General features: G+C 44.2%; 1 protein-coding gene and 1 long non-coding RNA gene across 5 annotated transcripts; both read right to left on the minus strand.

Moving 5' to 3' along the window:
* Window positions 1-23682: 23682 nt before the first annotated feature.
* On the minus strand, window positions 23683-24557 carry LOC308397059. The gene is made up of 2 exons (XR_013971687.1): window positions 24145-24557; window positions 23683-24055 (listed from the first exon to the last, which is right to left on the minus strand). It is a non-coding gene; the product is annotated as an uncharacterized lncRNA (long non-coding RNA).
* Window positions 24558-34716: 10159 nt separating this feature from the next.
* Window positions 34717-96006, minus strand: LOC308397277 (kinesin-like protein KIF26A). 4 transcript variants are annotated; one of them, XM_080883109.1, is made up of 15 exons: window positions 89906-96006; window positions 85812-86249; window positions 77814-77944; window positions 65434-65626; window positions 61336-61518; window positions 53445-53538; window positions 53098-53360; window positions 50879-51062; window positions 49179-49335; window positions 48076-48238; window positions 44291-47393; window positions 38140-38330; window positions 37457-37477; window positions 36332-36482; window positions 34717-36055 (listed from the first exon to the last, which is right to left on the minus strand). In XM_080883109.1, the coding sequence occupies exons 1-15, from the start codon at window positions 89930-89932 to the stop codon at window positions 35868-35870; spliced, it is 5487 nt and encodes a 1828-aa protein (XP_080739235.1). In that variant the 5' UTR covers window positions 89933-96006; the 3' UTR covers window positions 34717-35867. The 4 variants fall into 4 exon arrangements, with proteins under 4 accessions (XP_080739235.1, XP_080739234.1, XP_080739236.1 ...); XM_080883108.1 differs by having other exon boundaries at window positions 37457-37480; XM_080883110.1 differs by lacking the exons at window positions 77814-77944; window positions 85812-86249; window positions 89906-96006 and adding an exon at window positions 72001-72144 and having other exon boundaries at window positions 37457-37480.
* Window positions 96007-144179: the final 48173 nt, after the last annotated feature.

A 144179-nucleotide genomic window follows, 5' to 3' on the forward strand; every position in this document is an offset into this window, starting at 1 on the left:
GCGTCACACATTGCTTTAAGTTTTTCAGTGTCCAGTTATTTTTTACTGCTGTTTGAATTCTCTGTATGTTTGACCCTGTAGGCTGTTTGATGGACTGCTTGTCTTCCTGTTTGTTACCGCCGCCTGTTTTTTAATAAAGATTTGGATTTCTGACTTTAACACAGCCTCTGTGTGTCCTCCCTTTGTGTCCTCTTCCTCTGTGAATGTGTTGCATGTGTCACAGATTCATTTTATTAACAGTTTTCCCACAGTGAGTTGCATCAGCATTCATTCACAGCACATTTCAGAAGGATTCAGATTAATACAGTGATCTTACAGTCAGAATGATCCTGACAGAGTGCCACTGTAAATTTCATCAGGTAAATTTTAAAGTTCAGTATTTCAAAGCAGGAGTTATGAAGAATCATATTGGAATTAGGACTAATAATATGTACTTACAAAGTCAAAGTTTTTTAATTATGCTAGAATATCGGAAGACAATCAACTTTTAGTGTTTTCTGCATATTAATTATTCTGAAATAGAGATGGTGACCCTAACTGTACAGAAGCACTAAACAACTGACAATCTAACAGACATCATTGGCCCGAGCTGTCATGCACAGTGAGTCTGATCCTTTGCTGTGAGAGTCTGACAAGCATGTTTCTGGTCAGTTTGGAAGAAATAAGATCACAATGTTGATCTTTTTTTCAATATTCCTTCTCTTTTACAACATAAACTGTGATCAAAGCTACTTATGTTCACAGCATGTAATAATACTGACAGTCCAGGGCATTGTGGTCTGTTGAACTAGGGTTAGGGTTAGGGTTAGCAATTCAGACATATGTAATCAATATTAAACGTCTCTGACGTGGGCCACTGTCCGCAGTGTTGGGAAATCCATACCAGGCTGGAACGAGTCAAGGTAGGTGAGCATCCACGAGAAGACACAGCAAATGCATCCTACTGACAGGACCAGGAGACTCCAGAAACCGAGCATCTTCTCTTCAGTGCCATCCTCTCCTGTCACCCTCTCTGCCCGGAGCTCTTTGAGTATGGGGTAGATAAGGGTGCAGAGAAACCCTTATTACTAATTCGTATTATAATTCAATTTTCATGAAATATTCATATTCAATCAAAGGAGCTTGCAAAGAAAAGCGTCTGGACTTCTTTAAGTTGCTTGAAGACGTTTCACCTCTCATCCGAGAAGCTTCTTCAGTTCTAAGGTCAAATGGTGGAGAGTCCCAGATATAAACCTAGTGGGAGTGACCCCCCACAGAGGGACAAAAGGACCCCCTGATGATCCTCTAATCGCCTGAGCCAAGGTGGGAAACTGGGCGTGGGTCCCAATCAGCCAGAGTTTCGGGTGTGTTCATTGTGAAACCTGGCCCCACCTTATCATGCGAATTCCTGAGGTCAGATGGCCGAGGATGTGAGTGGGCGTTAAGGCGTCTGGGAAGGGATCTCAAAACTGGATTATAGATGGCAGAGAGTTGGTGTCGTAAACCCCCGCCTCTGTTCAAAGATGGTCGCTCACAGTGGACATAGATGGCTTCTTTCACTCCTCTTTCAAACCATCTGTCCTCTCTGTCCAAAATGTGAACATTGGCATCCTCGAAAGAGTGTCCTTTATCCTTAAGATGCAGATGGACTGCTGAGTCTTGTCCTGTGGAGGTGGCTCTTCTGTGTTGTGCCATGCGCTTGTGAAGTGGCTGTTTGGTCTCTCCAATGTAGAGGTCTGGGCATTCCTCGCTGCACTGTACAGCATACACCACATTGTTACGTTTGTGTTTTGGCGTTTTGTCTTTCGGGTGAACCAGTTTCTGTCTGAGCATGTTGCTGGGTCTGAAATACACTGGGATGTCATGCTTGGAGAAAACTCTCCTGAGTTTCTCTGATACACCGGCTACATAGGGGATGACAATGTTGTTGCGTCTGTCCTTCTTATCCTCCCTCGCTGGTGTCTGGTCTTCTTTTCTGTGCCTCTTTGCTGACTTTAAGAACGCCCATTTAGGATAGCCGCACCTTTTGAGTGCTTCCTTTACATGTGTGTGTTCCTTCTTTTTTCCTTCAGGCTTAGAGGGAACATGTTCTGCCCGGTGGTGTAGGGTCCTGATTACTCCAAGTTTGTGTTCCAAAGGGTGATGGGAGTCAAAGAGGAGGTACTGGTCCGTGTGTGTGGGCTTCCGGTAAACTTCGATGTTGAGTTTGCCGTTCTCTTCAATGTGCACAGCGCAGTCCAGGAAAGGCAAACAGTTGTCCTTTGTGTCTTCCCTGGTGAACTTGATGTTTTTATCCACAGCGTTGATGTGCGCAGTGAAGGATTCCACTTCTTGTGTCTTGATTTTGACCCAGGTGTCGTCCACATATCTGTACCAGTGGCTGGGTACTCTCCCTTTGAAAGAGCCAAGAGCCTTCCTTTCCACTTCCTCCATGTAAAGGTTGGCTACAATAGGTGACACGGGGGAGCCCATGGCACAGCCAGTCTGTAAAAGCCTTCGTTGTACTTGAAATATGTAGTGGTGAGGCAGAGGTCTAACAGTGTGCAGATCTGATCGGGTGTGAAGTTGGTCCTGTCCTCCAAGGAGCTGTCTTCTTGTAGTCGTTTTCTGACAGTCTCCACGGCCTCCGTGGTGGGTATGCAAGTGAAGAGAGAGACTACATCAAAGGACACCATGGTTTCATCTGGATCCAGGGTAAGTTTCTGGACCTTGTCGGTGAAGTTTTGTCCAAAATTATTGACCGCCTTACATATCACCGCCTTTACCCAGGGGATGCCATACCCTGCATCTATGGACTTCCTAAGATCCACAAGGAAGCTGTCCCACTCAGACCCATAGTCAGTAGCATAAACTCAGCCACTTATAACATTGTTTGTAACAGTTTCACACCTTGGCTCAGGCGATTAGAGGATCATCAGGGGGTCCTTTTGTCCCTCTGTGAGGGGTTACTCCCACTAGGTTTATATCTGGGACTCTCCACCATTTGACCTTAGAACTGAAGAAGCTTCTCGGATGAGAGGTGAAACGTCTTCAAGCAACTTAAAGAAGTCCAGACGCTTTTCTTTGCAAGCTCCTTTGACAAGTTACATTACACGGTTCTAGGATAACCGAACTATTTCACCCAATTGTTTGCTGCAAATCGTTGACGTACTGGTGGATAAAGGGAAAGGTTGTGCTTCATCACATAAAATCAACACCACTTCCGTAATTTAGTCCGGATGTGGAAGCCTGTGTTGATACCCACCTTTGATTCTCGTGCCAGAGAAAATTACTGCAGTTGTTGTTGTATTTAGATATAAAATAGGAAACCTATGGTAATACATAAAAATGGGTAATAACGCAACAAAACTAACTGCAGATGAACAATGGTTAGAGAAAATATGTCCCGGTGCCGGTCAAATAAGTGCAAATAGGTGGAGAAATCCGAAAAAATTAAACTGTCCCGCATGGGAAGGTAAATGTAATCTGTCTGCAGTGACGACCCTAAAAGAAACCTTACAAACAGAACTAATAATAGTGAGGATAACAACCTGTAAACTGATATTAACAATGAAACATAGTTGGCATGACGACCATGCCCAGAATGTATAAAATAAGTGAAAGGAAATAATTCACATGAAAACCTTTTAAATAAAATAGAGAGATGTATAAGGTACATTAAGGCTGTGTCGTTGTTCAGCCAAGGAAAAATTGTGTGAAAAGGTAAATGTCTCCAGCTTGGGAAAGGGTGGAACTGCAGATCACCCGAAGCCCTTGATGGATACGAAATAAAATATAAATAAAATATTGTAATAAACTGCTTGGTTCGACATGCAACAGAGAATGATTGTGACTGAAGGTTGGATCTGAGATGAGGCAAACAGAAGACCAGTCTAAAAAGTAGGCACAAACCTGTTCAGTGAAAAAGCAAATTTGTACAGATTGGATGAATTCTAAATCATCTGTTTGCTGAGTAAGATGATCCTAACTATTATATTGACTACTGCAACTCATTATTATTTGGCCTTACACAAAAATCTATCAACAAGCTCCAACGTGTCCAGAACTCTGCTGCCCGTATTATTACTAGGACTTCTTCTACCCACCACATCTCTCCAATCCTGAAGCAACTTCACTGGCTCCCGGTCAAATTTCGCATCCATTTTAAAATAATTCTGTATACATTCAAGGCTATTCATTCTCTCTCTCCACCGTACCTCTCTGACTTATTACAGATGAAGCTCCCATCCCGCTGCCTCAGATCTTCATCTTCTCTTTCTCTCTCTGTTCCCTCTGCTCGTCTGATCACAATGGGAGGGAGGGCCTTTAGCTGCTCTGCCCCTCGACTTTGGAATTCCCTACCCCCGGACCTCAGAAATATTAGTTCATTCTCTCTTTTTAAGTCCACCCTCAAAACTCATCTGTTTAAAATTGCCTATTCTTAAATTTCTGTATGTTTTAACTTTTATCTTCTATTTTTATCATTGTGTATATTTCCAGTTTTTATCTGTTGTACAGTGTCCTTGGGTGCTTTGAAAGGCGCTATTTAAATAAAATGTATTATTATTATTATTATTATTATTGGCTCAGTAGTAGTATAGTGGTTTACACTAATAAATATTGTAATATATTATTGCTGTTATATATAATAAAAAAAAAGATGATAACATTAGTGCTGATATAATATTAATCATAAGTGGCACCTTGGTCAGTTATGATGTGAGGTGGATAATTGTTATGAAGTAGTCTGCCCCAAGCTTAAGGTTGCTCAAACTCAGTATAATGACATATGAGATGAAGAAAATAAAGAAACTATCTAAACTAATTAAGTGCATAAAGGCACTTGATCTGCTTGATAACCTGTCATTTATCCTAGATAAAATATTGCTGAGATATAGAGCACGTCTATAATAAGAACTCATAAGCCAAACCCTGTAGACAACTATGGAAAGCTGTGGAAAGCACTGGACATTGATTGCAAGATTTCCCATGCTTGGAGTAATCTTGAAAGAGACGACTGAAAGGATCAACAGAAAAGAAGAAACCACATGATGAAACATGGACAGTGAACTGCAGGCTGGTAAGAACAGTGTGACATGACTGTTTAAAGGCACTGAATGTGATATTTTGCCAGGCTGGGACTTAATCCAGAAGGAAAATACTGAAGAGAAACGGAGAAGAAACGGACTGTGTTTGCTGGAGAATTCAAGACAACAAAAGGACACTGAGAGAAGAGGACAGGGACCAGTGAGAGGTGAAGCCAGACGAGTTCGACTGCGAGAATACAGGGTATAATTGGACTGAAATGAAAGCCTGAACTCATGATGGTGTTTAGAGATTTTCACCAGAAAACTAAAGAGGTAAACAAAAGAAGGTAAAATGAAGAGAGAAAATAACTGACAATTACATCAATGAATAGAAAACACACATACACAAAGTGTTACACGTGAAATTATTTCTGGAAAGAATCAGAAGTGAGATAGTTTTGAATTAAGAAATCAGTGAAAAGATGCATGAATTACACTTAATTATAACATACAGAGGCAATGAAGAAAGCAGCTTACACTCACTGAACATTAACAAAAATACATAGGAAAAGCAATGAAGACCTGCTTACACTTATACACATAACATAAGTTGGTATTTCTGACCAGAGAGGGGGAAACGGGTAGTTTAAGTACTCATGATAATAATAAAATGTCTCAGTTGTGTTTCTTCAGGTGCAAAACAGACCTGGATCAATTCTCCACGTGCAGCGGTCGGAAGAAAGTTATAGGTCAACATGACTGGATATGTTAAGGCAAGTTTCTGGTTGAATTTTTCACAGCGCCATGTCTCCATAAACCTGACAAGTGAGCCCTAACTTCTGGCTGAGGACCAGGAATGCTGTTAATAAGGTGGGAACTTAAAATTTGGGTTAGCAAATTTGGGAAAGAAAACTGACGGCTTAAGTGGAGAATTGTGCAGGAGTCTGAAACACTGCAAAAGCAACATATGGAAATTCACATACACAAGCAGAAAATGCATTAACCTTACAAGGATAAGCTCGTGGAGATTAATGCATAGACATTGATTAAACTGGGCTAAGAACACAAACATACGCAATGAAGAACAGCTTGCTATTTGTATGGGTGATAGAATGGTGTGAATGTTTAATAGAATACATTTAAGTTTGAAGTTGAGGAATAACTCAAAGAAGCTATATGACAAAGGGAGTGAGTTATGAAAAAAGAAAAAGTGATTAAAGTAGTTTTAAAAGAGTGACTTAGGAGTGCCCTGGTACTGAGTGATCAAAACCAGTGATCACTGTAGAAAGAAATAAAATAATTTAATAAGTTGGTAATGTTTAAACATATGTTTCTCTTGTTACGGCAACTTTTTGAGAGACGACTCAGTATGCAAATTAGCTGGAGTGAGTGGTGACGAAGGAGCTTCCTGTGTGTGACTGAGGCTTTCAGGAGAGGAAGCATATTCAATTCAATTCAATTCAATTTTATTTATATAGCGCCAAATCACAACATAAGTCGCCTCAAGGCACTTCATAGATACAGAGAAAAACCCAACAATCATATGACACCCTATGAGCAAGCACTTTGGCAACAGTGGGAAGGAAAAACTCCCTTTTAAGAGGAAGAAACCTCCGGCAGAACCAGGCTCAGGGAGGGGCGGCCATCTGCTGCGACCGGTTGGGGTGAGAGAAGGAAGACAGGATAAAAGACATGCTGTGGAAGAGAGACAGAGGTTAATAACAGATATGATTCAATGCAGAGAGGTCTGTTAATACATAGTGAGTGAGAAAGGTGACTGGAAAGGAAAAACTCAATGCATCATGGGAATCCCCCGGCAGCCTACGTCTATTGCAGCATAACCAGTGTTGGGGAGTAACGGAATACATGTACCGCCGTTACGTATTTAGAATACAAAATATGAGTAACTGTATTCCGTTACAGTTACCGTTTAAAAAGGTGGTATTCAGAATACAGTTACTTTGTTGAAATAAATGGATTACACTGCGGTACTTTCCTGTTTCATATTGTCGCGGGTCAGGACTGTTTGGGTTTTGTCTGACAGCTACGTTCTGTTGTTCCAGGCGGCAGCGTTACGGTTGCCATGGTTACAGGGCGACGCTCTCTCTCTCTTTCTGCGACTGTGTGTTTCCTGGGTGAGAGAGTGCCTTTTTGTTGTTGTTGTTGTGCTAAGCTAACAGGCAGAATGCTACAAGCATAGCTCTAAAGAATGTAGCACCATGGGCAGTATAGTCCGTGTTGCAGGGAGAATGGACTGCCATACACGTTATGTGTCTGTGAGCGCGAGGAGGGAGAAAAAGGCGAGTGGAAAGGTACGAGTTGTCGCCGAGGAAAAACGGGAGCTGGAAGCATGTAAATATAATAATAACCACTGCAGCCAAGAAGAGTGCCTGACGAGCCCAGTTGTAAGTAAGCTATTAAGACTCGACTGTACACCGTGTTCGTGTTTTCCTCCGAAAACAATAAGTTCCGTTGGAGCAGTCTTTCAACGCCTCTCTCTGTCTCTGCTAGCAAAGTTGACCCACACAACAAAGTAAAGCTATTTTTCGGCTACGAGCCGACAGGGACCCCGCCGTATTAGTCAGAGGTCCCTTTACTACAGTTCGGAGTCGCGGACCTTCAGTAATAGTAATAAATCACACAGCAATAGTACATTCACGTTGTTGTAAAAAGCACGATAATATATTAAGTAATCCAAAGTATTCAGAATATGTTACTCTCATTGAGTAACGTAACGGAATACGTTACAGAATACATTTTGGGGCATGTATTCTGTATTCTGTAACGGAATACATTTTAAAAGTAACCTTCCCAACACTGAGCATAACTAAGGGAGGATTCAGGGTCACCTGGTCCAGCCCTAACTATATGCTTTAGCAAAAAGGAAAGTTTTAAGCCTAATCTTGAAAGTAGAGATAGTGTCTGCCTCCTGAATCCAAACTGGAAGCTGGTTCCACAGAAGAGGGGCCTGAAAACTGAAGGCTCTGCCTCCCATTCTACTTTTAAATACTCTAGGAACAACAAGTAGGCCTGCAGAGCGAGAGCGAAGTGCTCTAATAGGGTGATATGGTACTACAAGGTCATTAAGATGAGATGGGGCCTGATTATTTAAGACCTTGTATGTGAGGAGCAGGATTTTGAATTCAATTCTGGATTTAACAGGAAGCCAATGAAGGGAAGCCAAAACAGGAGAAATATGCTCTCTCTTTCTAGTCCCTGTCAGGACTCTTGCTGCAGCATTTTGGATTAGCTGAAGGCTTTTCAATGAGTTTTTTGGACATCCTGATAATAATGAATTACAGTAGTCCAGCCTGGAAGTAATAAATGCATGAACTAGTTTTTCAGCGTCACTCTGAGACAGGATATTTCTAATTTTAGAGATGTTGCGCAAATGGAAGAACGCAGTCTTACATATTTGTTTAATATGTGCATTGAAGGACATGTCCTGGTCAAAAATGACTCCAAGGTTCCTCACAGCGTTACTGGAGGCCAAGGTAATGCCATCCAGAGTAAGAGTCTGGTTAGATACCATATTTCTAAGATTTTCAGGGCCGAGTAAAATAACCTCAGTTTTATCTGAATTAAGAAGCAGAAAGTTAGCGGCCATCCAGGTCTTTATGTCTTTAAGACATTCCTACAGTTTAACTAATTGGTGTGTGTTATCTGCCTTCATAGATGATCTGTTAGCTGTTTGACAACTACTCTTTCAAGGATTTTTGATATGAAAGGAAGGTTAGCGATTCGCCTATAATTAGCTAAGACTGCTGGGTCTAGAGATGGCTTTTTGAGTAAAGGTTTAACTACAGCCAGCTTGAAGGCCTGTGGTACATAGCGGATTATTGGAGATAGGTTGATCATATTTAAGATCAAAGAATTTATTAATGGCAGGACTTCTTTGAGCAGTTTTGTAGGAATGGGGTCTAAAAGACACGTTGATGGTTTGGAGGAAGTAATTATTGAAGTTAACTCAGAAAGATCAGTTGGACAAAAAGAGCCTAAATGAATATCAATGGTACTGAAAGTAGCTGTAGATAATATTACATCTGTGAGATGATTAATGGTAATTTTTTCTCTAATGATAAAAATTTTACTTGTGAAGAAGTTCATGAAGTCATTACTAGTTAACGTTAAAGGGATTGTTGGCTCAAAAGAGCTCTGACTTTTTGTCAGCCTGGCTACAGTGCTGAAGAGAAACCTGGGGTTGTTCTTATTTTCTTCAATCATTGACGAATAGTAAGATGTTCCTCCTGCGGAGGGCTTTCTTTTTTTTCTTTTTTCTTTTTGCCTGTCCCATTTGGTTCTTTAGCCAGAATTGTTGTCTGAAGACCAACAAGGGTACCCAATGGATTTATTTTGCCAAATGGATCATCGTGGCATTGCCGTATTGGTCCATTTGATCGACCTTTGTTTTTATTGATTATTTTATTTTATTTTCAGTTGTTACAGACGGGACAGACATGAGTGAGGGATAGGAAAGGGAGAAAGAAAGAGGAAGGAAAAGAAAAACAGAAGCGGAGAGGGACAGTGAGAAAGGGGGGGGGGGGGGGGGAATCTCCTGGATCACCTGTTGAGAGAAAGAATAGAAAACAAGCAAAGAGGTGTAATTTAGGTCTACGAACAGTGAACACCCATGTGCACACCTGTGTGGATCAGCGCGCTTGTATGGGCTCAAAATGTGGTCATAAATATTTTGTACTTGTAAATCGATTTTGTACTTGTAAAAAAGATTTGTATGTGTAAAAAAGATTTGTACATGCGTAAAAAAGATTTGTATGTGTAAAAAAGATTTGTGTGTGCGTAAAAAAGATTTGTATGTGTAAAAAAGATTTGTACATGCGTAAAAAAGATTTGTATGTGTAAAAAAGATTTGTGTGTGCGTAAAAAAGATTTGTATGTGTAAAAAAGATTTGTGTGTGCGTAAAAAAGATTTGTATGTGTAAAAAAGATTTGTATGTGTAAAAAAGATTTGTGCGTGCGTAAAAAAGATTTGTATGTGTAAAAAAGATTTGTACATGCGTAAAAAAGATTTGTATGTGTAAAAAAGATTTGTGTGTGGACTTAGCCCAAAAAAAACCCTGCAAGTTACAAGTACGAATTTTGACCCTATTTTTCTTCCTTTAAGCTGATTGGTCAATGTCATGTCAATCACAAATTAAACAATCCAATCAGAGAACAGATGGGTTTGGCTGTCGGAGGGGCGCTTTTTTGAACTGCAGGTCCTTGAAGGGTAATCTCTATATAAATATCTGATAGCAGCTAGGTCCCCTTACTTTCAGCAGCTGTTGAAAGGATAAAGTTGTGGTATATCAGTGGTTAGAAATACCATTATTAAGAAGAGTGCCTGACGAGCCCAGTTGTAAGTAAGCTATTAAGACTCGACTGTACACCGTGTTCGTGTTTTCCTCCGAAAACAATAAGTTCCGTTGGAGCAGTCTTTCAACGCCTCTCTCTGTCTCTGCTAGCAAAGTTGACCCACACAACAAAGTAAAGCTATTTTTCGGCTACGAGCCGACAGGGACCCCGCCGTATTAGTCAGAGGTCCCTTTACTACAGTTCGGAGTCGCGGACCTTCAGTAATAGTAATAAATCACACAGCAATAGTACATTCACGTTGTTGTAAAAAGCACGATAATATATTAAGTAATCCAAAGTATTCAGAATATGTTACTCTCATTGAGTAACGTAACGGAATACGTTACAGAATACATTTTGGGGCATGTATTCTGTATTCTGTAACGGAATACATTTTAAAAGTAACCTTCCCAACACTGAGCATAACTAAGGGAGGATTCAGGGTCACCTGGTCCAGCCCTAACTATATGCTTTAGCAAAAAGGAAAGTTTTAAGCCTAATCTTGAAAGTAGAGATAGTGTCTGCCTCCTGAATCCAAACTGGAAGCTGGTTCCACAGAAGAGGGGCCTGAAAACTGAAGGCTCTGCCTCCCATTCTACTTTTAAATACTCTAGGAACAACAAGTAGGCCTGCAGAGCGAGAGCGAAGTGCTCTAATAGGGTGATATGGTACTACAAGGTCATTAAGATGAGATGGGGCCTGATTATTTAAGACCTTGTATGTGAGGAGCAGGATTTTGAATTCAATTCTGGATTTAACAGGAAGCCAATGAAGGGAAGCCAAAACAGGAGAAATATGCTCTCTCTTTCTAGTCCCTGTCAGGACTCTTGCTGCAGCATTTTGGATTAGCTGAAGGCTTTTCAATGAGTTTTTTGGACATCCTGATAATAATGAATTACAGTAGTCCAGCCTGGAAGTAATAAATGCATGAACTAGTTTTTCAGCGTCACTCTGAGACAGGATATTTCTAATTTTAGAGATGTTGCGCAAATGGAAGAACGCAGTCTTACATATTTGTTTAATATGTGCATTGAAGGACATGTCCTGGTCAAAAATGACTCCAAGGTTCCTCACAGCGTTACTGGAGGCCAAGGTAATGCCATCCAGAGAAAGAATCTGGTTAGATACCATATTTCTAGGCTTTTCAGGGCCGAGTACAATAACCTCAGTTTTATCTGAATTAAGAAGCAGAAAGTTAGCGGACATCCAGGTCTTTATGTCTTTAAGACATTCCTGCAGTTTAACTAATTGGTGTGTGTTATCTGGCTTCATGGACAGATAGAGCTGGGTGTCATCAGCATAGCAGTGAAAATGTATGCTATGTCTTCTAATGATACTGCCTAAGGGAAGCATGTATAATGTAAACAGAATTGGTCCTAGCACTGAACCCTGTGGAACTCCATAATTAACCTCAGTGTGTGAAGAGGACTCTCCATTTACATGAACAAATTGGAGTCTATTAGATAGATATGATACAAACCACTGCAGTGCAGTACCTGTAATACCTGGAGCATGTTCTAATCGCTCTAATAGGATATTATGGTCGACAGTATCGAATGCTGCACTAAGGTCTGGTGGTGGTCAGAGGGCCCGGTGGCGCCAGTGTTCGGCAGCCTCGCCTCTGTCAGTGCGCCCCAGGGTGGCTGTGGCTACACTGTAGCTTGCCATCACCAGTGTGTGAATGTGTGTGTGAATGGGTGGATGACTGGATATGTAAAGCGCTTTGGGGTCCTTAGGGACTAGTAAAGCGCTATATAAATACAGGCCATTTACCATTTAAGGTCTAGCAGGACAAGCACAGAGATGAGTCCACTGTCAGAGGCCATAAGAAGATCATTTGTAACCTTCACTAAAGCTGTTTCTGTGCTGTGATGAGCTCTGAAACCTGACTGAAACTCTTCAAATAAACCATTCCTCTGCAGATGATCTGTTAGCTGTTTGACAACTACTCTTTCAAGGATTTTTGATATGAAAGGAAGGTTGGAGATTGGCCTATAATTAGCTAAGACTGCTGGGTCTAGAAATGGCTTTTTGAGTAAAGGTTTAACTACAGCTAGCTTGAAGGCCTGTGGTACATAGCCGATCATTAGAGATAGGTTGATCATATTTAAGATCGAAGAATTAATTAATGGCAGGACTTCTTTGAGCAGTTTTGTAGGAATGGGGTCTAAAAGACACGTTGATGGTTTAGAGGAAGTAATTATTGAAGTTAACTCAGAAAGATCAATTGGAGAAAAAGAGTCTAACTTAACATCAATGGTACTAAGAGTAGCTGTAGATAATATTACATCTGTGGGATGATTACTGGTAATTTTTTCTCTAATGATAAAAATTTTATTTGTGAAGAAGTTCATGAAGTCATTACTAGTTAACATTAAAGGGATTGTTGGCTCAAAAGAGCTCTGACTGTTTGTCAGCCTGGCTACAGTGCTGAAGAGAAACCTGGGGTTGTTCTTATTTTCTTCAATCAGTGATGAATAGTAAGATGTTCTGGCTTTGCGGAGGGCTTTCTTATAAAGCAGCAAAATATTTCTCCAATTATGATGATCCTGGTACAGGGCATTGAAGATGATAACAGTGGGTGGATTATATTCTTAATGTCATGGTCCCTGTGCCTGCCCAGCCGGCCTCACAAGGCTACACTTGTGTTTTTGCTTTTTCTCTCCCCTACCTCTCTGCCTGGGCGGAGCTCACAGCTGGCTCCCACCCTTGGCTCACACAGCTGTTGGCGATCAGCTGATGGCAATCAGCTGATTACCGGTCTACTATTTGAGGCTGGGTCACAGATCCTCTCATCGCTGGATGATTGAGCTACTGACGTTAGTCTTTCTTTTGGTCTTATACCTTTACGCCCTACCTTCATGATTTGTGAGTGATTTCTCCCTTCCCTATTCCAGTTTATCTTCCCGGACCTGTGACCTCCCCGCGGTACGGACGTGTGTGAGTCGGATGTGAGGACGTGAGCGAGCGTGAGAGAGAGAGAGAGAGCCTTCCCCTAATCCCCTGGAACCCTGGACTTTCCCCGTCACTGTATATAGTATTGCACTGGTGTGTAAATAAATCGTGTTCTGATACGTCAACCTGCTCTGCGCTTGAGTCCCTGCTTTCAGTTTGTGACACTTAAACTTAGTTACAGCGCTTTCAGAAAGACATCTACTTTGATAAAGTCTACTCTCCACCGCTGTGTAATCAATTATTGCATAGCAGACAGAAGATTTATTTTTAGGATAAAGGGGAGAGCTCATAAATAGAAATGATTTTTATCCATATTGCATTTTGTGCCTTTAAAGGAGTTGTGGCTCAATTCGTCTCTTGAGGGTCACGAACCTTTGGCTAGCGCTATGATTGGCCAATCTACTGTCAGGATGATATGAGTTATTAAAGAATTGCACACGCAAAAGGCAAAAGGCCTCAAATTCATTTAGCTTTTAACTTAAAGACGGACCAAAGAGGAGGGAAAGCATATATTTTGGTTAAGTCTGATAAACTAGAATTAGAAGGTATTGTTACATTAAAATGAGCAAAATGAAATAAAAAGGCTATACCAAAACAGGTTATAACATAGGAAATGTGAGGTTTTAAAATGAAGTTAGTGTTAACACAGGAGTTGTTTTTAGGCAGCGTTTAGCTATGATGAAATGTATGCAGGAGTAGTTGCTTATATGCTTAAACTTAATTGATTAAAGTGGTTGTTTTCTTTTGGATCTTTTAGTAGAATAGGTGTTTATAATGATTTTCTTGTTAAAAAGGTGACTTTAGATTAAAATAGAGGACCTTGCAGCAGCGACAGTTTGTGTACAGGATTTTGATGATCAGATAAGGGAAAATAGAGTGAGCAACCGGACGTGAAAGCAGCGTTTCAAGAGTTTTAAAATGATGAGTAACGTTGAAGAATATATATAAATACAAGTCAATAAGTTAAGAAGATAATTAGGATAAGGCTTTTGATTAAAGAGTCCCAAATATGATAAGTTAGGGAGGTGCAGGAAAAGGTGTTTTGTTTCCTTTGCAGAAGATCTCTGGACCACAAGAGAGGGACTGAGAAAACCTAATCTTACGCATGGAGTGTTCTCGAGTGGGAGCTGGTGTTTATTGCTGGACCAATTGGATGACATGAGGTTGTCTGATTTGCTGAGCCAGAGGACAGCTAGAGGACACAATGTATTGCGACCTCTGGTGTTCCAGAGGTCGAGAGAGGGAGTGTGAAGCAGGGAAATTATTTTACTGCTATTGGTAAATAATCATCATTATTACTATTGCATTAATAATATAATCTGCAGCATTGATATTGTATTCAGAGGTTTAAACAGTGTGTGTGTCTTTCAGAAAGACTAAGTTGCAGTTGACAGGAAGTTGCAGAGAGTTTGCAGAACTGAAACCGAAAGTTATTCTGAGGAGCAGGTTAGACGAGGCTATTTGAATTACTAGGTTATTCAAATTGTCTGTTATACTTTTATATTCTTTTACTAAGCTCTTAGTAGAGGTTCTTGATTAAAACATTTATTCAACATAGTACATGTAGTTTCAGTTAGGTTATTACACATAAGGATGAGCCTCTGGTCTGGTAAAAGGTCAGAAGTGCAACGGGTGAATTGAGAGAGCATTTGAGGACGACATAGACACACACACACACTCAGTTAGAGAGAATCATTTATAGGTGGAAGTTTAATCATGTTTTGCTTGGGGTTGCAAAAAGAGCATTTTGTCGCATAACTGCTGCTGAGGTGTCAAGATGACAAACGAGCATCCGGCAGTGACAGGATGTACCAGCCATGAAGATAGAAGACAACGTTCTTTTAAACTGTGTTAAAAGTCATTGCAGGTTGAAACCAGGTGATTGGATCCTGATAAAAGTACTCCAAAGAAAAAGTTGGAGTTCGCCAAGGTGGGAGGGCCCGTACCAGGTCCTACTGACCACGCCAACTGCCTGTAAGATTGCAGAAAGACCCTCTTGGATCCACCAAAGCCACTGCAAAAAAGTGAGTGACCCAACGGACTATTCCTGAACAGCTCGACAAATATCAACAAGGCACAAAACGAGGAAATTGACGCAATAAGAATAGTGGTCATGCAACACAGAGTCGCCCTGGATCATGATACTCGCAGAGAGAGGAGGACTCTGTGTCCTATTTAACACCACTTGTTGCACCTACATACCAGACAACATGCACTCTCAGAACATGACGGATGCTTTGAACACTTTGAAAAAGCTTCAAAGAGCCCAATTTGAGGACTACATGCCTAGCTCTGAAGACTGGCTAACATGGCTACTGAGTGGCAGCTGGAAGACTCTATTAATAAAAGGACTGGTTATCATAGGAGTATTGCTTTTGTTACTGTGTATGTTTTCCACCTGTATCCTGCCGTGTATAAGATCAATGATCTTAAAAATGGTAACCACATCAATAACTGCATATGTTGGAATCCCTCAAGAAGACTATGGAAGTAATGTTAAAAATGGCTAACGCATTAAAGTTCACATACACAAGGATGTTACGATCGAAAATGTTTTCTACAAGTGGTCGCTAGCTGATGACAAGATGTATTGTGACAGTATATAAATATTAACAGCAGGGGGGAATGTTATGGGGAAATGTTTTTATGCTTTGCTTTATAATAATAGTGTTCATATTTTACACTGTGCAGCCCAGCTTTTGAAGAAGTTGACTCACAAACAGCACACTCACTGCACCCACACACGAACATGAAAAACAGGAACTGCTATGCTTGTTAAATAAAAGAAACGCCTGCGACTCGGTGTGAGTTTCCTTTGGGCCTCACCCGTGCACGTTAAAAAAGACAAATCTAAGGTCTCTGTGTTTTATTGCTCCAAGTACTTGTTTAACGAATTGTTTCCTCTAACACTTTACCTGGATGATGACTCCTCTCCCCCTCACTCAGAAACACTCCTAATATAACCAAGCAAATAAATAATATTGAAGATTTATTTACATCATTACAAAAACATCAAAAACATCTCCCTTTGATTCTATTTCTCCATTCCTGCTGAACATCAGGCAACAAATATCTCAATAAATCACAGTAAAATGTAAAGCACATATTTTCTCTGCTTTGTCAAACCTCTGCAGAGCCTCTGTCAAGAAAAAACATAACTGTAAGCATAAAACAAATATACATTTCATAACACGTCACTGGACAAACCTTGGTCAGTTGATTTCCTCTGTGCAGTGCAGACGAACATCAGTCAGATAGATAAGATAAGATAAGATAAGATAAGATAAGATAAGATAAGATAAGATAGAACTTTATTAATCCCTTGGGTGGGTTCCTCTGGGAAATTCGGTTTCCAAAAAGCACAGCACCGACAGAAGTTACAGTTACAGAATATTATATATATACACACACACACACACACACACACACACACACACACACACACACACACACACACACACACACACACACACACATATATAAATACAGAGACAAATATAAATAAAATATACGAAGGGGATAAATAGAATAAATAGGAATAAAAATAAAAATACAAGTGAATTGCACATTTCAAGTATTGAGGTCTATTGAACCATTGACTATTTACAAAAAGTATTGCACAAGGTATTGCACAGTGAGGTGAAGAGGCACTACAGCTTAGTTGTTCCCCCCTCCTTTGTCCTCCTGTTTCCCCTCCCTCTCCCCTCCAGAGAGGAGTTAAACAGTTTGATGGCGTGTGGGACAAAGGAGTTTTTAAGTCTGTTAGTTCTTGTCTTGGGGAGAAGCAACCTGTCACTGAACAGACTCTTCTGGTTGTTAATGGCCGTGTGCAGAGGATGCCCAGCATTGTTCATAATGTCCAGCAGCTTTTTTAGTGTCCTTTTCTCTGCCACTGTCACCAGAGTGTCCAGCTTCATGCCGACCACAGAGCTAGCCTCAAGATGCAGAGCATGATGTCCCATCATCAGACTGTAAACAAACATCCACCAGGCTTCTTTGTTGGCAAAATTGATGATTCTCCCATCAGGGATCAGTAGCGTGTATTAACCTGTGGTATAAGCAGCAGTCACTGAAATATTACTCTTTCAGATAAGAAAGCCAGGGTGGGAGGGATCTCTACAAACTGACTTACCTCTGCAAGTGTGAAGCTCGACAAAAATCTGACTCTCCAGTCACAGACAAACAAAAACTCCAGCTGGGAGATAGAAAGCACTGTCTGGGTCTTGCTGGATGTTGCTGGTCAGAGTCCACACATTAGCAGAGTGCTTCTTGGTCCCACTGACCCATGTGGAGAGTGACTGTGGAGAACTGTTCTGGAAAACAGAGAAGAGAATTAAAATAACAAAAAGCCAAAGAGGATTTCCACAAAGACTCTCTTGGAATCAGCAATCAAAAAATCACTGGTTCATATTTCAATTAAATATGAACAGGTTCCTTAAATGTACGCAGTTCAGATCTGATTTGATTTAATTTCCTTCACACAGCACATTTGTCCAGGCTGACAGGTAAACATAGAATTACCGTATTTTCACGACCATAAGGCGCACTGTGCTAAAAGGCGCAGTCTCAGTTATGTGTGCCCTTACTGTATTTAACACACACATAAGGCGCACTGGACCATAGGGCGCATACAAGTACCGTATGCGTATTTAAAAATAAAGCGGGAGCAAACTTGAATTCGGTACCTTACTCACATTTCTATTGCCGGTAATCGTCATCATCAACAACACACAAGCATACAAGTGTGCATATTTAAAAATAAAGCAGGAGCAAAACTGAGTTTGGTACTCACATTTTTATTACCAATAATCGTCATCATCAACAACACACAAGCATACAAGTGTGCGTATTTAAAAATAAAGCAGGAGCAAAACAAAGTTTGGTACTCACATTTTTATCATCAATCAAACCCATCGAAGTCCTCATCCTCTGTGTCTGAATTGAACAGCTGTGCTAAATCTCCATCAAACATGCCAGGTTCACTGTCTTCACCGTCAGAGTCACTTTCCGTGCCGTGCGGCTCCTCGGAAACGATGCCGGCTTTTGCGAAAGCTCGAACAACAGTGCCAGCAGACATGTTAGCCCAAGCATCTACAATCCATTGGCAAATTGTGGCCTAACTCGCCCGGCGCTGCCTTCCACTCTTAGTGAAACTGTGGTCTCCACCGGTCATCCATCGCTCCCAGGCCGCTCGCAGCCTTACTTTGAACGGGCGGTTCACACCGATGTCCAGCGGTTGGAGTTCCTTTGTCAGGCCTCCCGGAATGACAGCAAGCTCACAGTTCATTTGCTTCACAAGTTTTTTCACATCGGCTGTGAGATGGGCACGCATAGAGTCACAGATCAACAGCGATGGTGATGCGTGGAAAAAACCACCTGGTCTCCTTACATACACCTCCCTCAGCCAGTCTTTCATCATTTCCTCATCCATCCAGCCCTTTTCATTTGCCTTAATGATGATTCCTGCTGGAAACTTCTCTTTAGGCAAAGTCTTTCGCTTAAAAATCACCATAGGCGGCAGTTTCTGTCCATTAGCATGGCAGCCAAGCACAACAGTAAAAGAAGACTTTTCATACCCCGTTGTGCGTATCGCTACCGTGCTGGTCCCCTTCTTCTCCACAGTGTGACTCACCGGGATGTCAAAAGTGAGCGGGACCTCGTCCATGTTTGTGATGTGGCTGGGCTGGATGTTTTTGTCGCCGATGTGTTTGCTGCAGTAGGAGCGGAAGATGGCCAGCTTTTCCTTATAATCCGCTGGAAGTTGCTGCGCTACCGTAGTCCTGGTCCGGATGGAAAAATGGCACCGTTTCATAAAACGAAAGCACCAAGACGGACCTCCTTGGAAATGTTCAATGTTCATCTCTTCAGCTAGTGAAACTTCTTTTAGCCGAATGGTGACCGTCGAAACGCTTCTCCCGCTCGCTCTTTGCTCGATGATCCACCGCTCGAGTCTTTCCTCCAACTCGAGCCACCTTGCCTTATGTCCGCGGAAACTCAGCTGCGTTTTCTTGACCTGCCGGAGCTTGTTTTCCAGCTTCCTCCATTTGCGAACCATCGATTCGTTAATCTTAAATTCTCTCGCCGCTGCTCGATTTCCATGTTCCTCCGCGTAGCTGATGGCCTTCAGTTTAAACTGTGCTTCGTAAGCGTGTCTCTTTGCCATTTTCAGGGTTGTTAAAACAACGATGTCCTGCATAATGCACATACCTGTTCTTTTATACAGGTATGTGCGATTGTCCCGGTATATACGATCAACGCCCACACTTCACCCTTTAACGTTCTCATGATGTTCTCTACTACGTCCTCCTTACAACACATAGGGCGCACTGCGCTATAGGGCGCGCCGCACTTTTTGAAGAAAATCTAAGACTTTTAAGTGCGCCTTATGGTCGTGAAAATACGGTAATCTCAGGTAACATGACTCATAGTAGAGTTTCAGTAAGAAAGATTGCAGGCTCTAATATTATTACCACACAATCCAAGGACACACCAACGGCTCAGATTTATAGAACTATTTAAACAAATGTCTTCTGAATATTCAATTCATGTTCACAGTGGGAGGGTGGGGGGTGTCGTGGAATTTTTAAAATAAAGTCTGCAACACAGAAAGAGCTGTGATCAAGCTATTTATTACTGCGCCAACACACATCAAACATCACAGTTCAGTCATGTCAGCGCTGCCACAGAAGTGGTGCTCCTACTCCTTTATGCATTCCAAGGAAGAGGGAGGAAGTTACAAACTGATCCTACCACACTTCAACGGATCAATGGTTATGCTGTTTTGTGCCCTTGGCGTTATCAGCACCTGTAAAGGGAGTTGTTTTCTCAAACTGCTGACACTGAAGTAAGTTCATCTAGTTTTAGAAACTTTCACTGAACAGTCTATAACAGTGTCACAACTAAGCATATGCATAAGCACTTAAATACTTTAAATGAGAATAACAGAAAATTTCTATTAAAAAGGCTAGAGCCTGTCCCAGTAGTCATAGGTAGAACACATCTGGACAGGTCACCAGTCTGTCAGAGGCAAGGCAAGGCAAGTTTATTTGTATAGCACAATTCAACAACAAGGTGATTCAAAGTGCTTTACAGAGACATTAGAAACAAAAACAAATAAAAGCATGATTTAAAATTGATTAAAACAAGCAAGCAAGCAAACAAACAAACAAACAAATTAACAAACAAACAAACAAAACAGGATATAAAATCAAAACAGATAAAATCAGAACAATAGATAAAACCAGTAGTTAAAATGTAAGTTTTGAAATTTAAGCTTAAAAGTGTGGATTTGGTGCTTTATTCAAATGCAGCTGAGAATAGGTGAGTCTTCAACCTGGATTTAAATAAACTGAGTGTTTCAGCTGATCTGAGGCTTTCTGGGAGTTTGTTCCAGATATAAGGAGCATAAAAGCTGAATGCAGCTTCTCCGTGTCTGGTTCTGACTCTGGGAACTGATAAAAGACCGGATCCAGATGACCTGAGGGATCTGGAAGGTTCATACTGGGTCAGGAGGTCACTGATGTATTTTGGTCCTAAACCATTCAGAGCTTTATAGACCAGCATCAGGACTTTAAAGTCTATCCTCTGACGGACAGGCAGCCAGTGTAAAGACCTCAGAGCTGGACTGATGTGGTCCACTTTTTTGGTCTTAGTGAGGACTCGAGCAGCAGAGTTCTGAATGAGCTGTAGTTGTCTGACTGATTTTTTAGGTAGACCTGTAAAGATGCTGTTACAGTAATCAAGCCTACTAAAGATGAATGCATGGACTAGTTTTTCCAGGTCCTGTTGAGACATCAGATCTTTGATCCTTGAAATATTCTTGAGGTGATAGTAAGCTGACTTTGTTATTGTCTTAATGTGTTTTTCTAAGTTTAGGTCTGCATCCATCACTACACCCAAATTTCTCGCCTGGTTTTTAGATGTATAGATTGAAGTTCTCTGGTGACCTGTAATCGTTTTTCTTTGGCGCCAAAGACTATTACCTCAGTTTTGTTTTTGTTTAGCTGGAGAAAATTTTGGCACAACCAGTCATTAATTTCCTCAATGCATTTACCGAGAGCCTGTACAGGGCCTTGGTCTCCTGGTGACATTGTGATATATATTTGTGTGTCATCTGCATAGCTGTGGTAGTTTATTTTGTTGTTCTTTATAATCTGTGCCAGTGGGAGCATGTAAATGTTAAACAGAAGGGGTCCCAAGATGGAACCTTGGGGAACTCCACATGTGATACTTGTCTGCTCAGATGTGAAGTTACCTATTGATACAAAGTATTTCCTGTTTTCTAAGTATGTTTTGAACCAGTTTAGTACAGTTCCTGAAAGACCTGCCCAGTTCTCCAGTCGTTTGAGTAATATGTTGTGGTCAACTGTATCAAATGCTGCACTGAGATCCAGTAAAACTAAGACTGACATTTTTCCACTGTCTGTATTCAGACATATGTCATTAAACACTTTGGTCAGAGCGGTTTCAGTGCTGTGGTTCTGTCTAAAACCTGACTGGAAGGCATCGTAGCAGTTATTCTGTGTTAAGAAGTAATTGAGCTGTTGAGAAACTGCTTTTTCAATGATCTTACTTAAAAATGGGAGATTTGAGATTGGCCTGTAGTTGTTCATTTGTGTCTTGTCAAGATTGTCCTTTTTCAGTATAGGTTTTATTACAGCAGTTTTTAGTGATTCTGGAAACACACCTGATATTAAAGAAAAGTTGACGATCTGTAACAGGTCTGACTCCAAAGTCTTTGAGACCTTTTTGAAAAAACTTGTTGGCAGGAGATCTAAACAGCAAGAGGAGGAGTTCAGTTGACCTAAGATGTCCTCCAGGTCTTTGCTGTTAATAGGGTGAAACTGTTTTATGGTGTTTAAACAGTTTTTCGGTGGACACAATACATAGTCTGGATCTGCTGTTGATATACCAATTGCTTGTCTAATCTTTTGGATTTTTTCTGTGAAGAATTTGGCAAAGTCATTGCAGGCCATGGTTGAATGAAGTTCAGCTGCCACTGGCACTGGAGGGTTTGTTAGCCTGTCAACTGTAGAAAATAAGACCCGAGCATTATGGCTGTTTTTAGTGATGATGTCAGAGAAGTAGGACCTTCTTGCACTCCTCAATTGTAAATTATAATTGTGAAGTTTCTCTTTATAGATGTCATAGTGAACCTGGAGGTTTGTTTTTCTCCATCTGCGCTCAGCTTTCCTACACTCTCTTTTTTCATTTTTCACTAGTGTGGAGTTTCTCCATGGAGACTTTTTCCTTCCAGAGATAACCTTCACCTTAATGGGAGCAATTGTATTCATTACATTTAACATTTTTAAATTGAAGCTATTGACGAGCTCATTGACTGAACCTCTGGACAGGTCAGGTGTTAATGGGAAGACCTGGTTAAAGATCTCACTACTGTCTTCAGTTATACACCGTTTTGTGATCACTGCTGTTGATATATTTGTGTGGGCTGAGATTTTACTTTCAAAGAAAACACAGTAATGATCAGACAGGCCCACATCAGACACAGTAATGTTTGAAATGCTCAGGCCCTTGGAGATCAGTAGGTCAAGAGTGTGTCCTCTATTATGTGTGGCCTCTGTTACATGCTGAGTCAGCCCAAAGTTGCCCAGAGTGTTACTCAGATCTTTAGTCCCTTTGTCCTGAGGGTTGTCCACATGGATGTTAAAATCCCCAACAATAATTACACAGTCGAAATCAACACAGATCACAGACAGCAGTTCACTGAGGTCATTAAAAAAGTCTGTGCAGTATTTGGGAGGCCTTTAAACATTCACTTAAACCCCCGGAGAGCAGGCATTTGGCTTTTCTACCTTTAAAACCCGGAGAGCAGCCAAATGGCTTTTAGCTAGGCTTTAGCTTCAGCCAAGTGGAAGCTAAATTGGCTAGTCATTCATATGTATATTAGGTTGTTACCTGGGAATTCTGGAGGGAGGGGAGTGGGGGTGTGTGAATGAGGGGGTGGGGGAGCTGCTAAAAGCTGTGAACTTCCTTTTGTGTTCGTCTGATGCATTCTCAATCATCCAGGGAAATAAATCTCCAAAAGTCACCAACTTGGAGTGTTTCAGTTTGCCATCTTAGGGAGAAATCAACACACATGGGTGTATGTCCTTTGTTGCTGAGATTTATTGATAAAAACAGTACAAAAAACCAACCATTTGTACACATATTTACAAATAATAATAAAAAGTGAGTGAGTACATTTCAACATTTTCAGCAATCACTCACAATCCTGGCACTGCCATGGTATCTGTAGTCTGCATTTACCACATGTGTATCTGTTGCAGTGAACACATCGCACAGTGGCATGATTGTTCTTGCATTTGTGTTTGACCTGACACATGGCTCTTTTTCCAGGGCTAGGTGTGGAGGGTTGTGTCCAAAGCAACTGTTCTTTTCTTGCCTTCTTCGCAGCTACATGAGAGTGAGCCAACTCTCTTGCAAGCTCCACCAGGAAGTCCACCCGTCTTTCCTTCATCCCGGTGCATGCTTGATACAGCACATGTGCATTCAGTGCTGCCATGTCAATCATGTTATAAAACACAGCAACTGGCCAGCGCCGTGTTCCTCTGCGGACAGTGTACTCCCGAACCATCTGGTCCATCACATCCACGCCACACTTTGTTTTGTTGTAAAGGGTGACAGTGTTTGGCTTCCTTTTGGTAGTGTTATCAGTCTGAACCACGCTGTGCATGCTGCTAAGAATAGACTGTCTTCCGTTTGGCCGCATACTCCGTCAGCGTGGCAGCAGAGGTTGAAAACACCTAAGAAATAAGATAAATTGTTATTTCCATAGCCCTTTTACACACAATGAAACACATAAACATAGAACCACAAAAGACCTGCAACATACCTGAGTGGTGAATTCATTGCGATCTGTCTGTCTAGTGGATTGAGGAATTTCCCTGCGAATCTTGTTGACTGTGCCGAGGATGGTGGTTTTCCGTCTAAGAAGTTTTTGCGCAAGTGAAAGCGATGTGAAAAAATTGTCCGTGGTAACATTTCTGCCCTTGTCTAGGAATGGTTCCATCAGCCTCATTACTACATTTTCAGAAAGTCTCTCCCCAGTGGGACGATTGGGGTCCTTGCCAAGATATGGGAAGACATTGCAAATGTACTTGGATTTTAGGTCGCAAGCCACCCAAAACTTGATCCCAAACTTGTCAGGTTTACTTGCAATATACTGCAGGAAACAGCACCGAGTCTTTGATGGGAAAAGCTGTTCATCAACGGTGATATGTAGACCAGGGTTGTAGCACGTGATGCAGTTGGTGATAAATGATCCCCACACACTGGAAATTGCAGCGGACGTATCAGTCTTTGCTCGATCACTGCGGGTGGACTTGTCATCAAAGCGTAGGTGTTGCATGATGTCTTGGAAGCGGTTTCGTGCCATAGTTCCAATTATCTGTGGGTTTCCCAGGTTTGCTGACCAGCAGTCATTTAGAGATGGAACCCTGTTAACCCTCCGCAAGATGACAATTGCAATAAATGCCATTAGTTCAGGGAGGTCCATGAACCAATGAACATGCTCCGTGCACCACTCAGCAGGCCTTGGAAATGATCCTGAGAGAAGTCGACCCTTGTGACTCGGATGGAGAAGACCTAGAAGTTCAGCCAGATTCGGACTCAGAGCTGTCTGATCAGTCTTCCGGTTAGTTTCATTTCATGTTATTTCCTATTTCATTTCAAACAAGTAAGTGGATGTAGTTAGTTGTTGCTTTGGACACAACCCTCCACACCTAGCCCTGGAAAAAGAGCCATGTGTCAGGTCAAACACAAATGCAAGAACAATCATGCCACTGTGCGATGTGTTCACTGCAACAGATACACATGTGGTAAATGCAGACTACAGATACCATGGCAGTGCCAGGATTGTGAGTGATTGCTGAAAATGTTGAAATGTACTCACTCACTTTTTATTATTATTTGTAAATATGTGTACAAATGGTTGGTTTTTTGTACTGTTTTTATCAATAAATCTCAGCAACAAAGGACATACACCCATGTGTGTTGATTTCTCCCTAAGATGGCAAACTGAAACACTCCAAGTTGGTGACTTTTGGAGATTTATTTCCCTGGATGATTGAGAATGCATCAGACGAACACATAAGGAAGTTCACAGCTTTTAGCAGCTCCCCCTCCCCCTCAATCACACACCCTCACTCCCCTCCCTCCAGAATTCCCAGGTAACAACCTAATATACATATGAATGACTAGCCAATTTAGCTTCCACTTGGCTGAAGCTAAAGCCTAGCTAAAAGCCATTTGGCTGCTCTCCGGGTTTTAAAGGTAGAACGGTAGAAGCCTGGCAGTGCTACTGTTAAGAAACACAACTTTGGATGGGGCCTTCAGCTGTAAAGCCACATATTCAAAAGACTGAAAACTTCCAGGAGATAGCTGCTTACATTGAAATGATTCATTAAATAAGACAGCAACCCCTCCTCCTCTCCTGCTCACCCTGGCCTCACTGATAAAACTGTAGTTAGGAGGGGTCGTCTCGATGAGAACAGCTCCACTGTTACTTTGGTCCAACCAAGTTTCAGTTAAAAACATAAAATCAAGGCTGTGCTCAGTGATTAAATCATTAATTAAAAATGTTTTCCCAGCTAAAGATCTAACATTTAATAAAGCCAACTTAAGTGATTTAGAGGCACTACTTGTCCCCTCGTGTTTGGGAGCAGTCTGTGGCACACAGGGTATGTTTACTATATTTAAAGATCTTTTTTTTAGAGTGCATTTCTCTGTGTTTTGACCAGGCCACATGTCTCCTTCTGTCACCTAAAAGTACAGAGATTTTAAAACCTTCTAGTAAACAGGGTCCCAGCTTCTCCTGGGAAAAGTCACCACTGCCATAATCCTCGCAGCCCGGACCCTCCACACATCACACATCAGACTTCGGAGACAGAGCATGAAGGTGGTAAGGAGGAACTAAGGGGGGCGAGGCTGAGCAATGTGACTTCGATTGCTCTGTTGAGGGTGGGGCTCGATGGCGAACCTTTGGCCGCTCTGGTGGGGGGTTTATGGGGGACAAAAAGGGATTGGGCCGGGGGGTAGATCTGAGCCCAGCATTGACCCGCTCCATCATCTCCTCAGTGAATTTCAGGTGTGGGGAGGAGGGAGAAAGGGAGGGGGAGGAGGGTGATGGGGGTGATGGCCTGTCAGGGGTTTGGGGGACTGGGGAAGATCGTGGTCCCTGGTCCTGGTCCTGGTCGTTGGTGTTGTTGAGAGAGTTGGAGGCAAATAGGGACCCCTCTTTTTGCCTCAGATGTCTCTCCTTTCTGAGGCTCTTCCCGGGTGGGGGCAGATGGAGCTCCTCCTCAAGGTTTCTGCTGGGCTTTGTCTGTTCTTGGAGTACTGTTTGTTCCTCTTTATGAGATAACTCCTCGTTTATCTCAGCCTTGGCACCAAGCACAGATGGATGACGTATGGAATAAAACAAGTTGGAGGTGAACAGTTTCACCCCTGACTTGTTAAAATTAAATCCATTTGCTTTAAACAGATGCCTGCGTTCCCAAAAAATATTAAAGTTGTTGATAAAATGCACTGAGTGGTCAGCACATGCTGATATAAGCCATTTATTCAGTGTAAACAACCTGCTGAATCTCTCGTCTCCTCCTCTGACCGGCGGTACAGGTCCACTGATGAATACAGCTGCATTCAGAGAGTTTACAGTATTTAGTAATCCAGTAAAGTCCCGTTTCAGAACCTCCGACTGTTGTTTGGACACATCGTTTGACCCTGTATGCAGAACAATGTTTGTCACAGTTGGATATTCCTCTGCAATTTGAAGAATTCTCTCCTTCAGGTTGTTAACCATATCGTTAGGAAAGCAGATGACTTTAGTGTTCTTACCGCACATCCTTTGTACATCCTTTACGGCAGAGTCACCCACAATCAGAGTTTCAGGCCTAGCCTTTAGCTTTCCCTGTGGCCTTTTACTTTTGAAAAGATTTTCGGACCTTACTTCGCTACTTTTAGATGGATGGTTGTCCGATATAGATCCAGGGTCCTTTGATAGTGGAGAAAATCTGTTGTGCAGTTTCACATTCAGTTGCTTTGAAGGTTTGTTGTTAAACTTCCTATTCACGGTTGTCCAGTCCTGTTTCCTCTTGTATACAGGGGTAGAAGAGCTTCTCTGTCTCGTAGGAAGTGAAGGCCAGTCGGTTTCAGAGATTTCAGCTCGCTGTGCCCTGCCTGTGATACGTCCTCCCCCTTCTAGGAGACATGATTTATGTCTTGGTTTTGCACCAAGACAATCCAAGGGGGGATTATCGCTTGAGGATTTATAATAGTGCACAAAGTCTACTTTCTTGGTCATGTTATCTGTGCTCCTTAGCTGTGTACTAGCCTGCTCATCGATATTGTTTTGAATCAAAGGCAAGGTTGTTTCATTTCCACACAGTCCATTTACCTCCACGTTTACTTCTAAGCGATGAATTTTTGTCTCCAGTACTGCAATCTTCTGCAGGAGGCTGTGGTAGTCATCTGTGGAGAGGGAAGGCATCTTGTTGCTAGTTAGCCTAGCGGTTAGCACCTTTCCAGGGTATTGAGGCTGCTCGGTGCCCAGACGCTGTAATCAGGCTTCAGCTGTGTCTAGGCCACAGACACACGGAGCGCTGAGGATAAGGTAACTATAAAAATGTTGCTGTTTCTGTTAAGAACACTTTAGTCCTAATGATCTATAAGTGTCCAGAAGCTATCGCAGGTAAGCTCATACGGAAAAAAGGGAAAAAAATCAGCATAAAAATCAATAAAAGAAGCAAAGCATTTAAAGAGCAAAGAGATGAAGCGTCCACACTCACAAAGGGGGAGGAGCAAAAGCTAACTATAATATTGTAACTAAAGATTATGGGGGGTGTCCTGTTTAGTCCAGAGGACTAAAACAGAGTCAGACATCAGAGTAACAAATCTATTTAAAATTAATGTAAGTTTGCTGCAGCTGTATGTATGACCATGTGTTTCTGTGCTCACAGTCCACCTCTCAGGAACCTGCAGTTCACTTTTAGTCAATTTTAAACAGACCTCACAAAAGGCTGATGTGGCTGGATCAGTAGTCTGATTTAAGTACGATACCTTTGGCCAGGGATTAATCTGGTACATCGCTTCACTGCAGTATTTTCCCCACACCTGAATAAAAAATACTGATATATACAAATAACAGCTTCAGCTGATGCAGCCTGACTCAATCCTAAATGTTCAGCACCAGTGTTGGTCAAGTTACTTGAGGAAAGTAATCAGTAACTAATTACTGATTACTTCCCCAAAAAAGTAATCCCGTTACTTTACTGATTACTTATTTTCAAAAGTAATTAATTACTTAGTTACTTAGTTACTTTTTAAAAACACGATTTACAACCTGAGGAGGTGATAAAGCGATATATCTTTCAGCCCAATTCTACTTTTTCTCCATCATACAAAATGTAATCAAATGGAAAAGTCTCTTTTTTTTTTACTTGTTTTTATCAGTTTTAATCTTTTAACTTTATGCATCAAGCAAAAATTTAATTATATGCAACATTCTCTGACTTGAATAAATTAGTTTAACATTGAAACCTATTTTCTGCACATTCCAGCACATAAAATAAAATATTTTTTGTGTTAACACTTCACTCTTTCAAATAGATGCAAGTAAAACACAGCAGAAAATAAATAAAGTCAAAGACTCAGCGGTCCTGTTGCTCTATTTTCACCTGTAAAGCAGGACTGGGTAGGCGGAGGTTTACCCTGGTGCAGGTGTGCCGCGGTCAGTTGAAGAATCCGCGAGATTCTCTGTGAGTTTCCCATTACGTCGTTGCGCACTCGGTGCTTGCTTGGAAGTTTAGGGGTTTTTTTTCCTTGTAAAAAGTTTTCTTCCCACGCACAACGGACGCTAATGTTTTTGTCACTTTTTATGGAATCAAACTCAAAGTAAGGTCAGTACTTCCACGCTTTAAACGCTGCACGCTCATACTCTCTCCCACAATCAATATGTGATCCATTGTTGATCTGCACACAGCTGTTGTCACTAACGGCGCACTCGCTTACGTCACTGTCATGAGACATTCTTGCAAAAAAAAATCACGGTTTTAGTAACGCAGTAACGCAGCGTTCCTACGGGAAAGTAACGGTAATCTAATTACCAATTTTACAATAGTAATCCCTTACTTTACTCGTTACTTGAAAAAAGGAATGAGATTACAGTAACGCGTAACGCGTTACTGCCCATCTCTGTTCAGCACACAGAGAGACACAGAGGTGCCGTTTAAAGTTTAGTGTTAACCTGAGTCACTGATCATTTGCAGTATTACAGAGTCTGGCAGTCTTTGCATGATGTCCACGTCACTGTAAGTTTCTAGCTGACTCTCAGGTGTGACAGGTGTGCCAGCAGGAAAGAGTAATAATAGCCTGCATCCTGAGGTTTGTCATCCAGGATTAAATTTACAGTGGCTTTGTTCACACAGCTAGGATTGTATTTTACACTAACCTTGGGTCAGTATAAGTATCATACAGTTTAAACGAAGCACTGAAACTTGCACATATTTATTATAGATGCACTGAAGCTAATCGAGATATTTGCTGTCAATCTGTGGCTGCGATTAATCACTTTACTGAAAACTTTATTAACTAGTAACTTCATCAGTCATGACAGAAGCTAATATTTCTGTGCTAACATCGTTTAACCAGTAACAGCTTTACTCCAATATAAGCTAGCTAAGTAACTTTAAGCTAGCACCATAAAGACGGTAAAACACGTAATAATATCTACAAATGCATCTTAAAGATGTTATATTAGCACTCTGTGTATTACTAAGATAACCACATTAACATTACTGACACTCGCTGACTTTTAATAGTCATTCTATAAATGCTGTCCGTTTAAACGGTCTTACCTGTACACACTGTTGTATCCACCGGATTGCAGCCAGAGTGGATTCTGGAGTCTTCCACGCTCCTGTTAGTGATCCTCCATCTGGATGGATGAGAACAACCTTCTGAACAATCTAGCAGGAGATGGCCCATATCTATGGGACTGATTTGTGCTAATAACGCCCATTGTATGGACTGATAACAGCCGAAGCGGGTGAATAAAGTTACCCAGTAGCTAGCTGTGCCATTACCCAGCATACATCACTCCCTCCGTAAATGCAATAAACGATACAAAAATATCGTTCTACCTGTTTTTCAGGTAGTTGTTTACATTATATAATTTATTGTGTTCTGTATGTGATTTGGAAAATGTCTAAATATACCGACAACAGGCACTTCCGCGGCAATCTCTTCAATCGGAGGACCCTTCACGTCAATTCCCGACGCGAGAGGGGTACCTGTCACTACCCGATCCGTACCGGAAACCTTAGGCGGCCTTAACTTCCTACTGCTCTGCAATTATAGTATTCCAGAAATACCACTGAAACTTTCTCACTTTCATCAACAAATTCTTTTGGCATGGGCGCTGATTTACAAACACAATTTCTCTCCACAAAACTGTTTTATTTGGAATAACTGCAATATTATTTATAAAAATAAAACTCTTTTTTTAAATAACTGGTTTAATAATGGAATAATCTTGGTTAGTCAGTTATATAGAGAAGATGGACTCTTTTATAATTACTCTGAGTTCCTCAAGAGATACAATGTACCGATAACGCCTAAAGAATTCTCAATAGTGTTCGATGCCATCCCATCTGGTCTGTCCATGTTACACAGATGCTCCCACAGTGCTCCACTACAGGTCACTCCCCCGGATGTGTTACATTCTTCTCTTGGCAATGTTTGCTTTTCCTCTCATAAGTCTATAAATACCAAAATAAGATCTCTCTTTCAGGATGCAATGGTCTCTGTTCCATCAGCCATATTTTATTGGGCCAATTTTGTAACAGATATTGAATGGAAAAAAATTTGGACTTTACCACAAAGGCTTTTCTTGAAGTTGATTCATAAATTTTACCCTACCAAACAATATTTGTCCAAATTTATGGCTGAAATAAATGTAAATTGTACCTTCTGTCAAGAGCAACCTGAAACAGTTTCTCATCTGTTTTGGTCATGTAAATTTACGTGTAAATTCTGGAAGGATTTCCACAAGTTTATTACTGACTTTGTTCTCCCTAATCTTCAACTATACTATAAGGATGTTATCTTTGGCTATTAGAATTTTAAAGACAAGGACAATGATGCTTTCTTTTTTATAAATTTGGTTTTATTTTCGGCAAAATTTCATATACAAAAAAGCAAAGTCCTCGGCAGAAAGCCTGAACTTCTTGTATTAAAAATGGAACTTGCACAATATATAAGGACAATCTCCTCATCAAAAAACACTAAGGCTCTCAAGACTGTTAACATCTATAACCGATTGAACCTGCTAACTTGATTTTGGCTCTTGCAAACTTTTGTTTATTTATGTTCCCCTTAATTTATTTTATTTTTTGTACTCACTTTTGTCTCACTGTCCTTGTCACTCTTTCTGTTCTTCATTGTACTACCACAATGTCATCTTTTATGTGATCCCTGTTTTACTTGACTGTATGTCTAAAATGTGATAAATAAAGCTAATAAAAAAATAAATAAAAAAAATCCGTACCGGAAACCCGATTGGTACCCCGCATGCGCGAAAGGTGTCTACTTCCGGTCGAAGCATTTTACGATAGTTACATGTCAGAGTATCTGTTAAGATGTTAAGAATAACAAGTATCTCTTAAAATGTTTCCGATAATGAAACAATTAATATAATGTAGACAAAAACAAAAAAATAAAAAGATAGCGACAGATCGGAACTCCCGATCCTGCGTATGTTCAAAGTCGGGCCGTACAAATCGGGTCTACCCGATCCGTACCGCGCATGTGCAGGGGTTTTCTTCTTCTTCTATTCGTTTAATGGCAGTTTACTCCCCAGTGTAAGAGGATACCGCCACCTGGTGACTGAGCGAATGAACCCTATTGTAAACTGAATTAGCGTTATTACAAACGTGTGTTGAATTTGATTTAGTGATAGTCGAGTGTGTTTATGCTTGTCTGTGTGGAGAGGATTGTTGGAATAGTTATGATGATGTCCGCTATCACTGTCAATTGCCAGTAAACGCTTCATCTGGCTGCTGAATCTTCACGTGACATATTACAAAGTCTGTATTATTAACTCTGTCATTAGGCACCATTCTTCTTATTTTATGGCGCTGTTGTTCAATCGGGGGACGCTCTCTGAGGAGAAAAGCAAAAATTTGTTGCGGATACGGATTATCCATTGTTTAAATGTCCCGGTAGTCGAAAAGGAGGCAGAGCTGTTGAGAAATGCTAAGAGCTAACTGGGCGCTAACCGTATCATTCAAATATATTGAATGTCGCAATGTTGGCAAAGAGAGGAAGTGACGTAAGAACCGATCGGGTTTCCGGTACGGATCGGGTAGCGACAGTACCCTGCGCGTCCATAAGTGAAGCAGAGGGAGCCTGACCATGCGTCACACGTTTGACGAGTGTTGGACTGAGACGTGGACATGTCTGTCCTCACATGTCCATCTTTAAACCCAGGCCGTGCTCACATCACGGGTCAGCTGTGTTCACAAATATTCATCTCTATGATGGCGGCGTCAGACACGCCACACAAATCTCTGCAGTGACACAAAAACCATCAGTGATGCTGAGTGAAATCGTCTCTTTAAACCCAGGTCACAGTTTATAATCAACTGACAGCGAGCGTTTCCACAGCAATCAGGTCAGGTGACAAATGCTAATTAAGAGCCATCAGTGAGGGAGAGTGGAGGAGGTGAGGTTGTTTCCACTTCCTGAACGACGGCTAATTTAGCAGAAACGAACTGATGAAAAGCTTTTTCATCTGTGTTGCCATGGCTGCGTGAAGCCTGGTCAAATGAATTAACAGGAGCCTTTGATTTAGAGCAGGAAGGTTATTACTGAAAGGTAAAGAGAAAAAGTCAAGGACACAGGGAAACTCCACTGAGCAGGAGACAAACGGACGCTTGGCCTCCGAGATGTGATCGGACAGAGGCCAATGGCTCACATGCCTTCAGAGGGAGCTGTGATCTAATCCTTTCAGGCCCTGCCCACAAACACTGAGCTGAGGCGGAGACTGAAGGTGAGTCTGGTGCAGATCTGTGGCAGTGCAGGTGGAGCTGGTTGGATGTGAACTTAACATAAACAAACACGTTTGCTCAGTCCGGCCTCACGACATTTGTAGACGTTTTACCTCCTCATACTTGACCACTGCCACCGAGGTGTGAAGTCACATGACAGAAAGTGAAATGTCAGGTGTGTGAGAGACCTGGAGATGAGAGGAGCAGAAACTGTCGAGGAGTAGGAGGGGAGGAGGAGGAGGGGAGGAGGGCGAGAGGAGGAGGACAAGAGGAGGATGGGAAGGATAGGAGGAGGAGAAGGGGTGGAGTAGGAGGAGGCAGGCAGGAGGAGGAGGAGGAGGAGGAGTGTTTCCTGAATGATGATGTCTCTTGTATGGAGGACTTTAAACAGGCGACCTGATGAAGCTGAGCTCTGTTGGGTCAGGTTTGATTTACAGACTGGCCGTATGCTGACGTGTGATTGGTAAGTGCTGCAGTGCAACGAGTCCACCAGCTCAGCCTGGAGCACAAAAAGAGTTCACCAAATAACAAAAACATGAATTGAAATCTTTGAATCTTTATTCATGTTCCTGATGCTGCCTCTGCGCCGACCCACGCACTCCTCTTTTTTTTTTTTTTTTACAAATAGTTAGAAAACTGTACAATACAAAAACAAAGAAAAGGAAACAGACGGTTAACACGCCACATCAGCAGAGCGATTTAATCAATTTAAAGAAAAACACGAAACCTGACGAACAAAAACAAGAACACAATGCAGAATGATGCTTCATGCAGCCACTTCAGAAAGAGCCTGAGACGGGAAACGTCTGAATCTGAGTGTGTCAGTTCCTGCTGCACATCACACGTGTGATGGAAATCTGCAATGTGAAATTTTACATCCTCACAGCTGACTCTGAACTTTTATTTTGTATTCTTCAGAGAGTATACTGTGTTTGGAGGTGGGGTCATGTGTGGAGCTCAGAGTTTGATCTTCGCTCTGTCTGAGAAAGCATCTGGGGACAGTTTGGAGTTTCAGAGACATCCTCATGTGGCTGTAGAACTCGTGGACGAGAAAAGATTCCGATGCGTCATGACAAGTTAACGTTTCAGGGTCCAACAGGAAGTGAGTGTGCATAAACGTGGCCACAGACCATCGATCAGGCAACCACAAGTGACTGACAGTTTATAAGTGGGTGGGGCTTCAGTCAGAGATCTCCAGGTTTTACACATCAGTGCTCTTCTGGACCAGGGGTCTCAAACTTTAATGAGCTGTGGGCCACTCCTGGCACCGTCATCTCATTGGAGGGCCACTTTAGCGTTCAGGTATTAAAAAAGAAACAAAGAAACAAACAAGAAAACACCCACAAATATTTCTGAAAATGTAATATTTTGTTTGTTTGTTTTTTAATTTCAGATAGTGTATAACAAGACAAAACTGCAAACGTGAACACAGATTCTTTTCCTCACTCTTAACTAACTAAAGCCTTTCATTGAACTACCAAATAAACACAATGGTCCTGTCTTTCTGGCCAGACACGTGGCAGCACTTCTGCTATCATTTTGTTCGTATTTAACAAAATAAAAATGCAGACATAAGTGTACACATTAGTTTTTGACTGTCTCACTGAACTAACATAGTCAATCTCTTAGTATGTTTGCACTCTCTGCTCATATTGCCTTCATATTAAATCATTTTTGGCTTTTTAAAGAACTTATTTTAACATTACACTTAACAACAAACAAATCCTCCCTAACAGAAAAAAACTGCATTATATTTCTTCACGTCAATATACGGACACCCCTGTTCTGGACGCTTCGACATAAAATGGGCAACTTGCGATCGTCGGTCACGTGATTCGTGATGTCACCTGACCGAGATTCTAGCTTTTATTCAGTGATTTTAAAATAGGATACTGTCAGAACATTGTTCTCTTTCAGAAACACATCCGAGTTGTTATTTACTGAGAGGAGACCATAGTGTTTCAGTGTTTCACGTCCCCTTTAATGTGTGTTTGTATGTCTGTACATCTGTCATTTAGATACCATTCCTGCTCTGTGGTTCTGGCTGCAGTGCAGATGATGTCATCATGTATGTTGCCACAGATGTTTTACCTGCTGAAACATCTGTTTGAGTCCCTGAGAACATGAGCAGGCTGAACTCAGGGTGGACGAGGCGGTTTCCTAAAACCAACTTCAGAATTGGTTCACTTCAACTCGAGTGCTTAAGTCGTTGAGCGGGATCAAACCCATGGTCCTGCTCTGGGTTCTTCAGGTTTGAGGCTCGGGGTGGAGCTTACAGGTGAACAGAGTCCATGCTGGAGCTGAATCATTTTTCCTAAACTCTGCTGCACAACGGATGAATTCAGCACCATAAAAAACACCACGACAAACAAGCTCACAGAGTCGTTGAGCTTGTGAATAGAAGGCACTTGCAAAGCTGCGTCCTCTGAGGTCTGATCTCCGATCAGCCATTTGCTGCTCTGCTCTGACAGGATGTCTGCTTCAATCTTCCGTCGGTGAGTCAGCGAACCTTTCACACCTCCACCTCCTGACGGCCCCCTTGCGCAGCGTCACCTGCCATCATCACGGTGATGTCAAAGCAGGTCTCCATCATGAGACGGGACTTGCACAGGTTGACGCAGTACTCCAGCTCCCCCGTGGCCTGAGCCAGAGCCTCTAGGTACTCCTGGGACTCGCAGTCCAGGTCCTGGTCCACGTCAACTGCAAACACGGAGAAAGCGGTTAGCTATTTAGATGCATGCGGGCCGATGTTTGTACCATGACATCACCACGCTGCCTCAGCTGCTCGTGCACAGCATCTCTGAATGCTTGGCCCGGTCAGTTAAGTTCAGTTAATGACAAACACATGAAGCTGAACTCTGAGGTTTCTGTGGTTCATCATCACAGAAATATCGCAGCCGGTCACTGATGGCTTTCTAAACGGTGAGTAATCTATTATATGCGTGCCAGCTCCCTCCCGCTGCAGCTCATACTCACACTCTCCACTCCACCTGCTCGGGTGGAGCATCAGCCAGCTCTTGGCCTCCTCCAGCTCCGCCTTCAGCCTGTCGTGTTTGCTCTTCAGCTCTTGGATCTGCTGCTGCCGCTTCTCCAGCATCCTCAACCGGGCATTGAAGTAGAGCAGACCCTGAGGAGCGAGCACACAGTCAGAGCCTCGAACTGCACACACCGGCTGGTAGGGGTGTGGACGATGACAAGGAAGAGGAGGGGGGATTAGCACGAGGCTTCGAGACTCCAGCCTGTGTCTGGCTTTAATTAGGAGTCAGTGCAGTGCTAATCTGTGATCAGAGGAGGATTAAGGACAACTGAGGACAAGCAGGTGACAGAGAGGTGGTTCAGACCTGCGCTTCATTACAGCTGCCCCTCAGAGAGCTTTATTCTGAAAATCCTGGGATGTTTCTGTTGTGAAAGTCTGTAAATGTGGGCAGCTGAGCAGTAATAAAAGAGTTGATCATCCAGATGATAAGTGACCTGAACATTAACTGTGTGTTTATGTTTCATTTGCAGCAGCTTCTCTGTGACACGCAGCCAAAAAGGCCAGATTCTCAGGTGAAGTCAGACTGACTGACTCCAGTTAGACCATCACAAATTGTTCATGTGGGGCCATGACACAGGCGTGACCAACCTCAGTGAGGCCCATGGGAGGGGAAACCAGTGAAACCAGCGAGTTGCTGATGTAAAGCCAACTCAGGTCTCCGTGTCAGCAGCAAGAAAGCCTTGTTTCATTTGGAGCTACAGGACAAGTTGGGATTTGAGGAAAACATGCAGGTGTAAAATACACATGAACAGATGCAGCAGGACAGGAAGCACCTCCGACAGGTGAAGCGAGCAGAATGAATCCAGTGTGAACAGGTAAACACAAAAAGCATGACAGGCACAGTGTGTGAGACAAAAGTTTGAGCACAGACAAGCGACACCACACGGCCTCCATGTTGGCGTCTCTACACCGGCCGCCAGTCAGACCGGCACCCTCTCTGACCTTTAACCCTGCACTCTCCGGTGGGATCACAGAGGTCCTCCACACCAGGGCCGGTTCGAGTTTCATGTCATGGATGGTTTGTTTGGAGGAATGTAGGAATGAACGTGTAAAGGACAACTCACCTTCTCAACATCGTGGAACGTCTGCTGGGACACAAATAGAATAGAATAGAATAGAATAAACCTTTATTATCCCACGGATGAGAAATTTTGGTGTTACACAGCTCTTACAGCAAGGAAAAATAAAATATAAAAGGAAGACACAAGGTGGTCCTATAAACATAAGCAACCGAAGTCCATATATACAGGTAACAATGTACAGAATATGTATAGAAAAATTGAAAAATTGTACAGTGATATGTATAAAAAAAAACAGAGAGAAGCCAATTATTCACCGAGCAGTGCTCCGGATATGAAAAGCACGTCACCTTCCTCTAATTGAAAATAAATCAGAGCCCGACAGGCCGCTCTGCCGAGGGTTAATGACCCGTTAACACTGAGAGAGGCGGCTGTCACAGAGACCAGACAAGCATCCCCCCCCACGGTCTGCTTTATATATGTGATTTGGATAAAAATATAAAAAGCTCCTCTGAGTGCGCTCAGACTGAGGCTGAGGGTCCAGATGAAACTCCACCTGCTTCAGGAGGCTGTGTTTGAGTCATTCTTGTCAGTGCATCGCAGAGAAGCGGAGGGTTCTAACACGACCTCCACGTGAGGGGACTAAACCAGCATGCTGTGATGCTGAATGGCATGTGAGCAGCACGTCATTATTTAACCACCACCTACTGGTCAGGTGGAGGACTCACCTCAGATCCCATCAGCGCCTCCTTCCTCTTCTGCACACACTCAACGTTGTCGATCTCATACACCTTTATCTCAAACTGCTCCTTCAGGGTGCCGCCCAGCGGCGGCAGGTCCACCCACTGACCACCCAGCTTCCTGCCCAGGGAGGAGGTGTCCGGCAGGGGGGCAGGGATTAGCCGCCGCCGCAGGAACCCTGCAGGTGGAAAAGGAAAGAGATGAAATAACTCATGATCAGTAAATGCAGCAGACTGTGTGTCAGGTAAAGTTCACAGGGCTAGGGGTGCAGGTGTTTCCAGCTGTGGAAGCTAACATCAGGGCCCTGCATTCGGAGACTGGTGTTTGAATGCTCACTGAACAGCTTCAACACAGCCAGCTGACTCGCTCAGTTAAAGCTGCAGTCAGCGAGGAAGTTAGTCACACCTGTGCTCTGAGCAGGTACCTGAGTCAGTGTCAAGGAGCCAGTGATGTCATTAAAAAGACAGCCAATAGCACTCAATAACAGGCAGGACTATCAAGGCTGTAACGCAGCTGCACCACATGGCCTTAAACCAGACCTGGGCATTTCACGGGCCGTGGCCCATGTCAGCCCAGGTTGGCCCACATCAGCCCATGTGAACCTTCCTGTCCAGCCCGTGTGACTTTCACTGATGTACAGATGCATGTGCAGGTAAATGTTTACTGACCAATCTGTGATGCTGCGTTTTTAACAAGGCCCGGACTAAAAACTCTTTATTCACTGAAGTCAAAGGAAAAGCTGTAAGCTCAGTCTGTGGTGTCGTGTTCAAGAACCATATTTTAAATCAGCACTGTAGCTGGGCATGCACAAACTACAAGAACGTGTGTAATGAAGGGCACAGACTGGTGACTGTACAGGGAGTGCAGAATTATTAGGCAAATGAGTATTTTGTCCACATCATCCTCTTCATGCATGTTGTCTTACTCCAAGCTGTATAGGCTCGAAAGCCTACTACCAATTAAGCATATTAGGTGATGTGCATCTCTGTAATGAGAAGGGGTGTGGTCTAATGACATCAACATCCTATATCAGGTGTGCATAATTATTAGGCAACGTCCTTTCCTTTGGCAAAATGGGTCAAAAGAAGGACTTGACAGGCTCAGAAAAGTCAAAAATAGTGAGATATCTTGCAGAGGGATGCAGCAGTCTCAAAATTGCAAAGCTTCTGAAGCGTGATCATCGAACAATCAAGCATTTCATTCAAAATAGTCAACAGGGTCGCAAGAAGCGTGTGGAAAAACCAAGGCGCAAAATAACTGCCCATGAACTGAGAAAAGTCAAGCGTGCAGCTGCCAAGATGCCACTTGCCACCAGTTTGGCCATATTTCAGAGCTGCAACATCACTGGAGTGCCCAAAGGCACAAGGTGTGCAATACTCAGAGACATGGCCAAGGTAAGAAAGGCTGAAAGACAACCACCACTGAACAAGACACACGCACTGAAATGTGTCTTAAACTGCTCCTTTGACTGTGCAAGACATTATTAAACAATAAGTAAAGAGTCAAATATCAGCCAGCTGTCGAGTCTTATCCTTTATTTACTTTGAATCTGTCCACATTGGCAGTGGCGTGTCCAGCGGGGTGGCCTGGGGGGGCACAGGCCACCCCCCCAACCAGACTGGCCACCCCAGGTGCCACCCCAAAGGCAAAACAATAAAATTCAATCAAATATCAAATGTACGATTATGTTTTCACGGTGAAGCTCAGATATCCGAGTGTAAGTGAATGCAGCATCGGCTTCTGCGCTATGCGCATCACGTTAGCAAAGGTAGGAGAGCCAAGCACGAAAGACGGCACTGCAGGAAACAATTTTTCGGTGAAAGAAAATGAGGACAGAATAAATGTCCCGGTAAGTAATATTAAGTTTGTTGAGTTTAGTAAACTTCGGTGAAATTAGAATACCAAGGAAAAAATAACACTTAAAGAATTATTGCAGCCGTCAAATATTTCAGACAGTATGCTACTGAGGGGAGCTAACATAAGAGTTATGCGTTATAAGATATAATCTAAGTCGTAACATTGCTGTATGGAGCTGCAGATTTGGAGATGTTCTTACTGAATCATCAGAGCTGAACAGGTGATGGAGAAACAGGTTTACCTTTTAGGTGACATGAATGAGTTGAAGTTATGAACTGTTTCTGAGAGACAAATAACACCAGGATCCTTTTTTTATGTAGCTGACAGCTGGTAACTGTGCAGGGGCGGGTCTAGGAAAGTTTTGCCAGGGGGGCAGGTAGGGCATTAACAGGAAAGGTGGGGCACAAGGAAATACTTTTCTTTCTTATTCTCATTTAAAATATCTAGCTTTTATTAAATAATTATCTAAATCTTACAACCAAAGTTTTTATCTGATGTAAAATGTATAGAAATCATACATATACCAACAAGACAGTGTACATATGGAAAAGATATATATAAATTTTATAAAGTTTGTATCTGTCGTGTGTGAAACTTGTATGAAAAGCATGCAAGAGTAAAAACAGATATAAGATCCCATGAAAGATTATATAATGAATCTTGTATGTTTTGGATACTAAAACAATATATGAAAGTAATAAGAAAGTGGCCACTTTCATGAGTAAAGTTTTTACTATTTCTTTTCCATATGGGCACTGTCATAACAGCATTTGTTTTCATTCAAAGTCTTTATGGCTTTAATACCTGGTGGGCCGGTTTGTAGTCAAAATGCCCGATTTTCTGTCCCAGTCCAGCCCTGCAGGTTAATACTGGCAGTGTCACCATGCCAGCTGACTGTATTTCATCATGAGGCAGTGTTGCTCTTGATCAATATTACCAAAGTTTACCATAAGGCAGCATAGAAAGTATTTACTTGCTTTCAGGTTTTATTCAAATGTTAGTCTTTTCATTTGTTTCCACACTTTTTTCCTGTTTCAAAATCAAACACCAGTTTGTGAGAAGATTGTATTGTATTATAGGATTGTTGAATTATGGTTAATGGTTGGTAGAATTTTTTTAAACATTATCTGCCAATTACATCTGCCACCCTTCTCCAAATCTGTGCCCCTACCTGGCCCCCCCAACAAAAATTTTCTAGACACGCCACTGCACATTGGCCATAAAAACACTTTTATGTGTAATATGTGACGGTGCCTTTAAATGCCAGCAGCAGGTGGTGATGGACCTGAAGTCACAGCTGGAACATAAACGCTCGCCAAACGCTAACAGAAAGCTGTTTGTCTGTTGTGAGGCGAGCCTAGGGATGGGTATTGATAAGATTTTAACGATTCCGATTCCATTTTCAATTCTGTTTAACGATTCGATTCTTTATCGATTCTCTTATCGATTCTTATTTTTAAAAAAGGAGAACACTAAGGTCGATTAGCTTAAAACTTTGTTTTATATCTTCTCTTTGAACAAGATAGAAATTTAGGAGTAACATGGCCTTACAAACCCAATAGTGAGATCTTAAGAGATCCACAGCCTACGGCTCTTCAATGGGGTGCCACAGGGTCCCCAGGAAAAAAATGTAAATGTAAAATAATAAAATAAACATTCTTCTGTAGCAATAACAAAGTGTAACATAAATTATTCTGTAGCAATTACACAAGAATATCCAGTAATGTCCTGCCTACAATTAAACACGTTCACTTACCAAAGTGAAATCGGGGGCATCTGCTGTGGCAAATGGGTGCAAGACTTTTACCACAAACTCAGTCACTGCTCGGTGACATTCGTCTATCCTGGTCTGAAAGGAGACGCTACTGGTAGACTGCAGCGAGAACTGCCAGCATCTGAGCCAGCCAGACTCTGTCTTTGTCTCTCATCGTGGTCACCTAAATGCACAGTAATGGAAGGTTTTGTAATAAGGCCGATCGCGCTAACATAATATGCACTGTTAGTTGATTATTTATCTGCCGCATTAACAGGAGAGGACGTGCAAACGTTACCGCTGCTGCTGGGTTGAGATTCACGAGTCCGGAGCGGAATTAACAACACGACATTTATTTAAGGTCATCGTGTGTTTTGTGAGCAAATGCTTTTGCATATTCGTAGTGTTTCCTCCCTTAAATTAAATATCTACTTTGCAAGTATTCCAAGTTGCCCTGTTGTCATCCGTTCTCGTAAAGTATAACCAAACTTTTGAGTATTTGAGCCGCTTACACGCCGTGTTTCCTGCCAGGTAAGCGACGCTCCGCAACGTGGTGACGTCATTTGGGGCGACTGGAATCGATAAGGGAATCGTTTGCAAAAATGCCAAACAATTCCAAGGAATTGAAACAGTGGGAACTGGTTCTCAACAAGAACCGGGTTTCCATACCCATCCCTAGGCGAGCCAGTGAAATATCACAATAAGCTCAATAAAAAGTTGCTGATTTCAGCAGACAGCTTTAATTAGCCTTCTCTTCTTCTGTGGTGCTTCCTCCTCTGTCAACATCCATTAGAGCTGCTGATCAGGTTTTAAGGCCGCTGCTGTCCACCTGAAGACCTCACTCGTATTTTTAACGACTTTGTACACACGGCTGTCAAATTAGGTTCCCAAGTAAAAGCAGAAGCAGGCATGTGCTCCACAAACAAAAAACCGTTATGGCTTATTAAAAACATCCGGGCTCACTGATGAGGATTCAGACATGATGACAGATTGAGGAGGAGTGGGTGTGAAGGCTGTGGAGTTCTGTGGAGTGGATGGGAGGATGTGTGGGTGATAATTGGAGTTGGATATGTACACTGGGAATTGTCCTCATGAAACATTCATGAGGCAGAAATGAGGCGAGATCCACAGGCCAATGGCAGACAGATCACAAGAGTGCCGATTCCGTATGCATCAGGCCGCTGGCTCGCCTGCCGCACGAATTGCAATCGGCTGCTGGGAGCTGGGACGTGGCAGCGGCGTGCCACATGATGTGCGCCCATGTCAAGTTTTTGTACAAAGACACCGGCTGAGAGATAATTTCACATGATATCAAGGAGGAGAGCTGCCTTTGATAGATGCTCCCACAGCAGTAGCACCTGTACTCGGTGTGCTCAGCACTCATAGGAATATTGTAGCGAGCAGCCATCATCACACACTGATGGATGCTGGAAAAAGCCATAAATATGTTAATTCTTCAGCAGAGATGAGTTTTATTGCTCTTTCACTTTCTGAGTCGATGCACGGAGAAATAGTTGCTGAATATCAAATCTGAGATTTAAATTTTGGCCATCAGCTCTAATGATTTCACAGGTTATTTAAATAATATCACATTGTGATAGAAAAGCTTCCAAGTTCCTCTGCACGAGCCGCTGTTTCATAAAACCCATAAACCTTTCGTTTTGCGTTTCCATAACTGCTTAGATATACCATCCCTCGGAGAGCAAGGGCTCGTTTAAGTCTATGTGAGCTGCTGTGAGGTTAACATGGGAGCGACCGGGACGGATCTGCTGACAGACACAAAGGGGGGAGGAGTGGCCAGACATTGGTGTTTATGTGGCCCTTGATGGAACAGCAGCTGACATACCACATCATGTTTACAGTAATAATGTTGGGCCAAAAAAAGGAAAAGCACTTATCTGCACTTATCTCACATACACACACACACACACACACACACACACACACACACACACACACACACACACACACACACACACACATACACACACACACACACACATCAAGCTACTTTTTGCACAATCCACTGTCATTGCTGCACTTTTCTATTGCACTGTTGTGCCTGCACTGTTGTGTCGGCACTGTTGTCTCTGTATCGTTCTCTTCTGTCTTTGTTTTGTTTTTTTGCACACTTGCACTTTATGTAGTCCTGTGTTGATTGTCTGTTTTATGTAGCACCATGGTCTTGGAGGAACGCTGTCTTGCTTCACTATGTACTGGCAATTGTCTTTATGGTTGGAATAACAATAAAGACAGTTGACTTGACTTGAAAAGACAATTTTAAAAAGACTTTAAAAAATCTTCAGCTTCCACTGAGCCTTAGAACTGAATTCATGTCATATTTAGGTGATGAGCTCATTATATGCGCTCTACATAGAATTCTATGATGAGTACAGAGAAGTCAACGAGTTAAAGATTTTTGTTCTTCAGATCTGATCACTGTAAAAAAGGGGCAGTGCTGCATGGAGCAGAACCTAAAGTGTTACCTGTGTTACATTACCCCATCTCTGGCGGCGGCATGCACTCACCGTTTCCTCTCTTCTTGGGCGATTTAGAAACTCGGCTCCTATTTGATGAGGATGCTCTGCTCTCGCTCATAGAGTCGTGTGCCGAGGAGGTGCTGCCGGTTGTCTCGCTGTCTCGGATCATGCTCTCGTAGCCGCTGCTGCCCCCGCTGTGGTAAAACAGGGCGGTGCGTCCCATGGCGGGGGGCAGCTCCCCACTCAGGATGCTACTGTTGTCACTGCCGTGCCCACTGCTGTAGCGCTGTGGCCTCCGAGGCGCTGTGATCTTGCTGTAAGGTGATGGCAATGGTGCGTTGAGGGGTGATCCAGTGATGCTACCAGTCCTGCTGCCAGGGATGTCGCTTCCAGCTCCACCACCAAACATCTTCCTTTGGCTACCTGAAACCAACTCGCTAATCCGGCTGTTGGCTGCCCTGCCGATGGTCTGCTTGGTGCCCATAATGGTGCCTTTTACTGTCTTGCCTCCGGTTCCAGAGCGAGATGGGGACTTGCCATTGGAAGGTAGGTTGGTGTTGCACCCAGCTACATTCTCTGGCAGTTTGGGGGAGGAGCTTGGGCTCTTCGAAGTGCTGGCAGACAACGTTCGAAGTTTCAGTCCACCAGAAGCTGCTCCTCTTGATCCGCTGCCACTGCGGACCTGCCACAGTTTGCTGGTTGCTGCAAAAACACCAGCTGGAACTTGGGACGGAAAGGCCGATGTGGAGGTGGATGCCGGATCACTGAGTCTTGGCACTGATCTGTTGGATCTGCCATTTCCTCCAGATGTAGCACCACTGTTTTCTCTGAACAGCTCAGGTTTGGACCCAGCTAAGGTTGGGCTGTCGCACCTTTCCAAAGACATTAGACTCCCAAAGTACCTGGAAGAATCTTTGGCTCCTTGCGTCTTCAGGCTTGAGGATGTCCTTGCAAAACTGTGTTCAGTTTTAAAGCTGGATGTCCTGTGGCTGAATGAACCAGCTCTGAGCTTGACATGCACTTCATCCTCTGAGGACTTTCCAGTGTTGCTGCTTGTTTTTAAGGCACTTGGAGACAGCACAATTCTTAATTTTTGTTCTTGACTCGACTGTCCAAACTTTGTGCTGCTTTTTTGTCCATTTGCCTTTTTTCCCAGGGATGAAAACCTCAGTGTACTGATCACTGAAGCAGCTTCTTGGGGGGTGGAAACGGTTCCTAGAGTTGTTGCGCCCCGAGTGAGTCGTGGCAATTTGATGAGAGTGTCTCCTCTCCTGCTGCTGGACTTCTCACAGCCATCAACAACCCTCTGGGCTGAAGAAGACATCTGCATCTTTGGTGGGCGAGGTACACTGTTGCTGTTCCCTCCGGACCTCTTGGAGGAAACATTAGTCACGCCACTTCTTGTTGGCTTACTTGCAGAAAGAAACTCCGCCTCTCTGGTATCACAATAACTGCTTCGCTGAAGCAAAACATCATCCTGCCTGCCTTCCTGTCTGCTGCAGCCCACAGCTGCAGATGAGGTAGGCTTGGTTTTCCTGGGAAGACTGGAATGGGTGGCATGGCGGGGAATCTGTGTTGACACTGATGTGTTCAGGGTATTGGCTTTCACCTTCAGAGAGCCTTTTAGAGATGCTTTGGCTGACTCGGGGGAAGGAGGGCACTTAGTAAAAGATGGTTTGTTTGGGCTAGCAGGGTCGCTTTCCAGCTCTGAGAAACAGACACCGCTGTCATTTAAGGAGCTCCTAATGCCATGCTGTAAGAACGGCTGTTTATGGAATATACATGGTGAGCTCAGCAGGGTGGCATTGTCCATTGTTTTATCCCTCAAGTAAAGCCTGCTTTGTGAATGAATACCATCACCTTCAGCTGATTCACAAAGCCATGAGCCAACAGACGGCTGCTTTTTGTTGTGGGAAAGCAAACCTTGTTGGTGTTCGGTGCCAACATCAGTGCCTGGTCCCACAGCTCCTTGTAGAGAGGTGTAAGCATCATATTCATCATTAATACTACTGATGATGCTGACCGGGCGAGAGCCAGCAGCTAAAGTCTGTGGAAAGCAGTCGGTGTTAAAGCTGAGGAGGTTGGAGGGACGGCCATTATCTGGGACAAGGCTGTGCGGGAGCTCCTCTATAACTGTGAACACGAGCTCGTCCTCTCCATTCAACTCCACGGGCTGCTGCAGAGTGATTGTGGTCCTCAGAAAGTCTCCGTCCAGGCATCGTCCTAACAGAGAGGCCCGGAGGTTGTTCACCTCTGTGGGGTACCTGCTTGTGTGAGCAGCTCCATCTGTGTTTAGGTTAGGGCTTATAGATTTGGGTGGCTGGTCTTGCCTCATTGCTTGTTCACTTATACTGACAGGGGGAGTCCTGCCAAGAGCCTCCTTAGGCCGAGGTGCCGTCCTCGTTGTCCTGGGTAAGGACGGTGAGGCCAGTGGCTTGGGTACAGCTCCTCTGAGGTAGACTTTCTCTCGAACTACAGGCTCTGAGTCATGGGTTGGAGCCCCCCCTGACTTTACCACACATGGCTGAACGGGGGTGCCTGAAAGCTTCTCTCCATCTGCACTCGTCCTTTTGGACGTCTCGATGAAGCCACCAGCTGAAGGTAGTTTGGGCTGATCCTGATCTGATTTGTCTATGCATGTTGTCAGTGTGCTTTCTGAGAACATGTGGGACGAGTTCTTCTCAGATTTGGGTGGAGACGTTGCCTCTGTGGGTTTAAGAGGGCCACTCTGAGCCTTCAGCGCTACTGATTTCTTCTCTGTGCCGAACTTGGCTGGGCCCTCGCTGCCATCAATGCAGTCGAGTCTCTCCTGTAGTTCTGCAAACGTGTTACACTTAAAGTGGTCACCGTCGGACTTGGGTGCATCTTTGACTCGCTTTTTGTTCAGGGACGGAATAATGGGAACGAAGGAAGGCGGACCCTCGTTGTCGCTCAGCTCTCGGTCTGAGATTGCCTTCCCTCCCGGCCCAACGTAGATGACAGTGTCACAGGAGTGCTCACTGCTGGAGGAATAGTCGGGATCACTCGAGAGTAGCAGCGGAACATCCGGGTCGAGGGCCACGGTCAGAGGGTGGAAGGGTCGAAGACGAGGAGGCCGACAGGATGGGCCTTCCTCACAGGAGCTCTCCCCTCCAGATGAGCTGGAGGCATGCTGCGAATAAAAGAGAAATAATACAGAATTAACCTCCTAAAGAGAGCTGGAGCATGCAGCGATTAAACTGAAGGGAAATCATTACATGAGTGCCCATGCACTGTGTTACATTAAAATGAATGTGAGTGAGATGCACATGCTACTAACTCTGGATTGAAATCTTCAACATACAGTGTGTAAGTCTGCCTAATGAGGCTCATCTCAGCACACAAACGCCCATCCCTGTAGATACACTGGTATTGATTATCTATCAAACCATGATAGGAAAAGTCGGTGAATTATGACATTCTGAACTCATTAAAATAGATGTGAGGGGTTTATTGTTATTAGCCTCAAGAAATTAGTGAAAATTCATTTAGAGTCCAAAATGTTTGGAAATCCCAAAGAATGGTTTGAAGACTTTGATAACTTTTAAACCTCAGTTTGTCCTTTGAATTTGTTTTGCCTTCAGTGTTATAGATGTTTAATGTTCAGAGACAAAGACTTGAGATTTAAGTTTGAGGTGCAGTTTTCTGTGAACTTCAACCTAACAACAATCAGAACCTAATCAATCTCATCCACATGTGAGTAAATGGTTTCTGTATTGGTGATATAACATTTGGTGTTTTGCACACTGTACCAGAGATCCGTGACCTCCGCCACAACGAGCTCCAGAAAGAAAACCTGAATAAAGATGAAGCACCTTCGACTTCTTCTTCCTCATGCGGTGGATGCGATAGGCCAACTGCACCGTGGTCAACGTCTCCATGTAGCCCGCCGGGGAGTCGGAGATGTGAGCGATCATGGTGGTGCGGCAGTTGATGTTGCCCAAGGATTCGCGGAGCAGCATGGTGAGCTTGCTATCCCTGAATAATACATTAAAAAAATGCTTCGTTAGCTCAAAAAAAGGAAGACATGCTGCGGGCGTGAGAATCCCCACGGGGCCGCAGATACCATTCATTACACCGCACAACAGTTTGGCACAGATAGGCAAAAAGGAATAGGAACGAGCTCTCATTTCACATTAATGAAGTTCGCTTTGAACTACACGCCACATGTGATCCAGAGGCAGAGACAGACTGAAATGTTCATGAAACTCTGCCTTTGAAAAGACCTGGACTATCGCTACAGAAGACGGATCAAACACAGAATTTACATACAACAGTCTAAGCTTTTTCTCCTTTTTAACCCAACACGACTGAACTCCAGCCACCGACTGACCTAAAATATCACAAGTCCTCGTTTGGGGGTTTTCTTTGGTTCAACTTCCACTCACTAACTTCACTCATGTAAATGTGTGAAAAAAAATCTTATTAATGGATGTGACTGGAGCATCAAACAACTCAAGGGTTGCTTGTCATTAAAAAACATGAAAACATAAAGATATCAAAGATTCTTCCATCGACAGGCTTGTATGTTAGTCTTTGAAGTCTGTGGATGATAACTGATGAGATTCTTTGGTGCAGATATTCGCTCCATAAATAAAACACATGTGATGCTGATGGCTTCACAAACGAAAAGAAAAGGGGACGAAGGAGCGAGGTGAAAGTTCATCAATATAATTAAAAAATAGCATCCAGAAATAGGTATTAAACAGAAAAGACCAAATGTGAGGAGCAAAAAAGGACTGAACATCAGTTATCATTACTGTGACTTATTCATCAGCTTAAACAACCATTTAACACTGACTGAAAGCTCATTAAAGCTCACAGCTTGACCCCCACCCCCCTCACGGGGATCATTGGTCCATCTGTTGTTTGGCTGCTGTGACCTTTGACCCCATTGAGCTCATCAAAATGCCCGTACCTGTAGGGAACGTGCTTGGCTCCATTGGCAAGGGCGAGGATGACATTTCCCAGCGCCGAGAACGACAGACACTGACCCCCGCCCCCCTCTCGGGTCCTGCTGATGTCCGTCTCGCAGCTGCCCAAATCCAGGAGGTGAAGGCGACTCCGACTGGACACTGCCATGCAGATTGAGAGGGCTTTATAATGTATGACACTGCCTGCTTAACTGCTCATTAGTTCTGAGACAACAATCTATTCATTAGTCTATAGACAGAAACATAATCAATAGCTTTGGTAATAACTTATTGGCTGCTTTGAATCATTTATCAGGAACCAAGCAGCCATTAGGGTAAAGACATCTCTTCCTTATCTGTGAATGATAGGAATCATATAAAATGCCCGTGGGCTGTGTGCGAGCTGAAGTAAAGTCCTGCAGCAAATCTCAAGTCATCAGATCATACTTCCAATACATTACTAACCAAATGTAGAAACATATATACGCCTGCATGCATGTGCAAATGTTAAAGAAGCTTCATCTGAACACGTCCCAAATGCATCCCGCTAAGCTTCAGTATCAGTCTGATCCGCTCAGTTTAACTGCCTGCTCATTTCATTAATTCAGAGTAATGATGGCGAGAACCATTAACCGGCCACATCAGCAAGATTTAGAAAGTGCTGAGCGCCACTGAGTGGATGCTTTTCCACAGCTCTATAAACACTGCAGGATGCCAAGCCATCAGGGCTCGTTAGCCATGCAGATTTATTCCAGCATAAAAGCCCAATAACGGAGGAAGCGGCTCTGCTGACAGGTAGACGTGGGTGGAGGCAGCGTTAGTGTAGCTGCTCTGCTTGTAAACGCTCCTGTTGAGCATGTTAGCAATTCAACACCAAGCTAATTAGCAGCTACATGTTTGGAGTGTGGAAAAAAAGAGCTAACGACTAATTGAGCTGCCAAATTTTACAGCTGCATGGTCGCTAATGGGGGCTTTTATTCTTGTCCCGGGGTCAGAGCCTCTAACCTGCTGCTGCTCCAAGTCCTTGCTGAGCTGATGAGTCTGCAGCTGGAGTGTGTGTGCAGGTCTGTGTACTGCTGGGAGGTTTAAGGATTATCATATCTCGCTTCAGCTGAACCAAATAAGCCATTCAGACTTCATTTAGGGTTTTCAATGACATGCTGAGTACCAGTTTCTCTTCAAAGCGCCCTGCTTTTTCCCAGATCCACAGTTTGTATGGAATGAATTGCAACCTTGCCTTCACCTTCAGAAACTGTGAACATCTCAACAGGAAGGGAGACCAAACTCAGAGAGCTCCACCCAGCCTGAATCTCTCAGCCATTTCATCGGAGCATGTCCAGTTACTTGTCTGACACCGTGTCAGAAGTGAACCATGTAGAGCATTAGTCCATCATGTATCTGCTTAACCTGCCATCAGTGTTCTCTTTGGTTAGTCTCAGCCTTCAAAACGTGGAGTCCACAAACCAACAGGTGTCAGACGAGTGAGGTATATGTTCCTGATATACTATCAGTTCCCTCAGTGATCTCAAGTTTGAATTTTAAAGGGTTTAGGTTTTATTGCTTGAGGTTCTGCTTCCTGATAACAAACATACTGAAAAGAGGAAGAAGCTGCGAAACTGGTCCACAAATATGAGTAGAGTTTTAACGTCACAGCAACTTTTAATAATTCTGGCAAAATATCAGTTATGACCACGCACACACTCACTGGCTGCCTTGTTGCTCTTGTCCAGTCTCTCCTGGTAGAGGTGCAGGGTAAACAGGAAGTGGGAGTTCCTTCGGACTTCCTGGTTGTTCGGCATTTGGTTGCTCTTCCTCGCTGCCAGGGCGGCGTCCAGGAAGGATGCTGCTCGCTCGGCACTGCTCGCCCGAACCTCTATCTGGTTCTGCAGCTGATAGAAAGAGCTAATGAGATGCAGATAAGCTGGGACTGAGGTGGCTGCACAGAACAGAGGCATGCTTCACGGTGAAATGCTGCAGGCTAGCATGAAAGTCCATGTTTTCAGCTTCTGCTTGCAGGTGTACATGATGAAGATTAGGGATGGGTACCGGTGTCCGGTGCCATGATGGCACAGGTTCTGACATAAACTGTAGTAACCAGACCGAAAAGCAGCGCACATTTCGGTGCTTTATTTCGGTGCTTTTTTTTCCTGAGCTGTGATACACTTCTAGCCAATAATTTTACGTTTCCGAGGATAGTAGGCGGGCCCAGGTACGTACGTTCTTTTAGAGCAGAGCTACAGATTAAAAATGCCCAAGGCGAAGCGGTCAAAAGTCTGGCTGTACTTCACAGCAAAATATGCAAACTCAGCAGCCTGCAACAAGTGCTTTAAGCTGATACTGTCAAAGGAGGCAACACCTCAAATCCGATGAAACACCTGGCGACGCATAGTGTTTTTTTTTAAAAGCCCAGAAATGCGCCGTATGATAGCTTGCTGCGAGACCTCACACCGAGCGCATCTACTGTGCGTGGGTTGCCTGTTATCGGACCCGGAGTTAGCAATATCCCCCAAAAATCCCCGAAGAGGAGAGTCCTGGCCTCTAGCCCTGCCAGTGTAGTGAAATGATGACGGATGATGATGGCAGCAGCAGCCGTTCTTCTCTGCGTGAGTAGCTTAATGTTGTTCGTGTGTAATTTACGTTGAGTAGGCTAACCACGTTATTACATTAATGCATGTAAGGTGAACTAGCAAACAACATCATAGCTACATGCGGCTGTCTTCTTGTTTGATGGCAGATACTCCCTTCACCCTGGCCAAAAAGGCTAAAATGACCAAAGAAAAAGTGGAAAACAGTTAAACATGAGAGGTTTTGGACAAAGTTTGTGTTTTTTCCATTGATTAAGCACTGCTTCCAGCCAAGAGTGATACCATATATGCCCCATAGCTGCAGAAAAGGCTAACATTGTTATCTTTTTACAAAAAACCAGCTGAACATGAGAGGTTTTTGGACCAATTTTGTGTTCTCCATTCTTTAAGCACCGGTTTGAGCACCGTTTGAGCACCGGCACCGTTTCAAAAGTACCGATTTGGCACCGGTATCGGATAAAACCTAAACGATACCCATCCCTAATGAAGATCCTGCAGTAAGAAAGAGCTCTTCTTCTCTGTTCATATAAAGCCAACTTAGATTTATATATACACAGAGTCTGAGAGCTACCACAGGACAGGGGGAAGAGGATGGATGGATTCACATTCAGATTTCACTGAGCTATGACCCTGATGGAAGCTGTATTTATCCAATATTGATGTCTTTCTCCTGACTCAGTTTAACATCAGGCACGATTAAAACACATAGGCATCTTGCAATCAGGCGCAGACACTGCCAAGAGTTTACCCCATATTAGTCAGGCTCGGACTGAAACAAAGCTTTAAATCATTCTGCAGCACAGAAACCAGACTGTGATCATCTTCCTGCCATCTGCAGCTCTGTGATGTTCTTCTGGCTCAAAGTAGAAATCCTTCTTTACTCTTAGAGAGAAAATGAACGAGATAAAAGTTAAAGTAAGACAGAATGAGGTTTGATAAAGGAAAAAAAGGAAGGATGTCAGAATGAGAGGAGAAAAAGAGAAAGAAAATTAAAGTGAGCGCAGATAGAAGGAGCCCGGGGAGATAAAACAAACTGAACGAGTTGGAGGAGGAAGGTCAGGACTAATTGGACAGGTGTCAACAGTGAAGAAGTCTCTAGAGTGAACAGGAGTTCAGTGAGTAGGTCAGGAACAGACAAAGAGAAGGAAAGGAGGAGATGGCGAGGTCTTTTGGAAAGGGAACGGCATGAGTGGCCCGGATGACTGGATGAACATATTGGATATCATGTTGAGCTGTAATCATTAGTTATATATCATCTAATCACAGTCCTCGGTTTATATCAGAGGCCAGTTTGTGTGATTGGTTAAAAAGTGCTCAAAGTGCGAGTTGTTTCCTGTACCTGGGATCCACAGATGGGATCTTCTCTCAGCAACACAGCGGGGCCTGGTGCCTCCTGGTGCCCTGCCGCCGCCAGTTCGGCCAAGAGGTCGGTGAGCGTCTCCTCGCGGCCGGAGATCTCCACGGCCGACACTCTGACTGAGAAACAAGCTCCGGACTTTTCCTTCCGGTCCTCGATCACATTGAACAGCCAGGAGATCGCCGTTGGAGCCACACCCAGGCTCTGGGTGGAGCAGTCCCGACCAATCATGGTGTACGTCTTACCTGTGGAGGCAGGGTCAACTCAACAATCATGTGACTTTTCAGAATTATGTCTTTGTGTGTGTGGGTGGCGTATCATGTGTTTACCCAGGTGAGCATGCCCGAAGCAGAAGATGCAGCCGTCCGCGCCATTCACCACCGACTGGATGACCTCTGCCACCGTTCCTGAACACACTTCAGCCTAGAAGAGAGAAGCCAGCGATCACTTAGAGCACTGCCACTATCACAGCGCCTCATACATAACAATACACACAGTACAGTATTTTTGACAAGCTTTAGGTCAGAGATGTTGGAGCACTTGGTGTACCGAAGCCCGCTGCTGACATGCCAGCAACAGCATGGCAGGTATGTGACCTGCTGCAGGTAACCAGAGCAGGAAAAGTCATTTAGGACCAGCTGTGAGTGACAAAGTGAATCCTTCCCCATGTGGATGCCTTGACTTTAAAGCTGAGCTTACACACCTGAGAGGTGTCCTACAAAGGAAGTTAACATATCCAGGCTTCCTCTGAGTTAGCTAACTCAACTAAACCTGGAACCTCAGTCAGAGATCATGGGTCTCATCACTGTGGTTATCAACTTTCTCTGTTGTGGCTCTCTGCTCCCTGTGAGCTCCACCTTCTCCAATCAGAGACGATATCAGATGAGACGATGATAAAATCTAACAGTAAAATAGTCTTAAAGACAAAAGTGGCAGAAACTGGTTAATCTAGTGATTTGTGTCACACAGCAGTAAATTCAAGATATGAATGGCAGTGAATGATGTGTCTGGGTATGCTCAGTGCTGCTGTTTGTTTCTAAGGTGATGGCTGCACATATAACATTCATATCACACTGAAAGCAAGATGTAAATAAGAGAATTTGTAAAAATCTAGTGCTTCCAGATGATTTTAAACCAAATGAGTGTTCAGCGTTCATTACCATGGTGATTTAGGAGGTAAAAAAGAGACAGCTCAGTAAACGAAAGAAATCATCAGCAGGAATACATAAATGTGTAGAATTACAGGAAGAGTTCTGATAAAAACAATCAAACCAAAAATAGTTGTTGTATATCTATTACTTAATTACTTTGATGGAGATTGAGTATCTTGACTTTTCTAGTGCCTTAAATACAATGTAATGAACCGCTGATCTGTACCATAAGTCATCCTTGCGGGGCTTGTCGGAACTGTATGCGCAGTCGCACTAAGGACAGATGTGCTCAGAGGCATACCCCGTAATGTGTATGGAGCAGTCTGTCGCGGCAGGAATAAGTTGTACAAAGTCCATGTAAGTTACGATAATACTTTGATAAGTATGATAAGTGTGTTTCTAATGTAAGGTATGTTGCTGCGTTTGTATTGTGAGCTATCTGAAAACCTTTTTATTCTGTATTTACGTTACTTACATCCATGTGCTATTTTTTTTGGCAAGACATGTGTGTCATGCAAGCTAGCAGCACCCCATGAGAAACGGGCCGAAGTGTTTAAGTGTTTACCGGAGTTTTGCACCCTTGGCAAGCGGACTGAGGTATGTGATGAGAGGTGATCTGTTGTTATATTTTATTTAACTGAACTGTGTAATCCCTTGATGCTGTTTGAAGTAACCCCTTTTGTTTTATTTAATCTGTGACTGTATATCTCATAATTACTTGTTTGAACTTGCCTGAATTAACTTAAGCTCATTGTTGTTATTCCTCATTGTTATAGTTCAAAAAGTACTGTACGGGTATCAATTTTTTCTTATTTTATAGTTTTCATGGTGCTCAACGTCCAGAGAATGAGCCGTGTGTGGTGAGGAAATAAATGGCTGCACCCGTTAGAGACTCTTCTGTTGTTCTTGATGCCAAGGGGTGCTACAGTGAAACTCATCGCTGCCTTGCAGCCATCTACGCTCATCTTATTCTTTCGTCGAACTGTGAGTAAAGGAGTGTATCGCATCATCCAGAGACTGCTGGATCAGTAAAGGACTCAAAATAAGGACATTATAAATACAATGTCATGCACATCTGCATCTTGTAAGCTGTGTGAGCAAATGATCTTCAACATGGCAGTCTAAAGTAATGCAAGAAAGAAAGACCTCTTCTGTATTTAACACAGTAGCATGTAAACTTGTGATGCTGAATATCCCACATTTCTTACATCAGAATGTCGAAGACTGAATCTGGGCTTTATGCTATCAGTTGTACTTCTGTAAAAACTTAAGTGGCAAATTGTCTGATTTGAGGGCATCATCAGTATTATTTGGGTTTTGTTGCCAGTCTGTGAGGTTAAAGGTGTAAATATCTAAGTTGAGTGTTAATAAGTTTGAAACCACCACTCAACCCATTTGAGTTCAGATATATACACTTAAAAGGGCAGGTGCAACAAGCCAAAAATAAAATTAATAATAATGTGGTCCCCCGTTGAAGAAATAGACAAATCTACAGAGGCACAACAGGCCAGGTCCAGCTCCAGAGAGCGAAGACTAACAGAAAAGGGGCAGGAGATGCATGAACAGGAGGCCAAGAAAAATGAAAGGTCATTTAGCAAGGCATATGAGTCCTGGAAGGAGTTAGCAAGAGGAGTTAGAACAAAGCTGAAAGGTTTCTTCTCAAACGAAGACCTTGTTAGAACACAAACGGACATTAAGGCTAAAGAAGCATTAGTACATGAACTGTATGAGCCTAGCCGACGTAATCATACTTCTACTCCAGATGTTGTCAAGAGAATGGATGCCTGTGTTGCCCTAACAACAGAAATTTGTGATCTCATTAGTAAACGACTAGAAGATATAGATAAGACTTTTAATGACAGGTTCGAGAAGGAGCGTGTAAGGATGATATTAAGTAAGGAGGAGTATGGATCTGTTTTTGGGAAAACTGAAACAGAAACAGTTATTTCAGAGCATTCAAAGGGCTCAGATTCATACTCTGGAGCCACATCTACGACTTCTAGCAAACGTGTGGATGCCGAAGCTGACCTTGCAGCTAAACTAGAACAGGCGAAGGCAATGCAACGAATACATGAACAGCAAGCCAAGTTGAGTAGCTTAGAGCATGAGTGGAAAATCAAGGAAGCACAAATGATTGCAGAAATGACAGCAAAGTTAGAGGAAGAGAGAACTAAACTGCAACAGCTACAGGCAGAAAATGAGGTAAAAGTAGCAGCAGCCAGAGTGAGAGCTTACAACAACTACAATGGATTGGAAAGCCTTAAGTATGAAGCAGATGACAAATCACAACTTGATAGCCAAATCATTGAATCTCAGAATCCATTGAATCCACAGGCTGAATCATTTCGACCGCAGTGTGCACCACCTGAGATTTTGCAAAAGCAACAGGAGGTCAGCTTAACACAGGAGCTTGCAAGCTTGTTCGTCTCCAACTGTCTGCCTGAACCTGAACCCACAGTGTTCACTGGTAACCCTTTAAAGTTTATAGACTGGAAGATATCCTTTATAGCATTGACTGGCCACAAACCCCTCCCCGCAGGCGAAAAAATGTTGTATTTGAAAAGTTATCTTGCAGGTGAGGCACGGAAGGCGGTCGAAGGATTCTTCTATCGAAACTCAGAAGATGCATATCAGGGTGCCTGGGAGATTCTTCAGGAGAGGTATGGAAGTTCATTTGTCGTCCACAAGGCTTTCAGGGATAAACTGATGAAATGGCCAAAAATAGCTCCCAATGACCCAGTAGCCCTCAGAGAGTTTTCAGATTTCCTTCAAAGTTGTGCCGAGGCCATCCCTCATGTTAAAGGGCTGGCAATTCTAAATGATTGTGAAGAAAATCATAAACTTCTCAAAAAACTGCCCGAATGGCTGGTACGCAGATGGGGTCGCGTTGTTGTGGATGAACTAGACAGATGTCAAGAGTATCCACCATTTGCTCATTTCACCAGATTTCTACAAAGGGAAGCTAGAATAGCCTGCAACCCCATTGCTTCTCCCTTCTTATTAACCACTAAAGTAACAGATGAAAGGCTTCCTAAGAGAAGCACTCTTAATTCTTACTCTCATGTATATATCTCATGTATATCTCATGCACATATCTTTCCACGTAGCACTTTTAATTCTTATCCCCACTTTTATTTTTTCCATGTCTATTTAAGTGTTATTTATGACACCATGTTTGCACTGAAGCACCGCAGCAATTTCCTAATGTTGTAAACCTGCTCAACATTTGGCAATAAACCCCATTCTGATTCTGATTCTGAGAACCAAGGCACTCAGCACCAATGCTCAAGCTAAGCACTCTGCAGGTAAACCAGGGACCTTAATTTCAAAGCCAAGACCACCATGCTTCGTCTGCAACGATGAAACACACGGTGTCGCCAAGTGCCCAACCTTTGCCACAAGGCTTCCTGATGAAAAGAGAGCTTTCATTCGTGAAAACCGTCTTTGCTTCGGCTGTTTAAGAAAGGGTCACACTAGTAAAGAATGCAAAAGAAGGCACACATGCACTATACAGTGGGGCAAAAAAGTATTTAGTCAGCCACCGATTGTGCAAGTTCCCCCACCTAAAATGATGACAGAGGTCAGTAATTTTCACCAGAGGTACACTTCAACTGTGAGAGACAGAATGTGAAAAAAAAAATCCATGAATCCACATGGTAGGATTTGTAAAGAATTTATTCGTAAATCAGGGTGGAAAATAAGTATTTGGTCAATAACAAAAATACAACTCAATGCTTTGTAACATAACCTTTGTTGGCAATAACAGAGGTCAAACGTTTACTATAGGTCTTTACCAGGTTTGCACACACAGTAGCTGGTATTTTGGCCCATTCCTCCATGCAGATCTTCTCGAGAGCAGTGATGTTTTGGGGCTGTCGCCGAGCAACACGGACTTTCAACTCCCGCCACAGATTTTCTATGGGGTTGAGGTCTGGAGACTGGCTAGGCCACTCCAGGACTTTCAAATGCTTCTTACGGAGCCACTCCTTTGTTGCCCGGGCGGTGTGTTTTGGATCATTGTCATGTTGGAAGACCCAGCCTCGTTTCATCTTCAAAGTTCTCACTGATGGAAGGAGGTTTTGGCTCAAAATCTCACGATACATGGCCCCATTCATTCTGTCCTTAACACGGATCAGTCGTCCTGTCCCCTTGGCAGAAAAACAGCCCCATAGCATGATGTTTCCACCCCCATGCTTCACAGTAGGTATGGTGTTCTTGGGATGCAACTCACTATTCTTCTTCCTCCAAACACGACGAGTTGAGTTTATACCAAAAAGTTCTACTTTGGTTTCATCTGACCACATGACATTCTCCCAATCCTCTGCTGTATCATCCATGTGCTCTCTGGCAAACTTCAGACGGGCCTGGACATGCACTGGCTTCAGCAGCGGAACACGTCTGGCACTGCGGGATTTGATTCCCTGCCGTTGTAGTGTGTTACTGATGGTGACCTTTGTTACTTTGGTCCCAGCTCTCTGCAGGTCATTCACCAGGTCCCCCCGTGTGGTTCTGGGATCTTTGCTCACCGTTCTCATGATCATTTTGACCCCACGGGATGAGATCTTGCGTGGAGCCCCAGATCGAGGGAGATTATCAGTGGTCTTGTATGTCTTCCATTTTCTGATGATTGCTCCCACAGTTGATTTTTTCACACCAAGCTGCTTGCCTATTGTAGATTCACTCTTCCCAGTGTGGTGCAGGTCTACAATACTTTTCCTGGTGTCCTTCGAAAGCTCTTTGGTCTTGGCCATGGCGGAGTTTGGAGTCTGACTGTTTGAGGCTGTGGACAGGTGTCTTTTATACAGATGATGAGTTCAAACAGGTGCCATTCATACAGGTAACGAGTGGGGGACAGAAAAGTTTCTTACAGAAGACGTTACAGGTCTGTGAGAGCCAGAGATTTTCCTTGTTTGAGGTGACCAAATACTTATTTTCCACCCTGATTTACGAATAAATTCTTTACAAATCCTACCATGTGAATTCCTGGATTTTTTTTTTCACATTCTGTCTCTCACAGTTGAAGTGTACCTCTGGTGCAAATTACTGACCTCTGTCATCATTTTAGGTGGGGGAACTTGCACAATCGGTGGCTGACTAAATACTTTTTTGCCCCACTGTATGTGGTCGAAATCATCCAACTTGCTTGCACATAGAGAGAATTGAGGGAGCCAGTGAAATGTTAAACAGCGATTCACCATCTGCAGGAAATGAGACAAAGGAAGTCCGCAATGTCATGTCTAGGGATGGGTACCGGTGTCGGACATAAACGGTAGTAACCAGACTGAAAAGCAGCGCACATTTCGGGGTTTTTTTAAAAGCCGAGAAATGCGCCGTATTTGATAGCTTGCTGCGAGACCTCACACCAAGCGCATCTACTGCGGGTGTGGTGCCTGTTATCAGACCCGGAGTTAGCAACATCCCCAAAAACACGAAGAGGAGAGTCCTAGCCTCTAGCCCTGCCAGTGTAGCAGGATGATGACGGATGATGATGGCAGCAGCAGCCGTTCTTCTCTGCGTGAGTAGTTTGATGTTGTTCGTGTGTAATTTACGTTGAGTAGGCTAACCACGTTATTACATTAGTGCAGGTAAGGTGAACTAGCAAACATCATCATAGCTACATGCGGCTGTCTTCTTGTTTGATGGCAGATACTCCCTTCACCCTGGCCAAAAAGGCTAAAATGTCCAAAGAAAAAGAGGGAAACAGCTAAACATGAGAGGTTTTTGGACAAAGTTTGTGTTTTTTCCATTGTTTAAGCACTGCTTCCAGCCAAGAGTGATACCATATATGCCCCATAGCTGCAGAAAAGGCTAACATTGTTATCTTTTTACAAAAAACCAGCTGAACATGAGAGGTTTTTGGACCAATTTTGTGTTCTCCATTCTTTAAGCACCGGTTTGAGCACCGTTTGGGCACCGGCACCGTTTCAAAAGTACCGATTTGGCACCGGTATCGGATAAAACCTAAACGATACCCATCCCTAGTCATGTCACACACATTGACAAGATACTCCTCAGCTACGTCTAGCATTGTTCCTGTTTTTGTGTCATTGGCAGAAGACCCCCACAGCGAGATTCTCACATATGCTCTGCTCGACACACAGAGCGATTCAACTTTCATCTTGGGAGATCTGGTCTCTGCACTAAATGTGAAGACTCAGCCAGTGCAATTAAGGCTCAGTACAATGACAGCAGTAGACACAGTCATAGCTAGCAAAGTGGCTTGTGGATTGCAAGTTCGTGGGCTCCATAGTGAGTCGCATGTTCTTACAGTGGATGGCATTACCTTGACTTGCAGTAACACTGTGATGAACCTTGGAGTCATTTTTGTCCAGGATATGTTCTTCAATGCACATATTAAACAAATATGTAGGACTGCTTTCTTTCATTTGTGTAAGAAGTAACTTCCACAACAACGATTGACTGTTGAGGAAACTGTTGGTGTGATCTAGTGCTATATACATAAAACTGAAATTAATAAGAATGAGGGAAGTCTCTTATTGGTGCACTTTGTCCAGCAGTCAGACACCTGAGCGTGGACTCCACACTGACCCAGGTGTTTTCTCCAATTCTCCAATAAAACTCGTGTTAAACATGAAACCATTATATCACCGATGCAGTCAGGTGTCTAAAAAGAGAGAAGATCTGCAGCCCAGCAGGCACGATGATGCTGAGTGCCATGTTGTTTGCTTGGAGGAGCTGAAAAATTGAACATCATAAACATGTTTTTATGAATCTATCTGCAGGTATATGTCACATCACAGATACAAACATTCAGCACTGACACTCACACACACACACACACACGCACACACAGCACTGTGATCTGTCTGCTGCTGTCATTGCTCTTTGTGGGTAAAGAGCATGCTGACACGTTGCTGATGAAGAGCTCAAACCTTCGTGCGTGCCCTGAATTTAGATTTTTATTCAGAAAACTCTGAAAGTTTCACTTTAAACTGTTCATTCTGCGTCACCAGCAGCAGGTCTGTGCAGCTAAATTATCAGCTGTAACGTTACCCACACTAATCCCCGGAAGAAGATATGGTAAAGTTCCTGATGCTGGAGAACTCACCTGGGAGGCGTCCTGCGAGAAGATGGCATCAAAGGTGAAGGTCTTTGGCGCTGAGGCTGAGGACCGTCTCTGGGCTGACGTCTCGCACAGTGTGAGCTGCTTCTTTCTGCCGTCGACCTTCAGGAAGGACATGGACTCCGAGGACTCATCCTGGACCGAGCAGATCCGGACCATGACTCTGACCTGAGGACAGACAGGAAGCATGAAGCACAGAGAAGACTGCTGCGTTCATCAAGTCTCTGGCTGGACAATGGAGTTGCATCATGAAACGTTAAACTAAGCCAGAGGTGCTCAGATAGTGATAGATGGTTGGCCTGAACGTGGCCACGTTTGCTTCACCTGCAGCCGTTCGTTATCTTGGGTACAAGCGTTCAGAGATATTGACACCGAGTTGGAAGGAAACTGTGCTTCTTTGACTTTGTTTAGTTAAACTTTGATTTGATTTTTTCTACCTGCTGTTTAGTTTTGTTTTCCATGTGGTTTTCACTGAGTTTGCGTTAGATCACCTGACTCAGATCACCTGATACACACCATCAACTGTTTGTGCTGAAAGAAGCTCAGAATCAGCCGTAACGCCTCCAGAGACGTCCTGAGCTCTTCTTCAGGTATTCCAGGATGACATTTTAGACTGTAATCAGAGCTGGACTGAGCAGGGAGTCACACTGCTTTCCTGACCTTTGACCTTCAACAGCCCGTGTCCCTCAGCCTTCTAAAGGGTTTTATTGTGCTGTCATAGAGCTGCTGAGCTGGTGGCGAGGAGTTTGAGTTTACAGCCAATAATGAGACGGAGCAGGTTTTAAACATCGAGTCTCTGCGAGCCAGCTCCTCTGTCACCACGGATACAGACAGGAAGCAGCTTGAAAGTCGCCATCTGATCCAGTCACAGCTAATTTTATGTGTTCCAGTCACTCGGCACTAGGGGTGGGTTTTGATTATTGATTATTTTTTTGATTATTGATTTTCAGATTAAAATCGATTCTAGCTTGAATAACGCAATATCGATTCATTAAAATCTTGAATGAATATAAATCTAAATATAAATTTATTATGCCCGAAATGCCAGAATCTCAGGCTATGTCTCTCTCCAACCAAATTTGACTGAACCAGCAGCAAAAGAAGATCCAAACTACGCTTCACATTTCACTTCACATTTCGCTTCACATAAACATCGTCATGAATTCTCTCTTTTGCTGTTTTGCTTCCACCACAGTAAAATGACACTTCATGCACAGCTCTCTCTCTCAGTGCACTTCAAAAACACTTTCTCATCTAAAAATCTCTGTTTTCTGCATTATTTTCTTGTTTATTACGCACAAGTCTACTGTTATGTACAGCGCTGTCGGCTGCTGTTTTTCTTTTTTTTAATTTAACTGACTTCTGACAAGAAAGCCCCATTTCTTTTGTTCAATACTGAAGAAAATTTTCAATATTATGTGATATTGCAAAACACTTAGCTGTGTCTCTAATTAAACCTCTGTAAATTTGCTTTCACTTCAGAAACATCAGGTAATGTTCATGTGTAGATTAATGGTTTTCTTCTGTTTTTGTTTTACTGCAGAATATTTTTAAGGTGGTTATCTGCTATAAAAAGACAGGTCAGGAAATTCTCCTTCATGTTTTTCTGTGTTTTCGCTCTGTTACTTTGACACAAAAGCATTTGCTGTGATGCTTACAGAAATGTCAGTTTTCTTTTTAAAGATATAAAAATATGGATATGTACTGATAAATGATCAGAATTATAATATTTCTGTCTGAGGCAAATTTCCCCAATTCAAATCAAATCGAATCGAATCATGGATCAAATCAAATCGGGACCTTGTGAATCAATTCTAGAAATCAGTGACGATACCCAGCCCTACTCGGCACATTTATGTTCAATCACAAATGTTTTTACAGGATTTTTTCTTCATTTTTTCTTTCACCTGATCAGTAACATCCAAATAAAACCCTAAAACTGAAGCTCCGCCTTCCTGGACAGTCTGTTAGTGCAGATGTATGATGTCATTAAAAATGCTCCAAAAAGCTCCAACAGCACAAACACAGCACAGAGGTCCAGTTTAGCTGAAGCTAAAACCCCTTGTGTCACCTGTCAGTCAGAGAGGCCACACCCCTAATAATTCAAATGCAGCTGTTATACAGGGACACATATTTATAGAGACCAAACAGTTTGTGTATCAGGCTGTAAACATGTGGGCACTGACTTCCTGCTGCCTCTGCTGGACGTCAGAGGAAGTGCATGTTTCAGTGCAGTGTTGCAGAAGCAGGCTGGGTCAGATCCTCGCTGTGATATTTTCAGATTAAAGGTACAGCATCAATAGATAGCAAAGATAGCAAATAGCAAAAATCTGAAGGGCTGCTTTCAAACTGCAGAGCTTCAAACAGAAACAGCTCTGACCTCAGTCTGAACTCAGAGTTTGATATCACTCACGATGAAGTGTTTACACCCAGAATCCAGCTCAGGCTCTCTCGCCCACACAGAGAGCAGCCAGAGGCCATGGTGAGAAGTTTTAAGACATTAAAGAGAATAACTGCAGGTTCAGAGGAATGAATGCAGCGCTGAATGCAAACGAGAGAAGAGACGGCAGTCAGAGTGAATACTTACCTCTGACTCTGCCTGTTTCCAGGAGTTCATCTAATGTCACTAAATTCTTACAAAGTCAAATCAAGAAGCATGTGCAGAGGAGGGATGGTAGAGGATGGAGATGGAGTAGCAGAGAAGGCTCATGGATGAAGAAGTACATGCAGAGGTGGATGCTAGGATAGGAGGAGATGGAGGCAGGTGATCTGTTGTGCAGACCATTAAAGAAAAAGAAGAAGAATACGAGCAGCTTCAGTTTTCTTAATGAGAACTTTGTGTTCAGATCAGAAGGAAAGAAGAAGGAGAAAGATGAAATGATGATCTACATTGTGAGTAGTTTGTAGGTGTTGGCAGTGACTCTGTTAGTTCAGTGTAAGGTGCAGGAGCAGAGATGTATGATCCTCCTAACTTCACCGCGTCTCCTTTAAAATGCTCTTTCATTTCTGTCCTTGCCTCATTAACCGTTGCATTGGCAGGATGCAGATGTGAGCTCCTGCAGCTGCCGGCGGATGGAGATGAAGGAACCTGAGCTGCAGCGAGGAGACATGGAGTCCCTACATGGTGCCTGCAGGGCTCTGAAGCCAGCAGCACACCCTGACCTGTGGGGACCTCACACAGAGCCCACCTGCTGCAGGAGGAATCACCTGACATCTGAATGCCAGCAGAGAGCTTCCTCTTCAGGATTCAGGCACACTTACTGCTGCAGTCACAGCAGCTGGCATAGGAAGAGTTTAGGGGGATGATGAGGGCTTCACATGGACGGAGAGTCATCAAACTCAAACACGTCAGTGAACCATGTATGTCTGCGAGTCTCAGTTCGGTGCTTCTTTGTGTCAGCAGAGATGAGAGAGCACAGAAATGAGGAGCTCACGCTTCAAGCTAATGGTGCGCCAGAGTTACCTGGCTCACCAGTCAGCTGTGTCTGAGAGGTTAGCAAGGACATCGTGTGATTACGGTGATTTGGTGGAGACCTGAGCTCAGACGCTAATCGCTCCGTCCACCAACAGTCTGATAGCCAAGCGTCTGATCTGCACCCAAACGCCAACAAACATTAACCTGTCAGAGACGAGCCTGTCAGCGCCCCCCGATGGGCTGCAGAGCTCATTAAAGCCTCTGAGCTAACGACACTCTTCTTAGAGTAATGCTGGTTACAGGGCTAATCTTCTGGAGAGCAGATGTTTAACCCATTGTTAGAAACATGTGACACAGGCAGTGTGAGCCCAGACTAAGACTACAGCACAGATTCCTGCTGATTGCAGATATCCTGCCGAGGGACGATAGCTCCTGAGAGAGAGACTGCCCACCTGCAGCCAGCCCATAGCCACATGAGCGAGGTAAAGCTTCTTCACCAAACCTGAAGAAGTGCAGTTGATTCTTTCTGAGCTCCTTAGAGCTTACAGTGACCTGGTACCCTCCCCTACACCCCCACCGCTGACTTCAAGGCTCGACTCCATCAGCTGAGCAGGTAAAGTCCCAGTAGCTACATCCATCAGATCCAGACTAACACCACACTATCTCACCTTTCCCATCCCCGGCGTGTCCTTGACCTTTGACCCAGCTCGAAGGAGACATGGTGGGATGGCAGGCGGGGAGAGCTGCAAGGCCCCGCTGAAGCCCCCGGTGTAAAGCAGCGGTTCTGGGGACTCGCCGGGCAGGGAGGCGGAGCCGGGCGGGGACTTCTTCCTGCGGGACAGACTGAGCTTGTGAGCCGCCCTGAAGACACAAAACACAGAAACAGAGTCAGAGAGCACCGAGCTGCACCCAAACACACCGTTTAACAGGAAATAAAAGAAAACATAAAATAAGATCAGAGAGAGAGAAGAGCTGATCTGAGACTGAGTATTAAGAGATGAGTTTAAGGTCCATGTCAAACACAGGCAGAGAGAGAAGGGAGGAGGAGGAGGAGGCTCAAACTCCCTCCCAGACAGATACTATACTCATTATTGCCTCCAACCACCGGCAGGACTCACTGCCAACGTCACATTTACCAGAGAGAGAGAGAGAGAGTGTCTGTGTGTGACCGTGTGTCCGAGGGAGCAGCAGCATCTCCTGGTGCTTTGGAGATAGATGGAGCAAAGGTACAGCAGGACATGCAGAGAAAGAAAGAGGATGAAAACCGTCCCGCTCCCATTAAACTGCGGCGCTGCATCACAACAAGAGAGGAAAGCACTCTGCGAAAGCAGGGCCACCAGCGACAAGGGCCATAAGGAAGGCACCTGTGTTTTGGTCTTGGGTTGTTCCCCACTGCAGAGACCACAGTTGGCGGTCACACAGGTCAACTGATTATCTTATCGAATTGATGCTTTTGCTCTAAAGTTGTTTTTACATTTCAAACCTCTCTCACCCCCAATTTTCACCTCAAGAAAATTCAAAGTAAATACAAAAAAACCTACTCTGATTATTTTATTTGATCCCAGTCATGCAGCTCTCTCTAGGCTCAGCATTAGGATGCTAATGAACTTGCTCCGTGGCTCAGAGTCATTAAAGCATGCTTAATATTCGGTTACTTCACGAAGAAAATGTGAAGCTCGGCAAACATGGTGATGAGGATACCGCCATAGAGGGTGCAGATCGTCCACACATCTGCTCAGGTAAACCTCAACACAGTTTATCTGTTTACGCACTGTGGGAGAGCCTCAGCCTGATCGTTGTGTTTAACCAGGTACGTATTAACCTGTGCTAACCCTCGGCATACCCGACATTCTCTGTGCACGTCACCTAACAGGAACTCATCCGCAGTGATGGCGGTTACGTCCTTCTGCGGCTGACACACTTCTTTAAAGGACTTTTTAATGCTAATGCAGATGTGCTGATGCTCTGACACCATCACCATCCACACCCACCCGTGATCTGAGACATGTGATCTACATTTACACAATTTCACGTGTTAGCTCGAATGATGGTGTTTCAGTGATGTCACTGGGTTAGGGATGACTCCATCTTCTCTGAGTGGATGTCTGACTCCACAGGTGAGCAACCGCAATAGATTGGACAAAGGGTGAAATATGTTTAACAGCCCCTGAAGGAGAAACTGAAGAGACATCAGAGACTCGTTGAAGCTGTTATTTTACACTCTATGCTTCACGCGTCTACAGTATCAATTACATCTGGACTTCATTTATCACCGCGAGCACGTCTCTCCACGTCTCTCGGCTTTTGCCTTCCACAGAACTGTCAGTACCTCAAACATGAAGCTGGACTGAGATGAAATAGGATTTAAAAATCACTATTATTATTACTCACAGTTCCTTCCAATCCATTATCTGCTCAAACTTCTTGATCTTAAAGAGGAACTGGGACCAAGCTTCTTCTCGTCCTCATTCACCATTGTAAAGACCCAGATCTATTCAAACAAAGTGTTAAAACCACAGCTGTAAAGGAGGGACACCCGGGCCGCATCATCGAGGCTGACCTATGAAGCCTTCTCCAGAAAATAGATCCAGTGTCAAACCAAGCGCACCCAGAAATCTACCCATGATCGGCGGACACTCAGCTGATCAAGGAAAAACGCTGATGGTGGTCCATATCCATATAGTCCATTTTCACTGTCTCAGGTTTACCCAGATGTTTATCCAGATGTGTCCTCTTTTAAAGCACTTAAGGTTCTTCTTTTGTTGTCCTTCTGCATTCAGCTGTAAACATCCACGAGTGTAGCGTTTCGTAAATTCTACAGGTAGAACAGGTGCCTCAAAGTCCTCCAAAGTTTCTCTTCGTTTTCATGCTCCCAACAAAATGGCTTTTCATCCACCAGTTTGACTTTCCATCCCCCTTGAACTCCAATAAACCGCTCTTTAAAGCGAGAATCATTTTACTTTTGCAACAGGAGAACACTGTCCATGCATCCAGACAATGATGATAACATGATGTCCAACATGGTTTTTCCTAAACTCGCAGAGTTTCTTGGTTCGTCAATCACAGCATCAACAGTGTGTCTGTCCTTTCAGAGGGATTAAACATTTTAACAAGTTCATTTTCATTTTCAACATCTGGTTTTTACCAAATCCATAAAGAAGTTTAGGGGTTGAACCTAAAAGATCTTTAAAACTACCAAAGTGCTGCGGAGGGATCCCAAACTTCTGCTAATCCTAAAGCATTCAGTTGAGTACATCAGACTTATCACCATGTTCAGCTTTCAGCAGATTATTATTCCTACTCACTTCTGTCAAACAATAAAGATTCAGTCTGTCCTTCAATCAAAAATAAGACAGGAAACCAAAAAACCCCTTCAGGTTTTTCATGATTGTTCCCATTTAAGCAATAACTCACATCACATTCATTTCATGCGTGAATGAACATCCTTCTGTCTTTGCTCCCTTCACAGGTCCAAACATATCCTCAAACTCTCCCAACCCCGTCTCGCTGTCATCAATCCAATCATCCTCTGCTGAGTGATGTTCAGGTGATCAGAGTTTTCTCACTGAAGTCCAACAACATGTGCCGAGTTCCTGATCAAAAATACATCTAAAAATATCTGACAGTATTCATCTGTAAACCAGCACCTTGGCATCTCAACACGTTTCCCTCAGTTTGTTCCATATGGCTAAACTCCAAATCTATCTTTCCGTGTTTCGGACAGGAAGTGCAAATCTGATCACGGGACATTTTCATATTGGTTGGAGCAAAGTTCTGCAGAGACTCCTGGAGGATGAGTTCACTTTATTTTATGATTGTTATCAATCCACCTGCGATGGTGTGTACTCCACAAAGCTTTGCATCCCTCCATCCTTCCCTCCGTCCTCACGCCCTGCAGCCAATCTGTAGAACTCGCCTCACTCGGTCCCAAATGAAGAGCCTCAGCCGGCTTTCCTTCCTTCCACTCTTTCCTCGTACTGAATCATTCTTCCATCTTTCTGACCCTGCAGCAACTCATTCTCCACACTCTCACCTTCCTCTCCTTCTTCTTTTACCTTTCCTTTTTCATTATTTCCACCTCTCCTCCTCTCTCCTCTTGTCATCTCTCCTCTCCTACTCTCGCCTTATTTCTTCCTTTTCAAAGCTCCACTTCTTTAATTTCGCCTCCTTTCTTTTCTTCCCTCCTTCTCCCACCTCTCCTGCTCATCTCCTCTCTCTTCTCTCCCGTAGCTCCTCAGTCTGTTCCTGCAGTATCGCAATGCCACTCCTCTCCACCCCTCCCACCTCCCTCCTCCTCCTCCAACTCCAGGAGAGAGAGAGAGGGGTGAAAGGAAGTGGCATCAGCAGAGGAGGAATAAAGGACTGAAATAAGAGGTGGAAATAAACGAGTGAATGAGAGCGGGAGGATTCCTGCCTCTCCCTGCCGTTGTTGCTGGGAAACACTGGCAAAGCTCCAGCCTCCCTCCTTCCTCTTCCTCCCCTCCCTCCGTCCGTGGGTCCGTCTGCCTTGCTCACCTCACCTTCCCTCACTCTCCTCGCTCACCCCCTCTCTCTCTTTTCACTGCCCCGCCTTCTCGGTGTGTCGACACACAGCAGCTGTGAAACCACTGTTCACCCCACCACACGCGCGCGCACACACACACACACACACACACACACACACACACACACACACACACACACACACACACACACACACACACACACACACACACACACACACTTGATATGCTACATGAATACTTCATGAGATGACAGACACCCCCACTGCTGGACTTCAAAGACACTCAGCATGTGTGTATGTGTTCGAGTGAGTGTGTGTAGTGTAACCTCTCTGAGAACCTGCAGGCTGGGTCACTGATATGAAACCACAGACAGACTGAAGGAGAGCAAACAGGAGACTTCAGTCTGTGAGCTGCAATCACTGATCAATCAACACAAATTAATCCATTTCAATAATTAATAAAAAAGTAAATGGTTTTTTTAAGGACAAAGGAAAAAAACCCTTTCAGTTTAATGTGAATGGGATGTCCAGGTGTCCAACACTGTTTCTGTGCACATAGGCAGAATGTGTGTGTGTGTGTGTGTGTGTACATGTTTAGACATCATTGTGAGGACATAAAATTGGCATGCTACTATACTTATGGGACAAAGTGAGTGTCGCCACGAGTTTGATGGCATTTTTGAGGCTCAAAATGTAGTTTTAGTGTCAGGCCTAAGGTATTCATTTTTGATGGTTAGGGTAAGTAACTAGGGAAAGTAAAATGTCAATGAGATGTCCTTAATATCGTATGAAAATGAGTTTGTGTGTGTGTGTGTGTGTGTGTGTGTGTGTGTGTGTGTGTGTGTGTGTGTGTGTGTGTGTGTGTGTGTGTGTGTGTGTGTGTGTGTGTGTTCCTGTCTGGCCATCTTTGTGAGGACCGAAATCTGCATTCTACTATAATTGTGAGAACCAACAGTCACTTGTGAGGACACACACGCCGGTCCTCACAAGTTTGAAGGCCTTTTTGAGGCTCAAAATGTGGTTTAATGTCAGGGTTACAATTAGGTTATGGTTAAGTTTAGGGTAAGGGTTATGTTTAGGCATTGATTTTTAATGGTTAATTAAAGGGCTAGGGAAACCATTATGTCAATGAAGGTCCTCGCTAAGATGGCTGAACGGGCTTGTGTGTGTGTGTCTGTGTGTGTGTGTGTGTGTGTGTGTGTGTGTGTGTGTGTGTGCACTAAAACTCTTTCTCATCAAATCTCATCACAATGTTATGCACACGTGCACGAGGCTTGTTCCAGCTTTATGAACGAACACCTGTGCAGACACACTGGAACTCTTCATTTGCAGGTAAAATGTGTATCTTGCAGAGTATGACATGGAAAAAAAAGCGACGATGAGAGTGAAGGATTGTGGGTATGTAACCATCAGAGAGATGTAATCTCTGGAGCGTGTCCGGGCTCTGCCCCCGGCCTCCTCCTGCTAGGACATGCCTGGAAGACCTCAGCTCCCTCCTTTCGACCCTTCTCTATGGGAAAGGAGTGCTCCCCTCAGCCTCCTGGTAGATCATAGATGTACATGCGGTAAGAGTTTGACAATCCTCAGTAATCGTGGTCACAAAGTCATGTGTCTGCCCAGCGGGATGACAGCAACTCCACACCAGCATTTTATGGCAGAGGGGTAAAAAACCCTCCATAATGTAGCCCAACGGTGGTGACACACCGTTCCGGTCCAAAGCTGGTTGGCTGTTTCCTGAGCAGGAAAGTACACAGAGTTCACTGTCAGAAGTGAACAAATCAGAGCTGAGGAAAGCAGCATGAGGAGCTCGGGTTCATTCAGCGCTGTCTGCAGGAGCTCAGCTGCTCTGAAATTATATTTATCATAACTCCCCTTCAGGTCATCTCAGGCCAGACAAACCTGCCAAAATGTGCCTGACAGCAGTTTTACTGTAGTTCCTACCTGCTGCTGCTCTCTGGGGACACGTTTGAATGCATGCCCAGGAAAACAAGCAACATGTGAGTGGAGAGATGATTATTGATCAGAGGAGGAGCTGGAGAGAGCTGTGTTATTGCTGCAGAGAGCGAGGAGAGGTATCAGAGCCACAGATCCATTTCCAGATCAATTCTCTGAAGCAGACGCCAATCGATAGGAGCAGCCCAAGGCCATCTGTCACAGTTAACCTGCAGGCAGGTAATGATCAGCTGTGGTCTTAGGTTCACTCACTGAACGATTAGACACAATTAAAAGAACCACGTCTGTGAGAGCGTGGAGCTAAAAGCTCAGAGGCTCCACCGCTCACCCTTCATATTTACAGTTTTTTTTTTTATCATTGACTGTTTGGTTTCATCTTCTCTGTCTGTCTCCAGGTGTGCATGTTAGATTGACATCACCTTCTGACCAATCACAATAACACAAAGTGGCTCTGTTTAGACCTGAAAGACCATGAATCACCCCCGACTGCTAATCAGTAACATCCAATCAAAACCCTAAAACTGAAGCTCCACATTCCTGTACACTCTACTACTACAGTAACCTAGTGGCAGCCATATTTTTGGTCACATGATGTCATTAAAATGCCTCAAAAGGCTCAAACACGTTCTAGACCTCCAGTTCAGGTGAAGCTAGCAGCTGCAGCCTGTGTCCACCTGTCAGTCACAGAGGCCACGCCCCTAATAATGCAAACTTTGGGCTTTATTCTAACATAAACAGGTGTCTTATGGTTTTATTATCGTTGTGATCCTGGTACCACCTTCGGTCTGACACATGGTTTGAACACGAGGACGTCCTTCTCAATGTTCTTTGTTCCAGAATCATCTGATGACTCTGTGATCAGACGTCCTCTGAGGCAGATGTTTGTCAGACCCAGGGCCCTGCTGTCAGTGTGTGGGTGCAAGCTCCTTCGGTCCAGCTTCTCCTCAGAGTGCTGCTCCAAACATCATCTCAGCCCTTGTTATCCTGGACAGCCGTCAGCAGCTCCACCTCTGCACCACCAGCTTTTATCTTCCTGCCATACGCCCTGCACTCCAGGCCGCTGAAGTCCGACTGTCTGACAGTGAGAGATAAACTCTGAAGGAATGATGTGACTTTGCTTCATGAGCTCAATCGCTTTGGCCCTTTGCCCAAACTCCCCAGTGGCTTTTTTTGAATTCAGTATGAATCATCAAATATTTGTGTCACGCAGTTATAAATAATACAACTCATAATTCATACCACTTCTCACTATGGCAAGACATAAACCTTGCTTAAACCCAGAGAGGTGCAGCAGTGGCTCATTTGGAAGACGCTCCAGAGAAAACTGAGGTTTCTGTCTTTTATCTGCTGCAGGAACAGGGACAACAGTGGGCAGAGCTTTTGTGATCAACCGTCACAGAATCACAAACAGTCGTGACAGCGATGACTTTAACGGGAATGAAATTGGCACAATCAGGATGGACTGCGGACAGTCTCGTGCACTCCATGTGAACCGCTGAACCACTGTTTGTTTCACACAGTTCACATGTGATGGGACACATGTTGAACCTGCAAAATGTCAGGATGTTCATAAAGTTTATTGACAGTAGAATGCAGAAAATAGGATCTTTAATCAAATATGAACTCGTTTTCAATCTGAGGGCAGTGTCATTGTCTTCAACATCAGTCTGTGAGATGAGAGCAGCTGCTGCACTGTGAAACATTTAAAACATGTCAAACGGTTTCTCAATTTAGACATTTGACATGTTTTATAAGCTCTGTTGATAATAAATTATGAAATCTGGAAATCATCACCTTCTGTTTCTTTCAGTTTCACATTCATGATTACATGAGGTTACACAAGGGTAATTCTTCGGCATGAGACAGGAAACTGTGAGGCGGTCTGGACAGGAAGTCCTGGGGTGGGCAGCAGCAGGTACCAACCCTCCGTCACACTCATGTCTGCAGCACGATCGGCTCAGCGAGGCCTTCAGGACTCAGCTCTCTCTGGATGTGGGTCACATTACTCCTCAGCTTTCCACTCTATCAACACACTGCTCTCAAGGTTGAAGGTTTGATTCCCAGCTGAGCCCCAGGGGTGACTCTCTGCTCTGTGTAACCTCCTTACATCACTTCCTCTATCACTCTGTATTCCATGCGTACAGGGATCAGGGACACAGGTCATTTTAAAGTCTCACGTCTGCAGAAAGCTCAGCCTGCCTTAGTTACTGAGTAAAGAGTGTCCTCCTCACAAACATGCTGAGCTATGAAATAAAAGCCTGAGACGATCCATATATCAAAGGCTGATCCGTGTCTCAAAGTGTCTGAGGACTGTGTTACTGCTGATGCCCTCCAACAGGACACGATAACAGAATCTAACCTAAGTGGAAGATGTTTACTTCAATGACTGCAGGAATTCTGGCTGTACTTGCGACTCTTCAGGTCTGGAGTCCCACAGGTGTTAAAGGCAGGTCTGCACACTAGCAAAGAGGACCTGGACAGGTCACCGTCGTCGAGGTGGAGAGAAGTTTAAACTGTCCAGCGTGCAGCGTCAGGTGACCTGTCGCTGGTTAAACCACAAGCTCTACCTATCTGCACTCTGACTCACGAATGTCTTCACGAGGCTCTCCCTGCACAGAGAGCAGCAGAAGTTTGTGCTCCATGTTCACTGACTTTCTCAAAGTCAGCAGCAGCTGTGATTGGGTTTCACTGACACTGGAGCCAGTTAACCAGCAGTCCTTCTCTGGGCAGACTCTGCTGCAGCGCTGCGGCTCTGTTGGGTCTGAGCGGTTTGGGAGAGGCTCTATTCTGGACAGGAAGTCGATAAAAAAAAGCTTGGGCCGTGAGCCAGAAATCCACTTTGGGGAACTTGACTCTAATAGTGGGAGTGGGTCTAATCCTCACTTTATTTTGGGGTTTCACTGTGAGTCTAAGCGGCAGGAGGTGTGGCTCTGCTCTGTGCTCCAGGCTCAACGCCGGTCCGAACCTTCGGCCCCGTGTCCACAGTGTCTCCATCACCTCCGACAACACCTCCTCACAGCACAGCAGCATCAGGTGGCCCTGACCGCTGTAAAGATGCTGCATCGGGCTGAGCTAAGCCTACAGCTGTGACTGAGCAGCAGCAGTGAGCAAACAGCGAGTGGGGAGAGCAGCCGGAGGCTCAGGTGTCGTACCTGCAGACGGCGTGGAGTCGACAGTTGGAGGGGATCCCTGCATTAACATAGCTACGTTTTTGATTGGATGTATGTAATAAACACAAACACAAATAAAACACTCTGACAGTGTTTTGTTCGCGCCCTGAACAGCCGGCTAGAAAACATTTCAGATCATTTGTGTGTCCGAACAGGAGGACACACCGCCTCCATTCCCTCTGTGACCCTCAACATCCAGAATGGGTCAGAATACCAGATTTGAGCAGACAGACGGAGTCAAAGCCCCCCTGATGCCGAACACCACCTCTGACAGCTTGGACAGGAGGAAAAGCTGCCAATTAGATTCTGCAAGGAGAGAATCTGAATCTGGAGCACTTTCATTGATCCCTGAGGGAGACGTTCCTACAGCAGCAGGATCTCCGTGTGAATCCACACATGAGGTTCTGCTGTATGAGCTTCCCTCACAGGACAAACACAACTGAAGCCCAGAGAGCTTCATAAGATTCACAGTTTTCCCTGCCGATAAGGACCTCCCTCATAAAGCAGTGTTTTGGTTTGTTCACAGTGACCCAGGTTTTCTGTGAATTAACAGAAGCATGAGCGTGTTTTATCGTTACAGTCTGAGCTACATTGGCTGTAATGTTTATTTCGTACAGTTTACATACAGAGAGTCGTGATGACTCACTGAGCCAGGGGCGGATCTAGAAGGGTGGCATGGGGTGGCAAGTGCCACCCTAAAATGATCCCTTGCCACCCCAAGTGCCACCCCAGTTTTGCATATGACGGTGTTGTTTATTAAAATAAGATAGCATTAACAATTTTTATCGTAGTTACAGTCAACAGTGAATATAAATGCTAAAACTGAATATATTGGATAGTGTTCCCCCCTTGCACCATTAACAAATAGTTCAGCCCATAGCAGAACTGTCTTTTTTCTTGTTTTCAGTAGCAATTCATGCTTATGATTGTGCCAGAGCACATTTTGAACAACACCATGGGAATTTCGGATTTTACTCAGGTGGTTGGATGCTACACTCTGGAAATGGAAGGAAGGTGAGTGTTATTAACCCTCTGTGGTCCACGCTGCACCTCCAAATCATATGACTATTTTAAGCTGACATAGCAACAAGCTGCGGCCAAGCTGAGTCAGCCCACATTGAAAGTTAGGACTTCAAAGTTTTTACATTTTAATTACGGGCCAGTAAATCCTGTCATGGTCCTGGGTCGGTGACACAGCGCTTTTAGTTTATTATCATTTTCTAGTTTATTATGATGATGATGATGATTATTATTATTGTTTGAGTTCTATGTGTTATATTCGGTTTGCCTTTGAGTCTGCGTCTGTGTCTCTGTCTGTCTATGGTGTCAACCCGTCTGTGAAGCAGTCTGTTTAGTTCTGTGTCTTGTTTGGTTCCCCGTGTTTGAGTTTCCTAGTTTATTGTGAAGGTCTCTGTCTGATGTGAGTGTGATCAGTTTACGTTTCCCCTGTCCTGTCAGCTCCGATTCCTCCCAGCTGTGTTGCCTTCCTGTCTCTCATCCCCTGATTACTGGTGTGTGTATTTAAGCCCTGTGTGTTCTCCTGCCTGTTGCCGGTTCGTCTGTGTTACTCGGTGTCCTGCTCGTCGTCTGCCTCTCTGCCTCTCATCCCCTCATCCCCTCATCCCCTTGTCGTATGCTCCCAGGTCTGTTATTTTAGTTCTCCCAGTTTAGATGTTTTCAGTTATTTGTCATGCCCCCACTGCTTGTTTGCCACCACACCTTGTAAATAAACTTCACTAGCGTTTTCATCCACTGCTTGCATCTTGGGTCCTCCTTCCTCCACACCACACGGCTCGCCTTCCCAGCCGTGACAAATCCAGAGTTATGATAATATATATAAGCCATGCTTTATTCTAAATACTGTCATCACGTATTTGTGTGTGTGTGTTTTAAGCATTTTCTAAGGACAGCGCAAAAACAGTAAAGAAAGGAAAAAAAGCCACCACTTTCCTATCGGTGGAAAAATGTACCATGTCGACCAATTAAAAAAAAAGTCAACATGTGGGATTTAGTTGTTTAGGAAGAGGGGAGAGTTTTGGGAATGACGGTAACGGCAGCGAGACAGAGCGAATGAGTGAGAGAGAGAGAGAGAGAGAGTTTTTAGATGTGGGAGATTTGTGACGTTTAGTGTGGAGTGTTTACTTAGTGTGTTGTGTTGTCTTGTGTAGCTGTTCTGTTGTGTAGTCGTTTTATTTTGTGTGTCACTGAGGGCACTAATGAATGTCACTAAGGCACATTTGCAATGTAAACACTGTCACTAAGTAGAAAACCAGCGGAGTGGTACACATCCTGTTGTCAGGCCTGCAGGTTTATCCCTGTGCTGTTTTTTTTTTACTGGCACACATCATTTGCGGGGCATCTTATTGCAACACCTGATTGTTCTCTCATTTTAGTTTTAGTAATATTTTTAAATGGTTGTACAAAATGAAAAAAACAGCATGTGCATTGGCTGCATTTTTAGATAAATAGTTGTATATGTTTAGAAAATGTACAATTTATATTTTCATTTCAAGTTATAAAAATTTACTCAACATGTCTGTGGTTTTCTTTTTTACAGTAAAAAATACTACTAGGATTTAAGTTCTTTGTGTGATTTCAGATCAGTAATAGTACTATTAATAGTAATAGTAGTACTAATGCAGCATGTCAGTGAAAAAACAACTAAATTCAGTTGAGCTGAAAAGAATGATACCAAAAAGGCAAGGGGGAAAAAAAAAGAAACAATTTGAGGGTGAAATACAAACGTAAACTCAAAAGGAGTCAAAAATGGCCGATTGTATTTCAGACGTCAGTGGGTGAATCCAACAAATCATGAAGAATTAGGTTTAAATTTTTGTTCATGAAAGTGCAGATTTCTGACATTTTGTGTAATTTAAGCTGTAACAATATGATTGTTTTCTAACAAAAAACAATGTGAAACTCAAGTTAGGCTTGTGTTTGTAAATGAACCGCCCCATGTTGTGTAGCTTTCTGGATTTTATACTTGTTGGGCTACATATTTATTTATTATACAGGCTATACAGTACATAACATCAAAACTCACATGGTTTATGTAACTAAAGTGTGTAATTATGTGGGCTACAGACAAAAATTAAGTTATAGACTATATTTATATGAAAAACATGTATACTTACTGCATTTGAATCATTTTAACCATATGTAACCACCTGCATATGCGTTTGGGGGGGGGGCTTTGATTTTGCCACCCCATTTGATTTCTTTGCCACCCTCATGCCAGCCTAAGAAAATTTCTCTAGATCCGCCCCTGCACTGAGCTCACAGACTTCATCCAGTCAGACCACAGGAGTCGCCCCTTGCTGGCCAGAATGCAGGTCTAAAGCACGTTAGTATTGGTTAGTCACACTGATCTATGTGCAGCATGTGCTGCTTTGCGTCTCTCTGTCGTGTTGCGTTCACTGACCTGATCAAGAAGGCGGCAGCGGCAGACGGTGGTTGGCTGGTTTGGGTGCTGACGCTGTGGGCTGCTGGTTTAACGGGAACGTTCTGGGCTGTACCCGTCACAGTCAGATGACCTCCATCTGCAGTCAGACCCTGACAGATGAGACAAATATCAGGTCTTAAGCCAAAACATGAAATCCAGCATCAGTCTCCTTTTGATGTTTGTTCTGTTCTTAAATCGTTTATTTTTTAATAAAACTCATCACATTTTTCATAATTTACATAATTAATAAAAGCAGACAGTCTCCTTCAGACTGACACCACCTCACAGAGGATCCCGATGCCATCAGACGCCGTCAATGCTGCACCTTTAGAGAAACATCTGTACTCAGACTTTGATATTTATGTTTAAATATATTTTTGTAGCAGTATAATATTTATAGTAAATAATGCCGATATCCCAGTATTATTTTTATTCAGAGGTCAGACTTCCCCCAACGCTCTTTATTTATCAGAAATTGCAGATGAGCGCCGTTAGCTCCTGGCTTCATCAGCAGCAGGAGGAGGCAGCTCTGGATGAGGAGATCATTAGTTAATTACCTCAGGTCGTTAGCCTGATCGTTGCCATCCAGACTTCCTGTTCTGCTCAAACATGGCTGCTTCAACCACTGAAGGCTTTTTCCGGTTTACCGTGGCTAATGGCTAGTCCTACTGGGCTAATGACCGGTCAGCTGGTCTGCTGCTATAATTACATTTCATCATACAGAGCAGCTTGTTTTGTCCTTTTGTGCTTTCATTCCAGGATAATGGAGCCACAGATGAGTGTGATCTCAGAAACGTCCAGCTATTTGCAGCTGCAGTAGCACAGCTCCTGTCTCTGGCCTCAGATCCGTGGCCTAGTTATGGTGAATTACCGCAGTTACAGGAAGTGGCACACTGGGGCAGATCCACTCTTCAGCTGTGTGACCGCAACACGCTCGGCTGGCTAACAGGATTACACAGAGAGCCGGCAACGGGATAAGCCAGCGCCAAAACGCCATCCTGAGTGAGACCAATCAAACACGAGGGCCACAGAGCACGCTGCGATTACCGCCTCACGGCTGTGCAGTGATGGTTTCCATCCAAGTTTGGAAGAGGAACAGACACGGCGAAGGTTTAAAACATCAGAGCAAAGAAAACATGCTCTGTGACCTTTCACCTTCTGCTTATGTCATCACTGTCATCATGTCACACCTGTGTGAAGGTTTAATGAATGAATTATTGTAACTGTGCTGAACTTGACCTTTGACCTGTGGGATATGACTGGCTCTGAGGCATGTTGTGTGGTCAGGTGTGTATGTGGCTGAGCAGGATAAATCCATAAAATCATGTGACACTCGTTTTCATCATCTTCACCTCAGCTCTGACTCTGTTTCTCTTTCTCTGCGTCACCAAGTCAATGTTCACCCTTTCACAATAAAAGCCATGTCTATTAAATAACACCTACTGAAAAGCAGCCACTGAAATGCAGTGTCAAGGACATGACATCATCACAACCTCTCCTCACACTGTGATCGGCGGCCATGTTTACTCCTGCCCAGGCGTAAGTCTGAATGCCAATCATGGAGCTGAGATAATCCTGAATATGATTGTCTGAGTTATTATACAAGAATCCATGAAACAAACGATCCAGGTCTGAGGAGGTGCATTGTGTCAACAGTGGGACTGTGAGGACGTATCCCCATGGATGATGACGACCTCTGCGAATCGTGAATCTCAGAACGATCATATCACTGCTGTAGGAGAAGGAGTAAAACGGAGCTGGTGGAGGATCAGAGGCTGCCACGATTAAACTCAGCATGCTGATGGCAAATAATGAGGCACATGATGAAGACCTGGCTTCCTACAGCGCTTTGAGAGTTTTTAGTCCCGCTGCCGTCATCACGCTGTCACAACTGCTCCATCAAACACCTGAGACTAACTTTGTCTTTTTCCAAAGGTTGCTGCTGAAGGTTGGGAACACCGGAGAAACTGGAAATTTCAGTCTGTTATAACTGCAGCTGACACACACACACACACACACACACACAAAGAGTTGTAGCCTGACTTTACAGCTGCATTAGAATCATGTGCAGTGTTGGAGTCAAATTGTTAAATGTCGTCATTGTGTTACTTAAATTTGTAAGTCTTAGTTCAAACTTATGAAACGCCAGGACTGCCATAATGAATTAATTAAATACACCATTAAATAATTAATTAAATGTGGCAATAATTAATTAAAGTGGGAAATAATTAATTAATTAAATATTTTTGATGCATTGAATTAATTAATTATTGCAACATTTAATTATTTATTTAACATTTTAATTCATTATTGCCACATTTAAATAATTATTTAATGGTGTATTTAATTAATTCATTTTGGCACAGTTGACTCCTTCAGGTCTCACCATGAAATAATTTTATCTGTCAACCTCATCCATCCAACCCAGGAGGCGGGGTTAACGCTGATCGAGTCAGAACCATTGCTTTGGCCTTGTGGCCATTGTTTTTAGCACACAACAACCGACATGTTAAAACTAACAGAACTGAACTTTGAAAAACCTTGTTTGTGTGTCATCAAATACCGTTTTAATATTTTTTAGCCGAGAATGTAGTGGTTTAATCTTCAGATGTGTGGTTGGTTTGTCAAGATAGAGCCTCTTTGCAAAAGCCCTTTGATGATTTCGGAGATGTCTGCCCAGCCCAGTCTCATGGCAAAGGGTGGGATAGACCCGCTTGCCTCGCAAGCAATTGAGCTGTTATTACCGCCAACAAAATGCAGGTCCTGGTACACAGCTGCCATAACCCCCGCAGTACACTGACTTCATTTACTGAGGTTATATTTATTGGGTTTTTATTTCCTGATGTTCGTATGTGTCATACCTGTTTCAATTCTACATTAAAAACATGTTTAAGGAGGAGAGAGAGCAAATAAATCCGATTAACATCTGATGTTTGGGTTTTTGTTCAATAATGAGCATGACCTGCATATAAACGCATAAAAGAAATAACGTTGGTGTTTCCGTCATGTAGTAACTGCTAGGTTTAACTGTACAAAGGTTGTTCGACACTATGAAACACATACAGACTCCATGATGTTCAGCTAATATTTTTATTGTGAATATTAATCATGAGGGTAAACGGCCCTGTACACCACGGAGCGAGGTCAGCATGTCCACGATATCTTCAGCTTGTGGTGGACCACAGGTGTGTTCCTGTGTTTTGTGGCGCGATATGCGCAGTTGATGTTGGACATGAATAAAGAAGGAGTAAGAACTGGGAGTTCTGTGTCATTGATGCTTACCTCCACATTGGTGACCCCTGATTCGGGCTAATGTAGTGACCTCCGGGGATGCAGCCATGGAGCGCCTTGGCATTGTAGAGCGTTCGAACAGTGCATGGGCCTCTCCGCTTCACATGGTGCCCAAATCGGACGGTCAGTGGCGACCATGCGGAGATTTCCGCCGTTTAAATAATGCCACGGAGAATGACCGTTACCCCATCCCCCACATTCAGGATTTTTCTGCCCATCTCGCCGGAACATTGATTTTTTCTAAAATTGACTTGGTGCGGGGGTATCACCAAGTTCCTGTGCGCGCCGAAGACGTTCCTAAACCTGCTGTCATTACCCCCTTCGGCTTGTTCGAGTTTTTGCGCATGCCGTTTGGCCTGAAAGGTGCTGCCCAGACCTTTCAGCGGCTGATGGACTCCGTTTTGCGTGGACTGCCGTTCGGTTTTTTTTTTTTATCTGGATGATATATTGGTGGCCAGCTGCTCAGCGAGCCAGCACGAGTCCCATCTGCGCCAGGTTTTCCAGCGTTTGGCAGCGCACGGCAACCCAACTGCCAGTTTGGGTTGCCTGTTCTGGATTTCATCGGGCACCGCATTTCCGCTGAAGGTGTGCTTCCGTTGCCCAACAGAGTCCAGGCCGTTTCGACTTTTCCGCGTCCCACGTCGGTTAAAGCGTTGCAGGAGTTCTTGGGGATGATAAATTTTTACAACCGCTTTCTCCCCAGAGCTGCCCACCTGCTACAGCCACTCTATGCTGCCTTAAAAGGTAAAACAGCCAAAGATCCGGTTGACTGGCTGCCGGAACGCATCCAGGTGTTGTCTGCGCTGGCTGACGCCACCCTGCTGGCCCACCAGCTTCCGTCGGCGGAGATCGCGTTGACCACCGACGCGTCCGACGTGGCAGTGGGTGGGGTGTTGGAACAGCGGGTTTCAGGTCTCTGGCAACCGCTCGCCTTTTTCAGTCGTACGCTCCGGGATGCTGAACGCAAGTACAGTGTTTTTGACAGGGAGTTGCTGGCCCTGCACCTCGCGACACGACATTTTTGTTTTTTCCTCGAGGGTCGCAACTTTACTGCGTACGTTGACCACAAACCTTTGACGTTTGCGATGTCCAAGGTCTCTGACCCATGGAGCGCACGCCAGCAGCGCCAGTTGGTGGCCATTTCAGAGTTTACCACAGACATTCAGCATGTGGCTGGTAAGTCCAATCACGTCGCTGATTGTCTCTCACGTGTGTTGGTTTCTCCGGTGTATGTCGGCGTCGACTACGCTGCCATGGCCGCTGAGCAACGTGCTGACCCAGACGTCCTTGCCCTTCAGTCAACAAAAACGGGCCTCGTGCTGGAGTACACCCCGGTGTGGGACGCGGTCCGCACCTTCTTTGCGACGTTTCCACCGGCCGCCCCCGCCCGGTGGTTCCCCTTTTGTGGCGTCGTCGTGTTTTTGACTCGGTGCATGCCCTCTCTCATCCCGGCGTCCGGGCCTCGGTCAAGCTGGTCAGTGCCAGGTTTGTTTGGCCGGGCCTTTGCAAGACGGTGAAAGAATGGGCGGCGGTTTGTATCCCATGCCAACGCTCGAAAATCCACCGGCACACACAGTCACCCCTCGAACCTTTCCGTGTCCCGGGTAGGCGTTTCGATCACGTTCATGTGGGCCTGGTTGGTCCCTTGCCGCAGTCACAGGGTTTCACGCACCTTTTGACTGTGGTGGACCGCACGACCAGGTGGCAGGAGGCGGTACCCTTGGCGTCCACGACAGCGGTGACGGTGGCCAGGGCTTTTTTGTCAACGTGGGTTTTGCGTTTCGGTCCCCCTGCTAACATTACCTCGGACAGGGGCCCCCAGTTTGTTTCTGAGCTTTGGTCTGCTATGGCTGACGGCCTGGGGGTCAAGGTCCACCGCATCACAGCATACCACCCGCAAGCTAACGGGATGTGCAAACGGTTTCACCGGTCACTTAAGGCCGCGCTCCGGGCTTCCTTAACAAGTGGCGACTGGGTCGACCGTCTTCCATGGGTTTTGCTGGGATTGCGTAGCGCGGTTAAAGAAGACCTCGGGGTTTTCCCGGCTGAACTGGTCCTCGGCCAGCCTCTCCGGGTCCCTGGGGAATTCTTACCTGAGAGCCCTCCCCCATGTTTCGATACCTCTTTGTTGCCTTTTCGCCCCCCCAAGAGACTCATTTCCTGTTCCTGGTCCTGTGCACCACTGCCTGCCTGACACTTTTGTTCCGAGTTCGTTGGACTCTGCTCCTTTCGTTTTCGTCAGGCACGATGCCCATAGGACTCCGCTGCGTCCACCATATGACGGGCCATACAGAGTTCTTAAACCAAGCAACAAACATTTCATTTTGGACTTTGGCGGTAGGCAGGAGGTTGTCTCTGTTGACAGACTTAAGCCTGCACATGTTATGCAAGAGGATCAGGTGGTCCCGGCCCAGACCCCTCGCCGCGGCCGCCCACCTGTCACCGGGCTGATGGATTCTGTTTTTTCCCCCAGGAGCGACCCAAAATCAACGGAGTCCGACTCGTCTGCAGCTTTTTCTGACCGCCAGTGCCAGCCTCGCTCCCGGACTGGGTTGCCCTCTGTCAGTTCCCCACCCCCCGGTTCAGCCGTTCCGGCCGTTTGCTTAAGCCCCGGGTCCTGGACTAGTTCTGCTGGGTGTTCGGGGGGCATGTGTGGTGGACCACTAGAGGGCTCCACTCACACCCAGTGTATAGGAAGTGTGTTCCTGTGTTTTGTGGCGCGATATGCGCAGTTGATGTTGGACACGAATAAAGAAGGAGTGAGAACTGAGAGCTCTGTGTCGTTGATGCTTACCTCCACAAGCTCTCTGAGTTAACCCAGCGTTTCCCAGCTGACTAATCTAACGGTCATCTACGAATAATTCACGGGTCATATCAATATGATTTAACAGAAAATCATCCTTATTACTGCCCACTATTCCAGAGACGTGAAAATCTACAGCATAAAGAACAAAAAAATATAGCAGTCTAACGCAACACTGTAACAGAGATGAGCGCGTCAGTTTGTCACAGATCAAAGTGAAATGAAAGTGATTGGTTGAACAGGTGTTCGTGATCTGTGTTTTCTGCATTTTCATCAGCGTAAGAGACTCAGCAGCAGATTAGAATAACATTTGTACATTTAACAAATCACCAAATTAATACACAGAAGAAACTATCAAACCTGTTCTGACAATTTGAGTTTGTATTCCCTCAGCTGCAGACTCGCTGCTGTTTAAATGTTTGAGAGAGAAGATTAGATATAAAAAAAAAACGTCAAACATAGACTCAGTCTGAGTTCACATTTGATATTAGGCTAGGACGTAAAGTGGCTGTGCCCTGTTTTAAGATCATATATGTAAAATTGTTGTCTGACCTCCGTCGATCCAGCCGCTCAGAGTCCGTGGTTACCATGGTTACTGCATAAGTAGCTGTAATTTAAACAGCTGGCATTTTAAAACTTTACACCACCACCATTACTGCCTGTGATTTGAAATGCATTCTGGGATACCTGGTTTCCCCAAGTCCATCGATTATCTAGGATCGACCTGTCTTGACTTACTTTGCACAGCAACCAATCAAATGTTAGAGAAGCTGCAGTGGCAACCCCGCCCACTTAGTTTGATGGGTGAGGCTGACAGATAAAATTATTTCAAAGTGAGACATGAATGGGACAATAGTGCCATAATGAATTAAATAAATAAATCGGTAAATAATTAATTAAAACTGTCAATAATTATTTAAATGTGTTATTAATTAATTAAAACAGTCAATAATTAATTAAAGGTGTCATAAATATTTATTAAATTAATTATTTCTCATTTTAATTAATTATTTAATGGTCTATTTAATTAATTCATTATGTCAGTCCTGGCGTTCCCTACAAACTATAGGATCAATGACATTCTTTTGTTTCTATTGACATGCCCAGCCTGTTGAACGGTGGGGGAGGCTATAGTGTTTTATTATGAGACATCCTATGTGAGGGTTCTGTTTTCTTGTTTAGTAAGCTTCCTGCTTTTATGACCCTTTTGTGGGCAGGAGGTCACACAAACGCACCCCCAAACACAAACACACACACTCACATGCATACACACACACACATTCTCGCACATGCATATACACACACACATACACACATGTGCTTACACGTGCACACACATACACACATAGTACCTTATCTTTTAGAACCATAAGGGGGGTATTAGGGTGGTGCTTGTGTGTACTGTAACTGTTTGTGTGTAACAGAATAAAAGGCGGCAGGGGAAGCTGGTTCTTTGGACTCGTTTGACACCAAGGGCAGAGGACCGAGGGCAGAGGACTGCTGCCGTCTGGCTCCCTTTGCTAGCAAGTGAAATTGATCGATCGCTGATTGTCTTGCTTCCTTGCTTCGTTAATAGGAATAAGTTTCTAAACCAGCGGGGCCTGTGGAAGCGCAGACCCAACATGCAGAAAAAAATGTGAGGCTGAAGCTTCTGGTTTCTGAGTACAGGTGTGCACGTGTGTACAGGTGTGCACAGGTGTGTGTGTTTACAGTTGTGCACAAGTGAGTACAGGTGGAGCCATAACTGGTGTGAGATAACTGAACAGTTCATATGGAGACCAGCAGAGAGCGCACGTTTGGAGAAAATACAATCCTGACCCAGGTGACCCCTGACCCTTGACATCTGTGGTTCTCCTGAACAACTAGCTAAATAGGGTGCTTACCGCACTGTTTCGAAGCTCAGGTGTGCAGCAGGAGACCCTCCACACCCCCTCCAGGTTCTGAGCTGGGTTCAGGGGAAGGGGCGTTACTGTGGCGAGCCCTTTAGCTCCGCCCCCACCGAGGTAGGTGCTCTGCACTATGCTCGATCTCCATGGGGCTCCTCCCTCCTGCTGCTGCTCCTCGTGCTTCCACCTCTGCTGCTTCACTGGGAGCTCGTTGCAGACCCAGCTGCTCTCTGAGATTGGGGCAGCGCTGGGAGTGGCAGGGCGTGGTGCCATCTCCCCGCTGATGCCCAGAGCCCGCTGCAGAGCGAGTTGCCTCAGTTGCTGGAAGGAGGCACCGCATACATCACAGTGGGCTTCGATAGAAGTATGGCGAACACGGCGAGGCAACTGGAGACGCTGGAGCTTATTAAAGAGGAAGGAGGCATAGGCCAGATCCTGGAAGAGGTGAAGAGAGAGAGGACAGTCATGTGGAAGGTTGGACAAAATAACAGGAACACCAAAATCCAGTTACTGACACAGCTGAGGACCATGAAGAATTAAAGCTGGCAGAAATAATCTCAAAATAAGTTAGCTCACTGCTGGTACAGCTGGACGACAACATGAATCAACAACCAAAAACTGTCAGAGCAGCAAGCTTGGAAAACCACACACACACACACACACACACACACACACACACACATCTGGTATTCATATCTTGTGGGGACATCTAATTGACATTTTGCTTTTCCCTAACCGCTTACCCTAAACCAGTCTTTCTCAAAGAGTGGTACGGCACACAGGCTGTCTCTGGTGCTATGCGGAAAATCTCAATTTTCTTTAAAGATTAAATAATATACTATTGTGGAGGTATGCAAAGACGACACGAGAGTTCCTGAGGCTTTTCCGGGAGGCAGAGTCAACCAGAAAATGTGTCACTGAGCGTCAGTCCTCTATAAAGAGTAGCCCTTCCTTATCGCCAGCGGTCGTGGCCGCTACGGAGCGCTGGTGGGAGAATTGGTAGGGCTGCGGGAGATGCCGCCAGTGAATCGGAACCCTTGATGCCAAAGCTCCTGGTAGCCAGGAGAATGCGATCCGCTTCTTCTGCAAGTGAGTGGTAATCCTTCGCGACCAGCAGCAGGTAGTTGGGGAGGCACCTATCGTAGGAAGACATGAGTGAAGAGGAATCCGCCGTCATCCGTTCCTAACAAGGACAGCGTGCCCTCCATAAGCTTGAGTGCAGTACCATCACCCAGGCCCGAGAGAGAGAGGAGTTTCTCAGCCACTCTGCATCAGAGAGGGAGTAGCGCCAAAGCAGCAGTGCCTTGAGAGCGGTGTATTTCCCTTGGGTGGGGGGATCCCGGAGGAGGGTCATCACACGGCGGGTGGACAGCTGATCCAGCAAGGCCACCACATGATGGTATTTTGTGTCGTCGGCTGAAATGCCACGAAGAGCAAACTGAGTTTCAAAGTGCACGAACCATGAAGTAGGGTCGTGATGCCAAAAATCCGGCATCTTATCCGCCACAGCAAAAATTAAAATGTATCATACAGTGGGGCAAAAAAGTATTTAGTCAGCCACCGATTGTGCAAGTTCCCCCACTTAAAATGATGACAGAGGTCAGTAATTTGCACCAGAGGTACACTTCAACTGTGAGAGACAGAATGTGAAAAAAAAATCCATGAATCCACATGGTAGGATTTGTAAAGAATTTATTCGTAAATTAGGGTGGAAAATAAGTATTTGGTCACCTCAAACAAGGAAAATCTCTGGCTCTCACAGACCTGTAACGTCTTCTGTAAGAAGCTTTTCTGTCCCCCACTCGTTACCTGTATGAATGGCACCTGTTTGAACTCATCATCTGTATAAAAGACACCTGTCCACAGCCTCAAACAGTCAGACTCCAAACTCCGCCATGGCCAAGACCAAAGAGCTTTCGAAGGACACCAGGAAAAGTATTGTAGACCTGCACCAGACTGGGAAGAGTGAATCTACAATAGGCAAGCAGCTTGGTGTGAAAAAATCAACTGTGGGAGCAATCATCAGAAAATGGAAGACATACAAGACCACTGATAATCTCCCTCGATCTGGGGCTCCACGCAAGATCTCATCCCGTGGGGTCAAAATGATCATGAGAACGGTGAGCAAAGATCCCAGAACCACACGGGGGGACCTGGTGAATGACCTGCAGAGAGCTGGGACCAAAGTAACAAAGGTCACCATCAGTAACACACTACAACGGCAGGGAATCAAATCCCGCAGTGCCAGACGTGTTCCGCTGCTGAAGCCAGTGCATGTCCAGGCCCGTCTGAAGTTTGCCAGAGAGCACATGGAGTATACAGCAGAGGATTGGGAGAATGTCATGTGGTCAGATGAAACCAAAGTAGAACTCTTTGGTATAAACTCAACTCGTCGTGTTTGGAGGAAGAAGAATACTGAGTTGCATCCCAAGAACACCATACCTACTGTGAAGCATGGGGGTGGAAACATCATGCTATGGGGCTGTTTTTCTGCCAAGGGGACAGGACGACTGATCCGTGTTAAGGACAGAATGAATGGGGCCATGTATCGTGAGATTTTGAGCCAAAACCTCCTTCCATCAGTGAGAACTTTGAAGATGAAACGAGGCTGGGTCTTCCAACATGACAATGATCCAAAACACACCGCCCGGGCAACAAAGGAGTGGCTCCGTAAGAAGCATTTGAAAGTCCTGGAGTGGCCTAGCCAGCCTCCAGACCTCAACCCCATAGAAAATCTGTGGCGGGAGTTGAAAGTCTGTGTTGCTCGGCGACAGCCCCAAAACATCACTGCTCTCGAGAAGATCTGCATGGAGGAATGGGCCAAAATACCAGCTACTGTGTGTGCAAACCTGGTAAAGACCTATAGTAAACGTTTGACCTCTGTTATTGCCAACAAAGGTTATGTTACAAAGTATTGAGTTGTATTTTTGTTATTGACCAAATACTTATTTTCCACCCTGATTTACGAATAAATTCTTTACAAATCCTACCATGTGGATTCATGGATTTTTTTTTCACATTCTGTCTCTCACAGTTGAAGTGTACCTCTGGTGCAAATTACTGACCTCTGTCATCATTTTAAGTGGGGGAACTTGCACAATCGGTGGCTGACTAAATACTTTTTTGCCCCACTGTAAATGAAGACAGAAAACTAAACAGCAGTGGTGTCTGTAGGGTTACCGATGTTGGGCTAGCTGGTATATAATGATGTGCTGTGTGGTGGCTAGTGACACAGCTATGTTAGCATAATATAAACACAGTGAAGCTGGAGGATGAACGCTAACTTTTTTTCCACTCAGTGAGGGTTCCCGATGGTTATGAACAAATGTCAGGAGAACAACTGCAATATAATGTACTGCAATATAATAATACTGCTGAGCTGTAGTTACATCGTAAGGTTTTAAAAACTGAGCTTGAAAATGAATAGTGATGATAAAAACTGAAAGAGGCCGTCGGTGATCACTGACTGTTTTAGGGGCTTGTTCAGATTAAATAGCAGTAAAACATGTTAAAAACACAACATCCTTGTTTGGGCCCGCAACTAGGTTTCATCAGGTCATCACTCCAAGATCCCACCTGTTGCAAATGTTTTAATGCAGTACAGTTGTTATTATTATCACATGTCACATCCTGTTTATGACAGTTAAAATAAATAACATTCATATAAGAAATAAAATTGTCTCGTGTAAACTGTATGTGGTGTTAAATAGGCCTATTCTACTGTACTTTAATGTCGGTCATAAGGGTCGTACTTCAAGAGCCATATATTTTAAGAGGTTGTACTCATTGTGAAAAGTTTGAGAACCACTGTTCTAAACCTAACCATAATCTAACTGTAACCCTGACACTAAAACCAGAAGTCTCAAAAGAGTCTCAAAAATGTCTTCAAACTTGTAGGGACGGGGATTTAGGTCCCCATAAGTGTGTAGTATAGTAAACTTCCAATTTTTGGTCCCCACGAAGATACGAATACATGCTCATATGCACATACATGCACACTCTCACACACACAGACAAACACACACTCACTCACACACACACATACACAGCTGTCAACCTCAGATTTACAGTTGGCTGTGTCAGGGTATTACCTCCTGTTGACTCGAGTCACTGATCATCAATGGAGGTTGGCGCCCTGCATGATTGGAATAACTTCACATGACCAATCAGACAGCTGCAGCCCAACAGCCCGAGCTGAAGAGCTTCACCCTAAAATCAAACGTGCACGTTTCCTCGGCCCTGCAGCCGTTTGTCCTGCTGGCTGCTGCGGCAAGCTCCATGTAGGAGTTGAACTGTGTTCATGTTCACGTGAAGAAATTTCTCACTTTGGCCCAAATAAAGAGCCTCTCTCTGGAGTCACTTTCAGAAACCAGCTGCTCCGACACAAACAAATCTCTCTGACAGTCTCTCTGACCTCTGACCTCTCCCATCTGCTGCTGCAGAGCAGCTGGCAGGATTTCAGTTAAAAAAAACCTCATCAACAAGAACCACTTCTGAACTTTTACAGCCTAATACGAGCCATGAGAGAGAGGAAGTAACAGAGGAGGCTGACAGATGGAGAGAGCCAGATGAGGTAAAATGGGGAAAAAATATGAAATTAATATTTATCATCAAAAAGCAACTTCCTAAAATGATTTAAAAGATCATCCAGTCAGAAGCTTTCACGTAATGTGACCATGTCCAGGAGATGCACAGCTCAAGCTGAACAAGATCATTGCAAACAGACACCGAGCAGAACCTCATGAACCCACCTGACTGAAACACGCACAGCAGGAGCTGTAGGTGGAGCTTCAATCATGACATCATCACTGAACTCATCTGGAGCTCAAACTCTTTGTAACGTCAAACTATCAAACCTTTTCTACCTGCTGACACCTTACCGCTCAAGCCGACACACTTGCAAACAGACTGAATGACCGATCCCAGTTCCCTGATCAAGCTGACCCTGGTTCCCTGGACCAGCTGACCCCGGTTCCCTGGATAGTCCAGGTTGTGCAGTCTGATCCCGAAGCTACTTCCACGCTGAGTGTAGTCTCAGTTTGAGAGCAGCCGGCGCCTCTCTTTAAATCACTTTTTATGCACACACATGACAGAGAGCTGTTCCATGAGCTGGGACCCTGCATCTGCAGCAGGCCCTGTGCTGATGTCACTTCCTTTTCTCACTGTGGTCAGTCACAGCTGTGGCTGCATGCTCACAAAGGATATCAACGTTTTAAATATGATGCATGAAATCCCTTCAAGAGTAATACCTGCTCTGAAGCAGAGGTGGAGGTGTTGGAAGTGGTGTTGGAGGTGGAGGTGTTGAAGGTGTTGGAGGTGAGAAGATGTGCTGAGGTGAGCTCACTCAAAGTGTTTCAGGGTGTTATATTATTGACCACCAGGACCGCTGTGTAGCTCCTCAGGAGGGCCCTTTACTATCCGAGCATGCTCCTCACACTCACTTTAATCACATGATTCATAGTTAGGGATGGGTACCGGTGTCCGGTGCCATGATGGCACCGGTTCTGACATAAACGGTAGTAACCAGACCGAAAAGCAGCGCACATTTCGGTGCTTTATTTCGGTGCTTTTTTTTTCCTGAGCTGTGATACACTTCTAGCCAATCATTTTACGTTTCCGAGGATAGTAGGCGGGTCCAGGTACGTACGTTCTGTTAGAGCAGAGCTACAGATTAAAATGCCCAAGGCGAAGCGGTCAAAAGTCTGGCTGTACTTCACAGCAAAATATGCAAACTCAGCAGCCTGCAACAAGTGCTTTAAGCTGATACTGTGATACTGTCAAAGGCGGTAACACCTCAAATCCGATGAAACACCTGGCGATGCATAGCGTTTTTTTAAAAAGCCGAGAAATGCGCCGTATTTGGTAGCTTGCTGCGAGACCTCACACCGAGCACATCTACTGCGGGTGGGTTGCCTGTTATCGGACCCGGAGTTAGCAACATCCCCCAAAAACACGAAGAGGAGAGTCCTGGCCCCTAGCCCTGCCAGTGTAGTGATGTAGTGATGACGGATGATGATGGCAGCAGCAGCCGTTCTTCTCTGCGTGAGTAGCTTAATGTTGTTCGGGTGCAATTTACATTGAGTAGGCTAACCACGTTATTACATTAATGCATGTAAGGTGAACTAGCAAACATCATCATAGCTACATGCAGCTGTCTTCTTGTTTGATGGCAGATACTCCCTTCACCCTGGCCAAAAAGGCTAAAATGACCAAAGAAAAAGAGGGAAACAGCTAAACATGAGAGGTTTTTGGACAAAGTTTGTGTTTTTTCCATTGTTTAAGCACTGCTTCCAGCCAAGAGTGATACCATATATGCCCCACAGCTGCAGAAAAGGCTAACATTGTTATCTTTTTACAAAAAACCAGCTGAACATGAGAGGTTTTTGGACCAATTTTGTGTTCTCCATTCTTTAAGCACTGGTTTGAGCACCGTTTGAGCACCGGCACCGTTTCAAAAGTACCGATTTGGCACCGGTATCGGATAAAACCTAAACGATACCCATCCCTATTCATAGTTGTTATTAATCTCTGGTTCAACAAACTCTAAGTTTTCCAGATGCGCTGCCTTTGGCAAGTATTATGAGTATCACTTCCCAGACCGCCTTCGAAACAAGGACATCCGACGGAGATGCGACAACCAACCGCCAATCGAGGGGCAAATTCAAGAAGAAGAATCTCTGGTTCTCTTCCACAGCATGTCTTTTATGCTGTCTTCCTTCTCTCACCCCAACCGGTCACAGCAGATAGCTGCCCCTCCCTGAGTGATTTTGGTCTTACTGAGTGAAACATGAAGTCTGTATGTTCTGGATTATTCAGAGCATGCTCACTCTGGCTAACTACCTGTCAGTCACAAGTCATCAGCCAATGAGAGCGCTGGCTCACAACTGGATCCACCCCTCATGGATATTGCAACATCCACCTTTGATATACAGTCTGTGGTTTAAAGTTTATCTAAAGACAGAGTGAAGCTGCCCCTGACCTTCTCTAAATCTCTGCAGCGCTCTTCCCCAGCACAAGGCCACACTCCTGCTTCTCTGTGACAGAGTGAAAAAGTTTTAGACGGAACAGGTCACCTACTGATCGGAAGGTTGGTGGTTCGATCCCTGGCCCCTCCAGTCTGCATGTCAAGTATCCTTGGGCAAGATACTAAACCCCAAGTTGCTCTCCGATGCATCCATCGGAGTATGAATGTGTGTGTGAATGTTTTTTTGTTTTTTTTTTGTTTTTTTGGCCTGTCCCGTTTGGCTCTTTTGCCCTCAGAATTGTTGTCTAAAGGCAAAGAAAGATGCCCAACGGATTTACTTTACCAAACTGACCATCCCAGCCTTGCCGTAATGGTCCATTTGATTCACCTTTTATTGTTTATTTTATTTTCACTTACTGAATACGGGACAGACTTGACTGGGGGAAAGAAGGGGAGAAAGAAAGAGGGAAAGAGAAACAGCTGAGAAGAGGTACGGGGGAGAAGGGCAAAAGACAAAAACCAACAGAACGGGCAGAGAAAAAAAATGCATATATCAATCACCTGGGTCACCTGCTGAGAAAGAAAAAAGAAAGCAAGCAGAAGAGAACAAGAGTAATAGAATAAACAACATCACAATGATATATGGGAATATGACAGTAAATACTAAATATTAAACATTATTGTGCAGCATGTGTGTGTGAATGTTGTTAGAAAAGCACTCAGTTTAGAGTCAGTGCTTAGGGGAAGAGTACTTTGAGTATTCCGGGAGAGTAGAAAAGCGCTATATAAGAATCAGTTCATTTACCATTTACCATGAAGCTCATGTCAGAGCTGGTTCTGCCACACCTACATAGAGCATCAATCAGTGCTCTAATTCTCCCGCGAGGCCGTGAGAGAGTTTTCAGAGCTAATGGCTCTTTTGAGCGTGTTTAAAGGCAGGAGCTGAACTCGCCTCCCTCGCTGCTAATTAACTCATTAATCATCAGTGTGGCGGCAGAGGAGTGCTTCCTCGCCGAGATTCACGGGGACCCTGCAGGCGCGTGCTTCAAAACAGTCCTGGCTGTAGCTGTCGGAGATTGGTGAAGCAACCTGCAGCAATGCTGCAGCATCAACAATGCTCTGCTTGTGTTGTTGTTGTTGTTGGTGGTGTTGGTGATGTGTACCGCTGGCAGCGGGAGAGCTGCAGCTGTTGAATGTACTGTTACAGCAAGTACAAGTGATTATTGTAATCACTTGTACTTGCCTGGGGCTCAGTCACTCTGGCACAGCTGAGTGACCCCTCATCTGGGGCTCTCCTCAGCTCTTTCTGGGATATTGATGCAGCTGGCCCTCCGTTGTTCTTCCTTGGTCTCTTGTGTTCTGAGGGCCTCTGGATGTCTGGAGTCTTGGGGCCCGTTCTTCGTACGTCGCTTACTACATCCAAGATCAAATGACACATCCAAGACCAAACCATCGCGCTAACCGTGAGCTCGCTAATCTGGTTCCCCGAACACACCTGCTGTTGACGATTAGTACAGCTGGACGCAGTAATGTGACATCACTGGGTGTCGTAAAAGGGGCTACGCATCGATAGTGGAAACATTGATCGGCAACCCTCTGATTGGTCGGCGAAAATGTCGACGGAGCGCGCTCGGCTCGGTATTTTTCGGCAGCAGAGCAAGAACTCTTGAGTGAGGGATTTCAGGAGTTTCAGAGTTTAATTAAAACGCAAGGGAACACTGCAAAGGCTGCAAAAGCAAGGAGAGAGGGCTGGCAGAAAGTTGCTGACAAATTAAACTCGTAAGTAATTTAATAATAACAATAATAATGGAGTGGATTTATATAGCGCTTTTCAAGGCACCCAAAGCGCTTTACAATGCCACTATTCAGTCACTCTCACATTCACACACTGGTGGAGGCAGCTACGGTTGTAGCCACAGCTGCCCTGGGGCAGACTGACAGAAGCCAGGCTGCCATATCGCGCCATCGGCCCCTCTGGCCAACACCAGTAGGCGGTAGGGTAGATTTATTATATTACACTATATTATCCAATATTATATTACATTATATTATAATATGTTATATTATATCCCCTTTCACATTAGAGCCACAACAGGACCCACTAGAACATGGGAACAAGTAAAAGTGAAATATAAGAATATTCTACAGCATGGTAATATTTATCACTTATATTGCTTTTCGTCTCTTGGAAAGAGACCCTGAAATAATCTGTTTGTTTGTTTATAACAGCAACCAAGAAAAGGGCAGAGCAAAAAAAAGACAGGTGGTGGTCCTGCACCCCCCTCGTCAACAAGTTGGTTAAGTAAATAATATCCTCACGGGAAAATCGATATCTCTCTATGAGCACACTGTCGCGCTGAGCTAAAGGATCCTGTCTGTCCCGCAATATACGCTGAATTCTGAAAACTCTCCTTATCAATCTTGCACCTTCCGCAATGGGTGGCTCGCGTATACGGACAGGACATGGCTGCGACAGGCTTCCCAAATCCACCTTCGCTTTTATAGCCGTGGTCTCTCATCTTGATTACACGAAGTAATTTGCAATTACTACTCTGAAATATGAATTACATCTGTAATAATCACATACATGTAATAGAATGTTAATAGTACATTTCCCTTTTTTAGGAAATGACCTGTATGTATCTGTGTGAAATCAATAAATGGATCAGGTGCTGCATTGTCTTTAGTTACATTGATGTTATTTATTTATGGTGAAACAGTGGTGGAATATCGCTGTTGCTTTCGTATAAATGAAGCGGACATACCTGCGTGGCCGCGATCTAATCCTGTTTACATAAAGTAAACCTGCTCCCGAGTAGGTTTACGCTTACGGCTCTGTTGCTATGACAGCAAGTCCCGGAGGAGCTTCGGGGAACCGAACGATCCAAGATCACGCGAAATCGTCAACAATCAAATCCAGCTAACTTACTTAGCGAGGTACGAAGAACGGGCCCCTGCTCTCCTCCATACCTGCTTCATGCCCTGGTGGACGGGGCTGTGGCTCCCGACACCCAGATCATTACATGAAGGAACCTTTTAAATACAAGCGTGCTCATGCTCACAGGTGTACACACGGGTGCTCACACATACAAACTACACCCTTTTTGGCTCCTACCTCAAAGCACACTGTGCGCTGTCGATCTTACGTGCTGCACAATAATGTTTACTATTTAGTATTTACCGTTATATTCCCATAGATCATCGTGATGTTGTTTATTATATTGCTCTCTTTTTCTTCTGCTTGTGTTCCTTTTTTCTTTCTCAACAGGTGATCCAGGTGATTGATATATGTATTTTTTGTCTGCTTATTTTGTTGTTTTTTGTTTTTTGCCCTTCATCACCGTCCCTCTTCTCCGCTGTTATTCTTTCCGTCTTTCTTTCTCACCTTTCTGTTCCCCAGTCAAGTCTGTCCTGTATTTAGCAAGTGAAAATAAAATAAACACCAAAAGGTGAATCAAATAGACCATTACGGCAAGGCTGGGATGGTCCATTTGGTAAAGTAAATCCGTTGGGCATCTTTCTTCGCCTTTAGACAATAATTCTGATGGCAAAAGAACCAAACGGGACAGGCAAAAAAAATTATTAAATAAATAAATAAATAAAAATAATATTTAAGCCACTTTATCACCAAAGTCACGTAACAACGCAATATCTAAGCACAAGAGGGGGGAGGGGGAGCAAAGTGTGCCTGCTCTGTGCTGACACAGCAGCGGTGAGTCTGGCGACCTGGCTGTTTCGTCTTTGCCGAAAGCACAACATTGCAAACAAGAGCGGAACTTAAAGTAAAGAATCGATCTCACCAGGCTAGTATCAATCCGATACTTATGCTGACTTGGTATTGGTATACAACTGATATTTGGATTGATCTGCCCACCACTAATCAGCAGTGCTAAAAACAGTTTGTCTTTATTACAGTCAGATTTTGCACTTGTCTGATTCATTAGAATTTCATTTTTATTTGTTACATTTTTATTTTGTTGCAAGTTAATGAAATTCAAATGCTTATCAACAAACATGAATTTGTCTGAATTTGTTTGAAAAAACACACACAGAGACACACACACATTGATCTGTTAATTAAGAGTAGCTGGCAAATTAATCAGAGACTGCGACACATGACTGAGTTCATCACCAAGAGAAATGAAAACGGACAGTGAGTGAAATAATATGGGGGCGTGGCCACACAGAGGGCGCCGTGGATCAGTGTTCACACAGAATGTTTTCAGGATTTAAGGATGAGCTGAAACGATCCTGAAACTGAAGCCAGAGAAGTTTCAGGAGCTAGAAACATGTAAACATAGAAACATGTGAAAATAGAAATGTAAACACAGTCTCCCAATGTCTCCCATTCCCTGATTGCTCCTGTGTGTATATAAACCCTGTGTTTTATTCTGCTTCTTACTGGTCATCTTGTGTTCCTCCCAGTATGTTTTCCTGTGAGTTATGGTTTCAGATTTGTTGGTTAGATTGTCCCCGTTTAGGTTTGTTCTTAGTTTCCGTCTGTCCCATCTCTGCTCTGTCTGTATTATCACCTCATGTAAATAAAGCCCACTCTTTGCATCATTAGTGCCTGCGATTGGGTCCTTTCCCCTTCAACCCTACACGACTGCCACCGCAGCTGTGACAGAAACATGTGACCATAGAAACACATTAAAATGGAAACGCGTGACCATAGAAACAAGTGAACACAGAAATATGTGAAAATAGGCACACGTGACCATAGAAACGTTGAAATAGAGCCACATGAACACAGAAACATGTAAAAATATAAACATGTGACCAAAGAAACGTGAATACGGGAACACAGAAACACGTGACCATAGAAACGTGAAAATAGAAACATAGGACCACAGAAACGGGAAACGGGAAAATAGAAACACGTCACTATAGAAGCAGAGTTTTATTCTCTCCCGCTCTGCTCTTCTCACCACAGGAAATAAAGTTGAGTAAAGCCTTTAACTCGTAAGACCTGATCTCTTTAATGGCATGCATTTTTAATTTCTCTTTGCTATTTGGGCTGATTGGGACCTGATTAATTTAAAAACAAAGAATTATCTTTTGGATGTAGGAGATGTTCCTTCCCTGCTAACCTCAACTAAACCTCTGACAGGATGTTCGCAGGGCTACGATGTGACTGTGTATGAATGGATAAGAATGTAAATTTGTGCATCTCCAGTCTTTTCCAAAAGTAGAAAAGGAGAAACCTCAGCTGCTCTGAAGCTGTGAAATCTGTCTGTTCGTTCACAGCCTCAAAGAAGAACCTTAGATGTTTGATTGAAGGTCACATATGTTGCATGTTTTCTGTGAGGGTGAAGATGTTCCTGTTACAGCTGGTGGGGTGAAGGATGGAGTCGATGAGCAGGTCCTGCAGAGAGCATCATCATGGTAAATGGGCTGGTTCTTATATAGCACTACTCTACTCTTTCTGAGCACTCAAAGCGCTGTACACAACTTGTACATTCACCCATTCACACAAGCTTCTAAGTAACATTCACACACAAATTCATACTCCGATGGATGCATCGGAGAGCAATTTGGGGTTAGTCAAGGATAACATGCCAAGGACATTTGGCATGCAGACTGGGGAAGCCAGGGGTCGAACCACCAACCTTCCGATCAGTAGATGACCCGCTCTACCACCTGAGCTACAACCACCCCATCAGTCTCAGTCCGTGCCGGCCTGCATTAGCAGCTCAGTGTGGACTCCATTTGTTGTCTCTAACAGATCTGGGGCTTCCCTCTCAGGAGGTGGAGCTTCATCTGCCCTCCATCACACAGTCATTTATCTCAGCAGGCCTCCTCGGGGTCTCAGACTCTGAAAGAAATGCTCTTGTAGTCCGCATTTCAGAGCATTATGTTTCAGTGTCTGTGTCCCTGCAGTCAGACAGCAGGGTGGAGCTTTCACTGACTCTGATGCTTATTTGGAGCTTTGAGAAGACGCTCAGACTCCACATCAGAGCTGCCGGCTGCTTTTATGTGCAACACACAAACAGCCTAGATGTTTCTCTTTAAGCCATTCTTTCATGCTCTGAAAATGATGTGCAGCAGTGCCCCCCGGTGTGTGCATACAGGAGTCCACAGTGTGTTTGCCTATGAAACCAGCTGTTAATTAATCAAACCTATAACCTGAATCATAGAAATTATTATCAGCTTGTACGCTCTGAGCATCAAAAACAGAACACTATGCGGAGAATCAATTAAGTAAACTGGGTTTATATATTTAATGATGGAAGAACTTCATTAAATTACTATCCTGCTCACATGACCCATTTGAAAGCATTAAATTGGGTTTTTAAAGTCTGAAGACCCGAGCTCAGAGTTTATTCTCCTCAAAACCTGCAAAATCCCCATCACCATCATGAAGTGAGATATGTGCTGTGGTGATGATCAGGATAATATTGGGCCTGAATGCACAGGCAGAAGTGACGCTCAGCACTTCCTGTCGGGCTCTTGAGGTCAGGCTTATAAAGCTGCTGCTGACACAGCACATCCTCAGGGCTTTTACTGGAGCGAGACCTTTAGCAGTAGCGCATACCATAATCAAACAGGATTCAGGATTAAAGCAAATGTGAAAACTTGTAGAAATTTAGTTCTAGCGCAGATTTACGTGAAATCAGAGAAGAAACTGATGAAATTGTTTTTGCTTGCTCCAAATAAAATACCCATCACCATGCACGAGCTAAATCAGTCTGACACCAGGAGACGTTTCTGGGTCCAAACAGACAAACCAGTCAGATCCTTTTAGCTCTCACACAATGATCAGTTTATTCTAAATATCAGAGATGTTTGGCGGGCTGGTGAAATCAGGGCAGATGATGACGTACTGCTAACTAATGAGCTCTGGATAGGCTAACAGGAAGACATTAACAGGAATATAGAGGTTAAGGGTTAAATTGTTCACATTGAGGGTCCCTGATGGGCAGGAAGAAGACACAAACGATGCACCGAAGTCCAGCAGAGAGTATGTCTGAGGCGATCCATCCGCAGCACAAGGTCAGCCATAAGTCTGCTGCTGATCCTCATGTCCACACTGAGAAGGATTCTTCGTATATTTAGTGATCGGGACACCATGAGTCCCACGGCTGCAGTTACATTGTACTTCCTTTAAACTTGGAGCTAGAACGACCGCAGATGCGTTTCTGTTCAATGAAAGAGACAAAGAGACGAGAGGCTTGTCCAGCGCTGGAGATGCTCGGACCGGAAACACTTTAATCCGTCGGACTGTCAGTGAACAAGGCTGTTCTAATTCAGCTAACACAAACTGGCGGTCAGTGCTCATTTTAAGGATTTCAGTATTTACAAGTAATAATTTACAATTTTTCCTTCCATACATGATCTAAATACTTCCTGCATACCAGGATAAAATTATTTTCTCTGGATCTAATATATACTTAAAATACACATAACAACGAGATGGAGGGGAAAAAAAGAGATTAAAGAGGCGAGTGAAGGAACACAAGTAATTCAGACTTTGTGATGTTATTGTGTTCAGCAGAGCGAGCAGCGACTCGGTGACCAGAGAGATCATCAGAATAATCACAGCTACCCGCTCTGCAGAGCGAGCGAGAGCGAAGAGCAAAGCTTGCTTGGCCCAACGGAGACGTGAGCCACTCTGATGTTCATGCATTGATATAAAAAAAAGCCTGACAAAGGAGTTCAGTGTCAAACATTCACCAGGACAGGAAGTGGACCTCCAAATCTCCCAATCAAAGTTCATAGCAAATACAGAAACATGAACTCCATCAAACTACATGAGCAAAGGAAACGATGAGAAGTCTGAGTGGACGGCGTTATCAGAGACCGCAGGCCTGCCTGCATCGACATACACTCAAATACTGACAACAAACTGAAAACAACTACAGAACAGGTGAGTGCAGTGGTCACACACGGGTTAGAGTCCCTGTGAATCTTGGAGCCTGGAGCCAGCCTCCTTTTAATGGGAACGTTTTTCTAAACATCAATAAAACCACAAACTGTAGCGTGTGGAACATACAGGATGTATATGACGTATCTGTGAGTGCCACAGAGCTTAACGTTTATTCATGGGAGCCTGTGGTCACGCCTCAAAGGCGGCTGTGGCTCGGCAGGCGCTGTTATTCGCCCTCGCCACAGGCCTAAAGAGACATTCAGAAACTACATCAGTGATGTCCTTGCACTGGTGCCGGGTTTCGTGTTTCCGAGACACGTGTGTGCATATGTGTTTCTGACCTTCAGCGCTGCGGTGTCGGCCAGAGCAGCAGCCTGTCGGTTCAGCTGGGACGCCATGATGTGGCAGCGCTGGCACAGTCTCTGTAGCTCCTCCTCCTCAGGCTCGCCATAGCGGCTCAGCTCGCCAGCCGACAGCGAGCCTTCGGGATTGGGCCGAGATGCGCAGCTCCTCCTCAACTCCTCCTCTTCGTCCTCTCCTGCAGAATGAAGGCGTTTCCTGCAACAGGTGGAGCCCAAAGGAAGAGGCGTGTCCCCCTCCACCACCTGCATACAGGTGTGCATATATACATTTAATGTGGAGTGTGTAGAACAGGGCATGCATTCAGAGACACAGAAGTATAAGGGCATAAATACTGAGCACATGTGAAAGAAAGGGAGCAATAGACTGTTGATCACTCATACCAGTAGAAACCGTCTCTACTTTCAGCTCTAACTTTTGTCTTGTCTGTTGGTCTCGGGTTTTCTAATTTCAATAGAAAATGTCTTTAATCCAAACTGACCAGGTAAGCTGTGCGTGAACAGCGTTCCACTGAGAACCCAGGAGTGTGGATACCTGAAGAACAGATGGAACCAAACCCTCGGCGTGCTCGAGTCATGTGGCATCCTCTGTTGAAACGAGTCGGGTTTTGGTCAGAGTAAAATGGATTGTTGTGATTGGTCAGGAGTCGGCTACAGCAGCACATATTTATTCTGTTGTTTATCAAAATATTTATTTTGATAATTAATTAAAACAAAAACAGGGCAATCAGGTTGTTTTCATCAAGCCAATCAGAGCGAGACATGAAAGCTGCATGAAAGTACAGCAAAGCAAGTTTGACACATTTATACGTGAACTATACCATCCAGTCACTTCCGCTTATCCTTTTCAGGGTCACAGGGGGTGCTGGAGCCTATCCCAGCTGTCATAGGGCGAGAGGCAGGGTACACCCTGGACAGGTCGCCAGTCTGTCGCAGGGCCAACACACAGGGACAGACAACCATTCGCCCTCACATTCACTCGCACATTCACACCTAGTGACAATTTGGATTATCCAATTAACATATCCCCACAAGCTGCATGTCTTTGGACGGTGGGAGGAAGCCGGAGTACCCGGAGGGAACCCACGCAAACACAGGGAGAACATGCAAACTCCACACAGAAAGACCCCGGCCTGATGGTGGAATTGAACTCAGGACCTTCTTGCTGTGCGGCAACAGTGCTAACCACCGTGCCATCGTGCTGCCGTGTGAAATATACGTCGCCATAACCAGAACGCCATTTTAACCCTACGCAGTAACCTGATGTGCACCGTGGGAGAAAAGCAACTCCACACCGACATGTACCGAAAAGACTTGAGGATCAGTTCGGACTGAAGTTAGTCTGAATCAAGCTTTAGAAATGATGCCAAGCACATTCAACAGTGAGCTCAGCGTAGACCTAGGACAGATGTTTGTGCTCATCTGTCTCACGTGTAGCAGGATCAGAGTGGTTTGCATTGTGTGATACTCACCGTATATCTCCTGTAGTCCGGCCCGCGTCCCCGAGCCATGTTCCAGTACTGTGAGTACATCTCTGCTTAACCAGTGCTCAGTTATGAACTCTCTGGCTTGATTTTCCTTCAGCGTCCGAGGAAATCTGTGCTTCCACTGCAGAATAAAGGGACGCTGGGTGTGCACGGGCTGTGGGTGGAGAATGATGTTGCTGAAGCGTGAACCTTCACACAGTGGGACAGGACAGGCTCTGACACGGGCTTACATAACGGCTCATCAGCACACTTCAGCTACATAATGCTGATGGTGCTCTAACACCACCCACAGGAGTTTAAAGTGGGGTGGAGGTCAGTGAGCGAGGAGCCGGTCCTGAGGTCTTTACACCAGGTCCAGGATTAACACCTCTGTCTCGACTCTGCAGGTGGGAATGCCTTCAGGTTCTTGTTCCTGGGTGGTGGGGGTGGGAGGAGCTGGAGACGACAGACAGGTTGGTGTAGCTGCTGTGAAGCTGTCACTGACTGAAAGCTGGTGGGGGTGAATGTAAGTGGCGGTGAGCCTCCTTTGAAGGGTGCTGGTGCTCAGGTTTGACTCACTGAGAAGGAGAACCACTGTGCCTCCTCACAGCACGGACGCAGGCCTGCAGGTGGAGGCAGAGTCAGAACTTCCTGCTGTGGAAACTAGAATCATCATTATTATTTTGACCTTTGCCTCCATAATCTTCAGGTAATCAGTATTTGTACTGGAATATGACCTGAGTCAGACCCAAGCGAGGCCTCAGAGCATCTGCTAAGTGTTCCAGGTTCCGGGGGGGGGGCTTTTATTTAAGCTGTAGCGTTTATTAAAGTGTTCATTCTGTAGTCTGAAGCTGAACCTCAGTGGCTCTTTTTAATTGCTTAGATTAGTGAAATGAATTAAATTCTCTCCTCAGCTAAAGATGAAAGCAGCCCGGCTAATTTCAGCAGATTACTGTTGAAAAACAAGACTGAGTGGAACTGGGGTCACAGAATAAATATTTTTTATGTCTATTTTCTATTGTAAGCAGTGGCGATCCTAGCCTGTTTGGCGCCCCGGGTGAACACTCCCTCTGGCGCCCCCCCCACACACACACACACACACACACAGACACACACACAAAACATATTAAGGATTGTGCATTAACATAAAACTGTTGTCGGAACCATACTGAATTTCGCCAGAGAAACACACACTTATGAAGAGAGACACGTATGTGAGGATGCTGTTTGTAGATTACAGCTCAGCATTCAATACCATCGTTCCCTCGAAGCTGGACAGGAAACTGCAGGATCTAGGACTGAGCAGCTCCCTCTGCAGCTGGATCCTTAGCTTCCTGTCTGACAGACGCCAGGTGGTCAGACTGGGCAGCATCACCTCATCCCCCATCACACTGAACACTGGTGCTCCACAGGGGTGTGTACTGAGCCCTCTCCTGTACTCACTCTACACCTACGACTGCACAGCCACTAACAACTCCAACATCATTGTGAAGTTTGCGGACGACACTACAGTGGTGGGTCTTATCACCAACGGTGATGAGACGGCTTACAGGGAGGTGGTCAGCGCCCTGACCCACTGGTGTCAAGACAACCATCTCACCCTCAACGTCGCAAAGACAAAGGAGTTGATAGTGGACTTCCGGAGGTGCAGAGAAGTACACACCCCCATCACCATCAACGGCGCTGCTGTGGAGAGAGTGAGCAGCTTCCGGTTCCTTGGTGTACATCTGGCTGAGGATCTTACGTGGTCAGTACACACAAACAAAACAGTGAAGAAGGCGCAGCAGCGCCTCTTCTTTCTCAGGAGACTGAAAAGATTCGGCATGAGCCCCCACATCCTCAGGACCTTCTATCACTGTGCCATTGAGAGCATCCTCACTGGATGCATCACCACCTGGTATGGCAACAGCAGCGCCTACAACTGCAAAGCTCTCCAGCGAGTAGTGCGGTGCTCTGAAAGGATAATTGGAGGTGAGCTTCCCTCCCTCCAAGACATCTACAGGAAGCGGTGCCTGAGGAAAGCGGGGAGGATCATCAAGGACTCCAGTCACCCCAGCCATAAACTGTTCAGACTGCTTCCATCAGGAAGGAGGTTCTGCAGCATCCGGTCCCGTACCAGCAGACTGAGAGACAGCTTTTTCCATCAGGCCATCAGACTGCTGAACACGTCATAGACACCTCAGCTTCACTACTGGAACTTCAACATTATGCACTCCACACTGTATATAAATGCCACTTGTTTTGCACATATTCAACTCTGTATATTTTATATATTTTATTATTATTATTATAATATATATATATATATATATATATATATATATTATTTTTTTACTATTTAATTTGTAAAAATGTGTATACACACACACACACACACACACACACACACACACACAGGAAAATATTTAGTATACACATCCAGAAATGCATACACTATTATATATAGTACATACATTTATTAGTTTCAGGTTGGCCATTCTTGTATTTTGCTCGTTTGTGTTGTTGTGTTTGCACATCTCTGTTGCTTGTGGGGCTCGCACACAAGAATTTCACTCGCATGTGCTGTGCCAGTGTGCCTGCACATGTGATGTGACAATAAAAGTGATTTGATTTGATTTGATTTGAAGAGAGAGAGAGTATGCATTGTATGCAAACGGCTACCAAACAGCCATCATAATTCGTCATACAATGAGAACAGGACAAATCAACAATTGACAATGACTAATTACTATTCAAATCTGTAACATAATGTATTGTTTGGAGTTTAGTCTGTTACTGTTACTATTTTTACCATTTCTTCTTGGAGCAACTGTAATCCACATTATTTCCTTACGGATTAATAAAGTATTCTGATTCTGATTGTTTCAGGATGACCTGCCATTATCCAATGACACATCTGCTTACCTGTATCTTTTGCTCGTTTCTCCTCCTCTTCTTTTCTCTTTTTTCTAAACTGAGCACCTGATGGCTTTGAACTTTTTGTCATGATATGGCTGTGTGGCAGGCAGGATGAGGACCCAATCGCAAAAACTCACGGACTCAAGGGATAAACTCAAAATGCAGCTTTATTGCTGACAAAAGATAATAGGAAAACTAAACTGGGAAAAACTAACATAAAGTTCACCAGGAAACACAGGGGGAATCACACACAGCATGAGGGAGAATGCGACGCCGAACAGAGGGAGACGCAGACAGAAATACACAGAGGGTTAACGAGGAAAGTGGGAACACACGGGGAACACAGCTGACACAGATAACCATAACGAGACAGGGCGGGGTGAACATAACACTGACGGGAGACAGGCAGAGTCAAACAGGAAGTACAGAGGTTCAAACAGGAGGAGAGAGAGCACGGGGAAAACACAGACATAACGGGCTGAGGAAGACATGGAATAAAACATGAGGGCTCACAGTTACACAGGGGCACACAGGAGGTAACCAAATAAGGAACATCTTAACAGAAGAACCTAGGAACCAAGGCATGACTAGGGGATGAAATACAAAACATACAAAAACTGAGAATACCGGGCCCACATGGCCCGGGACCATGACATCACCCCCCCCCCCCCTTAAGGGCTGGCACCCGACAGCCCAAACCCAGGAACCAAAACACAAGCAAAACAGAAAACACCCCACCCAGGGCGGGAGGCGGGGTACCAGGACGGAGGGACCAAAACAGGAAACAAAACCCCCAACAGAAAACACCGGAGCACAAGACACTAGTTCATAACAAACGTCAGGAGGCCGACCCAGGGCCCACAGGCACAAAAGTTCACGGGCCACACGGTCGGGGGGCCGACCAGACGGGTGGCACAGGAGACAGAGCTGGTCCGGAGGCCGGCCGCGCGCAAGGCAACGGCAACGGCGGCGACGGCTGACCAGAGCCGCCAGCGGAGACGAGGAGGCGCTGGCCGGGCTGACCAGAGCCGCCAGCGGAGATGAGGCGGCGCTGGCCGGGCTGACCAGAGCCGCCAGCGGAGACGAGGAGGTGCTGGCCGGGCTGACCAGAGCCGCCAGCGGAGACGAAGAGAGGCTGGAGGGGTTCCCCTGAACCCCCAGCGGAGACGGATGCAGAGCCAGCGGGTGCGGGGACCTCTGGCACCGCGGGTGCTGACTGTAGCGGCACAGGGCACACAGCCGGCTTAGGATGCAACGGCTGGGGCTGTGTAGGGCAAACAGTCAGTTTAAAGTGTGTCAGCACCGCGTAATCCTCAGCTGGCGAAGAAGGCTCACAAAGGCTTCCAGCTGAGGTGGGCAGTGACTGAACGGGTTGCTGGGCTAAGCACTGAGCTGGTGACAGAGACAATAACTGAGCTGACAAACTAACAGGCAATGAGGCAAAGGACTGAGGCGGTAACGGAGCGGATGACTGAGCAGACTGTGGAGCTGATGGCTGCGCTAAAGACAGGGGTGCATGTCGCAGTGATGGCGAAACAGCAGGTAGTGGAACCGATGACTGAACAGGAGATGGAGCTGCTAACTGTGCTAAAGCCTGGACTGGTGACAAAACAAGAAACTGCGTAAACAACTGAGCTACAGACTGTGTTATGGATAGTAAAGCCAGTTGAAGTGGTAGTTGCGCTTGTGGTTGAGCAGGTGTCTGACTCTGGGTTGCTCTCTTTCTGGGAACAGGAACAGGTGCTAGGCCTGGCCGAACACCAGCCATCCCCACCCGAGAAACAGATACGGGTGCAGGGACGAGCTGGGCTCTGGCTGCCTTTACCCTGGGGGCCGGTGTAGGTGCAGGAGCTAGCTGGACCTCTGTCGCTCCCACCCGAGGAACTGAGACGGGTGCAGGAGTCAGCAGGGTCACGGCTGACCTCACCCGGGGAACCGGAACAGGCAATGGCTGGGTGTCCATCAACCCCACCCGAGGAGCAGGTACGGGTGCCGGGATGAACGGAGCCTCTGCCAGGCTGGGGACAGAAGCAGGGACCAGCTGGACCTCAGCCACCCTCACCCGAGGAGCTGATACGGGTGCAAGGGAGAGCTGGGCCCGCGCTGCCCTGGTTACAGGAACTGGAGGCGGAGAGCGAAGCACAGGAACAGAAACAGACACAGGGAGAATCGAGTTAGTGGAGCTAGAAGCAGTGTTAGCCAATAGAGATCCATGGCGAGTCACTCCTGGCAACTCTGTAGGCCTTAAGCTGTCCATGTTAGGAGTAGCAGTCTCTAAAACAGTCATAGCACAGGAAGATCCAGGTTTAGCAGAGTCAGAGTCAGTAATACCGAGCACAAAGGGATCCGTTGCGGACACAGGAGCATTCACACAGACCGTTTCTAAATATACAGGCTGGAGAGCAGCATAGTTCAGGACTGAAGAAACACCATCCACAGTCTTATACATAGGAGGTACAGGAGTTGGGGAGTTAACACAGGCGGTGTCCGAGGCAACTTGGTGAGAAACTAACTCAGGAATAGTCAACCTGAGCTCCCCTAGCAGTTTACACATGACGGACGGTAACTTGTTGCACTTAACCTTAACAGTTGTGATTGAATGCACAGTCTTAGTGTTTTCAGAACCTGAGTTAACAGACTTCGCATCAGCTAGTGTTAACACGAGAGGAGCAACATTCTTTATCCCTGGAGAAACAGAGTCAGAGCTAGCAGACAAGGCAGGAAAAGCTAAATGTGGCAGAGGGTCACAAGCAACCTGAGAAACAGAAAGTGTAGCCTTTGGAGGTTGGCAGACACACTGTTCATTTTCCAGGGGGTCCCCTCTGGTTTCAGCAGGAAGAGGAACCTCAGGACAGTTTGTTTTAACACTTAGTTCACAAGTATGCAACTCAAAAATAGTCTTTTTCTTTTCTAAAGTGGGATTATCAGTCTGTGTGTCAATTACGGCTGACCCGGGAGGAGCAAAGGAAAAACAGTCATTCTCAAACATGGGTGTGAGGGTAGGTAATGCAGACTCTGGATTAACTGACCCAGAATTACCAGACACAGAGTTAACAGTCTCTGGGATGACGCACACAGAGTCTACAGTGCCAGAGTTTTTTAAGTCAGCCTGAACAGCAGTCTCTAGGGGGGCAATGAACTCAGTCTCATGCTTAATAGGTGCAGAGGTGAACTTAGAAATGTTATGAGGCCTGGAAACACAGTCATTTTCAAACTTACTGTTCATCTCTGATGAGTTACAGACGTGAAAAACTGCGGACTCAGGAACAGAATATTGTCCGAGTTGGTCCGACTTGGAAGTGGCATGGAAGAAACAGTTAGTGTCACTCACCACCGGAGTTTGCTCAGAAACTTTAGGGCGGCGGCGGCGTGAGCGCCGTTTTCGCTGAGAGGGGGGAGGAGATGAGCCGGGCCGCGAATCCTCCAGCGGACCGGGCTGAACGTCCTCCGACCCCTCACACTGGAGAGGCAGCTCCGGGCGGACGCCTACGGTGGAAACAAGGAAGTCCCGGATGTGGGGGTGCAGCGCTCCGAACAGCCACGGGAGTCCGGACACCATCCGCTGTAGACGGACGGCTACGACCTCCCGATGTTCGTCTCCTGGCAGCGCCTCCCACTCCTGACAGTGGTACTCCACCGTATAGATCAAATCCTCCCGGAGCTCAGCGGAGGGGTTGTGAGTTGCTGGGTCCATGTCGTGGTCGCGTTCTTCTGTCATGATACGGCTGTGTGGCAGGCAGGATGAGGACCCAATCGCAAAAACTCACGGACTCAAGGGATAAACTCAAAATGCAGCTTTATTGCTGACAAAAGATAATAGGAAAACTAAACTGGGAAAAACTAACATAAAGTTCACCAGGAAACACAGGGGGAATCACACACAGCATGAGGGAGAATGCGACGCCGAACAGAGGGAGACGCAGACAGAAATACACAGAGGGTTAACGAGGAAAGTGGGAACACACGGGGAACACAGCTGACACAGATAACCATAACGAGACAGGGCGGGGTGAACATAACACTGACGGGAGACAGGCAGAGTCAAACAGGAAGTACAGAGGTTCAAACAGGAGGAGAGAGAGCACGGGGAAAACACAGACATAACGGGCTGAGGAAGACATGGAATAAAACACGAGGGCTCACAGTTACACAGGGGCACACAGGAGGTAACCAAATAAGGAACATCTTAACAGAAGAACCTAGGAACCAAGGCATGACTAGGGGATGAAATACAAAACATACAAAAACTGAGAATACCGGGCCCACATGGCCCGGGACCATGACACTTTTCTTGTCCATCTTCCATTGGTTTTAATTATGCACTCCAGTATGAACACCCATCCTTCAACCCGAGGATCACCACAACATAACCTAATAGACCTACATATTAGTTCACAGATTCACTTTGTCTAAGGTGTATTTCTGGGATTTCACACAACCCAGGATTCAAATCATGAATACATAATGGGCTTAGATATTCCACATTATGAATGAAATGTGCTCTATTTCGAAGCAGCCGGCCCCTCCCCTTTCGACGTGTTGTGTGTGTGACTTTAAATCATCAAACTGTAAATTATAAATTTTAAATTGTTATTGAGCCTTTTATCCCTAGTCCCCGGCCTCGGTGGGCCGGTGGGGAAGCTGTGTCGGGGGCGTGGTTTGCTGGCCTGCTGCAGAGGAGGGGTGACACAGGCTGTACCCCAATTCAGGGTCTGCAGCCTTAAAGGCCGCATTTCTGTGACTTAAAGGGGACCCATTGGAGTATCGGCTGTTCATGCGGTCATTTGAACATGTTGTGGAGCATAGAACAGAGAGTGACAAGGATCAATTGTACTACATGGAACAGTACACAAGTGGGCAACCACGAGAATTGATACGGAGTTGTCTTCATATGGAACCTATACATGGATATCAAACGGCTAAGAGACTGTTGGAAGAGCACTTTGGAAATGCCTACAAGATATCAGTGGCATACATTCACAAGGCTCTTAACTGGCCAACCATCAAGTCAGATGATGGAGAGGCTCTGCATGCTTTCAGCCTCTATCTTACTGGATGTCATAATGCAATGATGGATGTGGAGTACATGGAGGAGTTGGATAACACGGCCAACATGCGTGCTATCGTTTCCAAGCTTCCGTACAAGCTGAGAGAAAGGTGGAGAACATTTGCTTGCGGGGTCTTAGACAAGGCAAAACGCAGAGTCAAGTTTGCAGATCTGGCGGAGTTTGTCAATAAGCAGGCCAAACAAGTTTTGCATCCATTGTTCGGTGATATAAAGGACAGCACCTTAAAGGTCCAAGTTAGAGGGCAAGTGGATGAGAGGTTGCAAAGGAGAAGTGGAAACAGAAAAGGATTCACCACAGCTGCAACTATCACCACTACACAGGACTTACCCTCTAAAGAAAGGAACAAGGTCAGCGGAAATCAGGTGTGTGCATTTTCTAAACCCTGTCTCTTCTGTCGTGGTGAAGAGCACACCATGGAACAGTGCAAGAGGATGAAGAAGTCACTTCATAAGGAAAAGCTTGACTTCATATGAACTAAAGGACTATGCTTCAGCTGTTGTGGAGATCAGGGAAATTATTTTACTGCTATTGTTAATAATCATCATCATTACCATTGCATTAATAATATAATCTACAGCATTGGTATTGTATTCAGATGTTTAAACAGTGTGTGTCTTTCAGAAAGACTAAGTTGCAGGCTGACAGGAAATTGCAGGTTTGCAGAGTGTGCCTTTTGCAGAAGTGAAACCGAAAGCAGAGTCTAAGGGCAGGTTATTCAAATTGTCTTTTTATACTCTTATATTCTTTTATTAAGCTTTTAGTAGAGGTTCTTGATTAAAACATTTATTCAACATACTACATATAGTTCCAGTTAGGTTATTACACATAAGGATGAGCCTCTGTTCTGGTAAAAGGTCAGAAGTGCAACGGGTGAGATGAGAGAGCATTTAAGGACGACACACACACACACACACACACACACACACACACACACACACACACACACACACACACACACACACACACACACACACACACACACACACTCAGTTAGAGAGTTTGCTTGTAACTGCGGGTTTGGAGAAGCGGCAGTCAAAAGCGGCAGTCAAAAGGTTGACAGGAAACATCTGCCATGAAGATGCCATGTTCCTTTTTAAATTGTGTTAAAAGTCATTGTGGTTTTGGTGTGACCTATGTATGAAGTGTATCTGATGACGCATGAGCTCCACCAGCTGGAGAACATAAGCGTTCCAAGATGTTTTAAACCTGTGGGCTTTGGAGAGTCAGTATACAATCAGCTGCAACACTTTGCTGATACCAGTGAAGAGGGCTACGGTACAGTAAGCTACTTGCTACAGAGGAACAACCGTAACGAAGTCTACTGCGCATTCATGTTGGGAAAGGCAAGAGTGGCCCCACTTAAGCCCATTACAGTTCCCCGCATGGAACTTACCGCAGCAACAATGGCAGCACGCATGGACAGGGTTCTGACATCTGGATTGCAGCTTCCACTCCAACCATCTGTATTTTGGTCAGATGGTACCATGGTACTCAAGTATATCAGCAATCAAACAAGTAGATTCCATACCTTTGTTGCTAACCGTGTGGATGCCATCTTGAAATGCTCCAGTCCAGAGCAATGGAGGTATATCAACACCTCACTGAATCCTGCCGACTTTGCGTCAAGAGGGCTCCAAGCAGAGAGATACCTGCAGTCCCACACATGGGTACAGGGGCCGGACTTTCTCACCAAATCCATGAAAGAGTGGCCAGAAGAGGTGCACCCAGTTGAAGGCCTGACTACAGATGACCCAGAGGTAAAGGGTAACCTGGTGTGTGCTAGTACAATCAAGGAATGTGAAGATGTAGTGCTGGAGTTCCTGCAGTACTTCTCATCCTGGTTTAAGCTTAAAAGGGCAGTGGCATGGATGCTTAAAGTCAAGAGCATTCTGCTGCAACTGTGTCTCAAAAGGAAGGAGTTGAGTGCTGTTAAAACTCATCCTGAAGTCGATAGGGATATGAAAGGTTTCAAGGACAGCCTGTTTCAAGGGGACACCAACAAGCTAACTGTAGAGAACCTTGCTAAGGCTGAAGAAGCAATCATTCGCTACCGTCAAAGGAAGACATTTCCCAAGGAGATCAGCGCACTTTCTAAAGGTCAAGGGGTGAAGAGGACTTTTCAAACTGTGTCCAGTACTTGAACAAGGCATCCTCAGGGTCGGAGGGTGACTCAGCAGAGTAGCACTACCCGAGGAGTCTAAGCGGCCAGCAATCCTGAACAAGGATCTTCACGTCACGAAGCTTATCCTCAGAGAAATACACGAGAACTTGGCTCATTGTGGTCGCAATCATGTTTTCTCCAAGTTGAGAACAAAATTTTGGGTACCCAGTGCCTCTGCAGTAAGAAAAATACTCGCTAGGTGTATTGCCTGCCGGCGTGAGCATGGAGTTGCAGGGCAGCAGCAAACGGCTGACCTGCCCCGAGACAGAGTTTTGCCAGATGACCCTCCATTTACTAACTGCGGAGTAGACTACTTTGGTCCGTTCGAGATCAAACGTGGTCCAAGTACGGTGAAGAGGTATGGAGTCATTTTCACCTGCCTAACTACTCGTGCAATACACTTGGAGATGGCAGCCTCGCTGGACACAGATTCCTTCATCCATGCTCTCCGTTGCTTCATAGCCAGACAAGGCCAGATAAAGATCCTTCGTTCTGACAATGGAACTGACTTCATTGGTGCAGAGTGTGAACTTAAAAGAGCCATTGCTGAATGGAATGTGTCCAAAATTGAAGACCACCTAAAACAACAAGGCATTCAGTGGACGTTCAACCCTCCCTCAGGACCCCATCATGGAGGGGTCTGGGAGAGATTGATCAAGTCAGTGAAGAAAATCCCATACGTTACCTTGAGGCTGCAGACACTGGAGGAAGAGAGCCTGCATACACTTCTGTGTGAGGCGGAGGCCATTATTAATAGTCGGCCAATAACCAAAGCGTCCAGCAATCCAAATAATTTGGAAGTACTCACTCCCAATCACCTGTTGATCCTCAGGAATAAACCATCTCTTCCTCCCGGACTGTTCGACAGGCAAGATCTCTATGCAAGAAGATGGAAGCAAGTGCAATACATGTCGGAAATATTCTGGAAACGATGGGCACGGGAATATTTGCCACAACTTCAAGAGAGGCAAAGGTGGACCCGTCCATCTCGCAACTTTTTGGTTGGAGACATTGTGCTTGTTGTTGATGATACAGCCCCACGCAACTCTTGGATTACAGGGAAAGTAATCCATACCATCTCGGACAAGGCAGGAATGGTGCGGCAGGTTAGGCTCAAGACCAAAACGAGTGTACTGGACAGACCTATTACGAAGATTTGCCTTCTGCCGGAATCGGACTGAAGTAATCAACTGCAGAGACTGAAGTTTGTGTACTTTGGCTCCACAAGTTGGGTAATTGTGTAATAGAGTCACAATTAGGGGCCGGTATGTGGGAGCATATGAACTATCTTAACTTGGCTCCCACATACCGGAGCCAAGTTAAGATAGTTCATATGTTTTAGTATTTATATTTCACTATTGTTAAGCTTGTTTGTGTAATTAATAATTTAAGAAGTAAATGCATGTTTATGGTGGAACTAAAATTATTTTATTGCTGTGTTGGTTTGGTTACGTAGTACCATGAATGCATGTGCCTTAAAGACTCGTGTTTATAGTAAAATCCGGGCAACACGGATATATAATCCATCTGTCGATCTCCGGCTCCCTTCTCCCATCACTCACGAACAACACCCCGAGATAGTTGAACTCCTCCACTTGGGGCAGGAACTCATCCCCGACCCGGAGTGGGCTCTTAATCTAATCTTTAACCCTAGAACACTATCGCTATAAATAGTAACACGATCACTAATGCCGGGTGATTTATACCCGGTATAATATAACCAATGAAAAGTAATCAAATATATCAAAATATGACAACACATGACAAATTAGAGTGGTCTTCTTTTACTTTCAACTGTGCCATGTCTAACAAAATGAAAAATAAAACTCCTAAAACAAAATAATGACTCTGGAAAGCTGGTCTTTGGTCCACCCATTCCTGGGACATTTGAGACTTCCCTGGTGAAGGCACAGGCTCCTCGACACGCAAACAGCTTCAGGAGAGAGAAGTCATGTAAATGTATTTTCTCGGGTGTAAATCACCCAGCGATAGTGTTCTAGGGTTAATTAGGGGTATAACATGGATATATGCAAATTAGCGCATGCGGTGCGGGAGCGGGGAGAGAGAAAAAGAGTTAATACGGCATAAGCTATAAGCGGCAGCAGGGTAGAACAGAGCCACACGGTTTTCCTACCGTAGTAGGTTATTTTGTTGAGGATAAGTTAAACCTGACCACTCCTGTAAGATGCAAACTGTGGAATAAATTTTTTGTTACATCTTTTCACATCGGAGTCCCGTGGAGTTCTTTTTCCTCTTCAAACTGACGTACGCGAGTGAAGCACGGGAAAACTGGTCTCATGGCTTATACAATAAGTACTGAATATTATGTCACTTATTTATGTGCAAATGTTTAATAATGAAGAACATTAAAACATTACTTTTGGCCACATGCCGGCAAAGTTATGTGACATTAGCGATGTTTGTACTTTCAGCATTTACTTTGTTTTAAAGCCTTTACTTTATACGCCGTTTGATAGTTGGCCTTAATCTTACAGAGAATGTGATGATTTTGTGGATAATTAAAGTCAGTCATATATCCACAAACGCAACAAGCTGAAAGTCAGTGAATGCTGCTCGGTTTGCGGTCCTGGATATCACCGCACAAGCAGGATCCACTGCACTGTTAATGTTAGCTATGTTATATTGCTGCCTCTGTTCGGTGGTGTCGAGCCAAACGGACTTTAACGTTTGTTTGGACGAGCTGACGGTTCACTCGTTAAGCTGATAGAAAGATGCTTTAATCACAGGAGTCACACATGTGTCCACTGTACCATCTGGGAACTCTTCTTGTTTAGTACTCGTAATAACACAATCACTAAATTCTCCTTCTCTTGTGCTGTTTTGTAGCAGTGTATACACCTGAGACTGTCACCTGTCTGTCCTGCACTCTCTCTTCTTTTCTTTCTCTCTGATTGTGTAATAAAAGTCTGAACATGTATTTATAAGTTACATTTGTGTTTGAATTCTGCAGCTTATCACACATTTGATTTCCATGTGTGACAACTGCAAGTGTCCAGAGTGAGGACAGACTGAGGGACCCACTGCTGCACATCATCTGTGAGGCTTTGCACCCCTGATGATCCACCAGGACAAACTCAGCAGTGTGTGAGGAAGAGGAGGAGGAAGAGCCAGCAGCAGCTGACAGATGGAGAGAATAGACAGACTGTTCCCTGTTTGTGAATGACTGCTAGAAAAGTTTAAAATAACTGTCTGTCCTGAATCCGTCTTATTAGGTAATGTTCAAATCATTTTATCATTCCAGTGTTTTCAGTGTGGGAGAAAGTATTCAGGGCCTTCACGTTACACACTATGAAAGGCAGAAACAAGTTTAATATTCAGAAACCTAAAGTATGTATCAGCAGCAGAATGGACCTAAAGATAAATGTTTGTTTCAGTTCTATGAAGCTTTGAGTATTTTGGATTAGTAGCACTGCTGTGTTTGTTGCATCATATTGCTGTAATTGTTTATATGCTTTAAATTGATCTACATCATATTCTATAAGGATGTTATGTGTTTGTAGACTTTCTGCCCAGTTTGACCCATTTAACAGAAGTCAGACTGTTTAAGGCTCTGATATCTATTCTGTATGACTTAAAGCAGTTATGACATGGTCTGATTTTCTCACCCAATAAAGGAATATTTAATATATCAGTCTACTCTTCATTTTATCAGCAACCGTTATCACAGCTCATACATATACTTTTTACACATATATGTAAGCATTGAGCCAAATTTAGTAATGCCAATATATTAAAAGAACAATATTTGTCTCTTATATATAATACATCTATAGATACACTGTCAAAGATACTTGTCTTTGAGTGAAGATTTAAGGTGATAGGACATATAAATAGCTGCAATTTGAATCTTTACTGAAGCTCAGTGTTTGACACAGAGTTCAAACTCACTGCTGTAATAACTAATAATTATTAATATAATAACGATAATATTGGCCATATTATATTTACATTACCAAAGTGAGATGACTTTAGTCTCATGAACAACATTAGCTAATTGTTATTTACTAACTAATCTTAAAATGACTGTTCAGTACAGATATGAAGCCCAACAATCATGTTTTACAGTCCTGTGGTCTCAGCCTCAGATACTTATCAAATCACACAAAGCTCATGTAGAAACAAATGTACAAAATATGTTCTCCTTCATTTCTGTCAAACAAAGCTGTATGAAACATTTCCAGCTGTTAGTATCATGGTTGCTAGGCAACCTGGGCAGCGCGACGGAGGCTAGACCGTCCCATTTCACAAGCCTACAAGCCTCTCACTTCCGGCCTTAGCGGTCTTTGAGTACGCGGCCCTTGAGGACCGTTAAGGCTGCGTACTTTAAGGCTGCAGACCCTGAATTGGGATACAGCCACAATGAACTCTCTGGGCAGCATGGAGGCGGGGAGGCAACAGGGGTACAGAACTGTGTTAATGAGGGAGATGTCTTTTTGTGTGCCCACAGTGAGATGGAGCAGATGATACTGGCAGAGAGAGGGAGTGGCTGCGTCCGAGGCGGGTGCCAAAAAACCGCAGATTATTTCCAAAATAAAAAGACACTAAGCATAACCCATGTGTGTCTGGGTCCTGTGTCACATATCCCTAGTCCTAAAGTGATTATTTATTTTCTTACTCCTCTTATATTTATTGTTTGTTTACTTGCACTGCTGTAACTGGAGCCTCGTCATCTCATCTCTCTATATACTGGACTGTATGTAGCGGAGATGACAATAAAGTTGACTTTGACTTCAGCAGTGAGCAGGCGCACCGAGGGCTCTTGCGCTCACTTTTCGCGTACAGAATTTCGAAAAAACATCGGTGCAAATTATAAGTCTGTATCATAATGCCTGGTGTTTTCATGTTTGTTGTTGTGTTTTTATTATGTTTTATTTTGCGAGTTGGTTATTAGATGCTGCTCCAGGCACCACTGAATCACAGGCTCCTCCTAGTTTCAGGCTCCTCCTCTTGTCTAGTGGTCTCGATTGTCCTCACCTGTGTCTGTAACCTTCTGTGTGTACAGTCTGTCGTCTCGGTCCTTTGTTGCTCTGCGATTTCTGTATTTTTCCTTTTGATTCATCCATCCATCCATCTTCATTCACTTTATCCGGGGCCAGGTCGCGGGGGCAGCAGCCTAAGCAGAGAAGCCCAGACCTCCTTCTCCCCAGCCACCCCCTCCAGCTTATCCGGGGAAACACCAAGGCGTTCCCAGGTCAGCCGAGAGTTATAATCTCTCTAGCGTGTCCTGGGTCTGCCCTGGGCTTCCTCCCGGTGGGACATGCCCAGAACACCTCACCCAAGAGGCGCCCAGGAGGTGCCCAGGAGGCATCTTTGTCAGATGCCCGAACCACCTCAGCTGGCTCCTTTCAATGTGGAGGAGCAGCAACTCTACTCTGAGCCGCTCCCAGATGACCGAACTTCTCACCCTATCTCTAAGGGAGAGGCCAGCCACCCTTCGGAGGAAGCTCATTTCCGCCGCTTGTATTCGCGATCTCGTTCTTTTGGTCACTACCCACAGCTCGTGGCCATAGGTGAGGGTAGGGATGTAGATCGACCGGTAAATTGAGAGCTTCGCTTTTACACTCAGCTCCCTCTTCACCACGACGGACCGGTGCAGTGTCCGCATCACTGTGGCCACAGCACCAATCCATCTGTCGATCTCCGGCTCCCTTCTCCCATCACTCACGAACAACACCCCGAGATAGTTGAACTCCTCCACTTGGGGCAGGAACTCATCCCCGACCCGGAGTGGGCTCTTATTACGGATTCAAATATTGGGGATGGATACAAGAGGAAAACCACAATAACAACACTGGTCCGGCCGGGTTGAGTCAAACGATGATTTTAATGATCACACGCGTGGGAGATGGACACCGTACGCAGCATCAGATCTCAAAATGGTGGAGCATTGATCAAACTCTTATAGCCTCTAGTGGCCCCCACCTAATCATAAAAGCCTACACATTCACATTCTTTCTCTCACACGGCGCCTAAGCTACGACCTTGGCTCCCTGTTTATCTGCTCCTGCTGAGATGGGGCAGAAAACTCCAGTATGTTCTGTTCTCTTCCAATCAGACAAATAAGGCGATGACTTTCTGCAAACAGTATTTCTTATTACTCAGCAGTACAATGCATCATAAACAATATCATTCATTCACAATAAATCAGCAGTCTAATGTAATGCAAATCAGTTTAACAAATGCAATAGTTATCACCTTCTTCTAATTCAGGAGAATAATGCAAACTAAATCTACATAATAATTCACAATCTTTAATTAGGGGTATAACATGGCATAAAATAATATTATAATCCCACACTCCCCCTGTTGAGCTCTTTAGAATAAAGAGCTAGCCTACACCCTGTAATCCAGTGTGGGCGGGTTCATTTCTTCTCACTCCTGAGGCCCTTTGTCCCCCTGTTGGGTGAACCATATGTGAGATGACCTCTGAGTTTGTGCAGTTCAGATGCAAGAAAAACTATTATTACAATAGCAGGTACAGATGACACTCCCCAGTTCTTCCACAGCTTTATTTTGGTGCGACCTTATACCCTTCAGATGTACTCAGACTAGAACCTCTGTCCGAGGAGCTTTTAGCCTTTATTTTATTGCTGCAGCCACCAGTGTCTTCCAGTTGGGTGATCCTCTGCTCTTCTTTCTTCAACCTCAGGGGTTAGACAACCCTTCAGACGTTGCACAGATCAGGGGATTATTATGCCCCGATTTCAAACAACGATCTGTGTATCCTCGGGTCCTGTGTATCCTGTGTATCCCCCAGAAAAAGGAACAGGAACGTGTCCCCCTTTTGACCAAGAGCCTCTTGAACCTCGTTGGCCTGGTGTTCCTGGATTTGCGCCAACCCCGTCATGGTTATTGCTGTATTTATGGGATCCATCCTTTTGAGGTGACTAGCTGGAGCCCAAACGCCATGACACTTGAACCCAGTTGGTGTCTCAGCAGCCACTGTGTCTGTCTCTGCTGCGAAGGATCCTCGTATATCTGTGACCTCGTCTGGTGTCTGTTCCTTTCTCTGTAAGAGACAGAAAACCAAAATACCTCTCTGCCTAGCTCTAATAATCTAATGTTGTTATCTACTGATCTTCTGGTGATTCAGAATTGGTTTAGAATATTCAGAATGTCCCAGGGACTTATTCCAATCATATCCTATGTGTGTGTTAGCGTGTTTGCATTTAGCCCTCTGCACTCAAAGTCAATACCTGCAATATATCAGTCTGGACCATCACGCCGAACGAAGCTTACGACCTCCAAAAGACCGAGTGCCACTCCAACTCATTATAAGCACATTTGCAAGGCGTGTCTGAAAATTATTAAAACCACTCATTTTAACAAAAGACATCAAAAACAAATTAGCCATTTTTAATCCTAACATTTGCCCCCGTTTTCACAAAAATCACGTGTTTCCTTCTGCCTACCATCCCACGGTTTCCTCTCCAGTGTGGTACTCAGCTTCTCATGAACACGGGCATTTTATCTTCTAAACGCTATTCAGTTCATTTCAATGATTAATGCTTAAACATATAAATAATGATTTATGCTTCTCACTGATTCTCTAAAAAAGTCCGGAAACCTTTTGGGTCACTATTAGCTTAAGTTCTACCATACCTGAGTTATTAAAGCACAAATGAAGTCATAAAAATGTTCATATAACCCTTGTTTGATGTTAAAACTCAACTCCCCCCCCCCCCCCCCCCTTTTTGACACATTCCCATATGTCAAATCAACGAAGCTAGAAAATTAAAAGAAAAGGTTAGTGACCTCATATCTTAGAAAGTATGAGACCTTCTCCTATCCAGTGTCGTTGCTCCAGTCTTGTCATCCTGTGCCAGGGAATGAAATCAATTTAATTGTCATGTTAGATCTGTTCAACTCCTGGCTCCGCCCAGAGCCTGCGTCCGCAGAATTGCCAAGAAACAAAACCTGTATTAATATGAACTTCACTTCAATATGAACTTGTTGACTACTTTTGACACAGCAAAGGAACATTCTCTCCTTCTCGAGGACAGGCACTGACTCCCATCTATCTCCTGGAGCCAACTGTCCCTTATGGAGACACAACATTGTAGCTACAAGGTTTTGCAGATTGTTAAGTTGATCTGTGTGTAATGCTCTGAATCAGGTATGTAATATTAAATGAATGCTGTTTAATCAACTGCCACTACTTAAAACTTAGCAAAAGATATAACTGAATAAAAGATCACAAAGAAAAGCATGATATCAGTGTTATGTAAGCGAGTGCGGCCTTCCATGCCCAAAGTCACTCCAGTCCATAGATCAGCCAAACATCGCGCTGACTATAGCTTTTAACCCTTATTAACTTGAGCACAACTCTATAATGAGCAACAAACTGCAATATGTATAAAAATGATCATGGTTACACCTGCAATGAAAGATCATATGATTATCCTGACACCTGTAAATAGAAGATTAACCTGAGGTTATAACAATCACTGGAACACAAATGTTAGTACAATGTCAAAAGCTTCAAGAAATGTTTAATGCAATGCTTGTTATAAATTCAAATTCAAATTCAAATTTTATTTGTCACACACGCACAACCATACACAGTATGACATGGGGGTGAAATGCTTGTAGCTGTACAATGCCCAACCATTAAATGACAGAAGAAAAGTTTTACAATATTTACAATTTACAGTTTACTACAAAAAATTTACAAATCAACTTAGGAATTTACAGTAAAGAATGTGCAAATAGCAGAAGAGATTATAAAGATAAGGATTATAAATTATAGGAATTATAGGATTATAGGAAATGTGTGGTGGTGCGTGTGGTGACGTGTGTGAGAGTCCAGTCTTATAGTGACGTGTTTGGGAGAGTCCAGTCCTACACCTGGTTCAGGCCCCGAATAGCCTGGGGGAAGAAGCTCCTCCTCATTCTCTCTGTTTTGGCCTTAAGGGAGCGGAAGCGCTTCCCAGACCTCAACAGTGAGAAGAGTCCATTGTTGGGATGGGAGAGATCCATCATAATCTTCCTAGCTTTGGACTTGCACCACTTGGTGTAGATGGACAGCAGGTCAGGGAGCTCTGATTGAATGATGCGTTCTGCCGAGCGCACCACCCTTTGCAGATCTCGTCTGTCCTGCTTGGTGCTGTTCCCAAACCAGGTGCAGATGTTTGCCGTCAGGACGCTCTCGATGGTGCAGGAGTAGAAGTTCTTGAGCACCTTCAGTGGCAGATCGAAGTCTAGAAGTCTTCTGAGGAAGAAGAGACGCTGACGGGCTTTCTTAACCAGGGTGTTGATGTGACAGGACCATGACAGGTCCTGAGTGATGTGGACACCCAGGTATCGGAAACTGTCCACTCTCTCCACTGGCGTGCCACTGATGACGAGGGGTTTGTAATTCCTCGCCTGCTTTGTAGTGACGTCCACGATCAGCTCCTTAGTCTTGCTGATGTTTAGGAGGAGGTTATTCTCCTGGCACCAGGTCTCCAGGTTCCTAATCTCCTCCAGGTAGGCCGTCTCGATGTTGTCGGAGATCAGGCCCACAACAGCAGTGTCGTCAGCAAACTTGACAATGGAGGTGGTGTCTGATGTGGCTACACAGTCATAAGTGTACAGTGAGTACAGCAGGGGGCTTAAAACACAGCCCTGAGGCACTCCAGTGCTGAGTGAGATGGAGGGGGAGACTTGTTTTCCCACCCTCACTGATTGGGGTCTGTCTGTGAGGAAGTTGAGGATCCACTGACACAGTGATGAGCTGAGTCCTAGATCCGTCAACTTGGTGAAAAGCTTAGAGGGAATTATTGTGCTGAATGCTGAACTGTAGTCCACGAACAGCATCCTAACATAATTCCCTCTGCCAGTGTCCAGGTGACTCAGGGATGTGTGGAGCAGGTGAGATATGGCATCGTCTGTGGAACGATTAGTCCGGTAAGCAAACTGAAGTGAGTCGATGGTGGCAGGAAGTGAAGAAGTGATGTGATCTCTCATCAGTCTTTCAAAACACTTCATCACAATTGAAGTCAGTGCTACTGGACGGTAGTCATTGTGGCAAGCAGGCTGTTGTTTCTTTGGAACAGGGACAATAATGGACTGTTTGAAGCACGTGGGAACCACAGCTTGGGCCAGGGAGAGGTTGAAGATCTCCGTGAACACCGGTGCTAGTTAATCAGCGCAGGCTCTAAGGACCCGGCCAGGGATTGCATCTGGTCCTGCTGCCTTCCTGGTGTTCACCCTCCTGAAGGTGTTCCTCACGGCATGCTCTGTGATGACGAATGCATTTTCTTCACTGGTGCACTCCGAGCGCGCGCAGCCGTTTGTTGTTTTAATTGCTGCGGCGTCGAAGCGAGCATAAAACGTGTTCAGCTCATCAGCCAGTGAAGCATCTGCATTCATCATTGAAGAAGCTGGTCGTTTATAGTCCGTTATAGTCCGCAGTCCTTTCCACAGGCTCCAGAGTCGCACTGTCGTAGCTGTGACTCTAGTTTTTCCCCGTAGCTCCGCTTTGCCTTTCGGACCGGGCTGCGCACGTTGTAGGACGCAGCCTTGTATAGGTCCATATTACCGGAGACAAGACCTTCATTGTAGGCAGCGGTGCGTGATCTCAGAGCGTCGCGGATGTTTTTATCCACCCACGGCTTCTGGTTGGGAAACGACTGTTACATCATATTCTATAAGGATGTTATGTGTTTGTAGACTTTCTGCCCAGTTTGACCCATTTAACAGAAGTCAGACTGTTTAAGGCTCTGATATCTATTCTGTATGACTTAAAGCAGTTATGACATGGTCTGATTTTCTCACCCAATAAAGGAATATTTAATATATCAGTCTACTCTTCATTTTATCAGCAACAGTTATCACAGCTCATACATTTTCTTTTTACACATATATGTAAGCATTGAGCCAAATTTAGTAATGCCAACATATTAAAAGAACAATATTTGTCTCTTATATATAATACATCTATAGATACACTGTCAAAGATACTTGTCTTTGAGTGAAGATTTAAGGTGATAGGACATATAAATAGCTGCAATTTGAATCTTTACTGAAGCTCAGTGTTTGACACAGAGTTCAAACTCACTGCTGTAATAACTAATACCGTAATTGTCGGACTATAAGCCGCTACTTTTTGCACAAGCTTTGAACCCTGCGGCTTTTAGTCAGGTGCGGCTTTTCTATGGATTGTCCATGAGCGGATTTGTTTTGTTTGTTCCGCTGTTGTACGGCACTACGTTGCCTGGCGGAAGGATCGGGGTTCAAGAGTGGTATGTTGGTCACATGTCCATCCGCCAGGCAACGTAGTGCCGTACGAAGTAGCGTGAAAAACAAACTTCAAAGTAGCGCCACGCGTTCAGCTGGATGATGAGCGGCGATAAACTTGCGAAAAGCAAGTTATGCCCAACTCCACCATTGGATTCTGACAGCGTGGAAAAGTGTGAAAACATCCACGATCACCAACGGATTTCGAAGGGCTGGACTGCTGCATGATGGAGAGGAGGACACCGCCACGGCCCTTCTGAGGGTGTTCGACTCTGACACTGACAACGAGGATTTGTTTGGTTTTGAAAGTGACAACGAAGGAGAGAAGCGGAGAGTGGATGACGAAGCCATCCTGAGCCTGTTCGTTTCCGACACTGGAGAAGAGGACTTTGGTGGTTTTAGTGCGCAGGAAGAAGAGAAAGATGGTGGTGAGTGACTGACTTTTCTTCTTGTTAAAGCCGTGTCACTGCACCTGAGCCTAAAAGGTAGTCCGAATCTATTTTTCTGGTGTGCTGTAGGTTATTGTTATATACTACATTTGTTACTCATTTATGAAGCACAGTACATGTGCAAATATGTACCCATAACTTGTTTTTCAAAATATTAATAAAAGTGATGTCTCCAAACAGCCATCTCTTTCCTGACAATTCGCTTTGTTCTTTTTTTGACAATTCTCTTACATATGATAAGTCAACATTGAAACACCTGCGGCTTTTAGTCAGGTGCGGCTAATGTATGTACAAAACAGGATTTTCCCCTGATTTTAGCTTGTGCGGCTAATATTCAGGTGCGCTCTGTAGTCCGGGAAATACGGTAATTATTAATATAATAACTATAATATTGGCCATATTTACATTACCAAAGTGAGATGACTTTAGTCTCATGAACAACATTAGCTAATTGTTATTTACTAACTAATCTTAAAATGACTGTTCAGTACAGATATGAAGCCCAACAATCATGTTTTACAGTCCTGTGGTCTCAGCCTCAGATACTTATCAAATCACACAAACGTTCGGATGATAGTTCTTTCTGCTGTGTCGTCCGCTAGTTTCCCGATAAATCCCACAACCGCTTCCGTAAACATGTTGATGTCATCAGAGCTGCACCGAAACATGTCCCAGTCTGCGTCATCCATATGATTCTGATGCAATAATAATGCTGATGCTGAAATAACAGTAAAACACCCCCTTTTATCCCGTTTATAAACTTGACACATAAACGTTTATAAATGCCTCTTTTAAATTTTATTTCCCCCCGTTTTTCCCTTACTGACCACAGCAGGGGAAACTTTGTCTTGATTCAGCCATGAATCCAGCTCACCTGATTCATCACTGAGCCCCACCGTCACTGGCGTCTGACAGGGTGGCGCTGCATACTCTTCCTTTAATGTCACTATTTTCAATCTGTTAATTAGAGTGCTTAAACATGAAGTAGACTGCGCCCACAACAAGTCAATACAGCTGTAAATGTGGCCAATTATCAATCTATTACCAATCAATAACAAAAAATAGCTTTTATTTTATGCATGCTTTTAGTCAACTACTCATCCAGAGGATTTCCAATCCCAGAAATTTCCTTCTCCTCATTTAATGAGTCTGTCCTCCTTCCATGCCCTGGTAACTGGTCCATCCAGAGCCAGATCATCTCGAAATATACATACAACAAGCCAAACCACACCTTGGTCACACCAACCCTTTTCCGCCCTGAAGATGTCCAACGCCATCTTAGTCTGGACCAGGGTTTTAATAGTTTCGCAATTTTCATTAGTTTTTATTTTTATTTAGTTTCGACCTCAGATTTTCATTTTTATGTCAATTGTAATTAGTTTTTACCAATTGTTTGCTAGTTTAGTTTAGTTTCTATTTTTTGAAAATCCTTAGTTTCAGTTTAGTTTTGATTAGTTTCAGTTATAGTTTTAGCTGTGTTTGCAAAAATTAAGTGTAACAAAATCCCAGTTTCATCATATCAGTCATGCTCTTCTGCTTATCCTTGGGTATTGAGACTATTAACTCTTGCAGCACCGGGTGTTCGCAATTTTGGTTCAAGTGAATTGATAAACTCTTTAAAGGCAATTGACTCACACAGTTATGTAGATGTCCCAGTCCTGTTGTCTCGGACGCATCACGCTGCCTTGCATGGGGTTAGCTTCTGTTTTCTGGGGATGAGGGTTTTGAGTGTGCTCCCGTACCTTCTGAAGGTAAGCTAGGTTAGCCTTCTTGTGTGAGCTTTTCAAGTGCACTCTAAGGTTTGTGGGATTTATTCCTTTAGAAATGTCCCTCATAATTTGTCTCTTTCCACTACAAGACACTTGCTTTATCCAAAGCACAGTCATACTCAAAGTAATCCCAAATTGGACTCTGGCGCTTTCTCCCGACTTTTCCTGACATGATTCTGCGCGTGGACGGAGCAGCAACACAGACGACTCGACTAACGTACTTGCCACCTGCTGGCATAATGAGACAGCAAGAAAAAATCTGGAAACTAAACTTCATTTTCACCCTTGACTATTGTAGGACACACCCACATCAATGAAACTAAACACATTTTGCTATAAATTCAGTTAATTTTAGTTAGTTTTGTGAACACTCATTACAGTTTTAATAATAATAATAATAATGGATTGGATTTATATAGCGCTTTTCAAGGCACCCAAAGCGCTTTACAATGCCACTATTCATTCACTCTCACAGGTGGCAGGGGGCAGAGATAGCTCAGTAGGTAAAGCGGTTGCCCCATGATCGGAAGGTCAGGGGTTCGAATCCCCTGAACGGCTACCCTGAGGTACCCTTGAGCAAGGTAGCATCCCCACACGCTGCTCCCCGGGCGCTGCACTGGTGGCTGCCCACTGAGTGAATGGGTTAAATGCAGAGAAGAATTTCCCCACGGGGATCAATAAAAGTGTACATTATTATTACATTCACACACTGGTGGAAGCAGCTACGGTTGTAGCCACAGCTGCCCTGGGGCAGACTGACAGAAGCGAGGCTGCCATATCGCGCCATCGGCCCCTCTGGCCAACACCAGTAGGCGGTAGGGTAAAGTGTCTTGCCCAAGGACACAACGACCAGGACAGAGAGCCCGGGGATCGAACCGGCGACCTTCCAGTTACAGATACGCTTCCCAACCCCCTTTTTTGTTTTTATTTTTATTTCCGTTAACGAAAATGTTTTTTTCACTTCTAGTTTTTGTTATTTCATTAGTTTTCGTTAACGATAATAACCTTGCTCTGCACACTGGAATAAACATAATCAACATGATCAACATTTTACTGCGTGTTATTTCACCATCTTATCGATTCCAATGCTCCATCCTTATGTGGTTTGCAACATTATGTTTATCCACTCTGTCTCTAAATGTTTGAAGAATTTTTCAAGTTTGGGGTCAAATTTTGAGAATTTGACCATAAGTGAAAGTTATGGTGTTATCACCCCCTTTGGGGCTTACCTTCCCCACTTCTGATAATATTCCTCCCTATTCTTTGCAAGTACCCCCTTTTGGTGGCGAGAAACTGTTGGTGTGGTCAAGTGGGTGCTATAAAAACAAAAGCTCAGGACAGAACAGTTATCAGTCATGTACTTCATACAAAATTAGCATATATTGAATTTCATATTGATCCTCTGAGTGTAATGGTACATTTTAATTTGAATTACTCAAAGCTAAACACAATAATTTTTCTTTATTTTGCTCTTGTTCTTGTGCAGCACCACCTCTCAGCACATGCCCCGTTTTTGTCTCAGTATCAAGTCAGTTAAAACTTTTAGTTGTCAGTCCATCACAGTCCAGTCACATGCATACTTTCACACACATTCATACCAGTTATTGCTGATAATGGAGTCTCACGCGCAACCTATTTGAGCCTCCATCACCAGCAAGATGACGTCATCATTTTAAAGGAAAACAGTTCCTTGTTTTTTGGACTGGATTGACTCGCTGCAATCCTTTTGGGTTCAGGACTTCTCATGTGATCAATGTCCCAGATAAGTGAATCTCTCCCAAGCCCATTATAATCATGGAGAAAAATACTTTGCGACTGTTTCCAGTAAGAATATTTTATAGCGCTTTAAAGTTCAATCTCTCAGGTCTGGATTAAAGAGCTGATTTGTTAAATCAGGAACTCACCCCCACTCCCCTCCCTCCAGAATTCCCAGGTAACAACCTAATATACATATGAATGACTAGCCAATTTAGCTTCCACTTGGCTGAAGCTAAAGCCTAGCTAAAAGCCTACCAGCCATTTGGCTGCTCTCCGGGTTTTATAGGTAGAAAGGTAGAAGCCTGGCTTTGCAGGTGTTAAAGCCTGAGGCAATTGTGGTAAATACACGCGAGATGCTTACGTAAATCCAAGGGCTGGCCCCTTTTTTTTCTTTTTCTTTTTTTTTCTCAGTGTGTTCCTCCTTCAATTAAATCTCAATCACAAAAATGTGGCGCTCTGAAATAAGGCTCACACCGTTAATTCATCATTTTCACTCTGTGCCACTGCTCCTTATCAGGCTATGTGAAGCACAGTAAACAATTCAGTGGAGGCCTTAACAGACACCACACACAGACATTGTTTTCATAACCAAACTGCCTTAGACCCTGTCCCCCAAATCTACACAAATGCCTTCTGGGTGACATGAAATCCATTTAACCAATAAACAATCAATGGCTTCTTGTTGTTGTAACAGATTCTGAATTTGGATCTTTGTGTGCAGCATTTTGCGTATCAGTGTAAGCATTTGTTAGTAAAGCATTCTTCATTGCATCAGCGTGTGTGTGTGCATCACTCTTCATTGCACAAGCGTGTGCATGTGTGTGTGTGTGGATCACTTCTCAGTGAATTAAATCAGCATTCCTCCTCAATGATTGAGTGTCATTTCTCACTCAATCAGCGAGTGCATATATGTTCATATGTGTGTTTCTCTTCATTCTGAGTCAGTGGTAGTAGATGTGTGTGTTTGTGTGTGTTTGTGTTCATCACTTTCCTGTTCTGGTGTTCTGGGTAAACCACGGCCTGAAGCGTGCCCTGGGGTCCTGCCCTCCTCCTTTTCAGTCTGTTTGCATCCATTGGTGCTGCTGCTCAAAGTTCTGTCCATACTGGTTCTAGCCCCAATTGAGGCAGTGCTTTTCTCCAGTGTCCTGCATCTTCTCCTTGTCCAGCTCCTCCTTAACCCTTTTGCTTCTGTAGCTCCTTCAGGGTTTGCTCCTGCTGTTGGAGCTTCTGGTCAGGTTTGGCGACCTCCTGCTCCAGCAAACTCCGGCCTGGTTTCAAGTCCTGTGTCTGGGACTCCAAGCCTGACTGATGGGTTCGATAAGCAGCCAGCTCCTCCTGAGCCATGCTCAGTTTCTGCTCTGATGCCTTGAGCTCTTACTGAGGGCAGAAACCTCAGAGTCTTTTCCGTACATGTCAGATTGAAGTTTATTGATGTTTTCCTTGCTTTGCTTCCACGGCCTTCTACAGCTCTGCTGTTCGGCTCTTCTCAGAGGTCAGCTCCTGGCCGAGCCCCGACACCTGTGCCTTCAGCTTATTTTCTTCTTGTGCTTTTGTCCATTCTGAGGTGCCTCCTGACCTCAGTTACTCCTCCTGTCTCTGGCACGCCCCTTTTGCTGCCCGATCATTCGTGTTGGTCTGTCACTGTCCTGCACAGTTTTAATGCAGAGTTGTTAAGGTCAGCATTCTTTTGCTTGGCCTCACTTTTCATCTGGGCTTAATGGGCGTCTCGTCACAGCTCTGTCAGCTGAAGCTGTCTGGAAATCTCCCCCATGTAGTGAAACGGGCCTTGGATTTAACACTCTCCGTCTCCGCTGCATGAGATCGTTTTCCTGCGGCAGTGTTGACATTTTCAGGTTGTTGTTGTGGATCCAGCTGCTGTCGCATTTGGTCAGGGTCACATCAAAGATGGTAGAGGAGTGAGCAAAGATGGTAGAGGGGAGAGCAGGAGTCCAGGTCAGCCTCGGCTTTCCGGGCCGACAAAGCAGCCTGTAATCAAGCATAAAGAGAAAAAACAAAACAAAAACAAAACAAAAACAAAACAAAAACAAAACAAAAGCGGACGAACAGGAAAATGATGTTGTGTTGGCTGTGTTATTCAGAGAGGGGAGAAACACCGAGCCAGGCCCTGTGTCAGCCTTCTCTCCCCCTTTTTTTGTTTTTTTCTCACCATATAATCAACTCATAACCCACCAAGCTGACAGGACAACACAGGTACATGTTAAAATTCTTAAGATCATGTTTAAAAGCCAAAAAAAAGGAATTTTCCTTCATTTAGTAATCATTTGTATTAATCAATCAGCAGAAAACATGTCACAATTTGAATCTTTTAACCACTAAATTTGTCGTGTCTTCACTGGTTAGTCAGACCAGTGTCTTGCTTTTTGAAGTCAAGTCGTTGTCCTGCAACCCAGAAAGTTTATTTGTTAGTAGTGGATAAACTTTATCATTTAACAACAGGTGTATGTTAAGTTTCGCTGCTTTAACCTTGCTGGAAAATCTTCACGTGTTCATGACTGTAAGCTGTTTCTTCATTGCGTGTGTGTGCGTTTGTGGGTGGGATATTTTAGCTTTTTTCTCAAACAAGGCATTCCTCTAACACGTGTCTTTTTCATACATTTCTCCGGTTGTGTGTGTGTTTTTATTTTGTTTCCCAAATTTTGATTTCCCACCTTAAATAACAGCATTCCATGTCTTCAGCCAGGAGTCAGAGCTTGCTTGTGAGATTTCAGGGACACATGGTGCTAATAACAATTCAGCCAAAAACTTGCCTGAAAATTTCTAGTGATGGTAACCGATAACTGGAGGAGAAGATGTCCTTTAAGTTTCTTTTCAGGGTGGGGACAAAGTGAGGCCAAGCTGTAAACTTTTGAGCCAAAGCTTGGCCTGTCTGTCGTCCCAATTCTGTTTATGCTTTTGCCACTGTACTCAGGTTTCCAGGTGGAGAGAAATCCACCTGTATTAAAACACTAAAACATTCACTTAGTATTTCTTTTTCTGAAAACATCCACTTACTATTTTTTCTCTAAAAACATCCATTCGCTTCATCTGCCTAGATTTTACTCTCTCTCTCTCGGTGCATACTTCACACAGTCAGGCAGTTGCCTTTTATGGGCATGCAGAGTTCCTGTCACACACACAGCTACTCACCACCAGCAGCTGGAAAGCTGTCTTCAAGTCTTTTCTCCACACTCTCAGTCACAATCCTCCATTAATATGAATGTATAAAACCAGTAATAATCGTAACCATAAATCAAATGTAACTGCCTATATTATTGAACTGAACCAAGAGTCACTTAAAAATCTTATAAATCCTGCTTCACACCACAAAACTGAAACAAATCACAGCTGTATTTATCACTCAATCTTACCCTGCCGACTGAAGTGCCGGTCTAAATCATGCACGATTTGTCTCTTCTATATCAAAACCCAGCCAAACATCAAACATTCACCCTAGTCATTCAAAACTTTATTTGTAATATTATAATCAGCAAAATCAGCGTTTTAATTACAGGCATGTATCATTGTCTGCAAATCATAATTATAAAACTCAATAACACGCTAAACAAGAAGCAAAAGTCCTCTGTGCGCTTCACAGCAGCCACCTCATTTGCATGTTCACACACCGTCTAAAAATAGCTCGCAGCGTTGCAGCGCGCTGACATCACACACAGCCTCGTCTCACACACAGCTCTATTATTTTATGTTACAAAGACGTCTTATATTTACAATTACTCTCAGGCCTGACAGCTTTAGCGCCTACACAATTTCGACAAATTTAAGTTAACGGTCCAACCGAAAAAGTCCAACTTTTTTGTGATCAATTAACCAGTATCTGTCCAACAGTCTCTGGCCTCATCTCTAAAGTCCCTAACTCAATTTAAAAGTGTCCAACACCCAAGGTCCAACCTTTGCTGCCCAAAAAAGCGCAGATACCGTTCCAAACGGTAAGGAGACTCTAACTCCTAGCTTATTCCAGGATGCCCTGTACCCCACAGTCAAGCCAAACTGAACTAACCCTGTTCGCCGACAGGTCAAGGTCGCGCGTCCACGGCCAGGAGGGAGCGTAACCTCCGGGCTATGTGCTTCTTAACAGTCCAACTGCCGTTCTTGAAAAATTTATAATACTTTGAAACAACAGTCAACACCCCAAAACAAGAGTATGACTGACGCACGTCCAACCTTAAAACCAATGGGGACTCTAACCCACAAAATGACCAATTCCTTATCAAACTAAATTCACTCAGCAGTCCAACTGCTTTAACTTCAATCAGCAGTCCAACTGCTTTAAATCTCTCAGCAGTCCAACTGCTTTAAATATTCAGTACTGTCACTTTCAAAGTTTCATTATCATTACTTCAGCTTCAGTTCTCATGAGATTTTTCATCAAAATCAAAACGGGCCTTCACCAGTAATTTCAGTGAGTAGACTTTAATTTTATCATGTCCAATTTGGCACACTTTGGAAATAGATTCAACAGGTAGTGCCTTACCTTTGTATAACCCGGCTTATGCCCACTCACGTCAGACCACTGGCTTGTGCCTGTCCGTTCGACAACCTCGGACCGTCCAAACCTCCAACTTCCACCCCAATACCACAGGACGAGCCCCCAAACTGTTACGGATTCAAATATTGGGGATGGATACAAGAGGAAAAACCACAATAACAACACTGGTCCGGCCGGGTTGAGTCAAACGATGATTTTAATGATCACACGCGTGGGAGATGGACACCGTACGCAGACAGCATCAGATCTCAAAAAAGCATTGATCAAACTCTTATAGCCTCTAGTGGCCCCCACCTAATCATAAAAGCCTACACATTCACATTCTTTCTCTCACACGGCGCCTAAGCTACGACCTTGGCTCCCTGTTTATCTGCTCCTGCTGAGATGGGGCAGAAAACTCCAGTATGTTCTGTTCTCTTCTAATCAGACAAATAAGGCGATGACTTTCTGCAAACAGTATTTCTTATAACTCAGCAGTATAATGCATCATAAAACAATATCATTCATTCACAATAAATCAGCAGTCTAATGTAATGCAAATCAGTTTAACAAATGCAATAGTTATCACCTTCTTCTAATTCAGGAGAATAATGCAAACTAAAACTACATAATAATTCACAATCTTTAATTAGGGGTATAACATGGCATAAAATAATATTATAATCCCACACTCTCCACCCTTTTCTGACTGAGAACCATGGCCTCAGATTTGGAGGTGCTGATCCTCATTCCTGCTGTTTCACACTCGGCTGCAAACTGTTCCAGTGCGAGCTTGAGGCCTTCACCCGATGAAGCCAACAGAACCACATCATCCGCGAAAAGCAGAGATGAGATTCTGAGACCACCGAAGTGAAAGCCCTCCGCCACTTGGCTGCACCTAGAAATCCTGTCCATAAAAATTATGAACAGAATTGGTGACAAAGGGCAGCCCTGGCGGAGCCCATCACCCACCGGGAACGAGTCCGATTTATTGCCGGCAATGCGAACCAAGCTGTTGCAACAGTTGTATAGGGATCGAATGGCCCGTAGCACTTCCCACAGGACACCCCGAGGGACACGGTTGAATGCCTTCTCCAAGTCCACAAAACAGATGTAGACTGGTTGGGCAAACACCCATGCACCCTCAAGTATCCTTGAGAGGATAAAGAGCTGGTCCAGTGTTCCGACCAGGTAGAGCACCGCTTTCCCTTCCTGAGATGCCTGACGGTTTGCCAGAATCTCTTCGAGGCAGTCCAAAAGTCTTATTCCATGGCCTCTCCAAACTCCTCCCACACCGGGTTTTTGCCACTGCCCGAGCCATATTCCGCTTGGCCTGTTGATACCTGTCAGCTGCCTCCGGAGTACCACAGGCTAACCAAGCCCGATAGGACTCCTTCTTCAGCCTGGTGGCTCCCTTCACCTTTGGTGTCCACCATTTGGTTTGCGAATTACCACCACAGCAGGCACCAACCACCTTGCGGCCACAGCTCAGTGCAGCAGCTTCGGCAATGGAGACGCTGAACATGGTCCATTCGGACTCAATGTCCCCAGTCTCCCTCGGAATGCTTTTGAAGCTCTGCCGGAGGTGTGCGTTGAAGATCTCACGGACTGGGGCCTCTGCTAGACATTCCCAGCACACCCTCACAACGCGTTTTTACCTGATCCAACTCACCACCAGGTGATGATCAGTTGACAGCTCATCCCCTCTCTTTACCCGAGTGTCCAGAACATATGGTCGCAGGTCTGGTGATACGATTACAAAATTGATAATCGACCTGCGACCTAGAGCGTCCTGGTGCCACGTGTACTTATGGACACTCTTATGTTCGAACAAGGTGTTCGTTATTGCCAAACTGTGATTTGCATGGAAGTCCAATAACAAAACACCACTCGGGTTCAGATCGGGGAGGCTGTTCCTCCCAATCACGCCTTTTCAGGTCTCGCTGTCGTTACCCACGTGAGCATTGAAGTCTCCCAGCAGGACAACAGAGTCTCCAGGTGGAGCACATTCCAGCACCACACCCAGGGACTCTAAGAAGGCTGGGTACTCTGAACTGCCACTTGGCATATAAGCGCAGATGACAGTCAGGACTCGTTCCCCAACCCTCTCATCCACCGGGAAAAACACCAGCAGCAAGCCAAGATTATATTAGAATACCCACCCCAGCCCGCTGCCTCTCACCAGGGGAAAATCCAGACTGAGACAGAGTCCAGCCCCTCTCCAGGAGACTGGTTCCAGAGCCCAAGCCATGTGTAGAGGTGGGCCCGACTATATCTAGCCGGTACCTCTCAACCTCACACACTAACTCAGGCTCCTTCCCCACCAGAGAGGTGACATTCCATGTCCCAATTGCCAGTCTTGGCAGCTGGGGATCAGTCCGCCAGGGCCTCCGTTCCTGGCCGCCGCCTGGCACACAATGCACCCGACCCCTATAGCGCCTCCTGCGGGTGGTGGGCCTGCGGGAGGATGGCCCATGTCCCCTTTTCGGGCTGTGCCCGGCCAGGCCCCATGGACCAAGGCCCGGCTACCAGACGCTCGCCCTCGGGCACCCTCCCCAGGCCTGGCTCCATGGCGGGGCCCTGGTAACCCTATCCCGGGCAGGGTAAACTGTTCCCTTGATGTTTTCTTCATAAGGGTCTTCTGAATCGCTCTTTGTCTGGTCCCTCACCCAGGACCAATTTGCCATGGGAGACCCTACCAGGGGGCAAAAGCCCCCAGACAACATAGCCCCTGGGATCCCTGGGACACACAAACCCCTCCACCAGCGATTCTTTTAATTTTATTTCTTGTAATTTGGACTTCATTATGGACTCTTACAGGACATGCCCTGCAATCAGATAACAATAATGAAAAAGTTGGAATTGGAGAAAAACTGGATGCAGAGAGTCGTTTTACATCTAAAGAGCCATTTGGACCCGGGTTCCACGCAAAAGAAAACATTGGGAGCTGCAAATACTTTTTGACATCTAAAATGAAGATAACACTGTATATATTGTTTTTTACCTTTATGCTTTGTGTCAACAACTAAGGTGTGTTGCTTATGAAATCCATGAAGTGCTACAGAGAAAATTACATTTTATTTATGTAATTAACACGTTTTAAACTCTTAAAGAAATATAACAAAAGGAAAGACACCCAGCTGAACTAAAATGATCCATGTAGCAAACAAAAACTGTTGTGAGCCGCCACTCTACTCGCCTTTTGGATTTTGGAGCCTAACTTTTAAAAAACAACCGGAAAAAAGCACTATGCTGCTAAAAGATGAAAAATAGATATTTGCAAAATTCTGCCTAAATATGTATTTTACCTGGTTAATGTGTGTGGCGGGGCGTGGTCTGTAGCGCCACTGCAGGGGAGGCGGACGCACCTGAGCGGGACCCGCAATCATGCCTCGCCACCTTTACGTCTGTGCTATCTATGCTGTTGTGTTGGTGTGTGTCGGGCTGTGAGCTGCAAAGCTACAGCCGGCTGTATACGTACAGCAACCGTGTGTGAAAAGTGGTCAATAAAGAGATGCTGAAAAGCGTGTTCATACAAACATCGTCGGGTCTGCCATGATATGTTTACAATGGGACTTCTGCTCCTGAACCTCTGTGCACAGCGTCTGCAGATCGGGGCTGTACGAAGTCACTTTCATCTTTACGCAGGACTGTAAGCTGTCATCTGTGAGGCATGAGCCGTGTTTGTTTTTAACATAGTTCACGGTGGAGAATAGCTGCTGGCATAATGTGGATCCGAAGATCCATAATTGGCCTACCTGGGGTTGAAAGTCTCGATAAATGCACAGCGTTTCGGCTGGTACACCGGCTTCCGCGAGTGTGACGCTTATTTTGAGCGATAAAAAAATAATAGAATATAATTTTATTTTTATATTTCAATATCACAATAATCTTCCAATTTAGAACTACAAGTTAAAAAAGAACTAACATAAATAAAATACACTTCCGCTAAATCTAATTTACTTTCCCAAACCACGCGGAGCTGGACTAAAGAACCGCATGCAGCTCCGGACCTTTCCACTGTTAGACGTCCTGCAGTTTAATAGATGCATGAATAAGAAAATGCGTCCTAGGTGAAAAAGAGAATAAATCAATGTCTCACTCTCCTTTTGTGATTGGTTTATATGGTCGACGTTATATCTGAACTAATCTGATGAACGGCTGATATTCTGACTCTGAGGTTAGACATTTAGCTGCTGATTGGCTCCATCTAGTAGCCAAACAATAGAACTCCATCATCTGCTGTGAGCAAATATTTTTCTGCAGGTTTTGATGATATTTTACACTCTGCAGTTATGAGGGTGTGATGGCGTCCTCAGATAGACTCATCTGAAGTGGCCTCAGCATTTTTCCAGGATACTGCACACGACTCTTCAGTAGAAGTGTGAGCCGCAGCTGTTTTAAAAGATTACATGTGCATGTTTTCAGTGAAAGGTTTATGATTTCACAGCTGTACAACACGAATGTGATCTAAGTTTAAACAACCAGCAGTAAGTTTCACAACTGGTCTCACAGCTTTGAAGGAGTTAGCTGAAGCGTGGAGCTGATGACAATCTCCTTAAAGTAGTCAAAAGGGCAATGGTCCGGACTCAGAGCAGATGGCATCAAAGGCATCAAAGGCTGGAGGCGAGACACGAGTTAGTGCCATGACTGCTGTTCTGGCTAAGAGTAGGTCAGTTGACTCTGTGTGTTCTGAGTAGGAGGGAGAGTCTGAATCTGCAGCAGCTTCGGCGTTGGGGTTCACTGTTGATGAACTGAATACTGCAAACAATGACGATAGCTTTTATTAATGGATCTGCTGTTGAGATGGCCGAGATTGTTGAGATGGTCAACAGTGTGAAGTTCCTGGGTGTGCACATATCAGATGGCCTCTCCTGGAACCTGAACACCACCACAATCATGAAGAAAGCCTAATAACATCTTCACTTTCTTAGGAAACTGAAGACGGCCAGTCTCCCTCCTTCCATCCTCACATCATTTTACCAGGGAACCACTGAAAACGTTGTCTGCTGCCACATCACTATCTGGTGCGAGTATAACCGGTGTGTTTCTGCGTTGTCTAGGGATGGGTATCATTTAGGTTTTATCCGATACCGGTGCCAAACCGGTACTTTTGAAATGGTGCCGGTGCTTAAACGGTGCTCGAACCGTTCCTTAAAGAATGGAGAACACAAACTTTGTCCAAAAACCTCTCATGTTTAGCTGTTTTTTTGTAAAAAGATAACAATGTTAGCCTTTTCTGCAGCTATAGGTCATATATGGTATCACTCTTGGCTGGAAGCAGTGCTTAAACAATGGAAAAAAAAAAAAAAAAACTTTGTCCAAAAACCTCTCATGTTTAGCTGTTTTCCACTTTTTCTTTGGTCATTTTAACCTTTTTTGCCAGGCAAAAGTGCGCCGACGTTTTTGGAGATGTCTGTTACCCACCTGGTAGATAGCTAGCCGGGGGGTTCAATAGTCACTCAAGCCGGCGAGAGCAACAGACTCTCAGCTTCATTGTTTTCAGACCCCCGCTGTCTTTTGCTACTCAGGTTAAACATGATATATAAGTCACTCGGATAACTTAAAAATGTAATTGTTTGGCTTTTTTCAGTGTTTTATTTGTTCCAGAGCAAATCGGTTTGGCTGAGATCAAAGTTATTAGATTAAATAAAACTTTATTAATCCATCGGGTGGGTTCCTCTGGGATTTTCACACAGCTGAATAAATGTCAAACAGAAAACTGATTAAACAGAAGTGTGAGACGGTCAAGAATTTACGGCAGTGTCCTGTTATATTTTAGATAGCAAGGGGCAGACGGCTGAGTTTATTAAACTCCACCGACACAGCAGTGATGCAAATCTGAAGGCTAGACTGTCCCATTTCACAGCCTTGCACTTCCGGCCTTCTTGGTCTTCGAAGGACCCGGCCCACGTTACCACGAAGGCTGGGTCCTCCAAAGGATGCGGCCTATGTTTTGGGACACAGCTTGTATTTATAGGGTTGCACCAAAGAAGAAGAAAAACAATGAGGAGGGGCTCTAACTGATAATGAATATAACTACAGGCTTGAAGGTCCTAACAGTTAGGTATAAAGAACACATTTTGTGTAATCTATGACTGGGTTACACGGGAACTGCACCTTCACTGAAAAGAAGTAGTGAGGATAGCAGAGAGGAACATTGGAAGCCCTCTCCCACCCATCTCCAAACTCACATCATCTGACGTGTGAACTGCATAGTAAAGGACACTTTCCACTCGTCATATGCACTGTTCTCCCCCCTTCCATCTGACAGATGGTTCTGCAGTATCAAAACCGTAATGGCGAGACACTGCAAGAGTTTTCCCCCCAAGCAATCAGAGCCCTCATTTCACAACCACTAAAGGACTGACAAGCACAAAGACTTTTAAAAACATCTCATACACTCATACACCTTCCTCTACACCCCCCCCCCCCCCCCATTTTTGCACATGTCGAGGAGCGTGTCAGGCTACATTTCACTGTGTGTTATACTTGTATAACTATGCATGTGACAAATAAAGAACCTTGAACCTTGAACCTTCATACTACTCACCAAAAGAGTCAAAAACACCAGAAACATCCACAAATCCACAACAAGCTGGGCCTGGGAACAATATGCTTATTTGCACACCTCCGTCACATAGTTACTGAACACATCTACATAACGCTATATTGCACATTTTCCATCTTGCACATGCCTTCGTCCTGTCTTGTCTACTATATCCCAACTCACAACTAAATTGCTAAATTGTATCTAAATCATATCTATCACTGTAGCTATGTTTATACATGTCCTCCTTGTTTATTGTGTGGGGTAAGTGATGATGGGAATTAGGGGTAACAATGAATAGTGGGATTCAATAAAATGTTGAGCATGGGGTAAGTATGTTATACTTCTTCCTACTCCATTTCAGACTTAATAATTGTCATTTCATGTCATTTATTTTATTGATTTTATTTTATTTTTTGTCTGAACACATACGTGTGTGTATTTACATATATATTCGTATTTGTAAATGCAAGTATGTGTACTTGTGTATATATTGTTTTTTTCTGTATATGTCTGAATTAAAGATACAATGATAATAATAGTAATAATAATAATAATAATAATAATAATAATAAACTGAACCTGTTATTCAATACCTACTGGACAATCCACTTCATATTGTCTCCGTCCTGTCTTTGTGTATTGTACATAGATATAGTTAGTTATAGTACCTTTTTTAGTGAGTTATTATTATTATTATTTTTTATATATATTTTTATTGAAATTTTTTATAGTGCAATACAAACAAATTTTGAACACCCTCACATTCACACACCCATCCATACATCAAACCTGCCTACATCACATTCAAATGTAGAAATGAGCATAGTTCTCACAGTAATACAAAAATACAATGGGTTAGGATAGACACGATTTTCCCTTCCTTCCCTTCTTCTTTTCCTTCTTTTTCATAAATGTCCTTCACCTCCACTCCCTAAAATATCCATATATGGCTTCCACATATTCACAAAGTCCCATTGTTTGCCCTTGCAATATATGCTAGTCTTTCCAGGCCTAGAGAGACTGCAATTTCCTTCTTCCAGGGAGCATCCATACTTTTCCAACATAGCGCAATGGCTCTTCTGGCTTGAAGTAGTCCATAGTCCAGTAATTTCGTTTTTTTTCCCGATTGCTTAAATTCCCTTGGATATATTCCAAGTACACAGAGTTTTCATTTTAAAGGGATTTTTACCTTAAACACTTCGGACAGATATTTTATAACATCTTTCCAAAATTCCTGGATTTTAGGACACCCCCATAGACAATGAAGAAGAGTTCCTTTTTCAACTAAACATTTAGTACAGATGTCCAGAATATCATTGGACATATGATGAAGCTTGACAGGTGTTATATAGGTTCTCATGAGCCATTTATATTGCAGTAGTTTAAAGCGTGTGTTTATTGTTTGTTTTGTGCTTTTAACATCTATGTCCTCTTGGATCTCCCTTCTCCAAGCATCCGGTTTATCTGCTGCTGAGTCTTTGAAGGAAAGCATCAGTAAATTATAATATATAGAGAGAAAACCTTTTCTTTTTTTATTCTTAATGCATGCCTCCTCTATTTTTGTTAATGGTGGAAGTTCAGCAATCCTTTGCAGTTTCGATGACAAATAGTTTTTCAATTGTAAATATTTAAAAAAGTGCTTTGGGGGTATTAAATATTTTTTTACATAACTGATCAAATGTGAGCAGCATGCCGTCTGCATATAGGTCTTTAAAATTTTGAATGCCTTTATTTTTCCATATTTTAAATCCTTCATTACTTTTACCAGGCGTGAACTTTTCATTTCCCCAAATAGGGGTAAATTGCGAAAGCGATGGAGGATCGCCCACATATTTATGAGCTGCATGCCAAATTATAATTGTATTTTTCAAGAAAGGGTTCCTTGTATTTTTTCTTAATGTCTTTGTCACGGCTGGGGTAGCAGTCGTGTTGTGGAATGAAAAGGACCCAAAATGCAGGCAGCTGACTGATGAAGAGTGTGACGTTTATTTACAAGTGGCAGTGGCAGAAACAGACAACGAAGCATGAGAAATACTAACAGAAACCTAAACTGGGAAAAACTAAAGAGCAAACTTGAAATCCTCAGCAAACGGGTTGAAAGGCAGAGAGAGACGCAGACCAACGAATAGGACACCAAGAAACGCAGACGAGCCAACAACGAGCACAGACCGACACCCACTGAATATACATACACAAGGTAATCGGGTAATCACACACAGGAGGGGAGAACAGCTGATCCTAATACACACGATGGCTGTGTCCCAATTCAGGCTCTGCACGCTTGAAGTACGCATTTTAAGTGCGGTTACGTCACCGCCACGCGACGACGGCTGTCCCAATTCGAAGTGTACTTCAGATGCATACTCCAAATGCGCCGTCAATTTCCCCAAATATCAAGCGTGGTCCGGTGCACGCTTCATGGTCCCATATATCCCACAATTCATAGCGCGGCGGTGGGTGTGGATAATTTTGCTGCAAAATAGGGCTTTGGAGTTGACGTCACGCCGCAGTGCATTGTGGGATCGCGGCGCCATGTCAGTAGGCCAGAAAGCAAAACAAGCGCACAGTGTTGGAGTGTTGGATTCGGGACTGCCAGAACCATGCTCAAAATCAGCGCAAAAGACAAAGGGCTGTATCGCGACTGATTGTGCCCAGACGCCAAGAGACGGTACTTTGAAAAAATTGCGTGCATTGGTAATGTGGACCCATATGAAATAAGGAAGTGGAGTGGAAACCCAGACGACCTACCGCCTTTGTCCTATCCCGATATCTTCGCATACCTTGTCTGTGGAGTCAGCGCATACACAGTGAACCAGTTTAAGAATTATAAATCCCTGGAGGCCCACATCCAATTCACGAACGGCTGGGTGCAAGATTTGTCCATCTTTAAGCCTCCACGCTGCGAGTACGTTGTCGTTAAGACAAAGGTAAGTCGCTTTGAACTTGATAACTTTCTAAACAACTTCCTTGTTACAGTTTTTGATTTGCACGTACAGCCAACCCATCTATATTAGCCTCTGTTAATTACAGGCCTTTTATTAATCCCTGCTGTGGATTTCTGGCAACCGCGCTTAAAGCAAGCACAAGACTTCTTTCGTAAAGTGTGCCTTCCTGAAGTTGTTGGGAAATACTTCTGGAAACAACGTGCTGCTCTAAATAGCCTGTAATGTTTCATGTTGTGCTTAAAGATTGATGACAGCTGTGTGGTGCGATGTAAATAGTTTGCATTTCATTTTTATGTGATTGCTGTGTACATGTGAATAGATCTATAATAAAGAAAAACAAACAAATATACTATTCTATTTTGTTTTATTAAAACAACTTCACACAAAGTACAACTATTTGCAATGTACTGTACATCAAAAAAAAACAGCTTTAAGAATACTCAACAGGAGCAAGTGTCATTTGGCCCTGGTTTGACAACAACACTGGGGCACATATTAACAAAAACACAGCAAACCTTAACGATCTTATCAAGAAGTGTGGTGTCTTCAGCCTCACATGATAAGAGTAATCGGATTGGCATTGTAGTGTGTAACATTTTGAACTTGTTGTGCAAACTACCTATTACTCGAACCATAGCTGAAGCTGTATCCTTTGTCTGGCCTACTGTCATGGCGGCGGGGGGCGTGGCCCGCCTCCTCTGACATCACGCTCCAAAGCCCTATACGGCAGAAGGGAGCGGCCGAAGAGTTTTTTTTTTTTCCCCCAAACTTTATTGAAATTATAAAGCGAACAGTCAGTCATTCCAGTTCAGTTTGTACAGTAGACATACAAGGCAAATAAGAGTAACAATATACAGTACAATGAAATAAGAAGGATAAATAAATAAAGGATAAAAAAGAAAAAAAGGGGGGGGAATGTGACAGACTTCATAACAACTTTGTACTTGACAGTTGTGACAGCTCATTCGTTGAACATTTCTGAATGAATTTCAATCAATGATAAACCTTTAAGAGAGTTTAAGTAATATTCAATTTCAATCAAAAACAAATTAAATGATGGGGTTGAGTTTTGAAATTTACATTTATGTATATGGAATTTCCCTAATAAGATGGAGCGGCCGAAGAGTGAACTGTCAAAAGTACTGAATATGACGTCACTTATTTATGTGCGAATGTTTAATAATTAAAGTCAGTCATATATCCACAAACACAACAAGCTGAAAGTCAGTGATATATGCATATGTGTGTATACATATATGTGTGTGTGTATGTATATATATATATATATATATATATATATATATATATATATATATATATATATATATATATATATATCTCATAATAATCTGACAATGCTATAATATTGGCCATGTTATATTTACATTACCACAGTGAGATGACTTTAGTCTCATGAACAACATTAACTAATTGTTATTTACTAACTAATCTTAAATAACTGTTCAGCACAGAAATGAAGCCCAACAATCATGTTTTCCAGTCCTGTGGTCTCAGCCTCAGATACTCAACTAATCAAAGTGATGTCATGACAAAAATGAATGACCAACAAAACATTTTTCTCCTTCATTTCTGTCAAACAAAGCTGTATGTAACGTGTCTCGCATTAGTATCATGGTTGCTAGGCAACCTGAACAGCGCGACGAAGCGTGTACTGTCCCATTTCACAAGCCTCTCACTTCCGTACTTCTCGTACTTATAGTACGCACCGTACGTAGTACGCATAGTGCACGTACTTCAAGCGTGCAGTCTCTTAATTGGGACACAGCCGATGACTGGAGAACACAAGCTGAACACAATGAAAACAGACACAGACCTTCAGAATAGAACAGGAAATCCAGAACACGGGCCTTCAAAGTAAAACAGGAAACACACAGACTGATTTACAACACAAACACGGGGACATGAACAGAGCACCGAGGACAGACACAGGTAGGGCTGATAAAACACTAAACTTCAGGTTCAACCCTAAACTAATACAAAATCAGAATAAACACAAGGCACAAAATGAACTTCAAGGAAACACAAAACGCTGGGTCAAAATGACCCAGGATCATGACAGTCTTAGTGTCTGAAGAATATAGAAAAGTGTGTAAAGGAAGATCTGGAACAGATTTTTGCTCAATGTCAACTCAGGCTGTAGGTGTTGTTGGGCAGAAGTAATGGGTGGCTGATGTTAGTTGGGCAGCCATATAATACCATCTGAGGTTGGGGACTTGGAGACCTCCTCTTTCATAAGGCAAGTAAAGTAGTTGTAAGCGGAGCCTTGCCTTCCAAATAAATTGGTTAAATAGTTTGTTTAAACTCTCACAATATGAAGTTGGTAGAGGCAACGGAAGTGTTTGGAAGTAATATAAAAATTTGG

This window comes from Rhamphochromis sp. 'chilingali' (genome assembly GCF_963969265.1).
Source record: "Rhamphochromis sp. 'chilingali' genome assembly, chromosome: 5".
Lineage (NCBI taxonomy): Eukaryota > Metazoa > Chordata > Actinopteri > Cichliformes > Cichlidae > Rhamphochromis > Rhamphochromis sp. 'chilingali'.

Excerpts from the sequence above, each read along its gene's own strand:
- LOC308397277 (XM_080883108.1), bottom strand. The coding sequence starts at position 89,932 with ATGATCAGTGACTCGAGTCAACAGGAG. Across the intron at positions 61,519-65,433 it reads ACACGCCGGGGATGGGAAAG|GTCAGAGTCATGGTCCGGAT; the intron begins GTGAGATAGTGT and ends GTCTGTCCTCAG. Across the intron at positions 36,056-36,331 it reads GAGCAGGTGGAGTGGAGAGT|TTGACGTGGACCAGGACCTG; the intron begins GTGAGTATGAGC and ends CCGTGTTTGCAG.